Source organism: Ailuropoda melanoleuca, chromosome 5 (genome assembly GCF_002007445.2).
Source record: "Ailuropoda melanoleuca isolate Jingjing chromosome 5, ASM200744v2, whole genome shotgun sequence".
Lineage (NCBI taxonomy): Eukaryota > Metazoa > Chordata > Mammalia > Carnivora > Ursidae > Ailuropoda > Ailuropoda melanoleuca.
This window is the reverse complement of record NC_048222.1, coordinates 43,888,333-44,031,509: the sequence shown is the minus strand read 5'-3', so window position 1 is coordinate 44,031,509 and position 143,177 is coordinate 43,888,333. Positions and strand designations below refer to the sequence as shown.

General features: G+C 46.2%; 3 protein-coding genes across 6 annotated transcripts in view; 2 read left to right on the top strand and 1 right to left on the bottom strand.

Moving 5' to 3' along the window:
• APH1B (aph-1 homolog B, gamma-secretase subunit) overlaps window positions 1–16,366 on the top strand; it is a 30,663-nt gene extending 14,297 nt beyond the window's left edge. Inside the window, exons 5-7 of the mRNA XM_019794162.2 lie at window positions 5,959–6,086; window positions 12,658–12,852; window positions 15,578–16,366. Coding sequence (XP_019649721.2) covers window positions 5,959–6,086; window positions 12,658–12,825 — 296 coding nt within the window. The 3' untranslated portion in view covers window positions 12,826–12,852; window positions 15,578–16,366. The remainder of the gene's footprint in view (window positions 1–5,958; window positions 6,087–12,657; window positions 12,853–15,577) is intronic.
• Window positions 16,367–34,307: 17,941 nt separating this feature from the next.
• CA12 (carbonic anhydrase 12) lies at window positions 34,308–86,549 on the bottom strand. Of its 4 annotated transcripts, none has more exons than XM_034660867.1 (11): window positions 86,337–86,549; window positions 81,179–81,199; window positions 53,866–54,045; window positions 52,874–53,016; window positions 49,570–49,665; window positions 48,688–48,751; window positions 48,353–48,510; window positions 46,855–46,981; window positions 37,120–37,152; window positions 36,172–36,259; window positions 34,308–35,400 (listed from the first exon to the last, which is right to left on the bottom strand). In XM_034660867.1, the coding sequence occupies exons 1-11, from the start codon at window positions 86,416–86,418 to the stop codon at window positions 35,331–35,333; spliced, it is 1,062 nt and encodes a 353-aa protein (XP_034516758.1). In that variant the 5' UTR covers window positions 86,419–86,549; the 3' UTR covers window positions 34,308–35,330. The 4 variants fall into 4 exon arrangements, with proteins under 4 accessions (XP_034516758.1, XP_034516757.1, XP_034516760.1 ...); XM_034660866.1 differs by having other exon boundaries at window positions 34,308–35,403; window positions 86,337–86,548; XM_034660869.1 differs by lacking the exon at window positions 37,120–37,152.
• A 3,853-nt stretch (window positions 86,550–90,402) lies between these two features.
• On the top strand, window positions 90,403–111,284 carry LOC117802448. The gene is made up of 3 exons (XM_034661703.1): window positions 90,403–90,824; window positions 108,764–108,885; window positions 111,121–111,284. Exons 1-3 carry the CDS (start codon window positions 90,403–90,405, stop codon window positions 111,282–111,284), a joined length of 708 nt encoding a protein of 235 aa, XP_034517594.1.
• Window positions 111,285–143,177: the final 31,893 nt, after the last annotated feature.

The window sequence follows — 143,177 nt, the reverse complement described above, 5'->3', positions numbered from 1 at the left end:
ACAGCAGAGGAGCCTGATGTGGGGCTCGATCCCAGAACACCGGGATCACGTCCTGAGCTGAAGGCAGATGCTTAACTGCTGTGCCACCCAGGCGCCCCTCAGTCTAGAGGTTAAAGTCCTGGTTTCAGATGGTAGGCTGCTTTTCCATCTCTAGGGGGACTTTTTCTTCTTACATTCAGTGGAACAATGATTTGAAATACTGCTGACTTCTCATCAGAAATTTTGGAGAACAGAAGACAGTGAAACAACATCTTTAAGTGATGTATCTCTGAAGTCTTCCTCATTTCAGTTGATGCCCTTCCATCCTTCCTGTTGCGCAGGCCAAAAACCTTGGAGCAGTTTCTGACTCTTCCCTTTTTCTTATAACTCACATCTAATCCAACTGCAGGTCTTATCTCCAACTTTCATTGAAATCTCCATCCAGGTTCTTTTGTGCTTTGTTTTGCTTTATATTGACATCAGGAATAGATGGTTTGGGAGCTGGTTTGGAGCAAACGCTTAAAGGAAAGGTAAATCTGATGGTGCTGAAACTATTCCAGGCCAGAAACAAACATGGAAAGGTCCTGGTTAACCTCATAAAGCCAACACAGCATTAATACAAAGCAGTAGGATCCTGAGAGCCCACACTCTCTGTGCGCTGCTAGAAGATAGGTTCCCCATTAGAGATTTATACCCCAGGTTCCGGTGGGTACTGCCTTGACCACCAATGCTCCCAGTGGCAGCTATAGCCAGCAACTTTTTTTTTTTAAATTTGATTTTTAAGTAATCTCTACACCTAATGTGAGGCTCAGACTCAAACTCCAAGATCAAGAGTCACATGCTCCAGTGACTGAATCAGCCAGGTGCCCCAAGCTATTGTGAATATAACTTTTGGCATGGTTTGTTACACACCATTTTTGTGACAATAGCTGAGTAATACAGAGAGTTTCAATTTTTTTTTTTAATGTACCACATGTGGGGAAAAAAGAGTTGGCTTGTGTTTCTTCAAAAAGCCTTCCTAGAATCAACAAGTGGCAGTTGGAGCAGGATTTGTCAATGGCACTATTGACATTTGGGTCAGATAATTACTTGTTGGCAGGAGATGGAAGGGTGTCTTGTGTGTTGTAGGGTGTTTAACAGCATCCCTGGCCTTTATCGACTACATGCCAGAAGTACCTCACCCCAGTGTGGCAACCAGAAATGTCTACGGAGAGTGACAAATGCTCTCTGGGGGCAAAATTGCCTCACTTGTGAATCACTAAGTTAGAAGGCAGATTTGGGTTCAGTTTGAGAAGGAACTTTCCCACAGTGACTGTTTTAATGAAGTAAGATTCTAAACTGGATTTGAAGTGGGTCCTGTGGGATTTACTTTTTCATTGCATGGGGATTGATCAGAAAACATCTAATAGGCTTCCCAGTGCTCACTCTCCACACTGATGAACTAATCTGAAGAGAGAAGTTCATTGTTCTTTAACATATGCTAGCAAGAATTTAAACAGAGTCGTATTTTTGGCAGTCTGTTCAGCTCATGAGCATACTTTAGAAGCATTTTCATAAATATGAAACGATTAATGCTGTTTAAATACCAGTGGTCATTCAGATTGCTTTCAGAACACCTCCTTATGATCTCGCTGGTATTAGAGGACAGTATTACACCTTTCTTATTGCTGTGTAGCATGAGATGGTGTTCAAAATGTCTTTTTTAAATCTTGGAGAATTATTTGATTAGTAATATATATACTTCTGTATTATAATAAGAGGTCACAAAATTGTCATGTTTTTTAAAACAAAGTGTTTAAGTTAAATCCCTATTATGGGAAAGACGTTTTCAAAAATATTTAGTTCTGTGGCTTGACTTCTACTTGGGCGAGGTCACTGGAGATCTCTTAAGAACCCAGAGAGTATCTGAAACCAAGAAGGATGGAGGAGAGTCCCTCACTGCACAGAACCTTGACACCCCAGACTCTTGGAAAAAGAAGCCAGAAGCTCATTAGTGATCACATCCTGTCTGTAGGCAGTTGAGGCTAACCTTTGGCTTTGCAAAGTCTTCCTCTGCCTGTTGCTGCTACCACCCAGCGGCAGCCCTTGGCTCTCTCTGGCATAGAGATTCTGTGAAGTTGTCACAGAAAGCCAGATGATAGCAGTTTCAGTACTGGTAGGATCCAGTGTTAGAATCAGTTGCTATTTTAGGCCGTTGTCTTTGCAAGGACAGAAAAGTAAATATTAGGAATAAGGGAGAGAGTGACAAGCATGAAAATGAGGGTGTTTATGAATCTCTGTGTTAGAACATTTGGAGTATATTCAAGGACAAAAGAACCAAATAGTAAATGTAGCCTTTTTTTTTTTTAAAGACTTATTTATTGATTTGAGAGAGAGAGAGAGCAGGAGTGAGAGGGGCAGAAGGAGAGGGAGAGAGAGAGAATCCCGACTGCAGACTCCCTGCTGAGTGCAGAGCCCAATATGAGGCTCAATCCCGGGTCAGATTGAAATCAAGAGTCACACTCAACCGACTGAGCTACCCAGGTGCCCCTAAATGTAGCTTCTTAAAGATAACCCTGAAACATTTTGCTTAGAAATAGGTTAAAACGTTCTTTACCAAGAGAATTTGACTTAAAAGATTGTTGGAAGTCCATTATCAAACTAGCAGCTACAATTTCACAAACAGATGTACAATACCTGTTAGAATTATTCAGATTTCTTTTTTTTTTTTTAAAGATTTTCTTTATTTATTTGACAGAGAGAGACAGCCAGCGAGAGAGGGAACACAAGCAGGGGGAGTGGGAGAGGAAGAAGCAGGCTTCCAGCGGAAGAGGGAGCCTGATGCAGGGCTCGATCCCAGGACTTGGATCACGCCCTAAGACGAAGGCAGACGCTTAACGACTGAGCCACCCAGGCACCCCAGAATTATTCAGATTTCTTTAACTAACTTTCTTTGTTTGTTTCTTTCTTTGTCTCCTTCTCTCTTAGAGAGTGTGTGCATGCGCGGGGTGAGGGAGAGAGAGAATCTTAAGCAGGCTCCGCATGCGCAGAGCCTGTCGCAGGGCTCGATCCCACGACCCTGAGATCATGACCTGAGCCGAAATCACAAGTCAGGCATTTAACTGACTGAGCTACCCAGTGCCCCAGAATTGTTCAGATTTTTGATTAATGTTCCAAAACACTAGAAATTATGGAAGCTCCTTTTATTAATCTGGGTTATAAATGAATTGTGATATTTTTATGATTAATTTGGAGAGGGTTTTTTTCCTACTGTTAAGAATATTAGAACAAAGCAAATTTTATAGCGTTAGATTTACTGAAGGACTTTTAGAATTTTATAGTTAGGTACCTGAAATGAGAAAGTTTTAGTAATTAGAAGAGTATCCTAGAGATAGTACTAGCAAATCTTCGTTTCTAGTTGGATTTCCATTTGCGAGAGAAAAGTATCAAAATTGTATGTACCTCTAGCTACATGTATGTGGCAGAGTAGATGTTCAGGTCTCAGTTTCTGTTGGACCTCTGACCAGTTGCAGAGGGGATAAACAATGAATCCCAATATTCTAAATGGCACATTGTAATAGTAAAGGCTTATGATGACATGGAAGCCAGCCAGAAATTAATGCCAGCTGAATAAATAAGCAGTCAAGTAAAAACTTACAGTAGTTTAACAAGTGTCTGAGAATTCCCCTTTGGATACTGTGTTAACGAAAACAGTAAACTAAAAGGATGAGGCAGAGTCCCATGAGATTATGTTTTGTGCACCGTGATAGCCCCAGTGCCCAGAAGAGTGCCTGCCCATAGTGGACATCGAAAAAGTACTTGTTGTATGGATTAAGGAAAGAGGGAAGGAAGAGCATAAATGTAAAAGTAATACAAGGTCAGAGAAGGAAAGAATCTGTAAGGGTGAAGAAGAGTGCATTTTAGCACACTCCGCACACTACTGTTGCTGCTTGCCTCACTTTCCTGCCTGACCGTACAACTCACTGAAGGCCCTGCCGTACTCATCTTTGAATCTGCAGGCTGTGGCACATGGTAATGTCATTCACTGAAAAACTGGTTTACAAAGCACTGTTCTTCCCTGCAACAGCCCTATGAGGTATTATTGTCCCTATTTTAGAAATAAAGGAAACAGAAGGTGAAGGAGGTTAAATAGTTTGCCCAAAGCCACAGTGTGGAGCCGGCATTCCGTCTCGGGATTGTGTGACTCCTGAGCTCTTGAACAGCATCTTCAGGCCAGACTATCCAGGTGCTCAGTAAATGTGTGCTGAGTGTTCCTAAAGAAATGAAGAGTGGTGTCAGAAAGATTTCACCAAGGAGATGGCATCAAGCTAAATCTTGAAGTAAGATTTGGATATGGTGAAATGGCAGGGGGGTGGTGAGTATTCAGGCAAAAGGGACAATCAGTTAAAAAAACATGTAAAAGCACAGAGACATAGAGTGTAAGAGTTTTGGTTTTTTGCCTTATAGACTATATTTGAGGATTAGTAAAGGGTAATAATTTGGGTCTAGGTTGTAGAGGGCCTTGGGTGGTAATCCGAGATATTTGGACTTTACTTTGGACGCAGTATCAATTCATCAAAGATGTTTTTTAGCAGGAAAGTACCTTATGTCATTTGAGTCTTAGTCTACTGCCATCCCAAAGTTACATATTTTAAAATCCCTCCTCTCCTTAAAAGTATTTACCATCATTTTCTGAAATGATGGCACAGTGTCACTAGATAGAACAGCCTGCTTTCCTCCAACCACAGTAGTTATGTCCTTTTTAATATTGTTTTTGGATATTTTTGACTTTGTATAAATAATAGACATTTTCCCACAATATGCTTTTTTCCCCACTCAGCTTTATACTCTTGAGATCATTTATAATAAAGATCATATAGTATACCATTGTGTGAATACACCACAAGTCATCCATTCTGGTAATGATGAAAATTTTTTGTTATTACGAACAGTGCTGATATTTAATAAATATTCTTGTATATGTCTCCTTGTGCAAATATGTTAGTTTCTCCAGAGCAGTGATTCTCAAATTTGACCGTACTTCGGAATCCCCTACAGGGCTGTTTAAACACAGGTTGCTAGACTCATTGTCTGATTCAGGAGGTCTGGTGTGGGTCCCAAGAATTTGCATTCCTAACAAGTTCTCAGGTACTAGTGATCTATTGATCCAAGAACCAGCTGCTTCAGAGTGTAGACCTAGCTGTGGGATCCCTATAATGAAATAGAGAACACGTATTTTCCACTTTACTAGGCAATCCTAGATTGTTTTCCTATCTGCAATGTGAAAGAGAACTGTCAGACTTGAATTGTACCAGATTGGTGGGTGTTAATTGTATCTTATTATGTGGCCGAAAAGGAAAATTGATATGCCCTTTTTTTGCTATTAAAACTTTCAGAATATTTGGAACTTGCTCGTTTTAAATAATGTTTCCAGGGCACAGGAGACACACACACACACACACACACACACACACACACACACACACTCTATTCCACAGGAAAACCTTGGTGTGCTGATCAAATTCAGTTTTGGTTGCCTAAGAAGAATCTAAGATAAATTATTGCAATTCTTAATATTTTTATTCTTACATTGGCCTTTAAAAGAAAAAAAAGGTAAGAACACAGGAGAAATTCCACTTTAGTGAGAAGACTTGTTTAAATTGAAGATACTCCATTTAACTGAGGAAAGTGCAGAAGGCTGATTTGGAAAGATGAGATTAGATACCACACTAGTTTTCTTCTCTTCCTTAGAGAAACTCCCTGAAAGCCAGGTCCAAGCTGACTTTAGGTCTAATAGGTTCACATTCTCGATGAGAAGCTGCTGCAGAGCTGACCCTGTGTTCAGACGTGTTGCTTTCCGAGTTGATATTTGAGCAAACGTGTGTCAGAGTCCTGGTTCTGGCAGGTGGTGTTTAAACTTGCAGTGTGGTGTACCCCGAGAGCTTGTGTCTCATGAGCAGGTGGTCGGTGACTGGACACTAACGGATGACTGGCTTTCAGCTTTCATGACGCTGGTTATCATACTGCTGCACGTGTTCTGGGGCATCATATTTTTTGACGGCTGTGAGAAGAAAAAGTGGTCCGCGCTTCTTGTAGTTCTTCTGAGCCATCTGCTGGTGTCGGCCCTGGTGAGTATCGCCACCATGCTCACATTGTGTTTTGTAACTCAAGTCCCCATATCTAAAATGGTAGATTGCGTTCCAGATTCAATGACATACGTGCTCGTGGTCAAATGAAGAAATTCCAAAAAGTTGTTGATTGAGTGAATGAGTGAATGGAAGATAAATAAATCATCTAAGTCTTCCTATAGAAAAAAGCAACTATTAATTTGTTGGTTGATTTCATTAAAGATTTTTTTCTATGTATCTTTCTTTTATGGGTATAATCAAACCTGAAGTAGTCTTGTATTACGCTTATGTTACGTAACACATCTTAAACAATTTCCATGAAATTTAAATCCTTTTAATATGTAAATTTTAATAGCCTTATATTATTACATAAAAATTACAGTTTGCTTAACTGTGATTAATCACATCTTTTTCTCCTTTTGCTTCTTATAATGCTATCCTGAACATCTTTGTACATGGAAGTTTTTCAATATGATATTTAGATTCCAAGGAATCAAAATATGACGTTAAATGGTATGAATATTTTTAAAGCCCTTGATGTCAGTTGCTAAAATACTCTCCACAAATGTCGTACCATTTTTGCTCATTTTTATCAATAAGAAGAGTGCCCAGTTTACTCCCTCCACACTGAAATTATAAGTATGCCAATTTTCAAAATAAAGTTTAAAAAGAAAGCTTGATTAGATAGATTTTTTAAGAACTATTTAATGCTTTGGGTCTGACTTTCATCGTAATTTGTCATATATTTACATCAGAATTATCCCCGCCACTGCCTTGTCCAGTGATTTCTCACTTCAAAGTATTAAAAAAGTTCCTTCTGGCAATGTCCTGTCTCATGTTTCTCTCTTCTTCATCCGTTTATAATTTATATTGGGTTTCTCATACTGGGCTTCTTGACCTCTGATCCATCTAAAGTGCAGTCTTACGGGGGTGCTTGGCGGGCTCAGTTAGTAGAGCGTGTCTCTCTTGATTTCAGGATCATGAGTTCAAGCCACACGCTGGGCATAGAGATTACTTAAAAGGTAGATAGGCAGGTAGGTAGGTAGGTAGATAGATACATACATACATACATAGAGGAAGCAATAAGATTGCATTTTTATCTACCTAAAACCTTTCAGTGGTGCAGGATACTAAAATTGCCTTTAATATGATGGCAATTTTTTTTTTTTTTGAGTAAAGCAATAGAAGTTTATTAAGCAAGGATACAGAAAAAGCTCTCAAGAGTGAGAGGGGTCCTGACAGGGTTGCCCTCTTTTTTTCTTTATAGTTTTTGGCTTGTTCCAAATTTTCTGCAATGTACACTTTTATAATCAGAAAAGAAATTACATGAAAAAACAGATGTCCTTTTTATAGATCCAATTGGCTATTCATTCATTTGATCAATATTTACTGCATGCCTTCTGTGTTCCAGGCACTGTTCTAGGTAGGTAAACAAAACAGTTTAGTTGGGGGGAGAGAGGCATTAAGCAGTAGGCATAATAAATAATAAATTTCATAGTGATAGGTGCTGTGGACAGTAAAGCAGGTTAAAAGGAATCCAGAGTGTAGGAGATATCAGATTTTTGAATTAGGTGGTCAGAGTAGGCCTCATTGTGAAGGTGACATTTGAGCAAAGAAGTGAAGTAGATTGGTCATGTGGCTGTCTGGAGAAAGAGCATCCTGGACTGCACGGCCAGTGGCAAAGTCCTAAGAGCAAAGAACTTGCTTGGCCTGATTTTGGAAGCGAGGGTGGCCCGAACTGAGTGAGCCGAGGGAAAGTTAGGAGATACTGTCACAGAGTTGAAGGTGGGAGGGAAGAAGAGGTTGGAAGTGAGAACCACATCTAGATAATGCAGGACTTTGACATTTACTGTCAGTGAAATAGGAGTCGTTGTAAGGTGTTAAGGAGAGGGACATGATCTAACTCACATTTTAAAAGGATCGCTTTGCTGTGTTAAGAGTAAACTGTAGCAGGGAAAAAGATTATAGTCATCAAGAGGAGGATGGTGATAATTTGGGTGAAATAGCAATGGATATGGTGAGTAATGATCAGATTGAGAACATATTTTTGAAAGTAGACCAGCAGTATTTCCTGAAAGACTGGATAAGTCTTAGGAGAGAAAGAAGAGGAGCCAAGGATGTTTCCAGAGTTTTGGCCTGGGCTATTGGAAGGATGGAGTTGCCATCAGCTGGGATGGGGAAGCTTGTGAGGGGAGATCGGAGTTTATCTGGACATATTATAAATGTAATGAGGTGCCTATTGGACATCCAAATGGAAATGTTTGTTAGGCAGTTGGATGAAAAATCTGGAGTTTGGAAGAGAAATCCAGGCCAGAAAAGGTGATTACGAGGAGGAAGTTTAAGCAGACAAGAAAAGAGGCCCAAGGACTGAGCCTTGGGACACTCCCACATTGAGACTGGGGAAAGAGGAGACAGCAAAGGAGACTGACAAGGAGCCACCTAGTGAGGTTGGAGGAAAACCAGGAGCCAGGTGTCCTGGAAGCCAAATGCATTGAGGAGAAAATGAGCAGCTGTAGCAGATGCCTATGAAATAAAACCCAGACTTCTTTCTTTGACCTAAGCCTCTTATCAACCATACTGGTGCAAAACTTCCCTCTTGCTGCTCCCCGCAGTTCACATCCTGTACTTCATCTAAATCGATCCATTGTGGCTACCCAACAGACATGTCTATGCTGTTTTATCTGCAGTGACTCATCTCCCTTTAATGTAAGTCAGTTTGGAAAAGTACTCATTCCGTGTGAAGCCTCCCTGGAAAAGGTGCATATTCCAGACTCAGCACAATCCTAGCCCTTAATTCACAGCTGTGTTATAACACTTATCCTCAGAGAGCATTGTTTTATTTAATAAAGTTCTTATCTCTCTCCAACTAGGGCTTGATCATCAAGTGTGGGACCTTATCAATCTTTGTCTCTTCAATCCGATGAATGTTGAATATTGAATAGTTGATATTCTCTTTAATGATTAAAAAGAACCCAGGAAAATAAACTAAAATAAAAAGAACCTGGGAAATTTAGAAGATTATATACCAAAATGTCAACAGTGGTTATCTCTGAATAGCAGATTTCAGAGAATGTTTAGGTAATTGTTTTATTAAAATACACATACAGAAAAGTATACAGATCAGAAGCGTACATCTTGATGAATGTAACCCAACTGAAAACTAAGACATTATCAGCTCCCACGAGCCTCCTGCTACAGTCCTGACTTCTAACACTGCAGCTTGTCTTGTTTTTCAGTATTTTATGTAAACGGAACCATATAGTCTTTGCTCTTATGTCTGACTCCTTTCACTCAACACCATGTTTGTGGGATTCATCTGTATAAATAGCTATTAATTGCTCATTTTTTGCAGTATACTACTTTGTGACTATACCTTGCTTTGTCCATTCTACAGCAGAAATGGTGTCTCCAACTTCTAACTATTGTGAATAGTAATGCTTTGAGTGTTTTAGTATATGTCTCTTTTGAATATACGCACACATTTCTTTTGGATATATATGATATATACCTAGGAGTGGAATTGCTGGTCATGGGGTGTACATAGATCAACTGTCAATACTGCTCAGGTTTTCAGAGTAATTGTATCAACTTACATCCCCACCATTAATTTGTAAGTGGCATTCCCTCCCCCTCATCACCAACAGTTAGTATGTCACTCTGTTTTTACGCATCCCACTGGGTGTGTGGTGGCATCCCATTGTGGTTTTAGTTTGCATTTCCCTAGTGATTAATGAGATTAAGCATGTCTTCATATATTTATTGGTCATTTGGATAATTCTTCTGTGAAGTGCCTGTTCAGGTCTCTGGCTTATAATCCTGTGGGTTGGCTTTTTGATTTTTAGGAGTTCTTTCTGTGTTCTCTAAAAAAGATCTTTGTCAGATGCACCTGTTGTAAATAACTTCTCCTACGGTGTGGTTTATCTTTACATCCTCTTTATGTTGTCTTTTTTATGAACAAAAGTTCTTTATTTTAATGTAGTTTAATCAATTTTGCTTTATAATTTGCAGTTTTTGTTTTCTGTTCAATAAATATTAACCTATCTGAATTTCAAGTTTTAAAATTTGTTTATTTCACTCATTTGTGTGTTTTAATTTTTTACAACAATTACATATTGCTTCTGTAATTGTTTAAAGGAGAAAAAATTTTAAAGAAACTAAAGAGAAATACAAAAGAACTTAGCACCCTGTGAAGTAAATTAAAATTCAGTGGATTTCTGAAGAATCCAGAAAATGCTCAATGCCTCCCATGACCAGAGATGCCTCTTGAGAAAAACACTTTTTTCTGCATAAGGTGCCATTTTCTGCAAAATCAGCCCATTTTCCTGGCCAGAGCTAATAGGCAGGGTCAGTATCTTAACCAGGGGCATGTGCAGGTAGGGTGAAGGTAAGAACAGTAACAAGCCATGGAGGCACTCCCCTTGAAGCCCCTTGTAGGCAGAGGTCTATTGTGACAGGTTGAGCCCATTATATCCTCTCCTTTGTTAAGTGTAAGTGCTGGGCTAGTTGGGAACCCATCTCCCTGTGTTACTGTGGCCCAGTAAAGAAAGTCTCTCTCCTCCTCTCAAAGGCCAGTCCCTCCACCTGGGCTCTAGTTCCAGTTCTCTCCTACAAGGACTTCATTCCTCTGATTGTGCCCTCAATCCCACATCACCAGCTTTTCCCTCTCTTCATCAGCATATAGACATCTTAAAACCCTCCACTATTGCCTTTCCCCCATCTAGCTATCACTCCTTTTTTTCTGTTCCCCATCACAAGGAAATTTCTCAGAGTTACCTCCACTAACTTTGTCTATACTTATTCATCTCATACTTCTAGTCCAGTCTGGCTTCTGCTCAACCACCCTTCTAAACTGCACTTGTCACGATCAAAGAAGACTTCTATTTCTCCAGATCTAATGGACATTGGTGTTTTGTTTTCGTCTCAGCAGCCTTTAAAAAAGTTGACCACTCTCTCTCGGAAACATTTTCCTCTTTTGACTTCTACATCACACTGTCCTGATTTCCTCTTACTTGTTTGCTCTTCTCAGACCCCTTTGGTTACTCTTTTTCAGCAAGAGTCAGGCCGATAGAATGGTGTTGACACTTTGAATTTGCTCCTGTGATGCTGAACAGCACAAATTTATAAATGTTAGGGCTTTCCCTTACCTCTATAATAGCTCCCTAGGTAACTGCGTTCAGAGCCATGGCTTTAAATACTGTCTATGCACTGTGCTTCTGTATTCCTTTTTCTAGCCCAAGCCTCTCCTCTCAGCCCTGTATTCATATGCCTAATGCTTTCCTGACATCTGTCCTTTGAAATCTCACAGGCATGTCACTCTTGGCTGATCCTCATTGGACTTGATTGTCACCCATCACTCTCTCGTTAAGTAGCACCACCATTTGTCAAAAGCCAGAAACATGGAAGTCATTTTGCCCCCCACCCTTTCCACTCGCATTCCATCCATCAGCAAGTCCTGTTAGTTCATATCGCCCACTCTCTCCATCTCTACTACCGCCATCCTGGTCTAAGTCACTGTCTTGTACTCTCCTCAACCAGTGCAAAATCTTCTTAACGAGTCTCCCTGCTTTCACCATTGCTTCCTTTAACCCATCCTGTGCAGTTTTAAACATCTAAATCAAGTCACTCTGCTCCCCTACCTTGACCCCTTCTGTGACCCTCCATTGCTCTGGAGATAGAGTCCACACTCCTTACCAACGTGCTGCATAACTGGTTCCTGCCTTCCTCTCTGACCTCATCTCATGTGCTGCCCTCCATCTCTACACATCATTAATATCACTCTTCTCGGGTTCTCAGCTGCACCAAGCTCTTTGCCCTTCTGTGGTTCCCTCCCTCAGTCTACACAAGGCTGGCTTTCTCCTCCAACTACATGTGTCAGTTTAAATGCCACTTCTTCAGGACTTCCCCTGAGCAGCCTAAGTAGACCTTGTTCTTATCTAGCACCATCGCAGTTATAATTATTCTATCTAGCATTCATCATACTGTGTAATTATTTGATTCATTTATTTGTTTCTTCATTCACTACTTGTCTCTCTTACTAGCATATAAGCTCCATTACGATAGATACTCTGGTCTTTAATGTTGTGTAACACAATACCTCTTAGCATTCCATCGGTGTTTTTTAAATGAACTTTTGGGACGCTTAGCAATTGTGCAGCCAAAAAAGAGATGCTGTTCCCTCATGTTCCCTTGAATACTAAGGATTCATCCTAAAGTAATGTGGGCTTGTCTTACTTTCTTGAAAATTATAAGAGCTGGTTAACACAGAAGTTATAAACTGGGCCCAGGTTGTGTAACATGTATCTTCCATTGGTTATTCCATTACACTCTGATTTCTAATTATCCTCTAGGTTTGCCTTTTGAATATAGCAAAGCACATATCTATGGGCTAGTGTCTGTTGACTAGGTTAGTTCTGTGTGTCTTTGTGGTATTCAATACATGACATACATCATATGTTTGGTGAAACACAGCCCAGCTATTAAAAGTATCCTATATTTTCCTTTATCTTTGGTTATTCTTCATGTTTAATAAGCTTACTGTTATTACCCAAGCTGACTTATTTTTCTTTTGCAGACCTTCATAAGCTCTCATTATGGAATAAATCTGGTGTCAACATATATAGTTATGGTACTCATGGGCATCTGGGCATTCTTTGTTGCTGGAGGCAGCTGCCGAAGCCTGAAACTCTGCCTTCTCTGCCAAGACAAGGACTTCCTCCTTTTCAACCAGCGCTCCAGATAACCTCTGAGAACCAGCACTTGTCAAACAGTAAGCTGCATCTTTAAAGGAAGCACAACTGTGCCTTTTTCTAAAAATTCCTTTTCCTGATGGAATTTAGAAAAAACAAAACCATCTAGATAAAGTACGACTTTCAAGCAACAGCTCTCTGAAAGGGATACATTAGTGGATGTACATGTCCCGGCTACACATTAGAATATCACCTGGGGAAGCATAAAGAGTATTGATATCTGGGCTCCACCTTCCACATTTAATTGGCCTGGGCATTTGGTAATTTTTAGGATTCTAATTATTTGAGGAGGGAGAGGAGCAGAGGGAGAGGGATAAACAGACTCTGCGCTGAGCATGGAGCCTGATGCAGGGCTCAGTGTCAGGACCTTGAGATCGTGACCTGAGCTGAAACTCGGAGTTGAATGCCCAACCGACCAAGCCACCGAGGTGCCTCTGGGCATTTGGTAATTTTTAAAAGCTTCCCAGATGACTCTGATATGCAGCCAATTTGAGAACCACCGGTGTCCAAATAGGAACTTTGTGAGAACACCATAAATGAATGAAAGTCAGATGTTTAGCTGTCTCTCAACTCAGCTGGTGCTGAGCAGGTAAATCTGTGAATGTCAAATCCTGCCTGGCCTTTGTCTTTTTAAGTTATGAAGTCACAAAAGGCTAAAGGGCTCTCATCCCTAAGAACTGTTTTCGTGTTCTTTACTAGTGCCCTGTTTTATGAGAACATGGCAGGTTGGGCTTCTACATGCAATAGTAAATCACGCTGACTTACTATGATAATTTAGCTAAAGTAAGCTATTGATGAGCAATCTTCATTTTTTTTCTGTAGTTTTTACTCTAGATTTTGCTTTTTGAGGCATTACATTGTCTGTGAGCACAGCTTCAGTTTCTTTAACTAAAAACCAAATTATTTTCTGATTTCTGGGAAGGTATTATAAACCAAGAATTTTTGTGCAACTTCCGTAAGCCTTTTCTGGGTTTAAGGCTTTTTATGAGCTGTATCCCAAGGCAGTGTTTACCAGCTGAGTGCTGGTAGCTGGGCTGGTTGGTGTGAAGCCCGTTGTTCTATCTCTGAGCAGTTCTGTCGGTTGCTGAGTAATGTACCCTGGGACAGGCTTCACTAGAGGAGGTGAAAGTTTATCGAAAGCAGGAGGAAAACAAGCCAAGAGACTGATGTTGACACTTTTAATTTGCTCCTGTAATACTAACCAACACTCCCCCACAAGTGATGTCATGTAGAATTGCAAATGTCTTAAACTGCTGAATTCATGCTTTTACAAAATCCGTATAATCTTTAGATCTAGCAAATGTCTCTGGGTTTTAGTAGCAGATAGAACCTTCCCTTTCTAGGAATACCCAAGGTGTGTGTTCAGCTTCTAGGCAACCTTTTGATTTCCTTTATAAAACGGAAATGCCAGTGAATTGTGCCTTTACTAACTAGAAATTGTTCCCAGTTGATGGCTTTTAGGGAGTGGATGGTGTGAAATGAAAATTCCCCATACATTAAAGCGATAAGCTCAATGGATCCCACATGTACAGTAGAACATCCAGAAGAAATAGGAGCAGCAATGAAAGGGCTCACCAGTGCCATGACAGATGAAAGAATTCGACAGTACTGTGGTAGAATAACGAACATGTTTAAAATGGAAAGGTGGCCAGTATTTTGGGCTAGCCACACATCATTTCAGGGGCCAGAACCTCTCACATGAATTAGACCTTTATCAGTGAAAACCCCTCCCATGGTTAAATAACTAGAATGTCTCAATCTAGGGATTCAAGAGAAGTAGGATTTCCAGCAAGGCTGTAAACACTCCCTAGCAATTATAGTTGTTCCCCTAAAGTTTACTTCGCAGCATTGATACCAGTGCTTCCACCAGATTTGGCAGTTTTCCAGCATTATACAACATTTTCCTTAGACTAGAAGAGTCACAGGAAGAGTCAAGGACAGAGAGACTGAACAGTGAAATTTATTGCGCAGAGTTGAGGGGAACGAGGTACCCATGGAACTGGGCTTGATTCCTGTCGGAATGTGGTGTTCTTTGATGGAAAGAATAAGAAAAATATATACTTGGTTATCCCTGTTGACTTACAAATCTCTTAAATGGATAGTCTGATAAAATATTTGATCTGTAAAGTAATGAAAAATATGAGGCTATTAATATTACTCATTACTGTGCTCTGAGAATGTCCTCTGCACATTAATAGTTTAATAGTAAGTAAAGAAGCTGGGATACTATAAAATCTCATTTATAAAAACTTGTCAGGCAAGAGGAAAACTTTCTTTGATGGTGAGACTCTTGTCTGAGGAAATTATTTAATAATCTTTGCCTCCCTGTGAATAAAGGAACTTTGTACTCCTGATTTCTCTTAAAATGTGAGCATTGCCATAGTCAGTTTAGGCACTATTTTTACAAATAGCCCTGCTTTGCCTGATGCCAAGGGCTCCCAGAGGGAGAGTATAGTTTTCCTCTGTTGCTATATATATACTGAGATGCCTTTTTTTTCCCTCCGCATTTGTTATCTATGATGAGCCTTCTGAGCCCTGATAGTATTTGGAGACGAGGAGGCGGTGTTGATATTTTATGTTCTCCTCCACATAAAGCTTTCCCAGTTTGGAAGGAAATGTGGGTATAGTTAAAGTTGGCCTTGGAATGTGAATATTGTTGCAGTGCTGGAGTATTTTGCCATGTGATTAATACAGATTGATTTTGTTGCTCTGTATAAATGTGTATTTATTTTTTATTCATTTAAGTTGGTGGTTGTAACTGGAGAAGTTCTGTTACCTCAGTCCTGCCTGCCGGCTGATAATATAGCAGCCTCCTTTACAGCATCTGATGAAAACGTGGCTGAAAGGAAGAAGTGATGGTAACTGCAGACTGCATAGACAGTGGCTTTAGTTCTCCTTGTTAATTTTTTTTCCCTTAAAGCACCTTTCAATGTTTGCTGAGAGTGACAAATTCACATCAAAAATGCAGGTGTTCTTTTCCATAGAGTTGGGTGCAGGATAAGCAGTTGTGATGGGAGCTTCTTCCTACCTGTACTCCTCCCACTTTGCAGTCACCTCAGACTAGTCCTGAGGCTGGGATTAGCAGTCATCGTGGGCCTGAGGGCTCCAGGGGGCCCAGGGTAGCAGCCTGTCTTGGGCAGCAGCAGCCTGCTCCCTGGGAAGAGCTCCTCGAAAGTGCTAGCTCTCCTTAGTTAACTTTTTCTGGGGTCCTACTCTTCCTAACTCCAGGTGGACAGAGTAGATATCACAACAAAACAACTTTAAAGTGCTTTGCTTAGAGCATTTTGTTTGTGATGGCAGTGTTTACAGTTCTCATTTAATAAAAGGCGTTACTTCTATTAAATTCTAGTGTTTAGAGAGGCGGCTACTATACGTATCATTTTATATAAGTGTACAATATATATTGTTTTATATAAGTTATGCTGTTCTGTCGTATGTACTTGTAATATCAGGCCTTGCATTCAATACACAATGCAATAGACTCTTTCCAGACCTGTGTTTTCCAGTGAACAATAAAATACTTGTTTGGCACTACTCATTTCCCATGTGTCCTCTTTGGAGCAGTGTATTCTCCAGTGTCTGTTGTTACACTTTCTGTCTCTTATAACACTTGGCTGTATATTCTGTTGTTTATGACTGGTCAGCTCTGAGACTTTTTACAGAGAAACCTTTTTACCTTAAAATTCATAAGGCCTGTTTCATTTCTGTGTGTTTAGAAACAGTTTGGTGCAGAGAAGTTCTTTTATGTGTCTCAGACTAAGTGGAAGATTATTGTCAAAGATCCTGGAAACTCATCTTGAAAAATCTGCTCTAAGTTATTGTAGAACAGTGAATTTGTAAAATACCGTATAATAGAGGCTCAAGACGGCAGTTGGTTGACAAGGAGAGTAGAGTTTAGTTTTGTTTCCCTTTGTTTTTTCTCCCCTTGGTGTGGAGACAGTGCAGCGAAGGGGTTGAGCTTGGCTTTCACCATCAGGTAGGCCATACAGAGAATTGTTATGGCCTGAAATTCAAACCATGTGATGCCCGTTCACTCTGGTTTGAAATGAGGCTCCTCTGGCTTTATGTTGACTGTGTGATTAGATGAAATATCCTCCGGGACCAAGAGCTTTTTAGTCCTCGCTAGTAAGCCAGTGGAAAAGTGTGTATTTTTTAGGTAACAGCCCAGATTTACGTACAAATTTTTTTGGCCCTTCCCCACTGAAACTGTGACTCTAGTTTAATTGTTGTTTGTTTGGTGTTTAGTTGGAACAAGGACTTCCCCTGTGACCAGCCTCACCACATGAGAAACCTCCAATGGAAAGAAGTATGTATTTTATTTTCACCTCATTGAAAATGCTGAATAGATGAACCACTCAACTGGCTTATGGATTCAGTCTCAGTAAAAGAATTTTTGAGGATTTGACACATTCTAAGGTGACCATAATAGATGATGAGCCCTGAGCAGGTCCTCCTGACTTTAAGACTCAGTAATAGGTACTTGTTGTGTAAGCGTGGATTGCTGTAAATCCTTCTTCTACCTAGTAGTAAACCCATTCATTTTTTAGCGCTTGAGCAAAATCAGAGATGGGGCTTGTAGTGTTTAATCAGGGCCTACCAAGCACAGAACACTGTATTAGATACTTTAAAAGGATGGAAAAGAACAAGATGGTAGAGATCTTTGTCCTCTGGGAACATGTCATCTAACTGCCTGTATTAAAACACATAAATATTACCTAATGTATTAGGCATTATGAAATAATGTAGAATAGCTTGAGTGCATGATACTTCAGATTTTAGCAGTAGATGAAAGGCACCTGGGTAATGGATGTAGCTCCAGAGGAAAAGGTGGGACTGAGGACTGAACCCTGGGCTGTCCAGTTGAGAGGTTGGAAAGGGGAAGTGGAGTTGTCCACTGAGGAAAGAAGGACAATCAGGAAGAGTGTGGCGCGGGAAGGTATGGGGAAAGTATGTCAAATGCTGTTGAATAATGAGTAAGACGAGGAGTAAGGATTGATTACCAGGTGGAATTTCAGTGTAGGGGTGAACACCTAAGTGGAGTGGATTATAAGGACATAGACACAGCATATCAAGTACCGATAACCATGATAAATATAGTAGGGGAGTGGGATGATAACCTGAGGAGGATGTAGGGCACAGAGAGTGTTTTTCTCCCCCCGCCCCATAATAAATCATTATAACAGCATGTTTGTATAAAGATGGAAATCACTCAGTGGAAAGGGAAAAATTGGTGGTACAAGAGATGTGGGGATAGTTGCCAAAGCAAAGTACCTGAGGAGGGAGTAGAGTGAAATTTGTAGCATTAAATGCTTATATTAGATAAGTCAAAATGTTTAAAATCAATGACTTAAGCTACTACTTAAGAAATTAGAAAAAGAGAAACAAACTGAAGCTAAAACAAGCAGAAGAAATGAAGTAATGAAGAGAAGAGCAAAAATCAGAAAGCAGAAAAACAAGGGAGAATTTCAATAAAACAAAAATTTGGCTCTTTGAGAAAATCAATAAAATTGGTAAAGCTCTGGCCAGATTGATAAAAAAAAGAAGGTATAAATTATGAATAGCACTACAGCTCCTACATTTATTAAATAAAAATGGAATATTATAAACAACTTAATGCCAATATATTTAAAACTTAGATGAAATGGACAAATCCCTTTAAAAAAAAAAAAACAAAGCTCACTCAAGAAGAAATTGAAAATCCTAATATCCCTTCAGACTGTTTTTCTTTTCACATGCCTTACAGTTGTTAGAAGCTGGACATCATATATTGAGTAACAGGAACTGAAATAGGCTTTTAGTGTAAGTTTTATGTTAATCTGGGCAAGAGTTAGACCGTATTTAATGTTTGTTGCAGCTCTCAGTACCAGAGGCTTCAAATTCCTCTAGTGGCCTTATTTTTTCTGCCCCCTTGACTTCAGTCTTCCCTATATGCTCTTCATCAAAGAAAGTCTGTGTCTTACAGCTCTTTTCACTGTTACTATATTGGAAATCTATTGGTGTGGCAGTAAGATGTAAGAGAAAGAATGCGTCCTATAATCTTAAAATTAAAATTCAGTTTCTTATGTGCACCTGAGTGGCTCAGTCCTTTCAATGTCCGACTCTTGATTTCAGCTCAGGTCATGATCTCAGGATCTTGAGATGGAGCCCCACATTGGGCTCCTCACTGAGCGTGAGCCTGCTTGGGGTTCTCTCTCTCCATCTCCCTCAGTGCCCCCCCACCCCCACCCTGGTCCCTGCACTCAAATGCTCTCTCTCTAATTTTTTTTTTTTAGTGGGCCTGCATCCTTAGACTAAGTGTCTGTTAGCTTTTTTTTTTTTTTAATATTTTATTTATTTATTCGACAGAGATAGAGACAGCCAGTGAGAGAGGGAACACAAGCAGGGGGAGTGGGAGAGGAAGAAGCAGGCTCATAGCGGAGGAGCCTGATGTGGGGCTTGATCCCATAACGCCGGGATCCCATAACGCCGGGATCATGCCCTGAGCTGAAGGCAGACGCTTAACCGCTGTGCCACCCAGACGCCCCTGTCTGTTAGCTTTTTACCTGGATAGGAAAGACAAAGGGGGCTAGAGTGGGAGAAATACCCTTTCCCCTAGATAGGATAAGGCTCTTGTAGGGTCTTTTTCTCTGGAGAATAGGTCTTTGTTATAGAGAACGCTGGACATATTTTACAATGATTGCTCTTACCCTTACCCTGCCAGAGGCATGGAAGATTGACCATGAGATTCTTGTAGTGTTCCGTGAGGTTAAACCTACAAAAATGTGAGCCTCCTAAGATTGTGTGTTAGTCTTAGGAATTTCTTACTGTTATGCTGTTCCACACTCAGACTCCAGCATTTTGTCAAAATTAGCATTAAACTACCGATTTTTGGCTCTAGTGGCTTCTGCTCTAGGCAAGCAAATCTCAGGTGTGACTCTCTGGGTTCGCCTACGTGTCCAGATTTCAGGGTGATGGCTTATCCGCAGACCTTAGTTCTCCAACAGGTGCAAGACTATTGATTTTTATTTTGTTCAGTGTTTTCTTGTTGTAAGGATGGGAGTGACAGCTGCCAAGCTCTTTACATGTTGGAGCTGACTAGAAATCCCCTATATCTATTAAAGAAATTGAATTTGTAGTTTCATGAGGGAAATTCCTAGAAGCTTTCATTGGAGAATTCTACCGAAGAGAAAGAAACAATACCAATTCTACATAAACTGTTCTAGAAAATAGAAGAGATGTCACACTTTCCAGTTCATTCTATGAGCGTTACCAAACATTACTTGGTAACAAAACCAGACAAAGGTATTTTATTATAAATGAAAACAAAAATAAAAACAAAACTACAGACTAGTATCTCTCATGTATATATGTGTAAAAATCCTCAACAATATTTTGGAAAACGAATTCAGTAATACATGTGACCAAATGGAGTTTATCCCAATAATATAAGATTAGTTTAACATATAAATATTATTGAGTTCACCATGTTAACAGACTAAAACAAGCAAACCTATGATCATATCAATAGATACCCAAAAAAGCTTCTGACAAAATCTAACCTCTTATTTTTTTAATTAAACAGCAACTCTTGGCAAGCTAGTACTAGAAAGGAATTTCTCTAACATGAAAAGACGACATCTGTGTAAAACCTGTATCTAAGGTTATACCTAATGATAAAAGACTGAATGCTTTCTCCATTAAGATTGGAAACAAGGCGAGGATGTCCACTCTCGCCACTTTGATTCAACATGGTACTGGAGGTCCTAGCCTGTGCAAAAAGACAAGAAGAGGAAGTAAATCATCAGATTGGAAAGGAAGAAATAAAATTCTCTGTTTTCAGATAATATAAATTATTGGTGTAGAAAGTCCTAAGGAAGCTACAAAAAGGTGACTGGACTTACTTAGTGAATTTAGCAGGATTATAGGGTACAAAACTGACATACAAAAATCAATCATGTTTTTCTATAGCAGCAAACAATTGGAAATTGAAATTGTTTGGCTCTCTAGAACTAGGTTGCTTCTCAAACTCTGTAGTGAAGGGCCATTAAAAAGAAAAAAACCTTTCTAATCCATCACAGATAAAATACAACAAAAATGAATTATTATGAAAATGTGATAAAACAGACATTCAAATTACAAACCCAGAATTGTTCTTAGAGTCAACAGATACAAAATTACATTCAATAAATAAAACCAAGGCAAACATAGGGGGGAAAAAAAGAATTGTAAAAATGTACATGTTTATTGACAATGTACTTATAGGCAATTAACATAGAATAAGTATTATACTCAAAACTTTTTGTTCTGTAGTAACTGAATGAAATGAATGAAAAGGCAATTCTCCATATTAAATGCCTATTTAACACACTCTGAAAGAATACCCAGCATATCAATATTTAAACTTTTTAATGTGATAAACTTATGTCTTGTTTGTTAATTTACCTTCAGATTGGATTGATGACAATGCTACTTTCAGAGAATAAAGCATATTTAAAATCTTTCTGTGTTTATACTACTAGATACCAAAATATACTATAAATCTACAATAATGGGTATGGATAGAAGATTCCAGAGCAGGTCCATGTATATATGAAAATCTAGCACATGATAAAATTGGCATTTCAAATTAACAGAGGAAGAATCAGCTATTCAATAAATGGGCTATTTGAGGATTTATGGTTGTATTTGGGGGGGGGGAGTAGAGCCAAGTCCTTATTTTGCTTTTACTATAAAACAAAATGTAAAGATTAAAAATTCAAATGCAAGAAGTAAAACTATAAAAACTAGAAAAAAATTAGAATACAGTTGATCCTTGAACAATGCAGGAGTTAGTGGTGTTGACCTTCCCACCCACTCTGCATGTAGTTGAAAATCTGCATAACTTTGACTCTCTAAAAACTCAACTACCACTAGCCTATTGTTGACTGGAAGTCTTACTGATATAAATAGTGATTATCACGTATTTTATATGTTTATCTATTACATACTGTTTTCTTAAAGTAAGCTAGAGAATATGTTATTGAAAAAATCATAAAAAGGGCGCCTGGGTGGCTCCGTCGGTTAAGTGTCTGTCTTTGGCTCAGGTCATGATCTTGGGGTCCTGTGATTGAGCCTCTCGTCAGGCTCCCTGCTCATTGGGGACTCTGCTTCTCCCTCTCCCTCTGCCCCTTCTCCCCTCCTCAAGGTCTCTCTCTCTCAAATTAAAAAAAAAAAAAATCTTTAAAAAAAAATCGCAGGAGAGAATACATTTATAGTACTCTATTAACACTAAGTTTACATTGTGTGTTTACAAGTTGAATAGTTTTGTCAGTACCTACATCAGTATTTTCTTATATGATACAAACCTCTGTAGATGTTATATGTATTACTAACACTGGACATCAAGACTGAAAAGATAACATGAAAAAGAAATTTATATTTATTTACAGGTATAACAACTCATGCGTTGATAATGAAGAAGCAACAATATGATTGCTTTATGGTCATCATATTTTTATGTCATCAATAAGATTGCTTCATGGTACCCTAGCCTACACACTAATGAATGAATTGTTATAAAATTTTTATGGCATACAGTATTATAGTCCTATTCATAATACAGTATTGGAAACATTGTTACATTTTTTAAAAAACGACTTGTGATGATAAGCTGATATGCAGTTTCTCCAATTATGGGAGGCATACTGTAGTTCTTAAAAGCAAAGTTCTAAAACAGAAAACTAACACATTGTTAATTTTATATTAACTATCACTCACCGTATGCCTATGTGAGGATGGGCTGTCCATTTCCATCCCAGTCTCATACTCGATGTTCTGTGTGATTAACACTTGGGTGGTGCTGGTAATGGTGACACAGAAATGCCTCACATGGTTCTTTCCTGCAGTTACTAGGTTTTCATATGCAGACACATACACAACAGATAAGCCCGTTCACTGCGTGGTATGATGCTTAGCACTATTCATTAAGTGGGAGTGAGTCATCGTGAAGGTCTTCACCCTCATCATCTTCACACTGGGCTGAGGAGGAGGAGGAAGAAGGAGGGTTGGTCTTGCTGTCTCAGGAGTGGCAGAGGGGGAAGACATAGAGGAGGTAGGAGGGGAGGGGGGAGAGGCAGGCGCACTCCGTGTGACTTTATGGAAATACATCGTAATTTCTGGCTGACTTTTTTTTTTCATTTCTCTAAAAATGTTTCTATATGGTACCAATTCTTTTTCCACCATTTGCTTTAGTTTCAGTGCCTGTATCGTAGAAGGGTCCATGTTGTAGAAGTCCAAAGCAGTCTTGAACCCTTCTGCCAGATTGTCTAAGTCAACTTGTTTTCTGGCACTGTTTCTTCTATGTCTCCTTCCTCCTCATCTGGCGCTGGTTCTGAAGCACTCATCTCCATCAAGTCATCTTCCATTCATTCCTCTGATGTGATGTGTATTAACTCTTGAATTTCTCCAAGATCCATATCTTGAAACTCACCTTCATTGCCATATCCACAATCTCCTTCATGATTTTCTTGATTGGCTCTGTCGTAAATACTGTGAAGTTATGCACAACATCTGGGCAGTTTTCTCCAGGAGAAATTTATTGTTTGTGGCTTGATGCTTTCATGGCTTTTCCTAGAACAATGATGGCATCTTTGATGGTGTGATCCTTCCAGATTTTCATGATGTTTTCCCTATCAGGGTTCTTTTCCATAGAGTTGACGGTTCTTTCCATAGCATACCATGTGTCATGAGCCTTTAAAGTCTTATGACCCCCTGATGTAGAGACTGGATTAGAGACGTTGTTTGTGTCTGGGGTAAGTAAACCAATTTGACGCCTTCTGTGTTGAACTCATGGGGCTCTAGGTGGCCAGGAAAATTGTCCACTGTCAAAAGAACTTTCTTTAGGGGTGCCTGGATGGCTCAGTCAGTTAAGTGTCCAACTCTTGATTTTGGCTCAGTTCATGATCTCAGGATCTTGAGATTGAGCCCCTCATCAGGCTCTGTGCTGGGCATGGAGCCTGCTTAAAATTCTCTCTCTCTCTCTCCCCTTCTGCACCCCCCCCCAAAAAAAAGAACTTAAAAGGCAGTCACTGGGGCGCCTGGCTGGCTCAGTCGGAAGAGCATGCAAATCTTTATCTTGGGGTCGTAAGTTCAAGCCCCATGTTGGGTGTAGAGATTACAAAAAAATAAACTTAAAAAAAAAAAAGGCAATCACTTACTGGTAAGGTACTTCCTGACTTCAGGGACATTGATGGAACCAATCCAGAAAAAGAGTTCTCATCTTCCAGGCCGCCTTATGCAACTGAAAGACTGGCAGCTGGTATTTATCTTTTCCTTTCAAGGCTTGGGGCTTACTAGCATTATAGATAAGGACACTCCTGATACATAAACCTGACTGCTTTTGCACAAAACAGTAGTTAGCCTATTCCTTCTTGCCTTAAATCCTGGTGCTCAATTCTTTATTAAGGAATATCCTTTGGGGGTCACCTGGGTGGCTCAGTGGGTTAAGCGTCTGCCTTCGGCTCAGGTCATGATCCCAGGGTCTTGGGATGAGTCCCCGCATCTGGCTCCCTGCTCAGCAGGGAGTCTGCTTCCCCCTCTCCCTCTGCCCAACCCCCACTTGTGCTTATGTGCTCTCTCTCTCTCTCAAATAAATAAATCTTTAAAAAAAAAATGTCCTTTGGGGCATTTTTTTTTTCTAAAATAGGACACTTTTGTCTGCATTAAAAACCTGTTCAGGCAGAAACTCTTTCTCACCAGTGATTTTCTTAATGGTGAGTAGGAGCTCATCTGTTGCCTCTTGGTCGGCTGCTTCTCTTGTTATCCTGACACTTTTTTTTTTTTTAAGATTTTATTTATTTATTCGATAGAGATAGAGACAGCCAGCGAGAGAGGGAACACAAGCAGGGGGAGTGGGAGAGGAAGAAGCAGGCCCATAGCGGAAGAGCCTGATATGGGGCTCGATCCCATAATGCCGGGATCACGCCCTGAGCCAAAGGCAGACGCTTAACCGCTGTGCCACCCAGGCGCCCCTATCCTGACACTTTTTAAGCCAAACCTCTTTCTAAAATTATCAAGCCACTCTTTGCTGGCATTAAATTCTCCAGCTTTAGATCCTTCACCTTACTTTTGCTTTAAGTTGTCATATAATGACTGCTTTTTCTCAAATCATATTAGAGTCTATAGGAATGCCTTTCTTATAGCAATGCTGCACTCACATAAAAGCTGCATTTTCAATACAAGATAAAGGTGTTTTGCAAAAAAGTACAAGGTTTTTATACCTGCTGGCATAGCTGCAGTGATAGCTTCGTGAATTTCCTCTCTTTCCCCACAGTGGTCCTTACGCTGGATTAATTTACCTTGAAATGGCAGGCAACCACAGCTGCAGACCTCAAACTATGGTACATATCAAGCAATTCACCTTTTTTTGGTAATGTCATAACTTTTTTCTGTTTCTTGGGAGCACTTCCAGCATCACTAGCGGCACTTCCTAAAGGTCCCTAGTGTTATTCAAGGTTTACAGTACTGCACTGAACATAATGGGAAATATATGAGAACAGGCGAGATCACTTTTTACTGTGAGATGCAGTTTTACTGGAGAGGTGAATTGGTCATGCAGAGATGATTACCATCACACAGCATTTTAAGTGGATTCTTGCAACACTTGAGTTCACCTCAATAGCAGCAGGAGGTGGCTGTGAGATTATTACAGTATGTGCTGCAGTAAACTGCACGCAGTGAAGATTTAACACTGCATCATTATGTTTGCTTACCTTTCTCTTGGCTGAATGGTGCCATGTACAGTCTCTCTGTGCATGAATTTGGATAAATTTTAACTTTTTATAATAGATAGGTGTATATTTTATGGAAGTAAATGATAAAGTAGACTAGTATCTACATCTGTTTTATGCATGACGCACCTAACATTTCTTAATTTTTTTGATATTTCTTGGCTATGCAGTTTGTCTACAAGTTTTTTCAAATTGTTGCAAGCCTCCAAAATATCTTTAATATGCTTATTGAGATCGTCTGCCTGCAAGTGGACCAGCCCAGTTTAAACTTGTGTTGCTCAGGGGTCAACTGTAGTTTCATAATCATAAGGTGGATAGAGTATTTCTCAGCACTTTATTATAAATCAAAAAGGGAAAAAATGGACAGATTTGATTGTATAAAATTTAAAACAGCAAAAGATACCCTAAACGAAGACTGGGAGAAGTATCTTTGACTTACATTACAAAGAGTTGCCACCTGTAATATATAAGAGGCTTCTATAAATAAAAAAAGATGATTGATTTAGTGAAGTGATCCATGGACATAAACATATAATTCACAGATAAAATGTAATAGCCAGTAAACGTAAGATAAAATGCTAAACTATTAATAAAAGAAATACAAAACAAGGAAATAATTTTTAGATTATCAGATTGTCAAAGATGAAAAAGGTTGATTATATCAAGGATTGTTGAACGTATGGTGGAAGCAGCATGTTGTGAGAAAGCAAATTAGTATAACCCTTTGGGTGGTGATTTAGCATAATTCATTATATCTATAAAAGTTTGAGATGTGCATATTTTGAACCAGCAGTTCCTTTTCTAGGAATTTATTCTATGAAATATATTCAAGTGCAAAAGGATCTTGCAATAGTATTGTAAGGGTAAGGAATTTGCAACAATGTCTGTCAGTAGAGCTTTGCCTCAAAGAACAGAATACTTCACAGCCATTAAAAAGAATGAGGATTTTGAAATATGTTAGAAAACAAAAGCAAGGTAGATCATTCTTTCATTCACCAAATATTTCTTAGGCCAGACATTGTGCTAGCTACTGAGAATGTGAGAGTGAAAGTAGACAGGCATGATCCTAGCCCTTATAGAGCACACGATATGTATCCTGTTAGTCCATTTTATTAAAGATGAATATTAACATGTGCACACAGGTGCGTAAAGGCTGGAAAGATAAAACTAAATTGTTAGCAATGCTTATTTGGGGAGTTGGGATTATGGGGGACTTTTGGCTTTATACATATTTGTATTTTTTTTAATGAGCATACATTGTTTATGTAATCAGATAAAACTATAAGCACTTCTATGATTTTTGTTGTCCTTATTAGAAAGTGCACATCATTGAAGGCCTTTCACAATCTGACCCCAACCACTTTTTCCTGCCGCCCACCATCCCCTGTCTTCCCTTCCCAGACATTCTCAAGCACATCCCTGAGATCTCTGTTATGACACACTGTGGACTTTCATACCTCCACATGCTTGGCTCTTGTTTTCAGTTATAACTAGAAAGAAAGCATCCTATTCCTCCTTCAATGTCCTGCTCAATTGTTACCCTTTGTGAAATCGTTCCTGATTAGACTCAAAGCAAGTGGCTTTGTCCATTGTTACCCCTTAAGCATTTATTATGTTTAAATCAAGGAATAATTTACATACGATGAAATGGACAGATTTTAAGTATACAGTTGGATGAGTTTTGACAGATGGATACACATGTGTAACCACCGCACCTATCAAGATACAGAACACCGCCTTTCTCCAGCTGGGTCCCTTGCACTTGTTCCTAGTCAATCCACCCCTCCTTCCAGAGGCAACTGCGGGTTCCAACTTCTATCACTATAATTTCACTTGTTTTGAACTTCATATAAATGGAATAACACTAAATATACTCTTTTGCGTCTGACTTATTTCATCCAACATAATTTTCTGAGATTCATCCATTTTTGTGTGTCAGTAATTTATAACTTTTTGCTGAATAGCGTTGCGTCTTCTGGGTATACAGTTTGTTTAGCTGCTCTTCCGTTGATGGGCACATAGTATCCTTCTCAGGCTGCTCTTCCATACACTGTGATTAGTGGTTCCTGCTTGCTTCCCCAAATGAGATTGTGGTACCAGTTATCATTCAATGTAGGAACTCTCTCGGAATCATGCTTGAATCCCCATCACTTAATCTGTGCTTAGCAGACAGTAGTTATTCAGTAAATTTTTGCTTTTGAATAAGGAGGTATGAGGAAGGAGGTCAGTTGGAAATCACTTTGAATGATAGAAGAGAGAGAAAGGAAAATGCTGTTCTGATACCAGATGTGTTGAGTTTTTCCACACCAAGCAACTCAGTTCTCTGTGGACACCGACTAGGTGTTCTTCTTTTTTTTCCTTAAGATTTTATTTATTTATTTGATAGAGAGGCAGTGAGAGAGGGAACACAAGCAGGGGGAGTGGGAGAGGGAGAAGCAGGCTTCCCACCAAGCAGGGAGGCCGATGTGGGGCTGGATGTTCTACAGTTTAACTCATTTCTGGCCCTCACTGCCCCGACTTAGTATAGACCCCACAGGTTAAGGGCTCAATCCCACAAGACTGCCCCCACTTCAGATACCAGTTGCAAGTCCTAGGTTATCACCTGTACTTCTGACCAGCGGCTATAAATTGTGGGTTCCCATGACTCCCTCTACATGTCTAATAATTGGCTAGAACAGCTCACGAAACTCGGGGAAACATTTACATATATTTACTGGCTTATTATGAGGTTATTATAAAGAATACAGATGAACAGCCAGATAAAGAGGTACATAGGTCAAGGTATGGGAAAGGGGCACAGAACAGGGTATGGGAAAGGGGCCCTTTCTGGGTGCATCACCCTCCTAGTACCTCCATGTATTGGAAGCTCTCTGAACCCTGTTGTTTAGGGTTTCTGTGGGAGTCCTGTATGTAGGCACAATTGATTAAATCATTGGCTATTGGTGATTGAACTCAATTCCCAGTCTTCCCCTGGAGGTCAGGGGTAGGGCTCAAAGTTCCAGCCCCCTATCCTCCGAGCATCACTTCTTTAGTATAGCTTAGGTATAGCTAAGGTAGGTATAGCTTAAACGGGGCTTATTATGAATAACATTTGGGAGCTCTGTGCCAGGAACTGGGGACAAATACCAAATACATATTTCTTACTACATCACAGTATCACAGGAGATTAATTCTGATTTCACCCAGTGACTGAGAGGAAGTGATAAGCTCCTGACCACACTCGTTCTCCGTGGGAAGGTTGTACTTTATTTGGGAAAGCTTTTCAAATAGCTGTTTGTTGGGTGGTTGGGAAGGAAAGAAACAAAGATGCATGAGGTCTGTTGTTGGTTGTCTAGGTAGCTTGGGAAACTAGTTTCAGCAGATGAACTAACTGGTTATGTTACCTGCCTCACCAGAAGTCTTTGCTTCTTGCAGAGAGGCCAGTACACTCTCTCATCACTGACACAGAGTTCCTACAGAGGTCTAAGTCTGTCCTTGAACCCATAGCCTTGTGTTTGTTGTCTTCATTGCAGGTAATTAAAAGTTAATATTTGAAACTAGTGAACTCAAGCAGAAATGATGACTTTGGCTTACAGTATCAAGAGGTCATAGCTGGCCGTGTGAATAGACTCATTCCTGGGCTCCCACCCACAGGGTGGGTCCCAGGGAAGGTGCCAGTTCTGGCCAGTCTTCTCCCTCTAGATGGATCAGGAGGATAAGCTCTCCATGGAAATGCCAGGGCAGGGCAGGTGTCATTTGGTGTAGGGGGTTTTCTTTTTCCCTTCCCTTCCCCTTTCCCCCTTCCCCCTTCCCCTCCCTTCCCCTCCCTTCCCCTCCCCCTCCCCTTTTCTTTCTTTTTCTTTCTTTCTTTCTTTCTTTCTTTCTTTCTTTCTTTCTTTCTTTCTTTCTTTCCTTCTTTCCTTCTTTCCTTCTTTTCTTCTTCTTCTTCTTTTCCTTCTTCACAGTTTTATTGAGGAATAATTGGTGTAAGATAAATGGCACATATTTAAAGTGTAAAATTTGAACGGTCTTGAGCTATGTGGAGAAACCATCACCACAGTCAGGGTAATGAATATATATATCACCTCACCAATTTCTGGTACCCCTTTGTAAGCTCTTCATCCCCCCACCTTCCACCACCACCTCATCCCTAGGCGACTGCTTTCTATCACTGTAGTTTATTTTGCACGTTTTAGAGTTTTATACAAATGGAATTATATAGTGTGTGCGTGTGTGTATTTACTCCTTCTCTCCAGTTCTGCCTTAGGAGTAGAGAGAAGTTCAAAGAATATATCCTTGGGACATATTTGGTTTGCTGAAGTGAGAGGTGAGGGTAGCGTCCCATGAACTGAGCTGACTCCTTTGTCTGCTTGCAGTTGGCAATCTTTGGTCAGACTTCTGAACAGAGGCCAGGGTTTCATGTGACCAAGTAGATTGGAGGCAGGGGGTTGTTGTTGACTTTCCAGAAATCGCTGGCACAAATGCCTTTAGTGTCTAGGTTTTAGGGCTTCATGAGGTTGTGGTATGATTGAGATAAGCACGGTAAATTCTATTACACGATGTTTCCATGTCACTGGAGCTGCGAAGGGCAGATGCCATCCTGTCACTGAGGATCAGAGAGCTGCGGGGGCTGTGTGACCTTCACTTAGCCCAGAGCCAGAGCCCTTGTTTGGTTTCCCACTTATAAAGGCAATGTTTCCTCTTTCCCCGGGTTGTTTAATAATGGAGTGAAGGTGCAGTCTAGAATATACAGGTGGGAGGCTTACTGAATCCCTGATTGACCTGCAGTCGTAACAATATGCTGACCTGGTCGTAATAATTTTTTTAGGGTGACTGATTCTGTATCACAAAGCACTTTGGCCCTTATCCCTGTCCAGTCATTCTAAAACGACAGGGCACAGGCAGAGCACGGGACCCCTCCTCTCCAGCACTGTCTGGGCCTCACACCTTGTCCCCCACCCTGTCATGTTGAGTCTGAGCCAGAGGCCCATAGAGGGTGACGCACCCCTGCCGGGCTGTGCGCAGTGTGGACGAGGACGGCAGCTCCCAAATGCCCACTGTACAGGTGGCACCTCTGCTTCCTAGCAGGCAGCTGCAGGGGTCTCCTTTCCTCTAGTCTCGTAACTTTTCCCCACACCTTGACCAAAGGCAGCTTGCAACTCCTTCCAAATTGAGGGACTGAGCCCAGCTGAGAGGTCAAGAGACTCAGGTTTCAGGCATTTGCTCCCTTCCAGCTGCCCAGCTCCAGAAGAGTGGAGACAAAGTAGGAATGTTCGGACTCTGAGGCGATCAGGAGGGGGACAGTTAGCACCTGGCACTTGGCCAGGGTCCTGCAGCGAGGTCCCCCAACAAGTTAACCGGGTGCCCTCGTGCCTATAACTCGAGCTCCTGCAAAAGCACCAGAATGCTCTAGGTCGAGTCACTACTGAGCACCTGGACCCTAGGGCCTGGCCAAGGGACATTACCAGGGCAGGGAGGGCTGGGGAACCCCCGTGGAGCTACAGGAAGAGGTGTGAAGAGGAGGGGAGCTGTCCCTAAGGTCTGTTGGTCAACCTTGGTCTGATTTTCCGTCTGCCCTCTTTTCTTCCATCCCCCATATCCACCTGCCTGGATTCCCCCAGCCTCTCTCTCTCATCCCCCATCCCTCAGCCTCCAAAGCTTTCTTCTCAGGTGGATTTTGCATGAAGGTTTTCTAGGTTTAACCTCCCGAAGGGTATGTCAAAGGAGGAGGTTAGTGGTCCATACCTGCACGGTGGCTGTGCTGGCCTCTGGCCACAGGTGGCTACTGAGCACTTAGGATGTGTCTAATGAAAGTGAAAAAAAACTTGATTTATTTTACTTTAATCAATTTAAATTGAAAAGCTGATAATCGGTGCAGGTTTTGGAAAACTTTTAAGTGTGTTTGGAGCAACTCGGGCACGTGAATCTGCTTTTTCCACTGTAATTTTGTGAAACCTAAACACAGATCAAATATTTTCAATGAAAATTTAGCATCTGAATCGAGCTGTGCTGTTAATGTACAATATATACTAGGTTTCAGAGACTTACTACAGAATAAAGAATGAAACTATCTCATATCAAAATATTGATTACATGTTGAAATTATAGTATTTTGTATCTACTGGGCTTTATAAAATATTACTAAAATTGATGTCACTATATTTTTTTCCTTTTTGGGGTGTGTGGCTACCATACCTTTAAATTTTCACGTGTCTCCCATTGTATCGTCGTGTGTTCTATCAGACTGTGTGTTCTAGATTGTCCATATAGCTGGATTTACATGAGGAGGTAATGGCCGACCTGAAGAAAGACTTGAGTCTCTCCCACCAACCCATGGCTCGTGCCACCACATGCCTCTGATGATCAACCCCGAAGAATCTTGAATTCAGGGAATGGGGAGCAAGGCTATGGAGAGAGGAGGGAGAGAGATGACTTCTGTTGCTCACTCCAGCCTCTCCCCCCTGCTGCCCCAACCCCAGTGGGATGGGAGCAGCTGTAAAGGAATGAGAGTTGCACAGGCACTCTGGGGGTGCCTTGCCCCACCTGTCCTCACTTCTGAAGGATGCTAAAGGGGGCAAACTGTAAAATACCTGTGTTCTGACTAAAGAGACCATCAGAACCCGGAGGGTTTATAACGTTTCTATTCTGAAGCTGGGCCTTCTGCTTTATCACCTACTGGAACAAAATTACCCTTGGACAGTTCCTCTGTTTCCATCCTTGGGCAACTGAAGTGAAAATTGGAAGCTTTTCTAAATAAACAAACAATGATGGTGCCTGTTTGTAACCTCTACAGGATTGCCTCTTTTACCAAACCAGAATGTGAAATCTGGATTTAGATAAAAAATGATATCGAAGATGATAGCATGTTTTGGAAAAAAAAATCAAAAATGGTAACAGGCAACTAAGAGAGGCTTCCAACCGACTAAGTGCAATCCCTAGTGAAGTAGAGAGACATAAGACCCATTCTTTATCTTCATGCCCCCTGGTTAGGAATGCCTCCCTCTTTCCATCCTTCTGTTCAAATTTGACTTAGTCTTTGAGGCCCAGCTCGGATACTCTCTTGTTTCTGAGCCTTTCCCTGATTATTCTAGACTTCTCAGCTCCACTCACTAAGCAGCTATGTGACCCCAGGGCTGCACACACCACAGGCCTCCATCTTCAGTAAAATGGTTAAGTATGTCAGTGCATTTTCCTTTGGAGCCAGGTTCTGAGACATTATAGACAAGTGACATTACTTGCTCTGATCAGTTACCTGGCACCATAGACCGGGAACTGCAAAGTGCTTTGCCAACAGTAATGCTTTAACCTCACCTCCAAAAAATCAGTCTGATGTGAAAAACATTTTATTTATAATTTCTCATATTTATAGTTTATGTCTTCATTACAATCATTCTTACAATAAATACAGAAGTGCTAAACAGACCATCATCACAGTGGCCTATGGTCCATCCGAGGCACAGGGACAGAGGGGTGCTGCAGACCCCAGTGCTTCCTAGGGGTGCTCAGGAGGCCTTCAGAGAGTTTAGTGAAGGGAAGAAGAATGTAAGGTCTCAACTTGAAATGGGATTAATAGTCAATGCAGCAAAATCCTAGAATGTCTATTGAGGAAACAGGTATAAGTTTTTACTATTTTTAAAACCAGATGATCCTAAAGAAACAGAACAAAGAAACTCAAGCTCTCCCATTAGTAAGAAACAAAGAAGCCAGGGCCTTCCCTGTCCTTTTCCCACGTGGGCCTTGCTTTTGTGACCTCTACCTATGGTGCAGCCAGCACGGCACCGGGACCCTGCGGGGGTGCGAGTGGGGCAGAAGGACTTCATACACCATAGTGCTGGTTTCCTTCAGTGGCGACGGGTGTCAGTGGAATGCCTGAGAACCTGAGGAAAGGCTTCCCAGTTCCCAAGCTTGGTCCCCAGGAGCCCCATAATGATTAGCAAGGATGCTGACAGTGTTGATTCTTGGAGCCTTCTGCCTGCCTCCCTAGCTTTGCTTTATCTCAGCCACAGGGCAGGAGAAAATGCCACTCTTTTCATGGCCTAGTAAGTCTCCCTTTTTATGAACAGCCGTTGTGCCAGGTACAATGATCTCTTTGTTCTCTTGCAAAATTTGTCCATAAAAGGTAGAGAGATAGTTCCAGGGCTCTGGAGTGATTTATGTTGTTTCTGATTGGCAGCGTTGCTCCGTCATGAGGCTTGTCCCTGCTGTCATTTGATCAGCATCAGGCATGCTAATGGCAAGGTGATGATGCCTCCCCAGACTCCAAGGCCAGAGATCTTGTGCACACACACATCTCAGTGTTCATTAGGTCTTCTGTAACTCTGTTTAGCAAACTAGCTACAAAGCCATGGGGTTTGCCACCACTACAAAAAGTCATGATGGTAGAGAAGGGAGAAGACTGTTCTCCGAGCGAGAGGGAGGAGTAGAAGGAAAAAGATGTTATAAAGAAACCTGTGCTTTGGTAGGATATTCTGTGCTGTCAAAATGAGACCAGGAATCAGAAAGTTCTCTGTGAACTGCCAGGTGCTGGCCATGAGAGGTTGGTGGTGGAGGCTCCTTCTCAGTCATGGAATTAACCGGTCTCCGTGGGGCTCTTGCATCTATGAAAGAGTTAAGTCTTCTCAGAAACTGTGACTTGGGTAGAAGGCCGTGAAGCATCTCTGTAACATTCCATTATTAATGGTCCCTGAATACCGTGATGCCTGCCCAGATAACTCCTGCTTTCACAGCTTGAATATAGGTTTTAACCAAGCCATGACTCAACGTCCTCAAAGTCAGGGAAGTAGGTGCACTGGCGGTAGGAATGCCACAGAAGTAGCCAAAAAGAAAGCCGGGCAAGAGACAAAGCTCTTCAGTCATTTTTCTTCTGCCTATTTCCTCTACATTCAAAAGCAGTTTGGGTCATCTCAGAACTCATATCTACTCTAGGAGAGAGAAAGCAACAACACTTTTCAAGGAATAGCCTAATTCTTTGTAGAATCTGTGAAGTACAAAGCATCACTGCGCTGCTGATATGAGGTTGGGCTCAGGCTTAATATTCTGTCCTTCTTACACTTAGGACTTGACAGACCACCTCTGACTCCAGTTCTGACTCCAAATTCAGTTCCTCCAGACCTTGTGTGTCTTCTCATTCTGTCTCTGTCTCGGGTCCATTCAGTGAGGTTGACTGGGCTTTGGAAATGCCTCTACTGTGTTTCAAAGAATAGCTTTTGTTTTCTTTTGCCTCTGACATCTTGACCCTTCCTGTATCATTCTTCCTCTCAGTTGTAAGGTCAGACCAGAAGTTTTGTCATAGCAGAAGGAAATCAGAGGAAAACAACCCCGTCCCTGAGGAAAGAAACAGAGTCTCAAAAGCAAAACCTAAGCAGAGAATGGACATTTTGGTCTGAAGGCTTGGACAAGAAGCAGAATTTCCAGGATCCTTGAAACCACACTCAAGTGAATCCCTGGGTGAAAGTGTTTTCTGACCAATAACAGCCCCCAGTGGGTGACTTGGTTTGTGCCCCCAGAATCCAGACAACTTCATGGTGTCACACAGATGAAGTAGGCAGCTCAGAGTTCCTGCCTCTTTGACGAGTTCTTCCCATCCACAGATGTACTGGTAGTGGCTGTGGCATCAGGATGGGAGGGCCCCCACCTAGAGTCCCCTTGTGGGTCTGGGGCATTTGTGGGTTGAGCTTCAGAGAACCCTCAGGTATTTCAAACATCTAGGGAGCCACAGTGTGGAGTGTCCAAAGCAAAGTTCTTCCTTGGATGTGCCGGCGAGTTGTGGGGCCTCAGGCATGGGCTTCAGTCTCCTTCTTGATGGCTGGTTTGTAAATGACCCCTTTGTTTTCACCTTTTTTGCTACTGGAACAAGAAGAACATACGAGTCTCAGTTAAAGAGAAGAGACAAGCAGAGAGCAGCCTGACCCTGCTATGGAATGAGATGGATTTTAGGGGTCAGATTTCCCTTGTGGGGACCTTTCCCCTGTTCTGATGGTCTTGGGAGGAATGCCCCCCAAATAACGTATTAAAGGAACGTGGTCATTTTCCAACTGTTCTCCTGTAACAGCTGACGATATCAGACCTGCATTTTGAAGAAAGTCTCATGACCACCCCAACTTTAAACCTTTGATTCCATAATAGGATTCCTGGAAACTTTTTTTTTATACATTGTAAAAAATAAATAAATTGGTTTTAGAAAAACCAAACATGACAATAAAAACATGAGCAAAAGGCATTAGTAGTTAATAGGAGTGATAAATCAAGTTTTCCTTCATTTTTCTTTTTGGATTCAGAGACAAAATAACCCAGATGTGAAGATGTTAGAAAGAAGACAGCCTTGCTGCTTGTGTTTAGGCAATGGGACACCCCCACCCCCAAATCAAGAGACTTGTCTTAAGGTGTTGGCCACAGCAGCAGGGCTGGCAGACACACCTCCACCTCTGAGCGTAATGATCCAGTGTCTCATGCAAAGGAGGCTGGGGGCAATGGTGTTTGGGAAACAGCACTCCTAGGATAAGTGTTGGTACAGGTGACAGGGGCTCTTCATTCTGCAGACTGCCTTCCCAGACACATCAATCCTCATGGACGAATAAGCTACCTAACTCTCATTTTGAACCAAAACCAGCTCACCTCTTCTTTCTTCTGAAGAGCCAAATGGACACTGCCAGGACAACACAGATGCCAAGAACGCCAGCCAGGACCACTGAAAGGACGATGCCTGGTGAAGAGGCAGTGAACATGCATTACAGTCCCCCCTTCCCCTGTGTCTCATCCCATGGCACATGGATGTGAAGTCAAGTGACAGCTGTGTAATCTGCCACAGAAGGATGTAATTTCCCCATTTCTGTTCTCAGGTTCTGGTCTTTGGCTTAGCAGAACTGGCTGGAGTACTTAGAGCCATTTTCAAACCATAGTCATTCTCCAGCAGGGATTTGCAAACTTGCACCAGGATCGTCTGAAGAGCTTGTTTAAAATGTAGACTTTTTTAAGCCCGAGCATCAGACTGATTCAGTCTAGAGTGGGGCCCAGGAATCTTCATTTTTATCCAACAGCTCTAGCTGATGCTGATGTATGTGGTTCATGAACCATACTTGGAGAAACCCTGGGCTACAGAATAAGGACTTACTCTGTCTTGGCTTGCTGGAGTTAAGGCCCACTGGGAAGCCTCTATCGGCTTTGCTCACAAGCTCCATTGCACAGTCCTAAATAGTCCAAAACAACCAGGAGCCCAAGGCCGAGTTCACCCAACCTCCCATCACCCAACCTCCACACTGGGCTTAGACCTGTTCTTAGGCAACGTCTTCCCAGCATGGCCAACAGAGGTCTTGGTTAGGCTCATTGAGTGTACACATGCTGTAGAGTAATTAGGTCTTTCATTACGGAAGCATTTGATTGGTAGTTCATCTTTGAATCATAGAGTGATTTGAAGGTGGGACCCACAGCAAGGAGAGGGCCAGGACCCAGAGCGACAGCACAGAGAAGCAGGGAGGATGGGCTTGGAAGTATCATAGGCCCAGATCACAGCAAAAATCACAGCAATCACCCAGCTACAGCATGCAAGGCCGGCAGGCCACATACCCAGACTCAGTCCTGCGTACGTAAGGTCTTGCACTTCAAAGGGGAGAGGAAAAGGTTGAAAATTAACCAAGTTAAACCATGGTGGATTTGACCAGTGTGTTGAGTGAAGCTGCACCGTTTGTTTGGTTGGAAGTACAGGGCTTATGCAGACTTTCTGGGAGTATTCACTCTTGACTCAGGTGTCCGATGGTATAGAGGGAATTGTGCACCTTAGGAATTCACACTGTGCTCTCCCTCTCCAATTCTCCTTTATCACAGCGGTCTCTTTGCTAGGACAAGACTTCAGTTTTTAGTACAACATGGCTAAAAGTGGAAGATGAGGGAGGGTAAGGCTCAGAGTCTACTTGGGCAGGCTATTATCTGCTTCTCGGACACCTACCCCTCTTCATCGGTAGAGAATTGGCCAGGTTCTGGCTGGCAGGGGCTGGCAAGGTTTAGTTGGAGCCTGTCAGTAGACTTCTGCCCCAACCCTATCCAGTCTTGTCATGATTTGGTTGTGTTTTTGCTTTGGCCCCACTGGGTAAACTGTAGAAACCCCTCCCTGATACCCGCCTCCCTTCTCTGCTTTGTGGAACCAGGAGATTGTGCTTCTCTCAGAGAGTTATTATTGGGATGAGTTAGGGGTCCTCAGTGGGGCTGAAATAGTGCCCAACTATCTGAGGTAAAATCCCATAGCCAGCCTCCTAGGGACCTCCCTGGGGGAGGGTCATGGGTGAGCCCATCTTCTTGAGTAAGACAGAGGAGCCCAGTCTTGAAGTCCCCCTGGGTTACCTCAGCATGCTTCTTCCAGTTTCTTAGAACTACTCCCCATTCTCCCAGTCAGGTCCTCCATCTAAAGAAGGTCTGTGTTGCACATCCCCTCTTGTCTGGTGGTTTTCTGACCTCAGTAGAAACCCTACCACGTATGTGCATGTGTAGTGTTGGTTCATGGCTTGTTCTGGTTCGTGTTGGAAGCCAGAGTTGTGCAGATATTGGCCACCCAGCCTGACACTCTGGAGAGCCTGTGCCCACAGACTCCAGTGTGATGACTCAGACCCTGGGAGAGCCCTGACCAGTTGTGAGACACCAGCAAAGAGCCAGGGACTCACACTCGGGGGCCCTTGACACCCTGGGGAACCAGACCTGAGACTGCAGGATGAGGTTTTGCTCACCCCCTTTTCCTGTTGTGTGGCCAGAGTCTAGTTGATTCCCCTGGAGCCATCAGCCCTGTGTCCTTTCCCTACTGTCTTCTTCCACAGTCTCATATGGAGCGTACAGCCTCCCTCGTCTGAGGCTGGCCCCTTGGAGTCTCTGGTCTTGCATCCCCAGGTGGCCGCAGGCTGCTGTAAGGATGAGCAGAGTGGCTATGGAGAGGAGCTATCCACAAAGTACAGGGTGGCCTATTCTCTTGGCTCTTACTGGCCACCATCAGCAGCCCATGGCCTCCCAAGTGGCAGAGAGAGTGTCTCCCGTGGACTGATTCCCAGTCCCAAGTCTCTTCTTGTAACCTGAACACAAGGACTAGTGTGTGGCTTAGGGAGACACTCAGGAGTCTCCCCTGGGGAGAGCGCCTGGTATTTGTGTCGCATGTGCTGTGTTCTCTGCACAGCCTGCAGCCTATCACACTGTCGTTTGGTATTTGGGTTTTTAAGGTACCTAGAGGCAGCCGAGGCTTCTAAGATCTTAAAAACAACCACCAAAACTACACAACTGGTCATGGTTTCTTTTCCAAGCCTTTTGATGAAATATACTTTTGTTCTTTGTTCCTAAAACTCCAGAGCTGGTAGTACCAAACTAGTTCTCATCACGTAAGACCACCGGTAAGCCTAAATACTTGGCTAAGCCATCCAGACTGGGCAGTTTCTAGAGTCATCGCTTTCACAGTCACCTCAGACATCTGGAGAGCCACACAGGCCCCCAGACAGCTGACCAGCTGCACTTCAGGCTGGAGGAAGTGCCCCCAGGAGTTTAGGGAGCAGAGCCAAGTCTACAGAAGCAAGACCCCCCAGGGATGGGACTTTTCCCGAGAGCCCCTGGCCCTGGTTGGTGGCTCATGGAGGGAAATCTGGTTGCCCTTGGCTGTATTAGGCCCTATAAACTACAGCCTAATTTAATCCAGGGCTCTCAGCAGGGTTCCTGGCTCCTAGTTGACTTCTTGTGAGGGCCTGAGTTGCCTCTCTGTGGAAATAATGAAATGAGCAAGCAAACACAAAGACAAGGAAAGCCCCAGAGCCCGGGACAGATGCTTTTCAGCCAAGATGTTGATGCAGCAAAAACAAAGCAGCTTGACTGAGCAAGCGAAGAGCATAAGTCACTGTGGAAGAGGAGCGGCAGTGAGGGTGTCACCTCTTCGGAAGTCTACCCCTAAAGAAGCCTGGGGCAGGACAATGTCAGGATGCTGCCTTCTGCCAGCTGAGATGGCACCAACCATCAAGGAAGCAGGACTTCTCTGCAGAGAGCGATAAAGTCCACAGAGCTTGGGTCCCATTCTGCTAACTAACGGGAGAGAGAAAGTCAGGGAGACTTGAGGCACACAGGGATAGGTGTTGGGGCAGCTGAAGAACTAGAGCCCGGAGAGAGACGCCGAAGCCTGCGTCACAGCAGAGCCTCTGGGGTGTCGTAGAGAATAGGCAACACGGATGATGGAGGAAGGGACACAGCCAGAGACATTCATTTGCAGATTAAACAAAGAAATGGCTTGTTCTAATTGTCCAATAAGATAGGCAGTTCCCACTGAAGAACAGCGAGACAGGAGAGACAGACACAGGCTGATTGACAGCGAAGGCCCACCAGAGCTACTGCATGAGAACACAGCGAAGGGGCTTCTGAGCTGGTCGGTAGGAGGTGCATGCCCCACAGATGTGGGAGAGCTGCCTGCTCTCCATAAAGTGCTCCAGTACAGGTCAGGGCGAGCAAAGATAGGGCAGTATGACACAGGAGGAAATCACACAGATACAGAAGAGCTTGATTGTCACATGCCTCTTGCAGGAAGGCACAGGTCCCCGGAGAAGACAGACAAGCTGCTTGCTGCAGGGGCCGTGCTACCTGTTCTGGCTGGCTCAGGAGCTGCATCTTCTGCTGCTATCTTGCTGGACCGAGGGGTGCCGGTTAACTGCTTTTGAGGTCTTCCGAAGCCTCAAGTGCACACACGGAGCAGCCCAGACGAAGAAACAAGCACCCCACTTACACAGCTTGCAGTTCCTGGAACAATTCTAGCATTTTTTAGGTCTATTTGCAATTCTATTTATTCAAACAGAATACAATCCTTGTCCTTTCAAAATATCATTTTCAAGTATGGACTGTTTTGGTGAGCGACGTCTTACATACTTACATATATGTCTGTACATATGTATACATCTTATGTATATGTGTATGCCTGTAGCAGTCTCCAGTCTTATTAAAAGAGACAAGAGGAGTTTTGGTTTAGCAGGGATTTGATAGGTTAAATACATAAAATCCCCTTTTGGATGATAAAAGCTCTTATTATGCCTAATACAAGTCACAGACTGAAGTAACTGAGATGCTAGTCCGGTCTTTGGATGAGACTTTGGTAAGAAAAGCAAGGAAGCTGCCCTCAATGACCACAGACCATAACTATCTTTGGAGAACATACTTAATTGGGGAGCTTTTCTTATGGACAGTAGGGAATCCCAAAAGGAAGTAATTTCTACAAATAAATCTGCCAAAGAGATACCAGCAGATTACATGAGGGAGCTGGTTTGTGACAACCATGATAGGGACTGAGGGCTTTGCCTTCCAGATTATAGGGCTGCAGGCTCAGGACAGAAGCCACGTTGCTCTGAGGGGCCTAAATTCTGAAGCAGTAGGTGTGGGTTACTGAGCTTAGTACTGATGCTTAGTACTCTCAGCTCCCTTCTGTGACCAGCCTCAGGCTGTCTGTGCTGAAGGAATGGTAGGTGGTCAGACTTTTATTCCAGGCCAGAGCAACAGAAAAAGCCTGACAACTTCCCTAGGCAACTCTCTCCCAGGACTTCAAAACTTGACAGCTAAGCTCTGATCTTTAATGTTCCTTAGACAAATGGATTGATTTGAACGCTGGTGGCAAATTGAAAACAAAGCAAAATAGGACTTGAAACTAGAGTGGGACAACTGGCCAGGCTTATGTTCAAATGGTTCTGCAGAGAAGACGTTGGAGAGGGGGGGAGCAGGGACACGGGTGGGCTACATTCTTTCAAGCTCCCAGTGAGCTCCAGGCATAGTGCCTGCCGCCAAAGTAAGATGCCAATAGTCCCCGTCCTTAGCGGGCTCGTAGTGTGCGTGGATAATCTAGACGTGCTTATTCTGTTTCTCTCTACGGCAGTAAGTCATTACCCTGTGGAAGGCTAAGAACTGCCACGGAGATGAGCCGGTTGTTCCAGCTGCATTGAAGGAAATTCTAAGTCACCTTCAGGGCAACAGGGAGGATTTCTGGAATTAAATGACTAGAATTGGTTCTTGAAAGAATTCTTCAGGTGAGAGAGGCGAGGGGCATCCCAGGTGCAGGGAATTGTGTGTGCACAGGTAAAAGCAGTAGCATGCTAAGGGCGGCCCTACATGGCGTGGACGGGTGCCAGGGAGGGGAAGTACTGGGAAGAGAGCTGGGGCCAGCTCACCAGAGGGGGTCCAGCCTGCTGACTTCCTACCTGGTCTGCTCTGTGCCAGAGGCTTGCTCTTAGGAGCAAGAGAACATCCACACTGGGGTTTTCTGTTCCCCACAGTGCCTGACTTGGGGTGTGCTCTGGAAACACGTGGCATAGTACCTAGCACTAGATGAAGGGACCAGGGACTTCTTAGCACATTTGACGATTACTCCCCACCGTTCAGTGCCCCATATCCAGGGGAATTTGAAGATGGGAACTCCTCTGGTCTTTCATTTGGATACCTTGGTAGACTTGATGATACTTTCCATCTAATAGATTTTATTTAAAAATAGAACTTTTGGAAACACAAGATCAGTAATCACAAAGCATACATTCTAGTCACAGAAAGTAGATAATTAGCCATCTTAGCTTTGTAAGATTTCTTTCCTCTTTTTTAAAGGTTTTATAAAACTACCCGGGTCCCGCAGGGTCAAGCAGATTCTAAGTGTGCTACTGCACAGATGTACCGTGACTGAAAGCCCCCCTCTACTGTCCGGCGCCCCTGTCTAAGTGTGCCTCGCCTGGCTCCAGGCTCTGCGGCGGTGACATGCAGTTGCTCAGAGCAAGCCCACTACGGATGTGATTATAGAAACTCTCTGGCATCCCCTTGTCCCTCAAGTGTCCATTGCCCTGGCAATATTAAAAATAGGGCTAGATAACGTTAGCATTTTGGTTTGATAGGCTCTTCCTTTATGACCTGTCACCATTAGGACCCAGGGTTGGTATGTTTAGCTAGGAAGAGGTCAACTTGAAGGAACCAAGAATCAGGCCCGTGGACTGTAGATCTGCCCCTGCCATCTTTCTCCTTCCTCACAGAGGGCATCTGACTTCTGTGAGGTCTGCTTTGTTCCCAGGCTGTGTTCCCCTCTCTGGAATCGCTCCTTGAGGACAATGAGTCTGCGTCCTCTCGTTAGCTCGTCTTTTGTTTGTGCCCCTTGGAAGAGGCAAGTGCTTTCTAAGAGCTAAACAAAGTGCCTCACGTGAGTTTCACCTCTCCACAAAGAGTGGGCATTTTAACTAAAGGCAACAAGAAACACAACACACATGAGGAAGAAAATGGTACGAAAGCAAGGGAGAAAAATGATAAGGAGATTCGGAAGCAAGTTGCTGCCGCAGAGGCATCGGAACCCCTGATAGAGTGGTTTATGTGGCTCTCTCTCATCCACTTCTCTTAGCCTTAGATGTACCCAATTACAGAAAAAGAAGGTATATTCAAATCCTAGAGGAAGATGGGGAACAGGGTTTCTCTTGAGTTTGGCTGTTCTACCTTAATAACCCAACAACCTTTTGCTTTCAGGGGTAATCATCACCACACTGAAAATGTCATGCTGTAGGGGTACCTGGGTAGCTCGGTTGGTTGAGCGCCCGACTCTTGATTTTGGCTCAGATCCTGATCTTGGGGTCATGGGATCGAGCCCCGTGTCAGACTCTGCACTCAGTGTGGAGTCTGCTTATTCCTCTCCCTCTGCTCCTCCCCCACTTGCTCTCTCTTTCTCTCTCTCAAATAAATAAGTAAATACATAAATTTTTTAAAAGGCAATTTAAAAATGTCATGCTGTAATAGAATAAAGACCAAGGCATTTGATAGAAAACTCCAGAATCCTGTGATACGAATGAAAAAAGAAAACCAGTCTGAGCCTAGGAAAGTCTTTGTGCAGTCCTTGGGCAGCGGTTCTCAATTTTGCCTCTCCTGCCCTGGAGACTTTGGCAATGTCTGGAGACATTTCTGGCAGTCAGAATTGGGGAGATATCACGGGTATCTAGTGGGGGGAGGCTGGGGGTGCTGCTAACGCTACCGTGCACAGGCCAGCCCCCGTGAGAATTACCCAGCCCAAAATGTCAGTAGCACCAAGGCTGAGAGACCCTGAGCTAGGGCTCGCTCACAGTTAGTACAGACTGCTTAAGTCTGCCCTCAAGGACAGACTGCTCCTTTTTTTTTCTTTTTTTTCAGCATCTTATTATTTTTAAAATTTTTTAATTTAAATTCAATTTAGTTAACATACAGTTTACTCTGAGTTTCAAGGGTAGAATCCAGTGTCTCATCAGTTGCATGTACACCCGGTGCTCATTCCCTCAGGCGCCCTCCTTAATGCCCATCAAGTTACCCCGTCACCCACCCACCTCCTCTCCGGCAACCCTCAGTTTGTCTCCTGTAGTTAAGAGTCTCTTACGGTTTGCCAACTTCTCTGTTCTTATTTTATTTTTCCTTCCCTTCCCCTATATTCATCTGTTTTGTTTCTTAAATTCCATATATGAGTAAAATCATATGGTATTTGTCTTTCTCTGACTGACTTATTTCTCTTAGCAAAATACTCTCTAGTTCCATCCACACCATTGCAAACGGCAAAGTTTCATTCTTTTTGATGGCTGAAGGACAGACTACTGCCTCTTAAGGACAGAAACCAAGTTCTTCATCCCTTTTCTAAGCACAGTTGAGAAAAAAGCATGGTCAAGCTAAATGATTCAGTCCCAATCTTTCCAGTTTGGCTAAACCTCAGAGTCTAATCCCGAAGTCCTTGTACTTTCTCTCCTAGAGGATTTCCTTTACATTACTTTTCTCCTGGTAAGAGTGTATAAATACATAAGTTCGAATTGCTCAAGGCTCACACTGACAAACGGGTCACCTCATAAACTGAAATGGCAAGTTACAGCCTGAATCCCCTCCAAGTTGGTGTGAGAGGGCCCTCATGAATGCAGGTGTCCCTGAGGGGTGAGATCTGGGGCTTCACTCCTTTGGGGCTGCCCTCCCCATTGCTCCTTGGGAAACAGCCCTGTTAGCAGCCTGTGTCTTTGAGAAGTACGCGGGAGGGGACAATTCTGGCCAAGTTTCTATAATCAGCCTCCAAATGAGCCGGTTTGCCTTGGACTGCCATGGTTTCTATCTCCAAGGGGAGAGCTGGGTCCAGCCTGGGCCCTTGGAAACAGCAGTTCCAGGTGAACCGTTCAGGAAAGGCAGTGGCAAAGCTGCATTTGGGCTTTGAACCTGATATCCTACGCTTGGAGTCAGGCTCCAGGCTTCTGCTGAGAGGCCCCTCAAGTTCCCAGCTAGATTAGGACAGTCTACTGAAGCGCTCTGCCACAGGCCTGACTACACTGCCCATTCCAGGAGCGCCAACTTAGACCTGAGCCGGTCTAAGAAGATGGCTAATTATTCCCAATGCCCCAGTCCACTGTTACAAGTAGAGGTTACTTTGGGGTGTCAGACTCAAGTTCCTGCATGTTTCTTCTGATCCTCTGTAACTGTCCTCAAACACTGTCCCTGCAATGTAAAGTGAGGATGGGCAGTTGTTAGTGTCCACTTAGAATCATGTACCACGTTAGCACTGAAAGGATGTTAGCTCACCTAGCCCGACCTATCATTTTATGGCTGAAGAAACCGAGGCCGAAGAAGGGACATGATTTGCTTACATCGTACAGCCAGGAGGAAACAAACTGAGGCCTTGGACCTAGGTATTCTGTCTATGTGGGAGTATTTATGGGGGAGTATTTATCACCGTATCCCCTGTGACTTGTATAGACCAGCCCAGAGAAGGGATCTGATTACTATCTTTGAATCACAAACAAAATTCTACCTTATCTATATGGGCCCAGTCCTTTATCTCCAGGCAGACTTTTTATGTTTTTTATTTTATTGAAGAGTTGAAGTATTTTCCATTTAACCCTTGACTACTACGTACTCCATTTTGAAGAACAGGAAAAGAAAAATTTATATTCAAAAGAGATCACAAAGCGATAATTCTGCACACTTGAGGCATTTCCTAGAAGAGAAGCCGACAGTCATCATCATATACATTCTCAAGTTGTAGGAGGGGCCATTGTTCACAGATTCAGTTTTCAGACCGGGAAACTGAGGAAAAGAGAAATTACTTAACTGGTGGTATCTGGAGAGACGAGCACAAGAGATAAAATCCTGGGAAGTTCTTGATTCAGTAACTGACAGAAGAGCCTAATTCTGACCGTGTGTATGGGTCAGTTCAGAAAGGCATGCTTCTAAAGCTTTCTGGCAAGGGCCTTGAAATATAATCTTCCCATGTTTAATAAGCTTAGTCAGTGGTAGTTGTAATCTCACACAATAAGAAAGGAACAACAACAACAAAACAGGTACACCAGGTGAGTCAAGAGCTGATTCTCAGACAGAGGGGTTAGTTGGGTCATCTTTAGATATGATCACCTGGCCCAGTTCCGTCACAAGTGATGTAGGAGATAAAGTGGAACTTCCACAGACCTACCCTGCTTCTGACCACTTGCGATCCCCGTATCCGGAGTAGTTCAAGAATCTCCGTGAGAAAGTGAACTTGGAGGTTTGAAGAAGGGTGTGGCCCCCAAGAGTGCTCCCTTACCTGTTTCCCTGGACCTCCGGCTTCCAACAGTATTGACATAGGTATTGAACAAATAAAGATGTTAAATGTTCTTCTGGGGAGTTATGGTTACAGATTTAAAAGGAAGAACTGAGCTTTCATAGCATTAGGACTAAACCAAACTTCAAGCTTCATTCAGTATAGCTCCTGTGTTCCTGTGCTTAAGGAGAGGAGATAAAAGGGCAGTGAATGCAGACACTTTCTTGCCTGATGGTCCTGTCATATTAGACCATGAGCTGCTGTGGCTACAAATGTGGATTATGCCCACTCTCTGAGGCCTTACAAAGGACCTTCCCTGGATGCTGGTGATGCTGGGGGTGCTATGAGTCACCTGGCAAGGATGAAGATGGGCCTTGATGCCAAGAAAGCCTAGGGTGAGAAGTTCGGAGTCGGATCTTATGCAGACAGTCCTATCATGTGTCTTAAGAGAAAGGTAGTTCTCCAGAACAGAGAGGTCCCCCAGAGCATCCTCTCTTCCCCATCTGTGGGAGACTACCAGATTTAATGAGGGCTCTGGTCCAGGCGCCTAGAGGCCCTGGCTAGTGTTTCCCCGCAAAGGCTCAGGGAAGTCAAGAGCAGTGAAGGGTGACCTCAGTAAACCCACACACAGTAGCTTCTTACCCTGGTTCCCTTGGCAGCCAGAGTGCGCAACCCACCTCCTAAGGGCATCAGTGACAAAGCCCGAGGGCAGGGCACCCAACTTCATGTAAAATGGGTATCTTGGCACCACACTCCCCACATACACCGCATCTTCTCACCTTGTCGGAAAGAGATGTACACCTGCCTCTCCTCAAACTCCTGGACCCGCCGGAAGTTGTTGACCATTTCTCTGGGGGATGGGTCATCCACGTATGTGTAGTACAGAGCAGTCTCCAAAGCCAGCAGCTGCAAGGGGAGCAGCAGAAAGACGCCCCATGGGCAGAGTGATGCTCTCTTGCCTGACCTCAATAGGGAAGAGACCTCTGGGGCTTGGCAGGAGGCACATCAGAAAGCTGTGGGAAAGCCAGAGAACTGTTCCTCTCCCCCGCAGGTGTCTAGCTGACTGGGCATGGGGTGAGGTGGTCCGTCCCCTCCTCCCAAGGTTTGGAGGGAGGTTAGTGCTATTAGCTGCTGGGTGGCGGAGGGGCTCGGGGTGAGGTGGTCCATCCCCTCCTCCCAAGGTTTGGAGGGAGGTTAGTGCTATTAGCTGCTGGGTGGCGGAGGGGCTCCTCAGCCTCTCACGGACACGGCATTCCTCTTCTGGGCCCGCTTTGGAACCCAGCCCTAAATTAGAGGGGCCTGAGGCTTATTCTGATGGTCTCATCAAAAGGAACAAAAAGAGGGAGGCAGGAGTTTCACAGGTCCTCTGACGACTGGTTCCACAGAATTTTCATACACCCACGTAGATTATATAATCGTTTCCAAGGCAATTTCTAGCTTGGGGTATTGCTGCTTCCCCACACATTTCATCTCTGGATTCATCACATCTTTATTCTTGTCCACCTGCCTGCTGCCATTTTTCTACGTCACTCAGATCAGTAGCTCATCGTAAAAAGAAGAGTGACAGTGAGGGCCTTCTTGGACTTGGGAAGAGGGGCCGGGGGCAGGGTGGGCCAGAAGCCCATGTGTGGCACTGCCCCGGCCGGGTCTCCTGGACAGCCAGTTTTCTTCTTGATGAATTTCTGGGAAGCAAAGGGATGGGCAGTGACCAGGAACTCTGGTCTGACTTTGGGGCTTAGCTTTGTGGCCAGTCAGCGGGTGATCCCACAAGCTCCCTCATCTGTCTACCTTTTACTTTCATCACCTGTAAAATGAGAGGGTCAGAGATGATTGCTGAGAGTTCTGTGCCCCCAGTTTTGCACTAGACTATGAGCTTCTTGAGGGCAGAGACCCTCGCTTACTCACTGCTGTAATCCCAGCCCTCTGGTTTGTTAAACCATCTACCTGGCTCTGTCTTTATTCTGCCCTGTAAAGGAACCGTGCTCTCTCCTGCCACAGAGGCAACAGCCACTGAGGGATATATTAGGAAATGCGGCTTAACAACTCGTTTGTAAGAACTGTGGAGAGGGGTTCATTTTCCTAGCTTGACTCAATAGCTCCACTTCTGAAGCTCAGCCTGTAATTTCTGCCATGCTTCCAGGCACTTGAGGTATTTGGAGAGGTTTGGCATAGCCGTCAGTGAAACTCTAAGCAAGGAAACCAAATTGTTGATTATGAGCTGGGTGACAGCAGGGACCGAGGTGCCACGTGGTCTCTGACTCAGAAGGGCACAGTTACCTGCTCCTGGGAAATTTGCACAGGGTTCCGGAAAACCGTCCAGAGCACTGTGGGGTGACAAGGAGGTGTGGTCAGGGACCCTTTGTAGCGGTAGTACTCATCAGGCCTCTCAGGAAGCAGCTCTTCGATGCTGAAACCCGGAATGAGCACTGCTTGGCCTGGGGACACATGGTGGGGAAACAGTGTCAGCCTTTCTCCCCGTGGCAGAGGGCTGCTGGGCCTAGGACTGAGCCTAGAATATGCACCTGCCCCCCGAATTCATTTTCCTTCAGGTCACATGGGAGTGACTACCTCCTTCTCCAACAGAGGGCGAATATGCATCCAAGGACCCCTACCTTTGTATCTTACATCTTGAAGGTGCCTGAAGATCTTGTCATAAGATGGATTGAAGGAGCCCATCTGCAACAGAGACAGGGCAGGTGAACTGGGACAGAATTCCGTCAGCTGAGCCTGGTCTGACCATTGCTCATGGAAGGGCTCAGCTCGGGGTAGAGAGTCACCATTACCAAGATCCTCCCTGGAGGACGCACTTTACTAGGACAATTATGAGGGATCGCTGGGCTGTTAGGGATTTGGGGTGATGGTCCTGTCCTCTTGCATCTCAGGATGCAAGGCCCTGTCCCAGGGCAAGGAATATAGCTTGTGCTCCTGATTATCAGGCTGTGAGCCTTAAAGCCACAACTGGCATGTTCTCTAACCAGAACTTAAGGGAGCTTGAGTTCACACAAGCCAAGTCAGGCAAGTAAGCATGTCGAGAAATGGGGTACATGTTGTTTTATTAGGGAAAAACATGCAAGCAAATCAGGAAACATCCCCATTTTCTGGGATTCAGGGAAGAGTGGAGCTTGGGTATCAGGAGTTGTAAGGGATTAGGCGCCTGATGAGACAGCACTGAGTGACGCCCACTCCTGAACCCCCTATACACAGGTCCTGTCCAGCCGGGCTCTTCTGAGCTTTATGCAACAGGGCTAGGAACTCAGGCTCAGTTTTTCCAGTGTTCCAAAGGACATGCCCATTCTGCTATCCAGCTAAGAGCTGCCTCCGGGCCAAAAGAGAAGGTCCTCTATGGAGGAATACCTCCATCTCTAGAGGCAAGAACAGCCAAAACGACAGTGAGCCATACAACATCCAACAGACAGGGATTCATGGACCAGGTGTCAAGTCTGATATCATCCTGGCTTCAAATTTCATGTAAAATCCCTTTAAACATCTCTTACCTCTATGAGAACAGCTAGGACGGCGAGGCCCTCTGACTTGTTACTGGCGCTGCTGGCATTGGGGTACAGGTCCGAATTATAGTGGACGATATGCAACTGCAGTGAAAGAAAAGCTGTTCACAGGGGATGGACGACTCATGGGAACCCTTGGCTTTTGCAGGAGACTCAAATCCAACAGGGAGGACAGAACTCCTCTACCCCTGCCCCAGGTAGATTAGGCCTCTCAGACCCTTTCCTTCATGGCTCCCCAGTTTTCCTTTTTCTCTCAATCCTCCAGACCAAAAACTCTACCAGGGCAGACTGTCCATCTTATTCACTCATTATATTCGTGTCTGATATGGTACTTGGAAAGTACGAGGTATACAATAGATAGGGAGGGAAGGAGGGAGGAAGGAAGGGAGGGAGGGAAGGAGGGAGGGAGGGAGGGAGGGAGGGAGGAAGGGGTTTTTACACTAGCCACAAAAAAGCATGGGTGCTGGGGCACCAGGGTGGCTCAGTCGTTAAGCGTCTGCCTTCAGCTCAGGNTTTCCTTCCTTCCTTCCTTCCTTCCCTCCTTCCTTCCTTCCTTCTTTTTAGAGCAGGAGATAGATGAGAGAGGGAAAGAGAGAATCTTAAGCGGACTCCATGCCCAACATGGATGGAGCCAGATGCAGGGCTCAATCTCACGACCCTGAGATCATGATCCTAAGGCCATGACCTGAGCCGAAATCAAGAGGCAGATGTTTGACTGAGCCACCCAGGCACCCCCTCTGATTTTTTTCTACTTATTCTGGAGCCTAGGAGAAAATGGTCCCATATAGCTTGTCTAGCCTCAGCCTGGCCACTCTGCACCTGGTCTGGAAGTAGTAGGAGCTGAGGCAGGAAACCTCCAGTGGTAACTTAATTGTAACTGTATCCAGAGTAGAACACTATTTATCCCTCAGGTGGAAAAAAATCACAGCATGGCTTTTCTATAGATTGAATTGGCCATGTTTTAAGATAGCAGAAAACAAGAATGTTACTCCCTGAATGTAGATTCTTACCTTTACAAGATAAAATTCTAAGCTCATTTTTTTCAAAGCAAGAATTACTTGTCATTATTAAACTAAGGAAAAGAGAACTTCCTGAGAAATCTTGGATTTAAAAAGTCTAAGCATTAAGACATTGTTATGACAAATTCTGACAATGTTTAACCTAATTTTTATCCAAAAGGTGGTGTCACCTGTCCTCCAAGAAATTGTGTTAGTAGATAGGTCTATATATATGATAGACATTTTTGTTGATTCTTTGCCTCTTGGGACTATAACACATTGAGATTTTCTCTCTCTCTTCTTTTTCTTCATCTCTTTTTCTGTCTTACGTGGTTGTAAATAGAATTCAAGCATATTTTATTGAATAGAGCTCAATGTTCCCCACATTTTAAGTGACTTTTTCAATTTTTAAAAACTATACAAAATTATTTATTCTTTTAAGTTAAGTCCTTTATGAAAGATGTCTTAGGGGCGCCTACTTCACTACCTTTCCCCATGAAGGATATAGGCCGTCACGTTTCCCCATACCATGTTAGCTAGGCCCAGCTTTGAGAAATGGAGATGTCTATATGGCTAAACCCCTGAAGGTCCTAGATCCTTATTTCCTGTTATAGCTGCCCTTTGTGCTCGTGGTCTGTTTCACCACTTTTCTTACTGTGTTCAGATTAAATCAAGAGGAGATGAAGACTGAAACAGACAGAACAGAATTCCCCGCTGAGATTAAGAGGGTCTTCTTTATAGGACTCAGTCCAGAAGAACTGCTACACTTTCAAGGACCCTCCATAGAGAATCTGCCACTTTTGGGTCACCCTCATGTATTTTCTCTATTATAGACACGTATGGTCCATCTTCACCAGGGCCTTGGTGACCGTGTGGCTTCAGAGCAGAAAATATAATAAATTTAAATATTTTTAAATGCCCAACTCTCCCAGCCTACACCCTAACTCCTTCTTTATTCCCCATGGGTAAGTAGAAGCCTCCACATTGCAATTAGCCTGAGAGAAATTGCAGTCCTGGAAGTTCAGATATGGGCCTGGTTTGAAGTACGTGCACCTCCAAGAGTGCCATCCTATTGGGCCAGAATTATAGCCCCGCCACACTTGTAACTCGACCTGTAATTAGCCTGAGACATTAAGCAGTTTAGCAACTGAGAACAGAGAATGGTCACGTCATTATGTACCTGGCTGATTAGTAGCATTTATCTCCTTGTATTTATTGCCCTGTAAACGTTCAGAACCACACTTCCAAGTTCTATCCTATGGGAGCTCTGAAATGGAGCAACTCGAGCACCCCCATGTCCCCTCTGCACACCTGGGTGGGGGGCAGGCACAGTGCTCCGTTCCCCCTGTTTTCTTTTGGCCTTTTGGGTTAGTGCCTCAGAGCAACATAATACAGGGCTGTGCTGACATCCCAAACTATCCTCATTGAGTCTCTCACTGCCATGATGTCCTGTGTATTGTAATGCCAGTCATCCCTCAGCTTGTGGCCAAGTAGAAGAGTAGCCCTGGGTCCCAAGGTTCCAAGCACCACCTATACCCAGGGAAAGGAAAGATGGGATGGGAAAGGCCTATGCAAACAGCATGGCATGTGAAGAAAGACAGAAGTTTGGGGAAGCAATTAGCCCAGTATGATTCAGCAATGGGATACACACAAAATATTATATAGAATGGGCTTCCTGAAGCACATTCTCAGATCCTAAGATCGTAACTCAAGTCTAGGGTAAGAAGCTGCCCTGATTGATGATATCTTGAGATCTCTAAGCTCTGTAACACTGATCAAACCCTTATAAGCAGGGTCATCCACTGTTTCCATTGACTGCAGTACCTCACACTTCTAACAGGTTTTGGCCCTTGGCCATAGTTGGCTCCGTGGTATTGGAGTACACAGATGCCAGAGTCAAGATGTTATTATGTGCCGGGGATGACCTATGTCGGCCGGACAAGCTGATGGGATCTTGATCTGTGCAAGCAGAAGGGCGGTGTCTAGAAAAGGGGAATGTGCATCACTCTGTGGCCCCCTGGGAGCATTGCCTTCTGAGCAGCATCATTCAGTAAATGATGGAGAGCAAACTCTGCATGTTCAGGAGAGGGAGGGGACCAGGATATCGCAGACGAGCTGCAGGGCGGCTGGAGTGGCTCTACCTTCCTGTGCTGCTGCTAATGCCAGGGGTGGGGGTGGGGAGCCTGAAGGCAGCCCTTTCTTGTGCTCTGATCTTACGTGTCCACCAGCCAGGTGGAGGGGTGCCAGACCACCCACCACCAGGCAGCTTCTGCCAGCGTGACAGCCCCACTCACCTCCGCGGCAAAGTGCTTCCCACCGACAGTGTGCTCGGAGCCATGCGGGTCATTCTGGCTCCCCCAGTGCAGGTGCAGCTGTGTGGCAGTGTAGCGGGACCGGAGGCCCTGGAGGTGCATGTCCGGGATCAGGTTCAGCCTCACTGTGGGGAGTAGAGCCTTCAGAGCCCTGGCCTGCTGAGCACCGCCTGAGAGCAGTTAGGGAGGCAACACTTGCCTGAGCCCAGACAGGAGGCAGGTGGATACAGCGAGTGGAGAGACACAGCCTGAGGGTCAGAAACCCGGGCTCTTCTCCTGAGAAAGTCCCCATTTCCCTAAAGCAAATCTAGCAGCACCAGCACCTTCTTGGTTGCCCTGGGAAAAGGACGGCAGGAGCACAAATACTGGACCACCAGGTGGATGTTTTGTTCAGATCTCTGTGTATTACATACCCAGCTATGACGATAGAACCATCAATGAAGCATCTGCCATGCTGGAGAATAATATAACAATAACAATAAAGCTCCTATTCAGGAAGCATCTACTGGATTCCAGATCCCAACATACATAATCTGTAGTCTTCACAGTACACATCAATATGTCCATTTTCCAGACAAAAGCTCAAGGAGGTTAATATTCTTACCCAGAGTCTCGTGACTCCTCAGTAGTCAAGCCAGGATTCAAAGCCAGGTTTGTCTGACTCCAAAGCCTGGGTGACCCCACAATGAACTGCGTGGCTCCTGGAGTATTTGAGCTAAGGGGCTGATGGGCTCAGACCTGTCCCCTCCCCCTTCCCAAGAGATGTGCTTCTTCTGAGAGGTGCTGCCCTGGCAGACCTGCCTCCAAGATCCCCTGAATGAGTGGTCCAGGCATCCCTGGGCTCCCCCCCCAGCCCCCGCCCCTTCTCCTGGGTACTGCAGTGGAGCCCCCTCCTGCCAGATGGACAAGAGCAGGCCAAGGAGCTGAGGAGTGCTCAGAGATCCCCTTGCAGATCTCAGAGGTATCTCTCTCACCTGAGTGGCCGTCGTTGGTCAGGATAAACTGCTCGTTGGCAGAAACATTGTAGCCTTGGAACCCCAGGGGCACAAGGCTGGCGTCGTACTGGAGGATGTCACTGTGCAGGTCTATTGGGGACTGCAGCACACCCCCACATGACGGGTACTTCTTGGACCAGCTCTTCTCCCCATCGGGACCTGGAAGGGGAGATCAAGCCTAAAGTTTAGTGAGCTTTCCACAAACATTTTTAACTCACTTTCTAATTCTGTGTTCAGTACGCGATACTCCTTTTCTCCTCTTCATCCCCAGAGGGTTATTCTTCAGGGCCCAGAGATCTCAGCCTACTGCTCACTTGCTCTTAAAGTGATGTGGGGAAAGGACTAGAGCAGCCCCATGCCAAGGACAAGGGCCCACCAAGCTCCGTGTGAATTTTACATTGTTCATATTTTGACACAATACGTATTCTCTCCATATGAAGACCTGCTGATTTTCAGCAATTTTGCATCTGTTTATGGAGCATCCATTAAGAGCAGGAATACCTCAGGGTCTTGAGGCCACCGGGTTGAACATAACAACAGGGCCCCTGCCTGCCCAAACTTTCATCCTCTGGGATGCTTCAGGCTGGAAAAATTGGTGTCGGACTGACCACAGCTCCAGGTAGGTCTTTGGGGCTGGTGGATTTACAGGTATGATCTTCCTAATAGGAAACCCTTGAGGATATTGGCTCTTGATACCCACATCTAGAGCAAATATAAAACCCAATCTGATAGAGATGCTTGAAAAATATCAAGTAATTATATGCCTGGAATCACAGAGCTAAGTGCAAAGTTTATACTGGGAGAGTGTGACAATACGACAAACTAATGCCAAACTACCAGTGAGCAGGAAGAGACTTAAAAAAAATAAATCCTCCAGGGCTCAGGCTTCTTGCTAACTACCGGGTAATTGTCCTTCCTCTGGAAATGGCAATAAACAATCCAATCCCATGTTCAGATAAACTTTCTTCCACAGGAAGAAAAAATCCTTAAAGAATGTAAAGCTGTGTTTAAAAGATTATCTCCCATGGTAATTAAATGGATTTTCAGGCGGAGGTTTCTCCAGAAAAGCAAATAATTGGCATGTCATGGTTCGTTAGGGTAGAACCACCGTGCCCTGTGGGCTGTCTCCGAGCTGGGACCCAAGCTTTGCCATCTGGGGTCCATTCATCAGTATTTCAGCACCAGGAATGACAGTAACTGGAGCAGAGGGGAAAGGAACTCCGCTTCTTCCGGGAACCCATCCATAGACAGCAGCACTATTTCACAAGAGTGGACGTGTGTACACTGGCCTCACAGAATCCCGGCTCCCTACCCCTTGTTCTCTAACTAGGGAACTTCATCTGAGAGTAAGGAGAGTCAGAGAAAAAAGTTGGTGCCCGGGTGCATTTAAAATGCTATGAGGAGTTGATCCGGGTCTGGACATACACGAGAGAACCCTACTAATTTTGCGAGACTGTCGACATTTGGATATACCTTTTTGGAAATGTTAGAGCTTGAAGGGATTTCGAAATTTCCTGTCCAACCTTTCATGGGACATCAGTTTCCTAACTTGTGCATGTCAGTCAGAGTTTTTACTGAACTGTATTTTAATTTTCAAGACCTCAGAGCCCTGGACTCAAAGCAACTCAACTACAGCAAGATGGCAGAGGGAAAGGAAGGCTGGTGGACACCAAAGTAAGACTATTACTCAACCAAGGACAAAACCAAATTCTTTAGGGACAGTAGGAAGCAGAGATGGAACAATCATGAGGTATGCAAACCCTTCGGTCAGGAAGAGGCACAGCTACAGGGCAAGCCTTCTAGAGTGAGGCTGCCAGCATTTTCTCTACTCACAATGACGTTTGGACCCACAACCAGGGTGGCAGAAGCTGCCATCCAGGCAGGAATGAAAAAACTCAGTGAGTGAAGAGGCAAAGCAATGAGATGATTTCTTCTTGGACACATGACTAAAGGGAACTGGGAAGGACTTTCTTTTCCCAGAACGGAGGATCCAAGAGGTTTCATGAAGAGAGCATTCTAGTGCTAACTAAACCAAGAGCTCTTTGGGGACAGGAACATCTCATTTTGAATATCACTGTGAACTCATGTTGTGATTAGGGGCACACACATAATAGGCATTTGGTAAACAGTTTCCCAAAGAATAAAAGACCGCACAGAACAGAGAGCTTGGGAAAAGGTTATCAGGAGGAGTTTTTCTTTTTCATTGTGTCCTAAATACTCTTTATTGGAACTGACACTGAATTAGGTATTTGGGGGCAGGAAAGGCTAGGGATATAAAAGGCCACAGAGCCGGTGTTAGCAAAACCTTCTTCGGAAAGAGGAGCAGCTATGTTGGACCACAGGAATCCAGAAAACAAGATTTCAGCACCAGCCACCACCTCAGTGAGTGACCTTGAGCAAGTCACATTCCCTGCCTGAGTCTCCTTTACCCTCCACACGAATGAGAGGGTTGAACACCGTGTTCTGGAAGTTCCGTTCTGGCTCTCAGCTCCGAGATGGATGGAGATTACTAGGACTAAGTGCCTCCACCCTCTGTATCAGGCAAGTTTGAACGAGCTGGAGAGAGCTGCTCATGCCAAAGCAGCCAGCACCCAGGCATGTGACACGGTGCCTGGTGGGAAGCGGCTGTGGGACTGCGAGCTCAGGGTGCTGCTGCCCCCGGGGCTGGCGAGCCACCTGCCTCGGGAACCTGCCACAGTGTTAGCTGCCGTCCCCAGGGGGCGCTCATCTTTGAGCACCAGCCACAGCCCCTTGGGGCAGCAGGGCCTAAAAAGCCTTTTCAATTCCTCCTGCTTTATTATTATTATTTGTAGTAGCTTGGTCCTTACAACTCGATAGGATCAACAAGGCAAAAACCATCATTTTATAGATGAAGAATTGAGATTGAAGGATTTGCTCTAATGAGACCTTGGCTTAGTAACAGAGTTACCTTGCCTGGGTCACAGAACCTCCAAGACCTTCTGTTTTCATATTTATCCAGGAGATTTGGGGCATGCCTGTTTCCTCCCTCTACTGTGCTCTCCATGAAGGCAATGTCACGTTCAGCCCTGCCTCTCCCATGATGCCTGGCACAGAGCGGGCCCTTACGCGTTTGCGGGGTTGCATTCTGATGCTGATTTTGTACTTGTTCCTCTCCAGGGAAGCACGCCCCTCTATGAATTCCCTACCACCCCATATCATTTTTTTCCCATAAAAAAAAAATTAGGTCACTTGCACAGGTTCAAAATTTATCTTCCTAGCTTCCTGCATGAGGATGTGTTCTGTTTGGGACTACTCAGTGAGAAAGAAATCTGGTTGCTGCCCTGGGGCCTAGGAGATGGCCTGCCAAGTATGGGGCTTCACAGCAGTTCATAGAACCCCCCACCAGCATGGGATGGCCAGTGTCCCCTTCTTGCACGGCTGGGGACCTTGTCAGAGCAGCCTCCCATCTTCGTGGCTTGTGAGTGAGAGGGGTGTGCGGTGCCACATGGGTGGGCACCAGGGAACCAGTATCGGGGTGTTGTCAGTAAACCCCTTGCGGCCCCCCATGCCTAGCCTCTGTCTGGGGGATGTGTGACTTGTTGCCGAAGTAACGCTGGCCTTTCGTAGGCAGCCACAGCCCAGACTGTGGCTTTTCAACTTGGTCTCAACTTTCACACTCATGCCAAGTGCCCTGTGCCAGGAAACCTCACTTGGGACGGACTTTGCCAAAAGAGGCGTTTATTTCCAGCTACTGTAAAAACTCAACTTTTCTCAGTTTTGGCTTTGTCTTTTCAGTGAATTGGATTCCTCACATGATCCTGATAAAGGAGATCATGTGTATCTCCCAGTTTGTTTTTCCAAAGTCAAAGCATTATTTCTTTCCAGCTCCTGTTTTTCTGCTTTAGGCAAAACAGAGGTGGGCCAAATTTCTGTTTTGAATTGTGACAGGAGATTAACATGGCACAGCTCAAAATGCCTCTTGTGATCTCCGATTGGGAATTATGAGGCCCAGGGTACAAGATCTGCATTACCCAAGGACCAGAATTTTTGTCTTGGAAAATTTCAAGTACATATAACAGCAGAGAGAGGAGCAAAATGAACCTCCACGTCCCCCAGCCTCGACAGCTAACCCTTGGCGGAAACAAATCAGCCTCATCTGAATCGCAGCCTCTCCCCTATCCCCGGATAATCCTGAAACAAACCCAAACAGTTTTCATCTGTACGTACTTCAGTATGTGCCTCTAAAACACAGGACTCTTAAAACCACAATACCATGACCACACTTAAAAAGTTAATTCCTTAAGGTTATCAAATCTCATCAGAATTCAGTTTTCCAACGATCTCATCAATTTTTAATGGCTTATTTGTAAGCTTCAGGATTCAAGTAAGGTCCACATGTTGCAGTTAGTTGACCCGTTACAGCCTAGATCTCAATATGATGGTGCGATGCCTCATCAGAGAACCATTGGCCCCGCTCTTCCAAGGCTCGGAATCTCAGAGCCCGGCTGGCTCGGTCCATCCTTTGTCCTCACTCGGTCGTGGAGTCCTACATGTCTGTTACCACCACCACCTCTACCACCCCAGGACGGGCCCTCATCGTGTCACACTGCACAGGCTTCCTGCAGCGTCCCCCGCCTCAGCCTGTGCTGTTCGCCACCAGGCTCCCTTCTTTGACCAAGTTTAACCAGATGTAGCCTTGCTTCTGCGGCACAGCCCGCCCCGCCCCTTCCTTTCTCCGAAGCACGCCTGCCCCACCCGACAAAGCAGAGCAGAGCCATGGCCGGCTTTCATGGCCTGAAACACCTCAGCCTGTCAAGGCCTTCAGTGGCCTCATACCCTTCCCAGTCAGCCCCCATGGTCAGGCCGGCTTCCCCATCCTCAGAACAAGCTATGAACTCGACCTTCACAAACGTTCTTATGCTCAAAAGGTGCTTAAAATGCCGCCCTCTTTCCCCTTCACCCTTCCAAATCTTGTCCACGCTTCAAAGTCCAGCTCAAGTCCTGCCAAAGCTACCCCAGTGCTTTCTCCCGGCCCTGGACTCCTGAGCCAGCCTGCTGGGGTCCGCGCTGTGCTGCGGTGATGGGAATGCTTGTTTAGGTCTTGAGTATGGCTGCTGTCTCCAGACCAGCACCTGCACCTGCTCCTGCTCTGGACTAGAACTCTGCAGATCTCCAAGTCCTTTGGAAGACGGGAGCTTTTTGTCACATCCCTCCTGCATGTCTGACATGGTGGCCCTGACAAAACACTTAAGAAATTGAGTGGAAGGGTTTCTTAGGCTCGTTTCAGAAATCTAGCCATAAAGGGATGAGAGAAGAGTGTGTGTACACGGGCGCACCTGGCATTAGGAAGGTGAGGGTAACGAGAAGGGTTTTGTTCTTAATGGATAGACTTGAGCGTACTTCCATACAGAAGGGAAAGGGGAGGAGAGAGGGAGGGTTGGATCTGGGAGAAAGAGGATCCTATGGATGGAGGGTGGCCCCGAGAAGACAGCGAGTTGGGGAAACTCCAGCCAGCAGAGGTAGAAAATAACTCCAGGCTGAAGGAGGCACTGGATAAATGCTCATCATATGGATCAAGCAGAACACTGAAGCCTGCCTGGAAATGAAGCCCATGGAGTAAAACCCCAGTCGGAAATCCGGGAACTGAGCAGGCTTGCGAAGCTCATCATAGACGATCGGCTGTGGCAAGACAAGCCATCTGGTTTTCCGCAATCTGCGATGTACGCAACCAAAGTGCACCAGTGAGCCTAAGAAAGTCAATGTCATTATTTCTAATGAACTTATACTTCACTACTTTCTTAATACATCTTATTGTAGGGTTTTTAAAAAGTTTTATTTATTTATTTAACGAAGCGCGCATGAACAGTGGGGAGGGGCAGAGGGAGAGGGCTTCTCCCCGCTGAGCTGGGAGCCCGACATGGGGCTTAATCCCAGGACCCTGAGATCATAACCCGAGCTGAAGGCAGATGCTTAACCGACTGAGCCACCCAGGCGCCCAATACATTTTGTGTCTGGTTTTAAAATTTAATTACAGAAGATTTCGAAGTCGGTACAAAAGTAGAACATCTGGGTAGCTCAGACGGTTCAGCATCTGACCCTTGATTTCAGCTCAGGTCATGATATCAGGTTGGTAAGATCGAGCCCCATGTGGGCTCTGCATGGAACCTACTTAAGATTCTCTTTCTCCCTCTCCTTCTGCCTCCTCCCCTCTCTCCAAAAAAATTAATAAAAATAAAATAAAAATTAGTTTAAAGTAAAGAGTATCGTATAGTGGCCCCAGGTAGCCATCTATCTATCCACAATTAGTTTTGTCTACCCTCCTCCACTGGATTACTCTGAAGAAAATCTATGGATGCTGATCCAAAGATAAGAAGTCTTTAAAAATAACCACAATACTATTTTCACATCTAAAACCTGTTGGCAGTAATTTCTTAATGTCCTCAAATATCCAGTGAGTGTTCTGGTTTCCCCAGTTGCCTCATAAACTCATTTAATGGTTTATTGGAATCAGGGTCCAGACAAGGTCATGTATTGTGACTGGTTAGTATAGCTGCTAGGTTGCTCTCTATCTGCGTGCCCCGCTTTCGTCTCTCCCCAGTATGGGTGTGTTTACTGTGTACATATATGGATAGACTTATTACTGCCTCAGGCAAATAATCATTTATGCAAGTAAATGAAGGATCATTTTATTATTTTATAGCCTGTTTGTGGACATGGTATGGGGTAAGTAAAAAACTTAATGGGTTGAGTAATTTCTTATACAGCTGGTACATACATTGTAATAATCAAAGCACAGAGAGCTCCTTAGAAGACAAGAACTACGTAATAACTGCTAGTTTCTCACCGGTCACTCTTTCTCACTGTACATCCCATGTGCTCAAGAATAATACATATTTTAATAAAAATATTGTTTGTAACTTGGACTGTATCTGATAAGTCTGGACACACACCAAAAACACATTCGTTGTTATCCTATTTTGAGGTTTGTCTTTTTGGGCCTTTCTAAGCCAGTCCGTCAGATCTACTGCTGCCCCTGACGTTTCTTGGTGGTCACATTTTCCGAGGTAGCCTCCTGCCCGTGTCTGTGGGAATGTCTGTGCAGGCAGCTGCCTGGGCTCCAGGGCATGTCTCTTTGGAGTGGCTACCAAAACACAGGGTCAGATCAAAACCTACCCCAGCGGATAAAACTCTCATGGCAAGGCTTACATATTCTGGGTGTTGACACACCTTTTTTTCAATCAATAGCCAAAGTTTCAGTCCAATAAAACCTTTTGCTCAGTCCCCCAAAGTTTGTTTTCTAAGGGGATCTGACTATATAATAAAAATGGACCGTGTCCCGATGGGTATATTTAAATGGAAGTGATCGAATGTATACCAAATTTGAATACACATTCAATGAAATGGATTACATTGGTCATTAAAAATGCATATTCAAATGTTGACTAAATACTCTCCCTTGGAATGCTGCTTAGTTTGGAAGTGAATTCATTCATTTCTTCAACAAATGGGCCTACCATGTGCCAGGCACTATATTAGGTGCCGAAGATGTGCTGGGGAGCACAACAATCTGGTCTCTGTCCTCCTGGAGCTTACATTCCAGTGGACGAGACAGATAATAAATTGCAAAGAAGCAAACCAATACATAAATGAAATAATTCCAGTCTGTAATCCGTGCTATGAAGGACATAAGCAAGGACAAGGATGGGGAAAACGGAGGGATCACTGTGGACCAGGGGCTACAGGAAGGCTTCCCAGAGGCGGTGCCATGAAAAATTGAGACTTAAGGAATGGGACCGAGCCTTCGGGCCCGCTCTAAGCCCACCTTGAAACCACACACCCTCAGGATGCTGTTGGGATGTGGAAGCCATATTTTTTTTTTTTAAGATTTTTTATTTATTTGACAGAGCTAGAGACAGCCAGCTAGAAAGGGAACACAAGCAGGGGGAGTGGGAGAGGAAGAAGCAGGCTCATAGCAGAAGAGCCCTGTGGGGCTCGATCCCATAACGCTGGGATCACGCCCTGAGCCGAAGGCAGACACTTAACCGCTGTGCCACCCAGGTGCCCCATGGAAGCCATATTTAAAAATATGTTTAGTATGTACTTCACAGCTCCTGCAGTTTACTTCTGAGGTTGATTAAAAGACATACAGCTTCTCATAGAAGCCGGGTGAGTTCAGCCTCTTGCTATGGAGTTCCCACAGAGTCCACCTGGCTGGGATCTGCGTCCCCCCCCCCCCGCAGAAGACCACATTACGCCAAGTCTGCCTGTTTTCCTGCCAGGCAGGTGGAGTGGCGTGGCCGTGAAGACCAGGATCCGGCCCAGAAGGAAAGGAGGCTAGCAGGGGTGGTGTGGGTTAATGATTGATGGATGAGGTCTTATGACTTTATTATAAACAAGTGGAGGCCAAAGAATCAAACTGGCATTTTCCTTTGTTAATGTCACAAACAAGTCAGAGACAGGGCGGTGGGGGAGGGCTAGAGTCAGGGTTACTTGTCATTTACAGAGCTTAACGTGGGGTTGCCGAAGGAGGTACATTCTGCTTCCTTGGGTTTTATGTTGCAGGTTAATACAAACGGGAATGTTTTCTAAGTTGCTTTCATCTATACTTTATGTCAAACTCTCCTCTTCATTATTTCAATTCGTGTTTGGGCCAGATCGAGAGGAGGGGCTGACCCTGGGGTAAAGCCGTGCTTGGGCATCATTTCTGGATTAGCCGTGGGGTAGGGGGGTGCGGAGAAGAGGTGAGCTGAAAGACTGGCCACCACCTCAGCTCTCTGCTAGACCTTGGAAGCCCTTCTCCTTCACTTGCCATATCTAGAGACACCCCCACCCCAGTAATGCCGTGGTTTTGAGGGAGAGGGGAGGTACAAGGGCAGATCCCTCTCCCTGCCCATCTTACCCCCTAACGCAGGACAAAGTGTTTCCCCCTCCTCTGTGCTCCTGTAGGGCCCTTGGCATTTCTCTTTTCCCAGCAACACCTACACTTATCAAAATAATATTCTATATCTTTCTACCCCAGTAGGCCAGTGGTTCCCAAAGTGTAGTCCCGGGGCAAGCATTATCATCATCGTCATCACCAGCGCCATCATTGTCACCTAAGAACTCATTAGAAATGCAGATTCTTGGCCCCACTCCACGCCTCCTGAATCAGGCACCCCGGGACGGTGCACAGTGGCTGTCATCAAGCCCACAGGTGATGCTACTGCTCCTGGAGGCTGAGAACTGCCGCACTCGGCTTTCAGCTTGCCTCTCTCACTCTTGGGTCCCTGACTCCTATCCCAGAGCTTGGCAAACTCAACGTCCAACAAATGGTTCTTGAGCAACAATAGTGACAAACCAGTAAGTTAAACAAGTCGCTACAGCGGGAAGAGCCTCAGCCCAATAATGAAACCCAGGCAGGCGCCAGTCACTGGTCAGTGCTCAGCCCACATTCTTCCCTTCGGTCTACCTTGACTTATTCACAAACAAATCGTGGTGTAAAAACGTGAAGTCCATAGTCAAGCCAGATGTCCTGCTCCATCCTCCTTAATAAGAATATTAAAAATATTCTTTCTCCATGCTCAGGCATCTCTGAATAGAAAAGGCTGCAGACATCATCTTTTTAATGTACTATTATATGTGTAATTCTAAAAATGTAATTATGATGTTTGAGGTGTTTATTCAATGTTGACTATTAGGAACATAACCTCCTTTTCTCAATCTGTTTTTATGGCTCATTTAAAAAAAAATTTTTATTGTGGCAAAATATACATAATATAAAGTTTACCATTTTAACAATTTCTTAGTGAATTCATGCCATTAAGTACATTCACGCTGCTGTGCAACCATCACCACTATCCATTTCCAGATCTGTTTCCATCACCCCAAACATATGCTGCTAGTGGGAATGTAAAATGGTGCAGCCGATATGGAAAAGTGTGGTGGCTCCTTAGAAACTTAGAATTACCATATGATCAGCAATTCTATTCCTAGGTATATACTCAAAAAAAACTGAAACCAGGGACTCAGATACTTGGACACCAGTGTTCATAGCAGCGTTATTCACAATTGCCAAAGGGTGGAAATACCCCAAGTCCATTCACCAACACACGAACAGATAAACAAAATGTCGTATAGACCTACAATGTAATACAATTTGTCCATAAAAAGACTTGTCTCATTTTAATATATAATTTCTTTTCCTAGAACCCCACCTAGTAGGTGTTTAAGGAGAGCTGAGGTAGGTCTCCATATTGGCACACCTGTCATAGAACCAAAATCATGGTAGATGCTCAGTAAACTCTCACTGGCTGAGGAAAGCTCTCTGTAACTTCTTCTTGAGTCTAACCCCAGAGCACTTGTCAAACGTGTTGCTTGTTGAAACACGTGTTGCATGGTGCGCTGGGTGTTATACGCAAGTAATGAATCATGGAACTTTACATCAAAAACTAGGGATGTACTGTATGGTGACTAACATAATATAATAAAAAAATATTAAAACAACAACAACAACACAGATTGCCGAGCCCCACCCCCGCAGCTTCTGATCCAGCAGGTTTTGGGTGGAGCCCCAGAATCTGCATTTCTACCAAGTTCCCAGGTGATGCTGCCGCTGTCTGTCTGGGGACCACACTTTGAGAACCACCGGTCTAGAGCCGTATTTCTTAACCCTGGACCTACTCTGGCATCTCTGAGGGCTTTTACGTTTGCCCCTAGCCCCAGCCCCTGAGATCCGGTTTAATTGGTCTTGGGTGGGGTCCACACACAGGAAGCCTTGAGAAGCTGCCCCGGTGATTCTAACGTGCAGCCAAAGTTGAGGAGAGCTGATGAAAAGCCCTCTTCAGATCAAAGGCCTTGACGTCGAAGCCAGAGCTTTTACTCTCCTTCGCCAGGGTAAGATTGCTTTATAATTTTTAATTAATTAATGTTTTCTTGTGGTGAAATATATATAATATAAATTTACCATTAGTGACATTTGGTATGTTCACAGTGGTGTGCAACCATCATCCCCCTTTAGCTCCAGAACATTTTCACCACACCTGAAGGAAACCCCATCCTCAGTCCCCATTCCCCTCCTTCCCTCAATCCCTGGTAACCACTCATCTACTTTCTGTCTCTAAGGATTTGACTGCTCTGTACCTTTCATATCAGTGGAATCAATATGTGGTTTTCGTGTCCGGCATCTTTCACATAGTACAATGTTTTCATGGTTCATCCATGTTGTAGCACGTATCCATACTTCCTTTTTATGACTGAATCATGTCCCCTTGTATAGTCATACCAGCATTTGTTTATCCATTCATATCATTGCTTTGTACTGTAGTTTAAATATTTGACTCTGGTTAAATTACATCTCTGGTCTGTAAAATAGTTGTTGACTGAAATCAAGCAACCGTGTTTCTCCTGTGTGGGTTTTAGAAGAGGCTCTGATGCTGGGGCTCCTGGTAGGGTGGTTAAGCGTCTGTCTTCGGCTCAGGTCTTGATTGCAGGGTCCTGGGATCGAGCCCTATCTTGGGCTCCCTGCCCATCATGTGTGCTTTCTCTCTCTTAAATAAATAAAATATTAAAAAAAGAAAAAAGAAAAAAGTCTGTGACTAGAGCCCGTGTGAAGGCAAGACGCAGTAGACTCAGCCTTGGTTTCCTGGAAACACGGGTCTAGGGGTCAGCGAGGCTGTTATCTGTAACGAGCTCCTGACTGGAAAGGGGAACCTTCACATCGGAATGCTAACAAGAGGCGTATTCCATACAAGGTGGTGTGGCAATGTTTCCTGGCACTCGAAGGAAGTTGGTGGGAGAGCAAATGACGTGGGCAGAGGCTGCCTGTCTGCCAGGCTCTTTCCTTGGCAAAGAGAGGTCTGAAAATGTCTCAGGTGCTTTCAGTCGTTGGTACAGCTGTCTCCTCAGCTGACAGAAGGCTGCTCGTCTCCCCACCCCCCACCAGCACTCATCTTTGTTAAAAGTGTGAGGCTGGGGGTGACCAACCATGACTGCATTCAGGGTTAGTGGGTCAGGGACAATGCCAGATATCGAAGCTGAATGCGATTCCCGCAGGGTATTTAGTTGTGGACTTTTGATGTCTGTTAGTAGAACCAGTCCCTCCCCTTTCACTTTCACTGTGCTCTTTCGCCTCTGCTTTGCAGTCAAGCATCTTCCAAGAATTGTCTAAGCTGCTGGCTTGTGGCATCTTCACTTCCCATTCAGACTCCCTGCTCTGTGACTCTGACTTGAGGCCCACGCCCCACTGAATTCAAATAGACTCTTGAGTCCTCGTTTTCTTGCAGCCCTTGGCCCTAGTGCCCCTCATAACCCCGTTTCTGAAACCTCTCCTCTCTGCTATCTGTAGCTCCCTGCCCCTTAATGTCACTTGTCCCATGGTTTTGTCCTTGGCTCTCTTCTCTCACACATACGCCCCTGCACTGAGCCTATCCCCTTCAATGGTTTCACCACCACCTCTGCCCTGCCCAGTTTCCTCCTGAGCTCCAGACCAGCCTACTGGATGTCCCTACTGGATGCCCATGGCTTCCTGAAACCAGACATGGCTGGAGACAGAGGCAGACAAACAATTAAAAAAGAATAACCAAACTTGCCATCTTTTCCTCTCTGACTGTCCTCCTTCCAAAACTTCTCTTGTTTCCTTCAAGGTTCTCTGTCTCAACTGATGGTTCCACTCACTGCACCAAAGCCTAGAATCACAATCTACTTCTTCCCATCCTCTCCTTTGAACCCACTGCTAGGCACGGGGAAATAATGATTTTACTTTTACGTGTCTTTTTTAAAAGGTTTTTATTCTGAAAAATTTTAAATGTACAGAAAATTTATAAGAATAGCACAATCAATTCCCATATACTCTTCACCTAAAATCACTAGTTGTTAACATTTTGCCACACCTGCTTTATTACTCTCTCTCTCTGTATATATATATACATATTTACACACATTATTGTTATTGCAGTTCTTCCTCAGCCTGTGATGAGATTATGTCCCAATAAACCCACTGTAAGTTGAAAATCATGTAAATTGAAAATGCACCTAGCCTACCAAACATCACAGCCCAGCTTACCTTAAGCATACTTATACTAGCCTACAATTGGGCGGAATCATCTAACACAAAGCCTGTTGAATATCTCATGTAAATTGTTGAGGACTGTGCTGAAAGTGAAAAACAGAATGGTTAGGTACAAAGTGGTTATAAGTGTATCAGTTGTTTATCCTTTCGATGGGGTGGCTGCCTGGGAGCTGGGGCTACTGCCCCGCCCAGTGTCACCAGAGAGGATCACAGCAGGTGTCGCTAGCCAATGGAAAGACCCAAGCTTACAATTCCAAGTATAGTTTCTACCAAACATGTATCGCTTTCCTGCCATCCTAAAATCGAAAAATTGTAGGTTGAACCATCGCAAGTTGGGGCTATCTTTTTAGAGGAAGTTTCAGACATCATGCTCTCTTGTACTTAAATACTTACATGTCTATTTCCTGAAAACAAGGACATTTTCTTACATAATCACAATACAACTATCCAAGTCAGGAAATTTAACAATTAATACAATACTGTTATCTAGTATACAATCAGTATTCACATTTTGTACATCCAGGCTCAAAGGATCTTCCCACAGATTATGTGTGATTTATGAAAGGGAAAAATGGTAATGTTAAAATGGAGAAAGCTATTGGGCATTATCGTAACCATGTGATAGAATTATCACCAACAATGACATCGAGTGCCTCCTGATGAAATGCTCAGTCAGGGACATATTACTTCCGCAGTATTCACGCCGAAACGTACAACGTGAATCTCATGAGAAACCCTTGGACAAACCCAAATTGAGAGACCTTCTAGAAGATTTCCAGTCTCTATGCTTCAGAAATGCCACAACATGAAAGGTCTAAAGAGACACCACAAAAACATGCAGTGAGTTATCTGGATTGACTCCTGCCTCAGAAATCGTCTTATCAAGGATTGCATTAAGTTTCTTTTAAACTTGGCCTTGCTGTGCCCGCTGTGGCACAGCCTTTGTTCAGACCCACAGTTCCATACCTGTGCCCCTCATTGGCCTCCCTTCTCCAGGCTTACCCCACAGCCCTCCCTTCTCCACACTAATGCACACCACATCCGCACATAACTTTGCAGAAAGGTCTTTAGTCGATCCTCAAGGCTTTAGGATTAAGCCCAAGGTCTACAGTGCAGCCCTCAAGCCCCTCGTGATCTCACCCCCTTCTCCAGCCTTCGCTTTCCCCACTGCCATCTGCCAAGAATCTGAGGTCTGTGGTGGGGGGAGCTAAAATTCCACCCGAACTAACAGGTTAGGCTGCCACAGCTTCATTGCAAAGACACAAGACTGCTGAGTCCAGGACAGGACAGTTTATTACAGCAGTAGCAGAGTGCCATTTGCACCTGTTTCCCAAGCCCCGGTTCCACAAGGTGCTACAATGAGGCCAGGTGACACCTGCACATGCCCACCACTCAGCGTCATGGCCAAGCAACTCCACGTTTAGGAAACCCCAGGCTTCTAGAGGGGCAGTTGGCAAACCTGCCCAACCTTACCCCCAAGGGAGGCACTGTCTTTATCTTACTGCACAGCAAACAAATCTGCTCTCTGCCCTAGAGGGAGACACTATCTCTAGCTTATGAAACGATTTGCTACATAAACATCCTTGAAATGATAGTCTGGAACCATTGCCATCAGCACCTCTGCCCACAGACTAGCTGAAACACCAGAGACCCAGTGAGAAGTCTCCCAAAACGGCTCCTCCAACAGTAGGTGGCTGCCACCTGATTCTAACTGCGCCACACACTCGCACCTGCTTTTTGGACCTCTGTGGCCTGCAGTGGAAAGCCATTCTCATCCCCAAGATGTATCCCACCCATGCACAGAAACATGCACGCACTGTCCTTGCTCTGCTCCTTTGTCTTTCAAGAATCAGCTCTTCAGGCGGTGTGACAGTCACTCTTGCCCCCAAATTGAGGCCTTTTGTGCTCCCTTGGTGTCCACAGCACCAGCGCCTGGTGTCCCAGCACTTAATTTGCTCCACTGTAATTGGCTGCTTACACATCTGCGGGCCCCTCGGCTGTCAACTCGTTGATTCGTGGGCTGCGTCATGCTTGTCTCTAATCCCAGGACCAGCCCACAAAGGAATCTTAAGGACAGGTCGAAAGAATAAGTGAATTGGTGAATAAACTGTTATTTTAAAGCTGCCAGCCATTTCTTCCTGTCACTTGAGGTCGAGTCAGATGTACAAACCAATAAAGCTGGAAAACTGGCCTGGGACAAGGGGTGGGGTAGGTGTGGGGTTCATCAGCACTTTCTAGATTTTGGGGGAGGAACCAGGAATGTGTTCACAGGGAGGCCCTCCACATGTTGTAGGATGGAGCACTTTAATCAGCCTTTTTAGCTACACGGACATGAGGCAGGACAAGACCCCGTGTTTCTGTGAGAACATAGCCCCAGCTGTAGCCATCCAAACGCTGGTGCTTCCGGCCGAGATGCTAAGCCTTCTGTTTAGTGAGCCAACGATACGGACTAGATGCATCTCCAATAGGTCTGCGGCCACACAAAGAACACTCTTTCTAAATATGAATTTAGATGTCCTGGACAGAAATGTTGTTGTCCCATTTGTGATGGTATTTCAAACTTTAAATCGGCATTCTCAACAGGAGTGATTTGACCCCTCAGGGGACATTTGGCAAGTCTAGAGACATTCTGGAGTCCTAGCTGGCAGGTGCTACTGGCGTCTAGTGGATCGAGGCCAGAGATGCGGCCAAATATCCAACAATGCACAGGACAGCCCCCCACGACAAAGAATTCTCCTGCCCAGAATGTTCGCAGTGCACAGGCTAAGAAGGCCTGGACTAGACTATTGTGACTGCCTTGTCTGGGCTTGTGCGAGAAGGGCCAGGTCGTACAGTACAGGGGAGGCTTTTCTTGAAGGGATTGGGTGCCTTCACTGTGAATCATCCTGGGGTCAGAAAGAGGAATAGAGGCGGGGAGACAGGGAAGAGGAAACGCGGTCAGAAGAACTCCAGGCCAGGAGAGCGAGACTGGTGCCTACGTGACGGTGGGGGACCCATGGGGAAAGGGATGATCATTGCCCTCAGGGAGTACTGTGGACAGAGAGATCTGGTTTAGGGTTTTCCTTTTAGATTGTAATTGCCTTGTGTCATCCCAGGGCCTGAACCAAATTTTTTGCTCAATTCCAAGGCCTAATGGTTTTGTGTGTTTAAGTTACTGTGTAATGAGTGCTCACTATGTGCCGGGCTCCATTCTGTATCAGAGGTTGGCTACTGTTCTCTGGCAAAAGGCCAGATCGCCAATATTTTAGGGTTTGTGGGCTGTACAGTTTCTGTCACTACTACCCAGTCCTGCCTCATTTCACCACAGCCTCCTAGGGACTGTGTAAATGGGTGAGTATAGCTGCGTGCCAAGAAAATTTTATCTACAAAAACAGGTGGTAGGGGCGCCTGGGTGGCTCAGTTAGGTTAAGCATCTGCCTTTAGCTCAGGTCACGATCCCAGGATCCTGGGACCAAGCCCCGCGTCGGGCTCCCTGCTCTGTGGAGAGTCTGCTTCTCCCTCTCACTCTGCCTCTCCCCATGCTTGTGCTCACTCTCTCCCTCTCTCTCTCTCTCTGTCAAATAAATAAAATCTTAAGAAAAAAAAACAGGTCGTAGGTGCATTTGGCCCATGGGGCATAGTTTGCCAACCCTCATTCTACATGTTTAATGTGTATTAACTAATTTAATCTGCATAAGGGCCCTATGACATGGGTACTATACTCTCATTCAGTAGAGGAGGTGACGGGGAACAGACTTTGGATGATACGCCCGAAGTCACAGTGTGGGTAAGCAGCAGGGCTGGCCTCTGACCCTGGCTGTGCACACTGGCCACCGTGGTGGCTCCCACTGCGCTTCAACGAGCACGGAGCCTGGGCAGTGGCAGTGGTTCCAGGCTGATGAGCGGTGACCCGCGGTTGAGCCCTGGGTGTGCAGAGCTAGAGGGAAATCTGGACATAATGCAGAGAAGGGATCTGAGACAAGACACAAACTTTCTGCAGTCACCCAGGGGGGAGCCAAACTACTGTGAAGGATGACTGGCCTCGAAACATGGACCCCGTGTTGACTCAATTCTTCACTTACCAGCTTTCACAAGAAGGAAGTGCTTTCTGATAGCTGACCTATCGCCCTCTTGCTGTTATGCAAAGCTACTCCCTCAGTTTTCCTTTTTTAGTGAGAAAACTTGCTTTTTCATGGGTCTCTCACACCTGAAGAAATTCATCCAGGCTACTTCCTCCTATCTCCTCTCCTGGGAGGTGTGAGGTGCATCGGGAAGGTCAAGGGCTCTGGAGCCATCCGGCCAAGCTGCCAATCACAGCTCTGCCACCTATAAGCTGTGTGACCTCGGGCAAATCTCCCAGATTCCCCGAGCTTCACTCACAAAATGAAGTGGCAGCCCCCACCTCCCAGTCCCGTTGTGAGGAATGCATGTGGAAGCGTAAGATCCGTCTCTAGAAGGAATAGGGTCCCAAGACATGCTGGGCTCCAGGCCCCTCTGAGCTAAATTATCTCAGTGCTTCCTTTTTCTCTTGTGGGCTGTTTGCCAACATTTTAGAGCAAGTTCTCCCCTTCACCTCACCGGAAAACAAATCTAGAGTTCCCTGTGGGTCTCCTTTTACTTCGAATGAGATATGTGGGGTGATGTGGCATTGCCTTTCAGCCTGCTTTTACCTCTGAAACCCTATCATCGCAGGTCAAGTGTTACCCTCTCCCTGGTGCCTTCCCTGACTCCCAGAGCCAAAAATAAGCAGAAATAAACCATTCTTTCCTCATTCACTCAACAAATGTTTCTCGAGCATCTTCCCTGGGTTGGGGTCTCCGCATCTGTCTGAGCCGCCCCCAGGCGACCACATCCTCCTTCTGGATGATTCTCTTTGAGGCTGGAAATGGCTCCTTGCTCACCCCCATACCCTGCAGAGACCCTGGAACACTGCCCTGCTTGCAGCGGACTTACGCTAAAAAACAAAACAAAACAAAACAACATTGAGAGAAAAACTTCTCCATTGATAACTGGACACGTTAATCTTCACTGGGAAGCAAGTGCCTGGCTATTAACCAAAGAAGGATCTATGTTTCGTGGAGGCAGTTACGTGCAAGGAGAATGTTAGGCTCCAGCAGTTCATTTTTCTCCAAGGTGTAACAAGTTTTCTGGTCAGGCAGCTTTGCACACTCAGTGTTACTTGCACACTCAGTCTCACTCAGAGATGGCACACTCCCTACGTCATCCTTGCTGGTGCACAAGTTGAAGCATCACACCAAAAGTTTTGTCAAGAGCCGGGGAGACTCTTGGGGAGCTGCCGGAAGGAAGCACTGAGGAGTCACTTTAAGATTTCACCCGAGTGCCTCTCCAAGCAGTGGGACAGAAACACACATTCCTCAAGTCAGAAGCCAGCCGAGAGGCGAACTCCATCTGGTTCACTGGCTAGGGGATGGCAATGTGAGTGTTGTGAGTATAGACACATGGAAGAATGGAGCTACCCACCTGAATATGGATGCGGGCATGTGTGTGTGCTAGTGTGTGTGTGTGTGTGTGTGTGCACGCGCGTGCATGCCCTCCTTCCCCAGGAACCAGAGGGACAGAGCATAGCAGCCCGGCATTCCTCATCCTTTCAGCCTTTGCAGGCTGGCCCTAGTCCTACAGCGGCCACACTCACACGACACCTGCACACTAAATGCTCCTTCTGCCCCTGCCGCCCAGCCCACTCGCTTTGATCCTCTTGTCGGACCTGCTTCTTCACCTATGTTCATCCTCTGCTTCCTGTTCTCCCTTCCACTGCGGTTCGTTCTGATTCCCATCGCCACGTTCCTTGAGCTGTCCATCCTCTTCCTAAGAATCCGAGAAGGAAATTGATTCAGGACGGCCCCTAGAGGAACCCCGACAAGAGTAATAGCCATGTGTTGCCAACAGTAACAATGGCTGGATTCTACTGATTTTTTTTTCCCCTAGCAACCACACCGGTCTTTGATCTACATTTCGCTTGAGTGTGGCACAAGGAACCGTTTCAAATGTTTATCTCTGTCAAAAGGTATTAAGTCTGTTGTGTTTTCTTTAACCACTAAGCCTTTTGTCCTGTGAGGGGGAGGAAAAAAAGTTAGTTTGGCATAATTTGTTCCTGGCAAATTTGATTATTTACTTTTTTAAATTATCACTGCCTTTCGTCAATGGCATTTACACAGTCATGATGTGCAGCGCAGGGCATGCCACACCTGGTCTAAAATGAGCATCTGCCGAACGACCAGGAAAGCACGTGGGGTGGGCATCAGAAGACCCAAGCTCTGGTCCTGGCTCGGTGCCTCACGCTCTCTTTGGGCCACTGCGGAACTCTGAGTTTCCCTTGCCTCATTTGTAAGTGGGGGTGGGATTCGGCTCCATCAGTGTCCCCCCAACCCTGCCCTACATCCTGGGGTCCCCCCTAGGCAATATGGCAGTCTCGATGCCACTTTGAACAGAGACAGACACTCATTCACAATCAGGCTGCTCTGTGTCTACATTTCTATTAGGTGTCGAATTACCAACAGGTCAAGACCCCCATTACCCCTCCCTTGGTTCAGCCCCCACCCCCAAGCCCCTCTTCACATCCCTCTGAACTCCCTTTCTCTAGCCTTTCACACTCCTTTCACTCTCTATCCTGCAGGCACGGTGATCCTTCTAAAATGCTTATCTGATCACCTCAGGTTTTGACTTGGATTGTTCCAGAAGTCCCCGGCTGCCTCCAGAATGAGGCCCCAGCTGCTCAGCTGGCTCGCGAGCTCCTCACGCCCTGACCTCTCTCCCCGGGCCCTTACATTGAGTTCCTTGGTGGTTCCCAGAGCGTACCAGCTTAGGTGGTCACAGCACAATTTGTCCCTTGGCCCGGGTGCCCTTCCACCCCCTGCCCTTTGCCCAGCTAGCTTTTATCTGTCCTCCAGGTCTCAGCTTAGATATCCCCTCCTCCTGCAAGCTTTCTCTAGTCCTTTCCCCCAAACACTAGGTGGGGTCTCTTCCATGCTGCTTTTCTCTGTACTGGAAGGCTCTAATCTCATTCGTGGTGTCCACCCAGATTCACAGTCCCAGAATGGTAGACGCCATGCTTAGTCTCCATTTCCTTACCAGCTGGTCCAATCCTCAGCCCTCAGTGTTCACTCAATATGGTGGAATGAATGCAAACCAATTATCTTGGGCTAATTGATCGGCTTTTATGTCTGTCTTTGAGTAATAACGAATGGGGGAAATCAACTATTTCACTAACATATTAATTTGTTAAAATAAATCTTTGAAAAAATGGTATCCATGGAGGAGGGGTGGAATAAAAGAGTGGTGGAAAAATAGAGTGTCACTCCTCTGAGGTCCCTTCTAGCTAAAAATTCCAGAAATCTATCTGTTATAACATTTTGGCTCAGGAGCAGGAAAAATAGTCTAGAAACTGGAAAGGCAATATGAGGAAGATTCTTTAGATTTGCAGGTCGTAGGACAATAGACAGTTACTCAATTTGCCCCCGGGGCTTCCTGGTGGCCAAACTAAAAGGCAAACACAGTCCTTTGCATGACTGCCTCGACTTGCTACAAGACAGCTTTGTTCCACAGCCTTCAGTCACTTTTTCTCTCTTCTCCACTCCACACACACACTTCCCAGAAGACTGAGCAGCAGGGAGGGGCTGCCGTACCACGGCCCTGGGCACCGCTAGCTGATGTCAGCGCTGCCTGCTTTAAGTAAATCTCACTTCATCGTAGCAAAGAGTCTTTCCTGAGCCACCTGTCCCAGGAGGTGGGGGCTGCATCAAGTTTGCCCTGACTGTGCAGGTGTCCTTACGATATCTGGACAGGTCTCATCCAGTTCACCCAGAAGTCACAGAGGTGATAGGGTCACAAGTTAATGATTGCAACATTGTTTAATAAGTTAAGATGAGCTAAACAAACCGTGCAGAGCTAGACCAGCTCTGAGTCAACCTTTACAGACAGAAGGAGGTGCTGTCCTTGTATTCGTTCCTTCCTGGTTGGCATAAAATCCAATGCTTGTCAAAGAACTGGGAAGCTTGCTTGCTCCTTAAAGAATTACTTTTGTTAAAATACACACACACACATAGAGAGGTGCTTAAATTACTTTGTTTATAAATACTTGTAATACTATGGAACACTACCAAAAAGTATACATGAACTGAAAACTGGAAAAAGTTACAGTTGAAAATCAAATATGGTTCCCCATCATTGCTCTGTGCTATGTTGGACACTACATACAGGCCATCAGTCTTACACTTCTTCGCTCCCAGTGTTTTCACCGTTTAATTGTGGAAATTAATCATTTCAGCTCCTCTCCTTGTGTTCTTGGCATGTGACATGCTTCTCAGGGAGCATTCGTGGAACAACTACCCTATTCCATTGCTTCCAGACACCATTGATGATATATCCCTATTTCAGAGGCGCTAAAATGTAGGGGAAAAATGTCTGAGAATCAATGAATTATGGTCTTTGTCCAAGGCAGGCGCATGGCCCCCGGAAGTCTGGCTGTGCTTCTGGGTCCACAGTGTGCCTGCACCCTTCACCCCTGTGGTGGCCGCTGCACAGGAGGACAGCGGCAGAGCAGGAAAGAGGGCCCTCGCTCCCTCCCAGCAGATTGCCGCAACAATCTCTCATCCATTCTCTTCCTCATGGAAAACCAGACTTTCCAGTCCCTGCCTGGAACCTCCTTCACACACCTGCTTTGAATTCAGCTCTTTCGGCTTCAATCTTCCTTTGGAGCTAGTTGACCCCAGGGCTCATCTCTCTACCTGCTGAGGATGGGCTGCCAAGGGCTTTCAGCAGCTCCTGGCTGGCTGTGCTCTGCCCTCACCTGGATGCCTGGGGCACGAAGCAGAGGGGCAAATCTGAGCACAGCCGGAGGCCTGACAGGGCCCTGACAGGACCCAGTTTTAGCTCTGGTCAGCCCTGCTGTCCCAAGGCTTGACTCTGCCTCAGGCAGGTGAGGGTTCCTGCCTGGGGCTGGGCTTACTTAGCTCTGAATCCTCACAGCCCAGCCTCAGATTTCTTCCCAGGTTCAGACCTCCACACTGATCAAGGATCAGCCTGAGGCTCCCCAGGGGGTCGGCCATAGCCATGGCCATGGCTATAGAACCAGGTATCTGGTCCCTAGAGGCCAGGAAAGCATCAGGGAGATGAGATCTGACTTCACCCTGGCCTGAAGGACATGGCTAGAAAGAACATTCTGGCCTGTGCGGAGTCTGTGTTTTTTGCTTAATCCCTTTCTTTCTCATAGAGGAAATGTCCTATTTGTTCAGTAACCTCCTCACTAGTAAAAACTCAGGTAATTCAGCAAAGCATGAAGAAGCCGGCCCTTTCTAACACCGCTCCCGTTTATCGGTGCTACAGAGCTTACAAGGCGTTTCCCCACGTGTTAGCTAATATATCCCACCCTGGGAGGTGGGGAGGAAGAACACGGCGAGTAGCTCATTAGCTGCTTGCTGTGTGCCAAGCACCAGCAGCCTCTTACCCCACATCGTCTTACTTAATCCTCCCTGGATCAGGCCGGCGCTTCCCAGACTTGAAGCCTGGGTGGGCTTGTGTAAACAGATTGCGGGGGCGGGGGGGGGGCACCCCGGAGTTTTTTATCTGTACGTAGATCTGGGATGCGCCCAAGAATTTGCGTTTCTAACGGTCAAACAGGGCGCCTTTGAGACTGCTAAAGGACAGGAGTGAAGGGCTTGGGCTTTTCTTCCCAGCCTCCTTCCACATGTTTCTCTTCTAGTAGATTCTTTGCGTTCTGGAAGGGCATCCCAAGTCCCAGGGCACACTGATGCTGCTGGTCCAGGGCCCGCCTTACAAGAGCCATGGAAGTAGAGGCTCTGACCTCGTCTTTCAGTGCTGAAAACACTGAAGTTCGGGGAGGAGAGGCCGTTCAGCCGGAAAGTGGCCTCGCAGACATTCATGGTGGTCTGCCTGGTTCTGGGCTGTGCACACTCTCCACTTCAGCCTCCCCCCACTCCCCTGCCCCTACACGTGCCTCTAGGAACAAATCCTAGCTTCCCTACTGTTTGACCCAGCTGGTAAGGCCAGCTGCGAACACTGAAATGCAGGCCCAGATCCCCCCAGAACACACAAACCTCAATTCTGCAACTCAGATGAGAAATAATTCTGAGTGGGTGGACCACACCACATCCTAACAGACCCTGGATGTCACAACTTCAATTAGGAGTAACTGGAACTACAGCCCAGATTGCAGAAACGATAGTGGCTTGGATTGCTGGCCTCAAGGGAAATCCCCAACTCACAGGGGTAGGGATTCAGCTCCCTGGTATGAAAAACATGTTCTGGCCTTTTCTTGCCTCTCTCCTCAGAGTGCTTTGTGCCTCTTCCCATTCATCCTCAGGATGGCAGCTGGAGTGGGGAGGGGGGAGGTCACGGGGGTGTTTGGAGTGGGCTGAGCCTCTCTACCTTGGGTAAACACAAGACCCGTTCTTAATTAAATCAGCCTGTTAATCGCACTTGCTCCCTCACTGCTGTCTTAAGTTCGCCCTTGAGCTCTGGGTCTGCTCCCCATACTGCCTTTGAGGGTGAGGCCACATGGCCCCTTTATCCTGACTACAGAATAGAAAATAGAGTTCCCCGCCCCCGGCTTCCCTCTACGTTTCGCGTCTAGTTCATAGAGTTTGGGAAGAGTTTGGGAAGGACATCATGTGCCAGGGAAAGTTTGTGGCAGCCTAATATTCCAGCAGATTTGGGAAAGAAGGTGGGTGGAGGTGAGACCCTGGACAACCTAGAGAGGTTTGCCCCCGTGGAGGATACCTTCCTGATTCTCAAAGGAAATCCTTTAAGACAGGCAATCTGTGGTCTGGGATGAAGGAGAGACAGCAGCGTGAGGAACGTAGGGGCAGTGCCTGGGGCTGGGCTTACCTGGTGTCCTGCCAGAGCCCAGGGCCTTCCAGCCATGGCAGAGAAGCTGGGCAGGGGGGCCTGTGAGGGGCTGAGGCCCACTCTCCGGCATCCCCAGGCCAAGCCCCCATCATCCCAGAGTTCCCTGCACCGGGATGGTGGGGCTGGCCCAGCAGATGCCCTGCAGGGCCCTGGATTCCAGGAGAGGTGGGATGCCCACCCCCTCCAGGAGCTTACATCCCATCGCCTTTGAAGACTTATCTTACTCCCCCCAGATCTCTAGCAGACAGTGGTATCTGTTTCTGAGTGAGCTCACATCTGGCGAGCACCGAAGCAATGTCTGGGGTGCTCAGGGACGGAGCACGGGGCCACTCTCTGCTCACATGACATGCTTGTAGGTCCTTAGTTCCAACACAGTCATTCTTTTTGGTTGCTCTGTTGTTTTNAACACACTAAGGGTGTTTTTTTTTGGTTTTTTTTTTTTTTTTTTTTTTTTGGTTTTTGTGGGGAAGGGCCAAAAACACTTCCAGGGTAAGGACGACTCTCCCAGCCAGCAGGAGTTTGTTAACTCTTTTATTGAATATAATGCACAAACAGAACAGTGCGTCATCAGGGGAACAGCTTGATGACGTCTCACCGTCTAAACACAGCCCCCACACCAAGGAACTCAATGTGACTGGCACCCCCCTCGCGCCTCCTTCCCGTCCCCTCCAGCCCACGAGGGCACCTGTACCCTGACTTCGAACAGCAGAGATTCACTTCAGCTGGAGTTGATCATGCCCTCACAGGGCAACCTGACTTGCCACTGCCTCCCGGTTCAGAGTTGGTATAGCTGGGGGGCTCAGCAGGATTGATTCGGGACTGATTTCCGGTGTGTTTGTGGTGGGGGGCCTGCTCAGCAGCTCTAAACGCAGCACACGCTAGCTGCTGCTTCGGCCACCCTGGAGGGGGGCATGGGGGCAGGGCAGGCCCCAGCTTGGCCTTCAGATAGTCCTCCTGTCTCCAGGTGGGCCATCCGGGAGATCAGCCTGGTGACTTTGTGGAGGGGGAATGGGGATAGGTTTTTCTTTCCACGTGCTTCTGGAAGTCCCACCCTGTGTTCCAGGCCGTGGGAGGCCCCTGGATCAGGATGACTCAGCAGCATCTACGTGCAAAGCCGCTGAGGTCTGCACCCTGGGAACACCAGCACGTGGCATGTGGTTGGACTTGCCTCATTCAGGGCAGCCCTCACTGCTTGGAAACTATATCCCCCCAGCACCTATGCCAGGCCCTCTGTTTGCCTGGGTGACTCTGAGCACGAGTGCCAGCTGCCAGCCTGCATCCGTCTTCCTTCACTGACCCCCACTGAGGGCTGACCCCACATCATGTGCACTCACTGCACTCACCAAAAGCCAGATTTGTCTGCGCTCAGCCCCTGCATGTCACGCACCATTAGACGCTGCCCTCTGCTTCCCCAGCAGAGCGCTGCTCTGGTGGTGCGGGGCGTGGGGGAAGGAGGGCCGGCCAGAGCTAGGGGTCAGGAATAAACACTCCCGCACTGCTCCTGTCACTGCCCACACAGCGGACCTCCCTCCCGAGAAGCCCCGAGGCCCAGACTTTGCTGAGTCTTCCTGTGTCGAGTCTTATGTCCTGCCTCTCCTTCCCTCTGACTGCCATCCCCAAGCTGGATGTGAAAGCATCAAATAGGAATTCTGCAAAGGTCGGACACCTTCCTGCCCCCACCCCCCACCCTTCCCTTGCCAGCCCCCCACTACATGACTCGCTCTAAAACACAGATTACTTCCTGCCTTGCCCCTCTAGCTCTGGACAAAATGGGAAGGGTCCAGCCTGCCCCCCCACGTCTCCCCTGTTCGACCCAACCTCTCTTTCTGACCTTAGAGTTAATCGCTCCCCTAGAACTCTTTCTGTAGATGTTGCCCCACCAAATACCATCTTGTTGTTTCTTGCCTCCGCTCATGTGATGCCGTCATCATCTTGGCCAACAGCACTTCCTTCCTACCCCACTGAATCCTCTCCATCCTCCAAGGTCAGGTGAAAGCCCTCCCCCTCCAGGGAGCCTTCTTTGACCATCCAGCCCTAGCACTCTCTTTCCTCAGAACCATCAGAGCACTGAACCCTGTATTCATCATCTGCCATTCTCTATTCAGCTTTGAATTGTGAGCTCTGACTATTCCCAGCTACAGAGCACAGCCTCCCCTTCCAATCACCCACCCACGTAGCCGCATGTCTTGCACACAGGAAGTACACAAGGGACGTTAGTGATGATGGAGCCGTGCAACGCGGGAGCCAAGGAGACCTTGGCCTGTAGGTGGTTGGTGAATTAGCTCAGTGACTTTTCTGTGCCTGCCGGGCTAACACACATCCAAAGGCTAGCTTTCGCACATCTACGTCAGACCTTTCTGGATTCTGCTTCCGCTGTGGTGATCAACTCTTCTGCCTGTCACCCCTCCTCCCGTGCCAGGGAGGCCAGTTCCAGCCTCCTCTTTCCAGAACAATCTATCTTGCGCAGTGTTCCTGCCTGTCCCTCACAAGACATTATTAACATTCTCGCACTTTTCTGTGGACCCGGCACTCAGCCTCCCGCTCCCACCCCAGCTGATGACCACATTTCCAGTTCATTTCCCCCACCAGCCGAGCTGATGTCAAGCTGCTTGTCTGGCAGGCCTGCCAGAGACGGCTGATGTCATTTTTGACCCAATCTCCCGGAAACCCTACTGCATACTTGATGTCCCTCTCTCTCCTCAGCACGAGGCCGGCATCCCTCTCTCAGTAAGGACAGACCATCCACTTCTGAACTCTGCGTGCTTACAAACATGGCAACAAGATGTTAATTCTAGACACACAGACAGCTTAAATTCTGGGGCCTGAGCCAAACTTCCAGAAAGGAGCCCTTTATGCTTTGTTGTAGAATAAATGTCCTACGGAGGAGAAGGTCTCTCTCCCACCCAAAGGCCCTTGCAGTCTGGAGGTAACCAAGGCACATTCACCTGGGAGGTCTGGGAGAAATCCTTGCACGAATCTGGAAACCAGAACGCTACGATTCACAGTTTAAGTGCACAGAGCAGGCTCCTGTGTTTGGAGAAAGGATGGCATGCAACCCGCGCGGAACAGTTCTTTAGAGAAGCCTTTACTCTCTTAAGGGTACTGGAGTCGCTCTTCTCAACCCCCGCAATAACCTTCACAGATACGGCGTTTCCGGCTTTCTCATTAAATACAGCCATCTCCTCCAAAAAGTATTTAAGGGGACCCTGGGGGGCACAGTCGGTTAAGTGACCACTCTTGATTTCGGCTCAAGTCATGATCTCAGGGTCATGAGATCAGGCCCCGTGTTGGCACGTGCTCAGGGTGGGGTCTGCTTGAGAGTCTCTCTCTTTCTCTCTCTCACTCTGCCCACCCCCCGCTCGCACGCTCTCTCTCTAAAGTAAATAAATCTTTTTGAAAAAAGTATTTAAGATCTCTACTTACCAAAATAGGTCCACTTGGATCCTGCAAAGAACAAAACAAAGCAAAGTAAGTACAACGGAGCTTGGGCAAGTGAGAGAAAAGGCTACAGATTTGATTTTGAAATGGGTGCGGCTGGAGAGGAGGCGGGTGCGGGGATGCCAGACGTTGTCAGAGTCTGTGTCGGATCAACCGCTTCCCAGAGCCGCGGAGCGCCGGAGGGGGGCACGGCGGTGAGTGGTTGCAGGGGCTGGCAGGCGACGGAGGGGGCTTCTTGATTAGAAGCCTCCCAGGTCTTAGGGAAGCCAAATTTTATTTTCTGAATACGTTAAAAAAAATAAATTCACAGGGCTCAAAACCCAAAAGGGTACACAGTAAAAGCTGTTCCTCCCTCCCAATCTCCCTGCTTCCAGGAGAGCGACAGCCAATTTTATGAGTCGCTGGGAACGTTTTCACAGTGTGACTACACACATGTGTAATCACATTCTTTCTCCCCGTTTCTGCACACAAATGTCAGCGTACTGGAAACAGAGTTAGGCCTCTCGCTTTTTCCCACTGAGCAACACACCCTGGAGAGCCATTCACATCAGTCCATAAAGAGGAGGAAAACTCCTCTCAAAAGGAAAGTTTTTCTTTGAGGAAGCTGTCACCCTCGGCTGAGTTAGAATTCCAGGGGTGGAGAGAATGGGTAGGAGAAGTTCTGCCAGGAATATCATGAAAGTCACCTCCCACCTCCCACTCCACACCCTTCACGCACAGAAGTCCCCCGTTTCTACATCCAAACATACTAAAAAAAAAAATGTTGCAGAATTGTATGCTTGGTACCCTGCCTGACACCTCCCTCTTCACCTCCAGAAAGACACAGAGACCCTGAGACTCAGGGGACACATCCAGTGAGAGGGACTCTTCAAATCCCAAGCGCCTCTCCCAGCTTCCCTGGATGCCGCACGGTGCTTGGCCCACAGGGTACAGTCAGAGAAGGAAGGCTCCCACGTCCCCTTTCTCTCCTGGGAACTGATCTGCAGCAAAACCTAACTGACCAGCAGTCTGCACCCTTAACCACAACTGAGCATTTCCTACTCAAGCCAACGGTGACTTTTTAAAAGCGAAAAGAGGATTTTGCTGCTTTTGAAAAGCTACTTTAATCTCATAGTTTTCTGTTGTTCTGGTTCATTTCTTTGCCTCAGTGCTTTTAATTAATTTTGTTTTTAATTTTCAAAATGGTAATCGTATCCAGTTACACTTGTACATGGTTTCAAGTGTCAGATGTTTCCACAAGGCTTTTTAATAAAATATCAGTCCCCTGACCGCCCTCGCTGTTCTCCCGGTCCCTAGGGCACTTTGAGTCCTTTTGCAATGAGGGTACTATCTCCACATCTCAGGAAATCAGGCCTGTATGGTTCCTCCATGATTCGTCTAGGTTGAGGCATCATTACTGACCTCCCTCCTTGGAAGAGAAGCAGTGAGGTCTCTGTCGACCGTCTGCAGCCCATCACCTCGTTTTATACATATGGAAATGACAGCCCGCTGAGATGAAGTGGGGGGTCAGTGCTGCTCAGAACGTCTCCCCACGTTTGCCAGTACCTCTAGTAAACTTGGGAAGTCTTCGAGTCTCCTTTGCAATCTTTAGGGTAGCGCAAGGAGCAGGGGGCTCCTTGAATATCCTACTCAGACCTCCTTCAGACACCTTAGAACACCCGATGAGTACTCATAGACCTCTTCCCCATAAAAATGCCCATAGGCTTGGACACACAAAATTTCATGTACAATTAATTTCAGGAGGTCCACAGAACCCCTAAAACCTGCTATGGACCCCACAGGAGTTAAGAGTCCCAAGATTAACCTCCCTGGAATGAGTAATTAGATGAAAACATGCAGAACCAAACCTGTGTCTAACCTCCGAATGAACTGCCAGCCCTTTTCCTGAAATGACAGTGAAAAGGAACAAAGAAGGCATTGCCTTGGAACCAAGCAACAGAGGACCTCAAACCTCTTTTCTGAACCTCCTTGGGGTTTTGAAATATAGTTCTGGATTTCAGAGATAGAAGAAACCAGGTCATTGCCACTTAGCTGGGCATAGCACTTGGAAGCCCAGGACACAGACGTTCACAAGTAATCAGGGGACTCATCCTCGAGGCTAACCTGGAGAGACGGGCCACTCTGGTGATCACGGAAACCACCAGAGAAACAGCGGCAGCCTCTGAGCTGTCCTGCCTTGGCCAAGAGCTGAATTGCACCTGCCCCCAAGTCAAAGCATAGCCTTTAATATTCCACCTCTTCCGAATTCTCCCCCCGAAAGCTTGCTAAGCTGAGGTGTTCCCTGTCGTCGTGGTTCATCCTCAGGTGAGGAGTCTGGGTAATACTGCGGGAAGCTGGGGGACCAGTGTCACCGTGTGCACATCCAGGACTGAGAGCTCTGGTGGTGACACAGGACCGGACACGCGTTCTTAACAAGCAGCAGCATCCAGAGTAAACTTTCCTGCCTTCCTCTCTCCGAGCAAGCCTGCCTGGTCCTCAAGCCCTGGTGTTTGGGTATAAATGACGGTGTCTGGGAGCTGGAGGCTGGAGAGCAGCAGCCCTGTAAAAGGAAGGGGAGGGTGGTCTGAATGTTGGGGGGCGTCATCACATGAAAGTCAGGGCCCAGCCCGGTCCCTCTTCAGCTCAGAACTGACCCGACAAGACTTTCTAAGGGACGTGTGTGAGTGTGTTTGTTTTATTTGGAAGTGGCGCCTCATGGTTCCCCGCCTCCTGTTTAGGGACAGGAGTCCTGACCACGCACAGGAGGGAGGCCAGGCTCAGGCCCTTGCGGCGACACCTGGGAGGCTTCCTGAGGGAGCAGGCTTTTCCAGGAGGGACACTTCCCTCTTCTGTGTGGGAGACCTGGGAGGTCCAGCTCAATGCCTGTTGGAACCTGCAGGTCTACCCTGTACCAAGCAGGGAGAACGTCTGAGTGCTCACGGAGGAAGTGGGACTGACAAGGATCCCCGCCAGGGGTTCAGGGCCCTGCCTGCTTCCTGGTCTGGGTTAGAACCTTCTCTGAGTAACTGTCGCTGGGGCAGCCAGAGACTGCCCAGCTCTCCGTATCGCGTTCAGGCACAACAGGCGCTGCAGAAATCATTAAAATGATTTCCCCCACAGCAGCTAAACATTCCGAGGTTTTCTCCAGAAGACACATGACCTCACCTTATTATGCTTTCCCCTTCCCCACTCCAGTCATTTTTTCCCCAACATTCACCAGTGCCTAATGCTGGGAGTGTAAATTCTCTGGGAGAAGGGCAGACCACACTTTGACCTCATTACCTAGCTTAACCCTCCTCCACTCCCCACCTTGGGATAATACTGACACTCTACATCTCAGTGACTTTCGCTTTGACCTTGTCCCCTGAGGCAGTTAAACAGCAAAAAAAACCTGCATGAGGAATAATAATAAAAACTGTGTTCTTAGACTCTAGGGGTAGGCAGGCTGGCTACTCAGTGTGGGGTTAAAGTGGCTTTTTGACTGCAAGCTCCCCCACTCCAACTTGGAGAATGGGGGGGAGGGAAGGCAAAGGAGGTGGGAGGGAAAGGGAGGAGGAAGGGCAGGGGCAGAGGCTAGGAGGAGAGGGAGGTAGAGAGGGAGGGGGAGGGCAGGGATGGCAGGGGGAGAGAGGGAAGGGAGGAGGAGCGGCCCCAGGGTGAGGGGAGTAACAGGCTTTCTGGAAAGAGAGCCAATGAATGGCTGTTTCTCTCCTTGGAACTACAAGGGAGATTTCCAGCAAAACTTCAGGTCCCAGTGCAGCTTTCTTAAAAGTAGATACATGTCAAAGAGTGCAGTTTTAAAAAGTAATTTCCACTTTTATATAAACCCTTTCTCCCACCAACCTTTTTTTTTTTTTTTTNTTTTTTTTTTTTGAGAGTAGGCCCCACACCCAGCATGGAGCCCAGTGTGGGGCTTGAACTCACGACCCTGAGATCAAGACCTGAGCTGAGATCAAGGTCCGACGCTTACCGGCCTGAGCCACCCAGGCGCCCCCAACCTTCTATTTCTTCTGGACCAGACAAGGGAAATGACATCAAGCGTATCTTGCCAGCCAGTGAATTTGAGTTGAATTAAGAGTAATGCCGATGCTGTGACAGGCCAGCTCCCCCACCTCCCCCCTGCCCTGCCCCAGGAACACATGGACCTCCAGCAGAGAAGGCGGCTCTGCGCTTTCACGCTACAGAGCAGGGTCAATCCCCACACCACTGTCTAGCAGGGAGGACCCTTTTCCAGCCATCACAGTCACTTTCAGCCCTCCTGCGAATGTGTCAGCCTAACCTAGGTCAGAGAATAGTCCCTACAACTTGGAACAAACTCCGTCAAGGGTAGGAGCTACCATCATTTTACCCGGGAAGTTTCCACCCAAGTCACCATCTACCCCCAGAAAAGTGCTCACGCAGCAGTTGGAGAGGCAGGCAAAAACTTGGCACGGTCTCGTTGCTCCTAAGGATTAACTAACCTTGACCTTGGCTGTGCAACCAAACTCACTGCCCTGACGGGGGGCTCCAGTCAGGTCCCCAGCCTCCTCCTGCCCTCCCGTTCGGCACCCTCAACCTCCAGCCTTTCGGGGTTAAGAGCCCTAATTACACTCAGAAGTGAGGCGTGTATGCTCTTCTGAGTGCACACACACTCACGTTCAAGAGAGTAGAGCCCTTCTGGAGAAAAACAGTGATTAAGAATGGGATGCATCATCCCTTTGACTTGGAGGTAAAACTTTATGGTAAAGAGCCTCTCCTCCAAAGAAAAGCGCCCGCCGCTGCGGGAAGGAGCTGCCGCTGGGGCACCGCAAACCCCTCCGCTAACCACGCTAACCACGCGGCTCCCATGCCACATTCGCTCCTCACCCATCCGCTCGTGGATGGAGCACAGCATTTTAAATCCCGCTGCTCTTTGTCCTCCCCTTCAGCAAGTCCCGAGCCACCCTCCAGAGCTGGGGACGACAGTCCGAAGACAACGTGCTTCCCCACCACTGCAACAGGTCGTGCATGCCAAAGGAAAATGAATTTTCCAAAACATGTTTTCCAAATTGTCTAAAACTACGCCATCGGAGAATATGCTCCCCCGAAACGATTTTGCTTTAGCCTTAGCGAGCCCCGCAGGCAGTCCTCCGGCCAGGAGTGCCTGCGCGCTCAGGACCGAGGGAAGAGGAGGCAGACACGTTACCGTTGAGCGGGGCTGGGCGGGCCGGCTGTTCCTTAAAGCAGAGGAGCAGGAGGACTGCGGCAGCGTGCAGGCTGCGGGGCATCGCGCGGCGGGTGCGGGCGCGGGCGCGGGCGCGCCGCCGGGGCTCCTGCTGCCTCTGCTCCCGCGCTGGGGACCGCGTGCGCGCAGCCGGGCCGTGCGAGCGCGCCTGCTCTTTGGGCGCCCGGCGCGGCGCGGGCCTCTTTTATGGAGCGACTCAGCCCCAACACATGATGTCATCGTGTGCGAGGGAGAACGCCCTGCCTACGGGAGGTCTGGCGCCCCGGGTGCGAGGTGAGTTGTAGCCCGACTTGCGCCGCGCTCCGCGGGGCCGCGCTCACCTGGGAACCCAGGCCTCTCCGTGGCGCCGCGGGCAGGGGTGGGGGAGAGCCGCCCGCCTCCGCCCCACCGGGAAGGGCGCGTCTAGGGACTGACTCCAGTGGTCCCTTGCCTTTGGCTGCCGCTACCCTTACTGAGAAGCCCCCTAAATATAATACCATATGGATAAGTGCCCCGCCAGGGCCCCCGTCCAGTCGTGTGCCTGCCAAGACAAGGCACACGTTAGGGACTGGCAAGGAGAGCAGAGAGGCTGCGTTCCAACTCAGAATTTCTGCGGATTGTACAGTGCAGCCTGATAAGGTCTTGCTTTTTCATTTGGACGCAAAGAAATCAATTTAGTACAGGTAAATAGCACAGCGGGGTACATGGTGAACCGCCTTCCGAGGCAATTAGACTTCCCCTAGTAACATGTAAGCTCCTTCACAGCATCAATCCGTTCTCTAGGAAGCTGGGGGAGTCCTTCTGTGGGTTAGCAGTAAGAAAAAGACTGATTTATTGAGTACCCACTATATGTCAGGCACTGTCCTAGGTGTTTTGCTTTGTGGTCTGGGTTCTGCTTCCAGTGCATATTATCACCACCTGTTGCTCGTTTCTGCCCACTTTTCACACCCATGCGTGTTCGTTTCAGTACATGTATGCATACATCGAGTCATATACGTTTGGCTCTGATCCTGCTTCGTATTTAGTTCATGTTCACTTGTCAAGTCAAAGGTTTTATTAACCTGCTGCCTCCAGTACTCGGTAAATCTTCCTCCTGCTGTTACTACCCCTTGCCGTTCCCACTTTCCTGGTCGTTTGTGCTTCTGGCTTCCCTGGGCCTCCCAGTGTCTGCTCTGCTCGCCATCCTGGGCTCAGTTTCCTTCCTGCTCTGTGACCTTGCCTATTCTCTTGGCTCCTTGCCACCTACAGACATTGCTTAGACCACATGGTCTAATGAAGGGCACCCACCCAGCCCTGGTACGTGACCCCTGATTGTGCGACTTGGCCCATCCTGCCCTATTCTCTTGGCCACAGCAGCCTGACCAGCCCCACATCTCTCGGGTCTGTGCTGACTCTCAGCCTATGTGAAGTCTCGGGCTGGCCTTAGCGACCAGGGCCACCACTTGTCCAAGCAGGTTTGGGAGGGATAGGGCAGCTTCTGTGCTGAGAGTCCCCAGGAAGCGCATACCACCCACATTAAAAGGGGTGTTACTGTTCCGTCTGTATCAACTCAGCGATTGTTTGCATTAATAAAGAGCTCCCGGAGTCTTTTTAAGGAAATAGTTACAAAGACAATCTTGTTACCAGCACTTCCAGACCACAGCAGGCTTAAGGATGACCTTTTCTGCCTGCAAATCTTGATAAAGAACCTTGAATAAGTTCCAGAGCAGTGAGTGAACAGTTCACTTGTGGCTCTTAAGACATTCCTGTCTCTGATTTGTCATCAAGGACTTTAGAAGATGAAATGTACTTGAAGGACACAAGGGATAGGGAAGAGCAACTGCGGCTTCAGAAAAGCACATACTGAACCCATGCAGATGAAATCACTCATCCCACAACTCACGACTAGTTACAGGGAAACCGGGCCATGCACACACATCTGGTCTCTCTCAGTTCATTTGTTTTAGCATTATGTGTGGCTAAACATTAAGTTCAGTTTGTCCTGGAACATGCATCTCTAAGTGTTCTTCAAGGATCCCCAGAGATGGGGGGGGGGTGTTAAAAAAAAAAGGGGGATGGATTTAATAGAACAGTGAGGCAAGATTGTGAACTGGGTTTGATGGAGAGAAAGGAGAGGGTTGGGATGTTTACTGCTTGTATGGATCAGAGATGTGGTTAATTAGTAAAGAAAGGATAGCAATTAAAAGAGAATTGAGGATATAAACTGAGATTCAATTTCTCTAAGTGCTTTGAGTGATTTTTTCTTCCAAAACATTCTGGAGGATTAGAAGGGTGGGAAAGCAAACAGGAATGGATGGCATGACCCACCTTCTAAAGTACTGAAGCCAGACGTCAAGCACCCCCTTGCCCCCCCCCCNTGACCTTGTCCCCTGAGGCAGTTAAACAGCAAAAAAAACCTGCATGAGGAATAATAATAAAAACTGTGTTCTTAGACTCTAGGGGTAGGCAGGCTGGCTACTCAGTGTGGGGTTAAAGTGGCTTTTTGACTGCAAGCTCCCCCACTCCAACTTGGAGAATGGGGGGGAGGGAAGGCAAAGGAGGTGGGAGGGAAAGGGAGGAGGAAGGGCAGGGGCAGAGGCTAGGAGGAGAGGGAGGTAGAGAGGGAGGGGGAGGGCAGGGATGGCAGGGGGAGAGAGGGAAGGGAGGAGGAGCGGCCCCAGGGTGAGGGGAGTAACAGGCTTTCTGGAAAGAGAGCCAATGAATGGCTGTTTCTCTCCTTGGAACTACAAGGGAGATTTCCAGCAAAACTTCAGGTCCCAGTGCAGCTTTCTTAAAAGTAGATACATGTCAAAGAGTGCAGTTTTAAAAAGTAATTTCCACTTTTATATAAACCCTTTCTCCCACCAACCTTTTTTTTTTTTTTTTTTGAGAGTAGGCCCCACACCCAGCATGGAGCCCAGTGTGGGGCTTGAACTCACGACCCTGAGATCAAGACCTGAGCTGAGATCAAGGTCCGACGCTTACCGGCCTGAGCCACCCAGGCGCCCCCAACCTTCTATTTCTTCTGGACCAGACAAGGGAAATGACATCAAGCGTATCTTGCCAGCCAGTGAATTTGAGTTGAATTAAGAGTAATGCCGATGCTGTGACAGGCCAGCTCCCCCACCTCCCCCCTGCCCTGCCCCAGGAACACATGGACCTCCAGCAGAGAAGGCGGCTCTGCGCTTTCACGCTACAGAGCAGGGTCAATCCCCACACCACTGTCTAGCAGGGAGGACCCTTTTCCAGCCATCACAGTCACTTTCAGCCCTCCTGCGAATGTGTCAGCCTAACCTAGGTCAGAGAATAGTCCCTACAACTTGGAACAAACTCCGTCAAGGGTAGGAGCTACCATCATTTTACCCGGGAAGTTTCCACCCAAGTCACCATCTACCCCCAGAAAAGTGCTCACGCAGCAGTTGGAGAGGCAGGCAAAAACTTGGCACGGTCTCGTTGCTCCTAAGGATTAACTAACCTTGACCTTGGCTGTGCAACCAAACTCACTGCCCTGACGGGGGGCTCCAGTCAGGTCCCCAGCCTCCTCCTGCCCTCCCGTTCGGCACCCTCAACCTCCAGCCTTTCGGGGTTAAGAGCCCTAATTACACTCAGAAGTGAGGCGTGTATGCTCTTCTGAGTGCACACACACTCACGTTCAAGAGAGTAGAGCCCTTCTGGAGAAAAACAGTGATTAAGAATGGGATGCATCATCCCTTTGACTTGGAGGTAAAACTTTATGGTAAAGAGCCTCTCCTCCAAAGAAAAGCGCCCGCCGCTGCGGGAAGGAGCTGCCGCTGGGGCACCGCAAACCCCTCCGCTAACCACGCTAACCACGCGGCTCCCATGCCACATTCGCTCCTCACCCATCCGCTCGTGGATGGAGCACAGCATTTTAAATCCCGCTGCTCTTTGTCCTCCCCTTCAGCAAGTCCCGAGCCACCCTCCAGAGCTGGGGACGACAGTCCGAAGACAACGTGCTTCCCCACCACTGCAACAGGTCGTGCATGCCAAAGGAAAATGAATTTTCCAAAACATGTTTTCCAAATTGTCTAAAACTACGCCATCGGAGAATATGCTCCCCCGAAACGATTTTGCTTTAGCCTTAGCGAGCCCCGCAGGCAGTCCTCCGGCCAGGAGTGCCTGCGCGCTCAGGACCGAGGGAAGAGGAGGCAGACACGTTACCGTTGAGCGGGGCTGGGCGGGCCGGCTGTTCCTTAAAGCAGAGGAGCAGGAGGACTGCGGCAGCGTGCAGGCTGCGGGGCATCGCGCGGCGGGTGCGGGCGCGGGCGCGGGCGCGCCGCCGGGGCTCCTGCTGCCTCTGCTCCCGCGCTGGGGACCGCGTGCGCGCAGCCGGGCCGTGCGAGCGCGCCTGCTCTTTGGGCGCCCGGCGCGGCGCGGGCCTCTTTTATGGAGCGACTCAGCCCCAACACATGATGTCATCGTGTGCGAGGGAGAACGCCCTGCCTACGGGAGGTCTGGCGCCCCGGGTGCGAGGTGAGTTGTAGCCCGACTTGCGCCGCGCTCCGCGGGGCCGCGCTCACCTGGGAACCCAGGCCTCTCCGTGGCGCCGCGGGCAGGGGTGGGGGAGAGCCGCCCGCCTCCGCCCCACCGGGAAGGGCGCGTCTAGGGACTGACTCCAGTGGTCCCTTGCCTTTGGCTGCCGCTACCCTTACTGAGAAGCCCCCTAAATATAATACCATATGGATAAGTGCCCCGCCAGGGCCCCCGTCCAGTCGTGTGCCTGCCAAGACAAGGCCACACGTTAGGGACTGGCAAGGAGAGCAGAGAGGCTGCGTTCCAACTCAGAATTTCTGCGGATTGTACAGTGCAGCCTGATAAGGTCTTGCTTTTTCATTTGGACGCAAAGAAATCAATTTAGTACAGGTAAATAGCACAGCGGGGTACATGGTGAACCGCCTTCCGAGGCAATTAGACTTCCCCTAGTAACATGTAAGCTCCTTCACAGCATCAATCCGTTCTCTAGGAAGCTGGGGGAGTCCTTCTGTGGGTTAGCAGTAAGAAAAAGACTGATTTATTGAGTACCCACTATATGTCAGGCACTGTCCTAGGTGTTTTGCTTTGTGGTCTGGGTTCTGCTTCCAGTGCATATTATCACCACCTGTTGCTCGTTTCTGCCCACTTTTCACACCCATGCGTGTTCGTTTAAGTACATGTATGCATACATCGAGTCATATACGTTTGGCTCTGATCCTGCTTCGTATTTAGTTCATGTTCACTTGTCAAGTCAAAGGTTTTATTAACCTGCTGCCTCCAGTACTCGGTAAATCTTCCTCCTGCTGTTACTACCCCTTGCCGTTCCCACTTTCCTGGTCGTTTGTGCTTCTGGCTTCCCTGGGCCTCCCAGTGTCTGCTCTGCTCGCCATCCTGGGCTCAGTTTCCTTCCTGCTCTGTGACCTTGCCTATTCTCTTGGCTCCTTGCCACCTACAGACATTGCTTAGACCACATGGTCTAATGAAGGGCACCCACCCAGCCCTGGTACGTGACCCCTGATTGTGCGACTTGGCCCATCCTGCCCTATTCTCTTGGCCACAGCAGCCTGACCAGCCCCACATCTCTCGGGTCTGTGCTGACTCTCAGCCTATGTGAAGTCTCGGGCTGGCCTTAGCGACCAGGGCCACCACTTGTCCAAGCAGGTTTGGGAGGGATAGGGCAGCTTCTGTGCTGAGAGTCCCCAGGAAGCGCATACCACCCACATTAAAAGGGGTGTTACTGTTCCGTCTGTATCAACTCAGCGATTGTTTGCATTAATAAAGAGCTCCCGGAGTCTTTTTAAGGAAATAGTTACAAAGACAATCTTGTTACCAGCACTTCCAGACCACAGCAGGCTTAAGGATGACCTTTTCTGCCTGCAAATCTTGATAAAGAACCTTGAATAAGTTCCAGAGCAGTGAGTGAACAGTTCACTTGTGGCTCTTAAGACATTCCTGTCTCTGATTTGTCATCAAGGACTTTAGAAGATGAAATGTACTTGAAGGACACAAGGGATAGGGAAGAGCAACTGCGGCTTCAGAAAAGCACATACTGAACCCATGCAGATGAAATCACTCATCCCACAACTCACGACTAGTTACAGGGAAACCGGGCCATGCACACACATCTGGTCTCTCTCAGTTCATTTGTTTTAGCATTATGTGTGGCTAAACATTAAGTTCAGTTTGTCCTGGAACATGCATCTCTAAGTGTTCTTCAAGGATCCCCAGAGATGGGGGGGGGGTGTTAAAAAAAAAAGGGGGATGGATTTAATAGAACAGTGAGGCAAGATTGTGAACTGGGTTTGATGGAGAGAAAGGAGAGGGTTGGGATGTTTACTGCTTGTATGGATCAGAGATGTGGTTAATTAGTAAAGAAAGGATAGCAATTAAAAGAGAATTGAGGATATAAACTGAGATTCAATTTCTCTAAGTGCTTTGAGTGATTTTTTCTTCCAAAACATTCTGGAGGATTAGAAGGGTGGGAAAGCAAACAGGAATGGATGGCATGACCCACCTTCTAAAGTACTGAAGCCAGACGTCAAGCACCCCCTTGCCCCCCCCCCAAACAGCACAAACCTAACCAGCTTAAGTTCCCAACTCTGGGAATCCTCCCTGCCAGAGGCTCCCTGAGGCCTGCGTAACTGGACACGTCTGGGCTCGCTTTGCCATCATCAGATGGGTCGCTCATCAGCCAATAACTAAGCCATTGCTCAATGGGTTAAGGTGGAAAAGGGACCTTCAGCACTCAAAATGTGGCAACTGGCCACCAAATGACATGCCCAGACAGAAGGCTCCAGGGAGAGGAGCTCCTGTACGGTGTCACCATCGGAATTGACAAGAGGGCGAGGCTGATGAGTCAAAAGGTAGAGGAGTGTGGAGGAAAGGAGCCTCAGATTTGGTGTCTGGAGGTCCGGGCCGAAGTGCCTGCCCCACCGCTACCTACTGAATGGCCTCGACAGCGGCACAGCCTCTCGACATTTCAGGTTCCTCATCTGTAAAGTGCAGGTTGTCATCCCGGCCCCTGGGTCCCTAACAGAATTGAGATCTGGCTGGATGAGATAAGGCGAGTGGAAAATTTTCTGTTCATTCATTCACCCTTTGTGTGCCAGGCACTGTGCTAGGCTTCGTCCTTGCTGTCAGAGAGTGTGTAAATACAAAACGGTCTCATGAACAGCTATATAATTCAGATTGGAATAAGTGTGAAGCAAGGTTGATATATAACCAGAAGGGATCCAGTCTGTCCTGGGGCAGTGAGAGGAGACATCATCCATGTAAGAATTAGATTCTGTGACTTCATAAAACCTTCGAAACGCACAGCTAATACCATGGGCTCTTCTTTCTCAAAGTTGGCCCCATTTGCTCATACACAAGTGAGTCCTTGGCCTGTCAGGCATAACGGTGCCAGTACAGAGACTTTGATTTCTCAAGGTAAGAGTTAGCCCTCCAAATAGTGTCACTCAATTGGGAATGCACCTTTTTATGGGGTCAATGAAAGGACTGGTAGGAAGAGAACTAGCATTTATTGACTACCTACTGTTTGCCTGACACTGTGCATGGCACTTCATTCTTACAACAGCAATCTATGGGGAGGGTGTTGACTTTGCCATTTTACAGATGAGGGATCTGAGGCTTGGAAAGGTTAAGTACTTTCCTCGAGTGAGGCTTTTGAGTGGCAGAGACTGAAGCCTCAACCAGGTGATTCCCTGTCTCCACGGCCTGGGAAGGCTCTTTCCACAGCTCTCCTAGCACATAACTTAGATGGGGATTTTCTACTTCTGGATCCTGCTGAGATGAAGGTTCTCCAGTTTTCTAGATGTCGCGATCATTTGTTGATGAGGGTCACAGTGTGCCTATTCTGGTCTGGCAATGAGATCGTGCTCAGCATGGGACATAGCTGTGTCCTCCTCCCAGTCCCCACGGGGTGACTGGGAGCCTCTGCCCTCTGGTCAATGCAGAGCTCACCCGCCAAAATGTGCGACCAGGAGCCTGAGACCACAGAGCTCTGACTCGACCCGGTTCTCCAGCCGGTGGGAATATGAGGCCGACTGTGTAGTCCCTTGTAATATCAGTGTGCTCTGCTTCGACCAAGGAAAGGGGGTATGGAGGAAAGTGGAGAGAGAGGGAGAAGAGAGGAGGAAGGAAGGGAGGAAGGAAGGGGAGGGAAGGAGAGGACAAAGGTAAGGAAGAAGGAAGGAAAAAGCCAAGGGCAGTGATTGAGGTTTTGCACGGATGCTTCGATCCTAGAACAAGTGTCTAGGTCTTAGGAAATACAGTCCCTTTTGTAGCTTTATCCACATTCACTCCTTCACCTGTGAAGCCGTGGCCTGGAGTCACGGCCTCTGTGTGAACCCTGGCCACCCTGCTCGCTTTCTGGCAGGATCCGCTGCAGGGCAGAGTTCCAGGCCTATCGCACATCTCCTGGCCAGCATCTGCCTCGGCTTTCGGATCTGTTAAGCCGAAATAAGAGTGTCTAATCCCACCCCGTGTTGTGAGTGTGGGATGAGACCGTGGATGTGGAAGTGCTTTGGAAAACCAATTAAAAGTACCTGACATGCCTAAGAGAGAGGGCTCGAAACAAAAGTTGTCTTGATCTCAGCCTTGGCTTACTAATCGAAGAAAGCAAAAACCGGATTCCAGCAAGGGACCGTAAATTCTCATTCAGCCCCTGCCACCAGTTACCATGGCAACCTGTGGTTCGGGTCCACCTACTTGTCCACTGACGCCTGTAGCGATGGCTTCTGTCGGGTGGGCAATCGTGGCTCATCATCAGCATTTTTATAAAGCCCTCTTCATGATTAATAAAAAAAAATGACAATAATTTAAAATTCTATGCACGGGGACTAAGTTAAGTTAGCATGTTAAGTGAAAACAAACATTGGTGCAATATTTTCCTCTTTCCAGGTAAACTATTCTGAAAACCATGGTCAGCTGTCAAGAGCCTGTAAGAGATATAGTTAGACTGCGGTAACAGAAGTTTTCTCACACCCGTCTCCTTTCACCCCTGCCGGTTGGATGCACTCTTCTCTAGCCCAGGGGTTTGGTCCAGCTCCTGTTCTTGTTCTCAGGGTGAAGCACTGTCCTCTCTCAGCCCTGTCTTTCAAACCAAAGGACAGTCCTAGAGACATCCCAGCAAGCGCACGGTGCCGACCTCCAGTGAGTCGTCCTAACATCAATCCTGACAACTTCTGCCCGGGGTTAGGAGGCCCAGTGACACGGGAGAAAGAGTTTGGCATCCCATGAACCCGGGTTTTGAAAGTCAGCTCCACCGCTCACTACTCATGGGAAATTGGGCAAGTCACTTAACCTCTCTGAGTTTCAATTTCCTATTTTCCTTTTTAAAGAGACAAGGGCCATAGAGTAAGTATACCTCCAAACAGCAATAGGGAGGAATAAATATAGTAAGCAAGGCCTGTAAAGAACTTAGCCCAGGGGCGTATAATGAGCACCATATTAATGGTAGTTCTCTGCTGTAGAAAGGCCTCGAATGGCTGAAGGGGGACTGTTTCACTCACAGTTCCTAGTTTAGGCAACGCCACCAACTTCCCTCATTTGGGCAACCACACCAACTTTCATGAACCCTAAGAGAAGAATGAATGATGATTTCCAGACATCTCTTTCTCCTAATTCTACACATAGGCCTCTCAAAGAATGTCGCTTCTGTCCCAACAAACCAGTCTTCCTACTGAAGCAACGATGCCTCTTAATCAAGTAGACTCTGAATTACTCTATCACAGGAAATGCCTGATCGCTAGAATCTTGGAGCTGGGAGGTATTCCTGAGCTCAGAGATACCACGTGCTATTAGAATAAGCTGGTAAGTTCCCCTTGCTTAGATGCTCTGGTTCTGTACAATTGCAGGAATCGATAACCTGATCCCTCATTTCTGTTCCTTTCGAAGAAAACTGGCAAGCGACTCCCACCTTCTTTTGGCCCCAGTGCCTGACAGAGAGCTCAGTAGGCAGGGACCCTGGTGCAGTTAACATGGCTGGTTTCGTGGCATGGACAGGTGGGGGCCAGGGAGCTTCCTTACAGACCCTTCAAGTCGAGCTGCTTCTCTGGCCAGAGGCCAGCCCTGGCAAGGATCCAGGTCCCTCTCAAGCCCCGAAAAAGGGCTCAGGTGTGCCCAGTGGCCAGGAGAACAGATAGGCAGCCAAGGCTTTGTAGTTCTCTCACCCAGGACAGTACAGACTATGAACTAGAGATACTTCCCTGAGGAGAGGAGGCGTGGTGAGCTCACAGAGTAGAGAAGTCTTCTCTAAGGGGGGAACTTCTTTATGCCCGCCCCCTTCCCCGTCCTTGAAGTTTAGAGTTTGGGGCTCAGGGGAGAGGAGAGGGGCTGGAGGTTAGGTCAATCGCGAATCGCCAGTGATTTCATCAATCATGCCCACGTAATGAAGCCTCTATAAAAAAACTGAAAGGACAGGGTTCGGAGAGCTTATGGGTTGGTGAGCACGTGGAGATGTGGGGACAGGGGTCCTGGAGAGACGTGAAAGCTCCGAGCTCCTTCCACAGACCTCGCCCCTGTGCTGTTCTTCCATCTGTCCCTGAGTTATACCCTGTTATGGTAAATGGGTGAGCGAGAAAAAAAAAAGAGTTTGAGGCTCACCTTGCAGTGGAATAAATTATAACTGGATTCCTTACATCTGCATTTCAGTTTTTTTAGCACCGATATGCAAAAATTAGGGTTTTTTCCAAAGATTTTTTGTATTTATTTGAGAAAGAGAGAAAGCAGAGGGAGGGGCAGAGGGGGAGAGAGAGGGACAAGCAGACTCCTCGCTGAGCATGAAGTCCGACTCGGCTTGATCCCCTGACCCCCGAGATCATGACCTGCACCGAAACCAAGCGTCAGACACTTAACTGACTGAGCCACCCAGGCGCCCCTGCAAAAGTTATTTTTAATAGACATATCTGTGTTATCTCTACTCAAGGGGATTTTGTGGATGGTAGAAATGATGGCAAGAGACAGAGTCTTTAAAGGATGTTTGTAGAATTAGAAAATTAGAACCCAGAAACTTGGGCTCTTTCTTCAAATTCTGTTTCCCCTGGGGGGGTGGGGGACAGGAAAGGGAAATACCTCAGATACTGCACTCATTCCATTTTTATGACAGAGACTGTGCCATTTAATTCCAGTGAGAATTTGTAAAATTCTTTTGAGACATTTAGGGAGGACTCCATACGCCCTGATTCAAAGTGTATTGACGCTTGCACCGTAGAGTTGTTTGTTTTCAGTGAAGGCATCTGATCTGTGATAACAAGGATCCCGAAGGTCGTTACACCTCTGAGAGAAAAACCATGTTAACACAGTTCAAAGGAAAGAAATCAATTCAGAGATAGTGAATAAAAGAAATGCCATCATAATAGGTGTATAACTAACTGCCTGCAGAAAGGAGATGGGGAAGGGGGCAGAGAAAAGTTACGGAAGGAACGGTGCTAACTTGGAGCCGTTGTCCAGACTAAAGGGGAAGCTCAGAGAAGTGGAGGATAACTCCGTGGTCTTCCACCTGGGGGATGAGCAACATGGTGACTTTGTGAAGATTCAGCAGAGTCTGACGCTGGACAAAGGCCGCGACTGGAAGCAGAACTTTCAGCATTGAACTAGAACAGGGAAACATCCTGGCCAAATGATTTTTATAAACAAAAGTATTTCGAGGGAATTCATAAAAGGAAAAAAATTGCCCACTAATCCATCCTAGCTGACAATGACTTCTTGTACATTCCATTCTCGTTCTTGTCCATGTCAACAAAAAATATTTCTCCAGTTACTAGCAAGTAAATATACCATATTGTGTATACAACTTTTTAATAAAAAAACTTGCATTGGATTATAAGCACTTTCCTACATTTCTACGTGATCTTAATAATTTTTACATCAACAGTATCTTTTTTTTAGATTTATTTATTTATTTTAGAGACAGAGAGAGAGAGAGCAAGCAGGAGGGAGGGGCGGAGGGATAGGGAGTCAGTCTTAAGCAGACTGTGTGCTGAGCCTGGAGCCCAATGTGGGGTTCAGTCTTATGACCCTGAGATCAGGACCTGAGCTGGAACCAGGAGTCGGATGCTCGACTGACCGAGCCACCCAGGCGCCCCTCCATTGATAACATCTTAAGACAAGTTTCAAGGAGTCGTGAAACCTGGGAAGACTAGCAATTTAAAACAGGGAGTCAAGTTTCTTGAGGGACTTCCTCAGGAAGATCAAGAAATTCCTAGAAGAGCAACGAAGATACAATTTGAGGGATTCAGATAAATATGACAATGGGTAGATTGTCTGTAGAGCTGTGGGCTGATGACTTTGGGGACAAGGGGAAGTGATTGCATACATAGCGCTGGCCAGGAAGTGAGCCCACTAGGACAGGGCCAAGTTCATAGCCCGGGGCAGGAGCGGCCATAGTGCGTGACAATGAGTCTTCATTCTAAGTTCACATGGTGCTCAGTGTTTCATTAATAGGCCCTCTAAAGAAGCTTCTGGGCCTCAGAGCTCCTAAAGAGCCTAAGAGCCAAGATCAAGAACCAAGGACACTCAATGGAGGGAAAAGTTTGGGGAGACATCAGAGTCAGACATCCAGGACGGGCGTTTTATTCCTTGTCCCACTACTAAGCTGACAACCACCCTCCTCTCACTCATGGTTCTGCTTTTGCTCTCCTCTTCTCTGTTTCACTTCTTCCTTCCCCTTGAACTTTCTCCGCCTTTTAGTCTGAAGAATCATGGGCTGTGGTCATCAGTTCCATAGATGAAGTGATGTGCTGGGGAACCTAAGGCAGGAAGAAGGGAGGGAGGAACTCAGACCTGGAGGAGGGATTAGCGAGGGCAGTAGGAAGGAAAAACTATGAAGACAGTGTCCCAAGAAACAAGGTGACAGTTTTCCTTGTTACACTTCTGTATTGTTTAGCTTGGCTTTTTTTTTTTTTAAGCAAATCTGTTACAAACTGAAAGGCACACAAGTTAAATTTTAAAAACATTGAAAAAGGCAAAATTTTTTTTTAAGATGTCATTTATTTATTTGAGCGTGAGTAGGCAAGAGAGAAAGAGAGAGAGAACATGAGTGGGGGCAGCAGTGGAGGCAGAGGAAGAAACAGACTCCCTGCTGAGCAGGGAGCCCAACACGGGGCTCGATCCCAGGACCCCGGGATCATGACCTGAACCGAAGGCAGATGCTTAATGGGCTGAGCCACCCAGGTGCCCCAAATATTTTCTTTTTTAAAATAAAAGAAGCAATAGTCTAGTGTTGAACAAAAATTCACCTGAGCAAATTTGAAGATGTAAGTGGCTTCATTAAGTGATTCAAGAATCAGGCAGCATCCCATCGTGCAAATGGAAGGGAGCTGCCCAGAGGAGTTGTGCCAAATGAAAGGTTTTCAGTAGGAGAAAGAGTGGGACAAAGAGGTTATTAGCTAAAGAAAGGATTGTTCCAGGGAAGGGCACCTTCCCTTAGGGGACAGGATGGTGGTCTCATCCTGCAGAGTACTTATCTTCCCTTGGGGGGTGGATGGAGAGGACCCACGTGACAGATTGCCTCATGGGTGCTGACCAGAATACCCCTGACTGACCGCTGAAGACCGCCTTTCCAGGAGAGGTTGAAACTACAGTGAGGTTAGGCATTAAGTTAGGTTTCAAGACTTGGCCTCAGAGATGCCATGTTGAACCCACGGTTCTTTGTCTCACCACCCAAGGAAGAGTCAGTAGTGCCCAGAAAAGCAGCGGAAGGATCCCAAGCGGCAAGAGCAAGAAAAAGTCTTGGACAACAGGCGGTCCTGGTCTGTGCCCCCGAGAAATCTGGTTCTGCAAACACACAGAGTGAGCCATGAGCCACGTAGGAGAGAAATGACAACTGATGAGCGATGGGTCATTTAAAAATGTCAGCAGGGAAGACAAGGAGAAGGGGCAAGGGCAGAGGGAGACTTAAAGATTTGGAAAACTTGAGGCAAATAAGGAGAATAAGACGAGCTGCCATTTCTGAAGCCAGGAGGGAACATTCCAGATGGAGGAGAGCTGGAGAAAAAGGGCCAAGAGGAGCAAGGAGAGAGCAGTTGTGGCGGGGGGAGGGGGGCACTGCAGAAAACCGGTTCAGATTTTTGAAAACTCTGTAGTAGGGAAAGCTTCCAAACCAGTATAAAACGGAGAATATCGTTAGAATGAAGCCCTGTGTCCCCATCACCCAGCTTCGACAACTGACAACTCCTGCCCGACCTTGCTGCTTCTGCCCTCAGCAACTCATTACCCCTTCCCCAGAGGGTTTGGAACAAATTCATGTCTCAACATTCTTTCAGTGGTTCCCAACCTTGCTGAGCATCAAAACCCCCTAGAGGACCTGTTCAAACACAGATTGCTGGACCCCAGCGTGGGTTCTGATCAACAGGTCTGGGGTGGGACTGAGAATCTGCATTTCTGACAGGTTCCCGGATGATGCCGGTGCTGCAGATCCAGGGGCCACCCTTTGACAACCATTGTACGATTTCATCTGGATGTACTTCTCTCTCAAAAAGGACCCCCATATTGAGAACATGATCCCAGTGTTACTACCACTCACGAGAATCTGTCGTAATTCATTAGCATCCTGATTTCCCAGCGGTCCTCTCGGTGGTTCTGTTAACCACTTGTTTGATTTGGGCTCCAAAAAGGTCCGTGCATTGCAGTTGGTTCCTACGTCTCTTTCGGCTCCTCTGACCTCCGGGTGGGGTTTGAATCGGTAGCACGAGGAGTACTTTGAGGAGTTGCACGGACACATGTGCAGCTGTGTGGGTGGAAAGACCACGGCCCTCGGGTCCGAATCAGGGGTTGGACCGGTCATTGAAGGGCTCTAAGCTCACTTGCCTCGTTTGTAAAAGGAAGGGAATAAGCCTATCTCGTGGGAAACTTGTGAGAATTACATGAAAAGTAAGCCTGTGGTACATGGTTGGGCTAATGAAATCAGAAGACGTGGGTTCACAGACGCTCTGTGACCTTGGGACCAGAGGCAGGTACTTGTCTAAGCTCCAGTTTCCTAATCAATAAAATGGGGATAATAATAGCATTTTAGGGGCGCCTGGGTGGCTCAGTCAGTTGAGCATCCGACTCTTGGTTTTGACTCAGGTCATGATCTCAGGGTCATTAGATCGAGCCCCGAGTTGGGCTCCGTGCACAGCAGGAAGTCTGCTTGAAGATGCTCTCTCTCTCCGCCCCCTCCACTCTCATGCTCGCTCCCTCTCTCTCTCTCTAAAATAAATAAACAGAATCTTTAAAAAAAGAATAGTATTTAGAGGGTTGTGAATGAGCTAAGGGGTTATTGTGTGCAGTTTCTGTTTTTAAACCCACCGTTCCCCTGGCAGATACCCTGCACTCCCTGCTGCCAGCACTCTGGTGAGATGAATGTCTGTGCTGATGATGCTTTAGGAACTGAGCAAGGGTTTCTCCGAAGCAGATGCCCAGGAGGGGAATGGCTGAGTTAGAATGTCTGTGCCAATGGTCTCTGACAAAGTACTGCCAGGTTATCCCTGAGAACCACAGAACTCTTGGCCTCTAGACACTCCATCCAAACCCCTCCACTGAGACACTGGACGGCATTCTAGCAGGGCTTGGGTAGCTTAAGTTCATTGCTACGATGAGCGCAGCCCCCTTGGAGTGTTCACCTGGAATGGAAGCTCATGTGGCCAGGAGAATTTGCTTCTCCTCTAGATAAGCACCGATGAACAACGCCACACGGCCTCTTTACATGGACTGAGTGCTCTTAATACCCGCCTCCGTGCCTTTCCCTGTTGCACATCCTGTAAGTATCTCCCTGCCTTAGCAATGTTAACAGCCTTTTGTTTTGAGGAAGTGGTGTCCCGTCTCCCTGGATTCTTTTTCCCTCTTGCAACATAGTTACTGAATACAACCTGTCCCCACTGTTGGAACTGGTGTCCCGCTTCGTTTATCTTTGACCTGCCCTGGAAGAGTGCGAGCAGGAAAGTTTCAAACCTTGCCAGAATTTGGTGTTATCCGGTTTCCTGACTTTTGCCAACCTAGTGGGTAAAAAAGAGATCTCTTGCTCTTGTTTTCATTTTCAGGTATCTGTAACTGGTGGGATTGAGCAAAATTAGTGGGCTTTCTTGTGTGAGTCACATATTCGTATTCTTTGTCCATTTTTCTATTAGGTTCTCTTTTTCTGATTGACCAGTAGGACTTTCTTATATATTCTAGGTAATAATCCCTGTTGGTTTTAGAAGTCTCAAATATTTTTTCTTAGTCTATCACCTGTCAGCTGATTCTGGTAAGAATATCCATTATTATCATTAATTCTGAAATAGTCAAATCCCTCAACTTTTTTGGCCTTTGATTGCACTTTTTAGGTCTTGTTTTTAAGATTTTATTTATTTATTTGAGAGAGCGAGAGAGCATGAGCAGGAGGAGGGGCAAAGGGAAAGGGAGAGGGAGAGGCAGACTCCCCACTGAGCAAGGATCCTGATGCAGGGCTCTATGCCAGGATCCTGGGATCATGACCTGAGCCAAAGGCAGACGCATAACCGACTGAGCCACCCAGGCGCCCCATAGGTCTGGTGTTTAGAAGAATTCTTCCCTGCTTAAAAATCATAAATGTATTCTCCTATATATATTTCTATGTATTTGTACAGTTGCCTTTCACATTCATAGCTTTAATGCATCTGAAGTCCACTTTTGTTTATAGGTGCTGAGGATTCAACTTCATTTTTCTCCACGTAGTGGTCAGTTTCCTGGTACTGTCTACTAAGCAGCTTACCTGTCCCCATTGGTCTGTGGTGCCCTTGCCCAGCCATCAGGTGCGCTCACGCCCAGAAACATAAGTGCACACGTATCCATTGCTGGGCACTTTGTGGCCCTCACTCTGTGTGCACGTTTCTGCACCACGGTGTTTATCACCTGGCTCTGAAGTGTAGTGGGGCGAGTCCCTTCTCTTTGCTCTTTTCTCAAAATTAACGAATTATGGACCTCGATTTTATTCTCCCATATAAGTTTCTGAATATGTATTTTCATGCCACCAAAGAAATTGTGGGAATGTATCAAAATCGCCTTACGTCTTTAGATTAACTTTGGGAGGATTGGTCTTTACGTGCCAGGGAGTCGTGTCCGTCACTACAGCGTATCTCTCGGCTTGTTCAAGTCTTCTACTGTTTACATTTCTGTTTACATTTCTGCTCCAAAAATCATTTTGAGCTTTTCAGGAAGTTAATTTTTAGGTACTTTATAATTTTGTTGCTCTCATGAAAGGTATGTTATTTTCTATTACATTCTCTGGTTAAATATTGCAGATATAGAAGAACGCTTCTGGTTTCTGTAAGCGGATCTTGTTCCTGACATCCTAACCAGGATTCTATTAATTCTGTGGGGTTTTCTATGTAGGTGATCAGATCACTTGTAAAGAATGATAGGCTTGTCACTTCCTTTCTTGTTTTTTCTTTGCTTTTCTTTTTTTAAGTAGGCACTACACCCAACATGGGGCTTGAACTCGTGATCCAAAGATCAGGGGTCGCATGCTCTACCAATGAGCCAGCCAGGCACCTGTCACTTCCTTGCAAATCCTTATACCTATTACTTCTTAACACGTTGGCCAACACCTCCAGGACTCTATGGAGTAGTATCAGTTCCTGTTCTTAGAGGGAATGTGGATTTACCTGCGCCCATTATCTTCTTCCCCGCCCCGGGGGTTAGCCTGCCCTCGTGCAGCCACAAGCTCTCTTTCCTACTGGTGCAGGACTAGTGATTCTGTTTTGTCTTGTTGGGATAAGCCATAATCTGTCCATGGAAATATGGGGGAGAGAAAGAGCCCAAGATAAAAGCTTCCCCACCTGTGCCACCTTGCCCCTTCTCCTGTAGACTACAGACACAAACACACATACCCTGGGACCCAATTATTTGCTGTCCTCTAGAAGCTTCTCACAGTTATTACATTAGAGACTCAGATTCACCAGCTGCCGCGTTTCTGAGGCACTCCCAGCACTGAGTTGAGCAAGATAGCCAGTAGCCTAAAATGGGTTGCCATGTTATCGGGATCCAGAAGCCAGAGTGACATTTCTAAAATAATTACCATCCTGAGAATGCTTTAATCACGGGCCATTGAAGGCCCTCTTGTAAACTCTTTAATAAGAGCATTCAAGGACTTAACAAGTTGGCCTCACCAACTTTTCCACTTACCACAGCATACCCCATACTCAGACCATCCTGCGTGATCTTTTTCTGAATGTGTGTCCATTAAACCTTATCTGTTGACCATACAGGTCCCTTGGCGGGGAATTCTCACCCTTTTTCCACAATGAGAAAGCCTAATCATTCATCAAGGCTCGGAATAAAAGTCATCAGTCTCATGTGTCTTCCCAAGTTTATCTCATTGGCGTCAATCATCCCTTCCCCCATGCTTCGCAGAGCACTTCTCTGTCAGGTTTGCCTCACAGTTTGTTGTGAGCTATCTCGCTGTCCCATGAGATGGAGGCTGCGAGGAGGACAAGGACTGTGTTTTCCTCCTCTCTATCTCTGCAGCCATTCTTCGCACCTAGTAAATGCTCAGTAAATGCTTATTCATCAAATTAAAGGCTGGAGATCACAAATTATAGGAAAAAAAAACTCATTAGTAAAGATGAAGTAATGCTCTTGCCTAACTAATCTTCATTCCAGCAGGATCGAATGTGGATTTGCAGAGGTGTCGTTCTCTGCAGTAATACTCAGCAACATGCAAATGGGAACAAGAACCAGCACGGAAAACGCCTCGCCAGTCTCTTTATTATGCAGTACACCCTTGGGTGCTGTAGTAACAGGTGTTCAACCTATGCAGTGTGCAGCAACTATCCAGAACATTGTACTTGGGGCACCCGGGTGACTCGGTCGGTTAAGCGTCCGACTCTTGATTTCGGCTCAAGTTGTGATCTCAGGGTCGTGGGATCAAGCCCTGCGTCAGGCTCCATGCTGAGCTTGGAGCCTGCTGAAGATTCTTTCTCCCTCTCCCTCTACCCCTCCCCCCACTCGTGCACACTCGCGCTCTCTCTCAAAAAAGGAACAAATTGCACCTGTAAAGTCTAACATTTGGGGCAACTGTGGAAGTTAACATGTGGCCAGATGTTCCTGGGTCTCCGCTCCTGAATGACACTCCTACTCGCACCGTGTGCTTCACACAGCCCTTGAAGTGTACCTGGTTATAGGTGAAGATTGTAAGATAAATGGAATTTCTTGTGAACTCTTGCCTTTGCTTTCGATAGAAGTTTCCAGTAAGTGGGAGAGATTTGTCACGTTGTAGAGGAGATGTGGGAATAAGTTTATCTTGTTGCGTTTCTTTGAGTGATACATAGCTCTTCTTGTGTGTTTATTCTTTTGGCATGTCTGGGCAATAGATAAAGAAGGTATTATTATCTATCTATGTATAAAAGCTGGGATATATACATATCATTATTATATAAAATATATCGTTATTATACAAAAGCTGAGGGGAAAAGGAATCAAAGTCATTTTCTTCTGCGGATTGCTGCAGCAGTGGCCCTCAGTTCGTTCGCTCCTCTTTATAGCCACGTCCTTGGGTGGCACCTTTCACACTGACTCCAGCTGTGGTCATGTAACTTGCTTTGGCCGGAGACAAGAGCAGATATGACCCGAGCAGAAATTTTAAAGCGCTTGCATATCGAAGCTTGCCCTCTCTTCCTGCTCTTTGCTACCCTGAGAATGCAGTGGGGAGATCGCCATGTGAAGCCTGGGCTGGAGGATGGGAGAGCGTGTGGAGCTGGGACAAGCCATCCCAGCAGCATCCTCCTCAGCAAGCGAGCCTATGGATCCAGGTTGGTAAGTGAGGCCAGCCAGCCCCAGAGGCGCCCCCTACCGACCTCAGAGAGCCATCACATCAGCTAGATCAGAACTGTCCAAATGCGTCGCGGAATCGTGAGGAATAATAAATGTTGTTTCAAGCCACTAAGTTTCAAGGTGGCTCGTGACACAGCAAAACCTAGCTAGTACATTCCCCGAGGAAGCCTATTCAGGCTAGAATCCAGAGGTCCTGGTCCCCAGGCTCCTGTTTAATTGCTGTGACTCCTTTTCTAGTCAAAGCGCAGGTTGAGATACGCAAAACCTCTGTATCTCAGGTATGATCAAGCCTCTTCTTGAATTCCTGAAGGCAAAGGCCATGACTTTGTTTTTCCGGTTGGCTTAGTACATTGCTTTATTCATAAACTATGCTCAGTACAGCATATTACTTTTCTGAAAGGGAATGAAAGTTTAATTCTTATGAGGATAGAAGGTGAGAGCTACATATGGTATGTATGACTCTCAAAATTTATATAGGGCACAGATACTTCTAGCTACAAAGAAGGTTTTAGACTAACAATCTAAAAAAACAGAAAGGAAGGAAAAAGCAAGGGCCATGTTTTTGTCCCCATGGCACAAAACAGACTCTTGCAGAGCCACTGAACTGAACAACTTTGGATAGCACCATTCATATTGCGGTCTATGTGAATAGTGCCCCCAGGTTGTGCAGTGCACAACATATACAGCTGTACATAAGGCCCCTGCCTGGCAATAGTAAATGTTTAGTGAATGAATGAGCAAGCAAGCGAGTGAGCATGTGTGCATGCATACATATCATGTTTGTGGCATCTAGCAGAGTTTTAACTGGAAAGGAAAATCAAATTATAATGAGTATCCCTGTTTAGTGGGGTCCCAAAGCACAACCACTTTGCTTTTGGTGTGAAAAGGTAAGAAAATAGCCAAATAAATTGTGTAGATCAAATATAGATTCAGAGAAAAACTTTCACCAAATGTTGCAGGTTAAAAAAATAATAATAAATAAAAATTCATTCTGGTTAATGGTGACACCTAGTGGTGTATCAAAACTGTGGGTTTTCCTTGGAGTAAACTCATTTTATACATCAGAATAGGAGTCCTCGGGACGGTGGACTCCTGCTCCATCAACAGATTAGGCAGTTAAGGCCCACAGGCCTCCCATGGTCAGCACAGGTAGGACGCTTGTTGTTGCAGAATCTAGCCCTGGAGAGGCCATTCCAGCGGTGCTGTCACAGAGACCTCAGAATAACGGCCAGAAGCGGTAGGAAGCTCCCTCCCAGGGTCCCAGGGTCCCTCACTGTCTCATAAGACAGTGGTCCTCAGTTTTTCCCACTTGCTTCTTCTATTTGTCCGTTGCCAAAATAGCCAACCCACGCGGCTATTTAAATTCAAATGAATTAAAACCAAATGAAAAATTGGGTCCCTCGCCTTTCAAGTGCTCAACAGCACTAGTGGCCACTGTTTTCATGCAGACTGTGAGCCTCTCCATCATTGCAGAAAACCCTGCAGGAAAGCCCGGGCCTGGAGCTTGCTTACCTACCTCTCTCCAACTCTTTCCATTCTCCAGGCCTCTTCTCTAAGTGGTGATTCTGCTCTTCCCCTCCCTGCCTGCACACCCCAGTTTATTTGGTAGCTTTCTGTTTTCTGTATATTATTATGTAAACTCGTCAAGGTGACCTTGCCAAGTGAACACAAAAATATATAATCATATTGGATAGTTTATTCAGGACAGTCAATGATTCACAGCGTCTTGTTTTCCATGCATTGGAACATATCAAAATATTTTTAAACTCAACACATCAACACATCATTTAAAACAATTATAGCCCGGGCTTTTTTTAATTCTGTTTTTTAAATCCTCAGGTTTCTGCCTTTCGACTTTATCTTGAGTTAAAGTACCTTTAAAATTAAACAGAACATCTTTTTTTATGCTTGAAAAAATATTTTTTAAGATTTTATTTTTAAGTAATCTCTACACCCAGTGTAGGGCTCGAACTTACAACCCTGAGATCAAGAGTCACATGCTCTACCAACTGGGCCAGCACTCTGAAAAAATACTTTTTTTATGCATAGAACTGCTTTGAAATAATACACGGGAAACTTTTTGTTGAATACTCTTTTATATTTTAATTTTTACCAGATTTTTATGGGTGTATATGTGTATATATGTATCTGTGTGTGTATTTATCTCTGTGTATAACTTTTTAAATTAAATTTAATTCTAAATTACTTTTGAAATTTAAAATCATATCTGAAAATAAATGTTACAACCCTGAGAGGATCAAACCAAAGACTTTCCAGGAAAAAATGAGCTCTTGGAGAGAAGATAATTTCTGAATGAGCCTGCAATGTTTGGGTGGTGATGCGTCTCCTCAAAGAAATAAGGAAGGTGGGGAGGGTTGTAACACTGCATTGACTTTAGATTTATGTCTAATGGCGATTCGCCCAGAATCAGAATGCACTGACCAGTGGCCCTCTTGACTGTTGATAGAAATTTACATTAGGAAGAGAGCCTTCCTTTTCTTCCCACCCCTAATTGGAGAGGAAAGACTGAGAGCCTGTCCCTTTGGCACCCACCTCAAAAGGGACCTTGGAAAATGCTAGCAGCTCAGATCCTCACCTCTCTCTCAGTAAGGGCTTGATGAACAAAGTGAAAGCTACTATCTTTCTTCCTTTTCCTCCGCTCCCCCCGTTAGGTATGGCCACCTGTCTTCCTTGGAACCACTGGATTTCAAGGAAGAAAACAGGATGAAGCTTGAGATCTTGCCTGACTTCAAATCTGGCTTCAGCCCAAAGTTACTTCAAAACTTGGATTTATGTAGGATTTATGTAAAGACTTGTATTTCTTTTTCTTTTTTTTTTTTTTAAGATTTTATTTATTTAGAGAGAGAGAACATGCGAGCGGGGAGAGGGGCAAAGGGAGAGGGAAAGAGAGAATCTCCAGCAGACTCCATGTTGAGCACGGAGCCCCATGTGGGCTCGATTCCATGACCCCGAGATCACGACCTGAGCCGAAACCAAGAGTCAGGCGCTTAACTGACTGAGCCCCCAGGTGCCTCAAGGCTTGTATTTCTTTACAAAGAGATTTGGAGACCAGGATAGAACCAAGCATACCTATAAGATAAGCAACCGCTCTACGGCCAGTTTGAGAAAAAGGGAAACCGAGGCAGGGGACAGTAAATGTGATGTGAGCTGGGATTGGCAGCCAGTACTTTTGACTTCCCGTAAGCCAAGTCACACCAAAACCGTATAATCATATGCCCGACAGAACTGGAACATCTCTGTGTGGATTCCTCTAAATAAAGTGTGCCTGGACCGTGCCAGCCAAGGGGGTTGGTTTGTGGTTCTTGCCGACTGTGGACTTGTGTGGTGCTAGCCTGGCCTCGGGTGGAATCGTGGTCCTCCTGAAAGAACAGAGGCATATGTGTTGGCTCCGCAGAACATGCAGGAGTCCCTCTCTAACGGTGCTCTGTGTTAGGAAGACGGGCAGCCTCCCATCCCTTCGGCGCAGGACCTGCATGGTCCTTATCCCAAGGCAGACTGGCCATGGGAAACGGAAAACTCAGGATCATCAGTGCTACAAAGGCCCTTAAAACACTTGCAGTCCATCCTTCATTTTATGGAGCAGGAAACTGAGGCCCCAACAGGCTAGGAGGTCAAGTGACCTTCCTAAGATTATATAAGGGGAGAACAGTGCCACAGCCTCCCGCCAGGCCTGCCAAACCACTTGGTGCCCCTTCGCCAGCACCATGCCAGCATCCCTAAAGCCCTCGGGGCAAAGACTTCCTTGGCCTCATGGAAAGACGTGAGCGCCTTCACAGTGTCCCTTCGTTAACATGAAGATTGACACACTGAGGATTCCTCGGCGTGTGTTTTCAGGTCAGATTTCATTTTATTTATTATTATTTTTTAAAAGATTTGAGAAAGAGAGAGTGCATGTGCGAGCAGGGGAAGAGGGAGAGAGTTGAGGCTAGAAAGGAAAGTGGAGGCCAGTGTGTGCAAAAGTTTGCTTTGAATCCCGTGGGGTTTTTAGTCTCATTTGTACAAAATGCCTCATAGGAGCAAACAATGGGGATGGTCTCTTTTAACTCTGATGGATCCATGGGGCCAGCATCCAGAACAGCCGGCTCCAAGTCCCCCTGTCGCCTCTAGCCAACCAAACTCCTGCCCCCTCCCTTCTTTTGCACCTGGGGCCTGCTGCTTCCCTGGCTCGGGCCCTCCTGCCTCACCTCCTCCAGTTTCAAACTCCGGGAGCCCCGGCCTCCTCAGGGGCCACCCCACACTGCCTCTCAGCGCACGGTGTGGTTCACGCTACTTCTGATTTGGGCTCTGTCCACCTGACCCAGCCCGGCAGCCAGCATCGGTCCTGGGCATTGAATCCCCAGTTCTGCACTCCCCCTGCGCCCACCCCAGTCCCCCTGGGACATGTTCTCTCTGTCCTGCAAGAGGGTTAAAAACCACCAGACTGGGAAAGAGGCAGGCACAGTGTCTTTCCTTGTCTACCAGGAAAACTGGGCAGCCTGAAACAGAACTGTGGAGGAGAGGAGTGTATCAGCCTTTGAAAAAGCACCTAGGCCTTGGTTCCTGAGTTTTGTGGAATCTTATGTGATAGTGTTTGCAAGTATGAAAACCCCAGATGTGAAATAAGGCTCCCTAGACAGTGGCCTGGGAGCACCCTCTGACCCAAGCTTTGCACTTGTGACTTTCTATAAGCAGACTTTTTGATAGGAAGCCCTGGGAGCCACTGCTTCTGGCTGCATACATTGGGGAAACTTCTTCACCCCAGTAAGCCGCAGTCTCCACATCTATGAAATGGGACTAATAAAACCAATGCAAGATGTTGTGAGGATTAAATGCAGTAATGTATGTAGAGGCCTTCCTGCCTAGAGACACTCCGTAAATGATGGTCAGGATAATTCGGGTTGATTTGGTCAGCTGCCCGCCTCCGGGCCTCTTCCGTTACACCAGCATGAACTCCCTTCATGAGGTGGTTGAGCATCTGGCCCCAAACCCTCAGATAGACCCCCTGCCCGGCGCCATTCCCTCTGACCAGATCCGAAGACCAGAGCTTCCTCCCAGACCTCTGTGGTGGGTCGAGATGTGGGTCTCCGGACGGCCGCCCGTGCTAGCAGCAGCACTTCCTCCAGGGCAGGCAGCGGAGACAAAACCAAATCTGTGGGCGCCAGTAGCGCAGCGCCCCCCCCCACGCCCCGTTAGCTGGGCCTTTACGGGAGGGGCTGCCCCAGGGGCCTGAGGCGGGGCTTTCCCTGAAGCCGTCGTGGCTTCCACACCAGTTAGGGGTCTTGCCGCGCCTGGCACAACCAAATCCCGGGGGCCACGGGGGGGGGCGACTTAGCACGGGTGCTCTGCTCAGCCCACAAGGCCGAAGTCATTCTCCCGGTGCTCTGCACATGGGAGGGGGCTGCTGGGGGTTCTGCCCCCCGGGTGCTCTGTGCGGACAAGCGCTACTCTGTCTTGGAGGAAGGCGTGAAATCATGATTGTGGCACCGCTGAGGACACAACAAAGAGCCACACACGTGTAGGGATCCCAGCTGTGAGTTCGGGCGGGAGCCACACCCCGACGGCTTCCCGGGCCTCCGGAGCCTGTGCCGACAGCCTGCTGTGATGCTGGAGCAGGTTGCATGGTTCACCAGCGCGGTTCTCCAGCACCTCCTTTCTTTTCAGACGAGGTGGATTAAATCACATCCTCATCAGACTGGGTAGATGCCCCCAGCTGGGTCTGGAGTAAGCCGTGTTGATGAGATAATTCAGACTCCAAGCTTGTCCCCACACTTACTTGTGCACACCCCTAAGGGATTCTGGCAGCTCCAAAAAGTAGAAAACCAGTTGCTTTTGATCCTGGCATACAGTTTGCTCTCATATTGTGGGAGAGCAATTATTAACTTGTCTTAACTTGACGTTCAGAAACATATCAGTATCTGTTTTTTATTAACTATGTCCCACCAGACAGTGTAAGACAAATGGAGGGAAAGGTAAAGCTTTGAACATTATCTTCGGGACCAGCTAGAGGAAAATTAAGAAAGAACAATCATATTAGCATGTATTCAGTTCCTCCCTCCCCTAGATATTGTCTGCATTCTCCTTTTATCCTAACAATAATGGTGGGACCTATTATTGCCATTTTTAAACAAATGAATCTCAGCTATTGGCATAAGCAATATTTTACCTGGTTTTTTTTACGATGAAAAGTAAATGAAGCTTTATGTCCACATTTAATAAAGCAATGGGGATGCTTTTCTCCCTCTACCAAAACACAAGTTCTGGCAAATGTGTTGGTTGCATGATTCTCGTATGTTCTTTGAATATTTCCCATCGGTTCTTCTTTGGGCAGGCTCCCTGCTTATGTTTGCCGGGGCTAAAGCAAGAATGAAAATGGGGGCTCCCTGGCCCGCAGCTCATGCTGCTGCTCTGTGCATCCTCTGTTCTGTTCCTCACAGCAGAGGGCCTTGTATCTTGTACGCAGATAATCCTGTCCAAACTTCATTCTCGCGCTCCCACTGGAGCGCCCCTTGGCTACCTCTTGGGCCCCTTGGTGTGCACAACAGACACACTGCCCACCTTTGGGAGGGCGGATCTGGGGAAAAGTTCATCAAAGGCCCTAGAAGAGGGCTTGGGATCATTTCAACAGAGAATTCCAGGGTCCCGGGCACCCAGAGTCTGATCTGGAAGGCGCTTCTTGTCCCTGGCCCCCCTTGACTCCTCCTCACTCCACGGGGAAGAGCCCAGGCATAGGAAGGCCTGAGCAGATGGTCCTATAAAGCAGAGTGTGTGGGACGGGAACCCTGACTGCCTGACCCAAGGGCGATATTTAGTACTGTGTGCCGATGCCAGCCCAGCTGGGAAGCCAAGGGGAGAAGCATTGGCTGTCCTGGCCCCAGAGGACCAATAAGCATATCCCTGGACCCCAGTGCAAGTCCCCAGAGTGGAACTCAGAAGGACTGGATGCCCTTTGCACCTAAAAGTCTCCTTAAGCTGGCCTCAAGCCACTGCTCCCAACTTACTCCCAGCCTGTTTCCAATTAAGGAGCATCCTCCCCCCCCCCCGCCAGTAAAAGGATCTAGGCCTGAAGCGGCTGCTGCAGGCGACCTAACCCGCCAGGGCCCACCGAGCATGCAAACTGACAAGGTGAAGGAACCAGAGACGACAGGCTCCAAGACCAGACAGAGGAACAGACGCGAAAAATGGGTGCTCAGTTCCTGCTTCCATTCCTGAGTATAGTACCTGGACGAAGGTGTTTACAGACCTGGAACTTAGTGGGTGAGGAAATTGTGCAGAAGCAGGTCTCGAAACCTGCCACTTAAGTCGTGTAACAACTCTGAGCCTCGGTTCTTGACTATGAAACAAGAATAGATCTCCTCCCGGGGGTTTTGTAATGTGTACGTGGAGATAATGTAAACAAAAATGTTTTATGCTATAAAGTGCTTCACAGATGTAAGGGAGTGTTGCTGGTTGATTTGGAGATCTTATCAAGTCACTTTTAAAAAATAGTTTTAACGTGGTGTACTTTGTATACCATAAAATTCACCCATTTGAAGTGTACAACTCGGTGATTTTTTTCGGTAAAGTAACAGAGTTGTGCAACCCTCGCCACAATCCAGTTCTGGAACATTTCCATCACCCCAGAGGGACCCCTGATGCCCATTTGCTGCAGAGCCCCCCCTCCCCCAGCCTGAGGCAACCATGGATCTGGTTTCTGTTGCTTTAGATTTGTCCTTGTCTGGACATTTCCTATAAACGGAGTCCTATAATATGTAGTGTTTTATATTCGAGTTACTTTTTACAACATTTTATATGTTGTCTTTTCCTTTTCTACTCTGCAATTCCCAACTCACCAGATGATTTTATCCTAAAAGTTTATGTCTTGAATTGGCCTTTGAACCTCACTTACACTTTCCAAAAGAAATGATGTTTTAAGTCATGGTTAAGTTCCCAGGCCAACTCCCGATGCCTGTTTAACCCCAAACAGAGCTGAACTGGAGTATGAATACTTCTTCCAGCCTGAACTTTGGGTCCTGGGAGGAGGGGGCTGTGGAATACAGAAGGGACATAGGAAAAGGTCCCCTCCTGCTTTCCCCTGTACAAGGTGCTCCCAGTCACATCTTCGGGATGGGCAATACTTCCTTGGGCACCTCTCTCTAGATCAGAGTGGGATCCTTGGATTGCCTGCACTGGAATTCATCATTCAACAGAAGCGTTTTGAGAGCCACTGAGAGCCAAGCATCTATTCTCGGGCCCCGTCGCATATTCGGGAACAGAATCTCTGCGGGTAGACCCGAGGAACCGGTCCTATTTTACAAGCCCTCCAAGAGATGAGAATGCACAAGGAAGTCTGCATCTTCTGTGTGGGACTGGCTGTCCCTGAGTTTCAGAGGCCCTAAGCCCTCCAGGCCTAGGCTAGCCACCCAGTACTGATTACGTACCCCCCATGCAATGAACAAAACGCCCTTCCCTCGTGTAGCTCTTGTCTGCTAGATAATAAAACAGCCTCCAGCATCCAGCACCGCCCCTGTGCATTTCTGTATTTTCCAGATTTTGTCTAATAGTTTAAAATTAGAAGGAGGGAAAACATAACATAGGCTAAACTGGATTCTATAGCCATCCGTCCTTCCCTGCTCGGAGCCCTAGTACACTGAATGGCTTGATTGGCTCCCTCCCTCTTGCTGGGCTCGAGCTTCCGCAGGACGGGCTGCCTTTGCCCTATTCCTGCTGCCGAGCACCGTGGCTGGCACACAGCGCGTGCTCAGTAAGAACCTGCTGAGGGTGGGAAAAGAGAACAAACCTGGGGGCGCCTGCGGGGCTCAGCGGGAGTCTACTTGAGGGTCTCTCTGTCCCTCGCCCTCTGCCCCTCCTCCCATGCACTTGAGGGCTCACGTGTGTGTGCGTGCGCGCACGTGCTCTCTCTCCCAAATCTTCAAAAATAAATAAAATAAAGAAGATAACAAATCTGATTGAACAACTCAATACTTGGGGTCAGTATTCCCATACACTTGAAAGTAATTAAATTTTTCAGAGACTCTTAGTGCCACATGGATGCCTGGTGAATCCCTGCAGTTTCTGACAGAAATTAAGGGAAAATAAAGAGTGCAGGCTTTTTGAAGAAAGATGATTTGGGGCCCAGAGGCCATCAGAGGCAGGCTCCTGCTTTTCACTGCCCCTTCCCAGTCAGTGGCACCGTTGCAGCGGCCCCAAGAAATTAATACCCTGCCCCGCCTCGCTACCATTTTTCCTTTGCTCTTGCTGCACCCTGGGATTACGTCCCTTCATAAAGTGTTAGGACAGAGGTTTTGCCTCAGGCTCTGTTGTGTAAGGCAGTTAAAAAAATACATATATTTTATATATATTTATTATGTGTCTATACAAATGATGGTAATATGTATAATATACATACATTTGTGTATGTGAATATACGTGTGTATATATTTGTGTGTGTGTACATGAGGTGAACTTTGATCCATGAAAGATAGGAGGAGATGGTTACATATATATATATATATATGTATACACACACACACACACACATATGATTATAGGAGATGATTTTAGGAGGGATATGTTTATAAATGTGTAAATTGTTTTTGAAAGAATGCATAAGGAGCGCCTGTGCCTCAGTAGGTTAAGTATCTGCCTTCAGCTCAGATCATGATCTCAGGGTCCTGGGATCGAGCCCCATGTTGGGCTCCCTGCTCACTGGAAGCCTGCTTCTCCCTCTGCCTCTGCTCCTACCCCCTGCTTGTGCTCTCACTGGCTCTCTCTCTCTCTCTCTTTCAAATGAATAAATTTTAAGATCTTAAAAAAAAAAAAAAAGAAAAGAACACAGAAAAAACTGGTAAAAATCATTGCCTCTACAGAGGAGGTGTGGCTGAGGACAAGTAGAGAGAATTTTCTGTTTTTCTTTTTGTACCCTTTGCATGTCAAACAGTGTGGATTTATTGGAGGTTTTAAGGTACATTTAAAATATTTCAAAGGCAGTGAGCCTAGAAAGGCCAGAGGCCCTCAGGAGAACGCAGAGAATGCAGAGTAAGTCATGTAGAATGGCCTAGATGACCAGATAACAGATGAGAGACGTGATGTCCCAGAAGCCAGCATGTATTGCACCAAAGCCTAGTCAAAATGGATCACATTTCAGGGAGTAAACCAGGGCAGGTGTCTCCCTCCACTCTGGTGATGACACATAAGCCCCCAGCATGAAAGAGGACGGACACCTTAGGGAAAAGAAGAAAGAGGAGAAAATACTGACTTCACTGAGCTTAAAACTAAAATGACCTGGAAAACCCTCAAGTGTCTGAATTTGCCTGGAATTGACTGCTGGCTTGTTGTTTCTGTTGTATTTCACTAGAAGGCAAGATGGGAGCTCATGGTAGTCTTGGAAGTTACATCACAGAAAAATAAAATTAGGTTTTCTTTTTTGGATATCTAAAGTTGTAGCCTAGGAAATGTAACACCCACACACCTGTTGGCTGGATTAGTCGTCTCAACCAACCTGCAAGGTTGGTATCACCCACATTTTACAGATGGGAAAACCAAGACTTAGAGAAGTTAAATGATTTAATCGAGGTTATATCACATCTAAGTGTTAGAGTTGAGTGTTAGTGTCAGACCTAGGTGCTTCTAGACCCCGAAGCTGATGTTCTCTTCAGGACTCCACATTCCCTGTTAAGTGGGGTTTATTTCGGCATTTTTCCAAGAGAGACTCGCACATCTGCCAATTAAAAGGCTAGTAGGTGGGGCGCCTGCGTGGCTCAGCCATTAAGCGTCTGCCTTTGGCTCAGGTCATGATCCCAAGGTCCTGGGATTGAGCCCTGCATCGAGCCCCCTGCTAGGCAGGAAGCCTGCTTCTCCCTCTCACACTCCCCTTGCTTGTGTTCCCTCTCTCGCTGCCTCTCTCTGTCAAAATAAATAAATAAAATCTTAAAAAAAAAAAAAGGCTAGTTGGCTTTTAACTAAATGATACTTTGGGGTTGGGAGTAGGAGAGACTGAAACAGGAGAGGAATAGGAAATATGGAGGGAAAGATGTGAAGCCCCACCCCCACCCATCTCTGTTTCTCTTTCTCTTGTCTGACTGGTTCCTTCTCCCTTCAACACAATTTGATCTAGGTGTGTCTCCCACTCAGCCCGAATTCCTGGTGACCCAGGGTTTTGGGGGCCTGATTTGAGAAGGCTTGAGTTGACAAACTAGGCCATGGATGTCTGTCATTGCCGGAGTGTCCCCCAAGGGACAATGATGATCTGGGTGCATCTTGATGGTAAACAGTCATAGGCTGTTCTCTCGGTCTGACTTTATAAAATTCAAAGGATTCTGCTCCCAGCTGGTTCTGTGTGATTGAGGACCAACAGTATTCCTGTGGCAAAACCTTATGGATTATTTATATAAAAATAAAAAGGATGCCTGAAACTATGGAAACTGGAAATCTCTGACCTAACTATGTTTAGTAATAGGAGAGCTTCATGTTTACCAAACACTTCCTTTCCCTTGGGCCCCAGAGTTACTGAATCCATCTTCTGTTGGTCTACTTATTCTCAAAGTTACTGGGTGAGGGGTTTTAAAATCTCAAATGATAACTGTGGCTTTGTCTATAACTCCATACAGTTCATCAGGTTTGCTTCATATATTTTGAAGCTCTATTAGAAGGCATACAAATGGTTAAGATTATTGAATTGAGTTGATCCCTTCATTATTTCATTACTCTCTTTATCCCCGGTAATATTCTTTCTCTGAAATCTACTTTGTCTGATATTCATATAACCACTCCAGTTTTCTTTTGACTAGTGTTAGCATGGTATATTTTTTCTATCCTTTGACCTTCAATCTATTTGTGTTTTTATATTTAAAGTGGGTTTCTTCTTGGTGGAGTAGAGTCTACTTTCTTATCCAATGTGACAGTCTTTGTTTTAACTTCGGTATTTAGCCCATTTACATTTATTGTGATTATTGATATGGTTGGCTTTAAATCTATCATCTTGTATTTTGTTTTCTGTTTTTCCCGTCATTTTTTGTTCATTTTGACCTCTTGTTCTGCCTTTTATGGGGGCTAATTAGATATTTTTCATTATTCTATTTTTCTCTCTTTTCTTGATTTTTTAGGGAAAAAAGTAGCAGCTACTTTAGTGACTGCTTTAGGGTTTATAGTATACATCTTTAACTTGTCACAGTTTAACTTCAATTGATATTATACCACTTCATGTATAATGTAAGAACCTTACAACGATATACCTATGTATAATACATAATATATATATGTATGTATACATATGTATGCCTATGTATAATATATAATATAATATATGTACTTATAACAGTGTACCCTTCTGGCTTTGGGTATTGTTGTCATAAGTTTACTTCTAAATAATGCCATTATTATTTTTGCTTTAAGCAATCAATTATCTTCAAAGGAGATTTAGCTAAGGAGAAAAAAGTTTTTAAATTGCTGACATGGTTGTCATTTCTGATGCTCTTTCTTCTTTTATGAGGATCTACGTTTCCCTCTGGTATCATTTCCCTTCTGCTTATAAGACTTCCAATGACATTTCTTGTAGAATAACTCGGTTGGTGATGAATTTTTTCAGCTTTTGTGTATCTGAAAAAGTATCTTACCTATCTTTCTTTTTTCCTCTTAAAATTCTTTTTTTTTTTAGACTTTGGATTTTTTGGAGAAGTTTTAGGTTCACAGAAAAAATTGAGAAGGAAGAATAGATATTTCCCATATACCTCCTGGCCCCACACATGCATAACCTGAATGGTACATTTGTTGCAATTATACCTACATTGACCCAAACAATCATCCAAAGCCCACAGTTTACCGTAGGGTTCACTCTTTGTGTTGGAATTTCTATGGGTTTAGAGAAATGTGTAATGACATGTATTCACTGTTGTAGTATCATATGGAGTATTTTTACCAGCCCCAAAATCCTCTGTATTCTGCCTTCTCATTCCTCCCACTCCAACTCCAGGTAATCTTTTTGCTGTCTCCATAGTTTTGCCTTTTCCAGAATGTCATGTTGAAATCATACAGTACATAGCCTTTTCAGGTTGACTTTTTTCGATTAGTAATATGCATGTCTTTTTATGGCTTGATAGTTCATTTCTTTTCAGCACAGAATAATATTCCATTGTCAGATGTACCATAGTTTATTTATTCATCCATCTATTAAAGGACAACTTGGTTGCTTCCAAACTCTGGCAATTATGAATAAAGCTGCTATAAACCAAGGGGTGTGATTCTGGAACATATAGTAAGAATATATTTAGTTTTATAAGAAACCTCCAAACTGTCTTCCAAAGTGGTTGTACCATTTTGCATTCACACTAGCAGTGAATGAGAGTCCCTGCCGCTCCACATCCTCACACCAGCAGTTGTCAGTGTTGACAATGTACCAGATTCTGGCCATTCTAATAGGTATACAGTGATATCTCATTGTTTTAATTTGCATTTCCCTGATGACATACCATATGCTGTATCTTTTCATACACTGATTTACCATCTGTATATCTTCTTTGGTGAGGAGTCTGTTAAAATTGTATTCGGGTTTTTTTTTTTTTTATTACATCTCTTTTCTCTCTTATTGTTGAGTTTTAACAGTTCTTTATAGGGGAACCTGGGTGGCTCAGTTATTAAATCTTCCTTCAGCTCAGATCATGATCCCAGCTTCCTGGGATCGAGCCCCACATCGAGCCCCACATCGGGCCCCTGCTCAGTAGGGAGCCTGCTTCTCCCTCTCCAGCTCCCCCATGCTTGTGTTCCCTCTCTTTGCTATCTCTCTCGGTCAAACAAACAAACAAACAAATAAATAGTTCTTTATATATTTTGGATAACAATCCCTTATCAGTTGTGTCTTTTGCAAATATTTCCTCCCAGTTTATGGCTTGTCTTCTCATTCTTTTGATCATCTTCATTTTTTAAAGATATTTTCATTGAGTATAGAATTCTAGTTTGACAGTTTTTTTTTCTTTTTAATACTTCAAAGATGTCATTCATCTGTCTTCTAGCTTGCTTTGTTTCTGACCAAAAAAATCTGTCATCTTGATTTTTGTTTCTCTGTAATATGTGTTTTTCCTCAACTGTTTTTTATTCTCTCTTTATCACTGGCTTTAAGCAATTTGATTGTGATGTGCCTTGGTATTGTTTTCTTCATGTTTTTGTGCTTAGGATTTGTCAAGCTTCTTGGATCTGTGGGTTTATCATTTTTACCAAATTTAGAATATTTTTGGCCATTATTTCCTCAAATATTATTTTTGATCCCCTGGGCCCCCGTTCCAGGGACTCCAGTTTCTAAATTACACATACGTTAGGCCACTTAAAATTATTGCGCATTTGATTGATACTCTAACTTTTCTCTAGTCTTTTTTTTAAGTTTCGTTTTGGATAGTTTCTATTGCTAGGTCTCCAAGTTCACTCTTCTTTTTTTCTGCAGTGTGTGCTATATGAGCCCTGGCCAGTGCAGTTTTCATCTTGGACATTATAGTTTTCATCTCTGTAAGTTCAGTTTGGACCTATTTTATATCTTCCATGTCTCTACTTACCATGATCAGTCTTTCTTCTAGCTTCTCAAAATAGAGAATATAGTCCTAATAACTTTTAAAAAATATTATATGTGAATTCTATCATCTGTGTTCTTTCTGGGTCAGTTTTAACTCACTGACTTTTCTTTATTCTGGATTGTATTTTCCTGCTTTTATGCATGCCTAGTACTTTTTGTTTGGATGCCAAACATTGTGAATTTCACTTTATTGGATGTGAATATTTTTATATTTATATAAAAAATTCTGAGTTTTGTCCTGGAATGCAGTTAAGTTACTTGGCAATACTTTGATCATTTCAGGTCTTATTTCTAAATTTTGTTAGGCCAGATCAGAGCTGCATTTAATTTAGAGTTAATTTTTTCTCCCAAGGCAGGACCTCCTTAGTATTCTAGTCAATGCTTCTCGATTTGTAATGTTTTCCACTCTGGCTGTTGGGAACAGGAATTACTTTTGATCCTAAGTGAGCTCTGAGTACTCTTCCCTCAAATCCTTAGGGTGGCTCTTTCTCTTGTCTCAGCCAGATTCTTCACATGCATGGGCTGACCACTACTCAAATGTGTACTCAGGGGGCACCCTTTGCAGATCTTCAGCATTTTCTCTCTGTGCAGCTGTCTCCCCTCTGCTACTGTGCCCTGTGAGCTCTAGCTTCTTTGGCTTCCCTGGACCCCATCTCTGTTTGGCCAACTCAGAGAGTATCCTGGTCCCTGCCTGGGCTCCCTCCATACGCCACAGCCCATGAGCAGGCGATTGGAGTGTTCATCTCATTAGTTCTTCATCTCATTTCCTGCCAGTGTTTCAAATGTTTTATCCAGTTTTTAGTAGTTTTGCATGGAATGATAAATTAAATCCTTATTACTCCATCTTGAATAGAAAAGGAAGTCTTTTAACTAACATTAAGTACCCCTCTGTGATTATGGGGACAAAGAGAAGACCTTCCCATGTGGCTGGTCCATGACTGTGAATCCTTAAAGCAATCCAGCAGGCCTCCACCCCCCACCCAGGACTCAAGTACAGATCCACCTGACCTGGGCACTCTTCAGAGGCAAATGTTACACCACCTTCTTTTTTTTTTTTTTTTAAAGATTTTGTTTATTTATTTGACAGAGAGAGAGACAGCCAGCGAGAAAGGGAACATAAGCAGGGGGAGTGGGAGAGGAAAAAGCAGGCTCCCAGCAGAGCAGGGAGCGTGATGTGGGGCTCGATCCCAGGACCCTGGGTTCACGTCCTGAGCCGAAGGCAGATGCTTAACGACTGAGCCACCCAGGCGCCCCAAATGTTACACCACCCTTAAATTGACAGCCAAACATTGTGTCTGGAACAACAAAGAAAGAGGTGAAAAATCAGTTAACAAGACACACCCGTAGTCCTATAAGACCACTCGGTCTGTATCTTTCCCCATGACAAAGGGAAGAGTAAGCTGGTGTTGATGCTACCCCAAAACTCCACCAGTGGTGAATCACTAAGCCCCTAGTAGCATAATACCCCATCTGGTAACCTAATAGTTTAGCCCACAGGCCATTCCCCTCAGTTGGGCCATCTCTTTTCCCGCTACTTTGTTAGCAGTTGTCACAAGGAATCAGGGTTGCTTTACTTTGATTTTCTGACGGCCTCCTAATCAGACCCATTCTCTAGAGCATGCTACTCAACAGGAGATGAACGGAGCAGCAGGAGGGCATCTGAAAGCTTCCAAATGCAGAATTTCAGGCCCCAACCCAGACCTACCAAATCAGAATCTGCAAGTTAACAAGATCCCCAGGAGATTTATATGCAATTAAATTTTGAGGAACTCTGCTCTAGAGGAAGGATTCTGAGGTCCATCAGTGATAAAGTCCATCTGGCTCAAAACATTTCCAGTATGAGGCTGTGTCTCCAGTGTGTCCATACCTTCAATCTTGACCTTACTACAGGGCCTCAGTCGTACCCCTAGTAGAGTTAAAGACATGTATTCTGTGTAACCAAGAACTCTGCCTCTAGCTATTTGCCATAACGGGGCACCTGGATGGCTCAATAGGTTAACCGTCTGACTTTCGATTTTGGCTCAGGTCATAATCTCAGGGTCGTGAGATCGAGCCCTACATCGAGCCCTCCACACCCAGTGTGGAACCTGGTTCAGATTCTCTCTCCCTCTTCTTCTGCCCCTCCCCCCTGTAAAACAAACAACTCCAACAACATGTACACAAGGAGATTGTACAAGAAAGTCCATTGCAATATAGTTTGCAGCAGCAAAGAATTGGAAACAACTTGGGTGTCCCATAACAGGAGAATGGATAAATACATCACCATATATTCATTGCCTTAGTTTGAGGTCTCCCTAAAACAGACCCTGAGACAAGGACACAAGTACAAGTAGTTTATCTGGGGGGTGATCAGATGCGTGACAGATGAAGAAGCCAAAATGGTGTGTTCTTACGGCAGATAAGGACGTGGTGCCCAAAGCCCCCTTTAGGGAAGGCCTCACCGCCCAGCTGCAGGGGTTGGGGTTAGCAGAGGGTGTGCCTCAGCTTCCAAGAGCAGCGTCACCCAATGTCATGCCCTCCCAGGGCAGCTCACGGCCGGGGACTGAGAGAGGCAGACATTGTGGTTCACTGTGGGACACTCTGAAGGTTGCTCCTTGTTCCTGAGCTCCCTGTGGGTTAGCTGAGGCTTGTCAGACCTGCATAGCAGTTCTACTTCTCTCTCTGCCCAATCCTGGCTTCTCTGCCTTCCTTTTGCAGGTGTTAATTCCTAAAAAATGCCTTGTGCCCAAGCTCTGATTCAGCATCTGCTCCTGGAGAAGCCAAACTGAGATGATTATCAAGCCTGTAACTACTGTGGGCAAGTAAATGGAGCTTAACCTCTGGGGACCTCTGGGCGATAGTGCAGGGCATGTACCCCAGAGTGGAGCAAGGGAGCTGGAGAAGGTATCCACGAGCTCGCCTCAGGCATGGATGAGGCCTGCTCTGGGAGCTGATAAATCCCAGCCCTCCACCTGCCCCACTGGCGGCACAGCTGTCTCCAGCAGCCAGAGAAAGCCCTCCAGCACTAATGTGGGTGTGGGCCAGTGGAGCCCGGCCTGTGTGCTGGATCTGGGCAGGCAAGGTTCCTGGTCGGTACAGGGACTGCTAAAAATCATACAAAGAGTAAACAGCAAAAATGAATGAAGAATTTGTATCAATGTGAATAAATCTCACAAAAACAATATTGAGTGAAACAAGCCAGTTGCAGAAGGAGATATACAATCTAGTGTAATTTATGGAAAAGTTTAAAACATGCCAAACAAGAACAAATGTTTTTGAGAGTTATGTATTAGTAGTAAAAGTAGAAAATACGATGAACAGCAAATTCAGGCCAGTCACGACCACTGACCGGGGGGGGTGGGGGGGTGGGATTAGAGGTTACACACAGGAGGCCTTAAAATAAAACTGTATTTTTAAGTGTTTTGTTTTTTATGCCAGGTAGTAGGTATATATATGACCGTTAAATTCTAAATTTTTTGTATGTCTGAAATTTTTTAAATTAAAAAGTAATAACCAAAATAAAATCTTACTGGCAGAATCTAAATGATCTTAAGGATTAAGGGTCTTTTTTAACTTTAAAAATGCATCTATAAAAGGGCACAAGAAAATGTAATAGTAACTGTCACTGGAGAGTAGAAATATTTCCAACTTCATACCTTCTCTGAACCTTTTTTAACATGAGCAGAAACTGCTTTAAAAAAAAATAGAAGCACCTATGATTCCACCAACCTAAACACCATTATTTTCTTTTTTTTCTCCTCTTTTCTTTTTATTTTTTTTTAGAGAGAGAGCATGAGTGCACAAGAGGGGTAGAGGGAGAGGGAGGGAGAATCTTAAGCAGGCTCCACACCCAGTGTGGAGCCCTTTGTGGGGCTTGATCTCACAACCCTGAGATCAGAACCTGAGCTGAAACCACAAGTTGGACACTCAACTGACTGACCCAGGAGCCCCCATTTTCTTTTTTCCCAAGGCGGTAAGGGGAAGGGCAAAATGGGTGAAGGGGAGTGGGAGATACAGGCCTCCAGTTATGAAATGAACAACTCATGGGAATGAAAGGTGTGACACAGGGAATCTAGTTAATGCTATTGTAATAGTGTTATATTTTTCTGGCAACCACGGTTCTCTGTATTTATAGGTCTGTTTCTGCTTTTTTTGTTTGTTCGTTGTCTTTTTAGATTCCATGCGTCATATGGTATTTGTCTTTCCCTGACTTATTTCACTTAGCATCATACCGTCTAAGTCCATCCATGTTGTGCCAAATGACAAGAACTCATTCTTTCTTTTATGGCTGAGTAATAGTTCAGTGTGTGTGTGTGTGTGTGTGTGTGTGTGTGCGCGGGCGCGCGCTGTGTGTACCACATCTTCTTTATCCATTCATCAGTTAATGGACGCCTGGGCTGTTTCCTCATCTTGGCCATTGTAAATAATGCTGCAATAAACATAGGGATGCATGTTTCTTTTCAAATTAGTGTTTTCATTTTCTTTGGGTAAATACCAACTAGTGGAATTATTGGATCATAGGGTAGTTCTATTTTTAATTTTTTGAGGAATCTCCATACTGTTTTCCACAGCGGTTGCAACAGTCTGCATTCCCGCCAACAGAGCATGAGTGTTCCTTTTTCTCCACGTCTTCGCCAACACTCGTTATTTCTTGTCTTTTTTGATGCTAGCCCTTCTGACAGGTGTGAAGTGATATCTCATTGTGGTTTTGATTTGCATTTCCCTGATGAGGGTGACGTGGAGCGTCTGTTCATATGTCTGTTGGCCATCTGGATTTTTTTTGGAGAAATGTCTATTCAGGCCTCTGTCCATTTTTTAAGCAGATTATTTGGGGCTTTTTGGTGTTGAGCTGTATAAATTCTTTATACATTTTGGGTAGTAAAGCTTTATTGGCTCTATTACCTGCACGTACCTTCTCCCATTCCATCGATAGCTGTTTTTGTTTCGTTGTTGGTCTCCTTTGCTGTGCATTAGTTTTACCACTGCTAGCTTCATTTCCATTAATCCCCTTCCAGCTTGCCCACACACGTACGCAGCACTGAGCTGCAATCATATTGCATATGTACTTTACACTCTACTTTTCTCACTTAATCATCTGTGATATTTCTATGAATGTTTCTCCATTTCTATGTAGTCTATAAAGAATTATCGTTTTAATGGCTGCATGGTATGTAGCTATGTTGGTGTGTTGAACCAGTTGTCTATTTTGGACATTTATGTTGCTTCTAAATTTTAGATATTGAAATAACTTTATGACAAATATACTCATGCAGGTTTTTGTTTATGTTAAATATAACCTTAGCAGGATCCCAGGGTACAATTACTAAGTCAGGGGGTGTGACTGTCTGTGTGGAATTTTGCCACGAAACACATAAAGCTTTCCCTTTGACAATGGCTATTTACTTAAAGCCCTGGGCCCTCCCAAATGCCTAGGAATCTTCATTTTAGAAATCATCTATTTTGGGCTTGTTTTTGTTTTACTTGGTGGTGGGGAGGCTAAAGAAGACAGATGGGAGGAGACTGGCAAACCCCAGTTTGCCCAAAAAGTGTCTATTTTGTAAGGGGCATGAAGAATTTAGGAGTAAGGCAGACCTGATTTCTGGCCCTGACTGCTACTGCGGGGTTGTACGGCCTTAGGAAAACAGCCCTTTACTCAAAAACTGAGTTTCTTCACCTCTGAAAGAGAGATCTCAACTCTGTCTACCTCATGGTTCTGTTCTGAGGATAAAATGAGAAAACGCACCGAAACACTGGATGTGGAGCTTGGCCCGTAGTAAGTGCTCCACGGATCTGGGCTGAAACTAAGATCAGCAGGAAAGCTGCCCGCAGCCCCGTGCATCAGAGGCACAGCCCAGCCCTGCTGGGGGGAGAGGCACAGAAGCTGGACCCACAAATCTGCCCCGTGACAAAGTAGCTTCCTAGATGAAAGGCTGATATTTCTCAGTGGCTCTGACACTGGTGAAAATTAAATGATTTGAAGGAAGGGGAGGGAAAGAAACTTCTGGGAACTTACGAACCTGTATTATTCATTGTAGCCCAGAAATGAGAGGAAACTGCTGGTCCCTGAACTATTATGTCCCAGGTGTTTCACAGGCAGTCGCTCCCCCAGGCCTCCCTGCTGTGTGAGGAAAACTTGGAATCATCTAGGCAACCCATGTTTGCACCCTTGCCCTGACCTGCACAAGCTGGGGAACTGCACAAAACTGTCAGTAATGTTTCCTCGTGTGTAGAATGGGGGTGATTATCATGCTGGGAGGAAACCATTCCTGTAGAGTGACTGGCACAGAGCGGGCACACGGTGGCGGCTGTAACTGAAACTTGCTCCAGCACTGAGATTGGGGCCGGGTCTCTTGCCTCCACAGCCCACATTCCCTCTGCCACCATTCTTTCTCTCTATGCAGATACCACCGTGTATGAGATACAGAACCCTGGAGAAAGACTTTTTTAATTTTTTTTTTAAGATTTTATTTGTTTATTTGAGAGAGAGGGAGTGCATGCGAGAGAGAGCACGAGAAGGGGGGGAGGGGCAGAGGAAGAAGCAGACTCCCCACTGAGCAGGGAACCTGACTTGGGGCTCATCCCAGGACCCTGGGATCATGACCTGAGCCGAAGGCAGATGCTTAACTGACTGAGCCACCCAGGTGTCCTGGAGAAAAATTTCTTTTGATTCCAGTAAAGGATTCTTCTGGGTGTTTTTTCAGAGCATTCTATAATCATGAAATTCCTCTCTCCACTCATTTCTGAAGGTTTTCTTTCTTATTCAAGAGCTCAAAAAGAATGGAGACCCCAAAATGTATACAGATTTACCCCAGATCAGAACAGCCACCAGAGGCGGCGCCTGGGTGGTTCAGTCGGTTAAGTGACCGTCTCTTGTTTTCAGCTCAGGTCATGACCTTGGTGTCCTGGGATAGAGCCCCCCATCAGGCTCTGGGCTCAGTGCAGTCTGTTTGAGACTCTCTCTCCCTCTGCCCCTCCCTGCGCTCTCTCTTTCTAAAATTAATAAATATATCTTAAAAAAAAAAAAAGAAGAAGAAGAAGAGCCACTAGGAACAGAAACCCTGATATCCTCGTGTAGAGCTGCCCCACCTCTTCTTGGATGACAGCTTTCCCTGGAATAGCTGACATTCACACAAGGGGAAGCAAGCTCAGAGAAAAGTAAAGCTGCATTCTAAAGCCTTGGGGATATTCCCCACACCTTGTTGAACCTGTTTGGTTAACAGATAAGGAAACTGAGGCCCATTCAGTCACATTGGTCACGATTGCTCCACCCTTTCGTGTCTGAAACAAAATTACTAACCACCCTGTGTTTCTGGTAAACAGTGTTTGAGGTTTCACATCAATATGAGCGATCCTATATGAGAACGTCTCTCGCTGTGCAGTCAAATTACCACCTTTCTAGAGTAATCTCTGCCTGAAATACACTGTGGCTGGGACGGCCCATTGCACAGGAAATGACCACGGCTCCACAGGCGTGCGGAGGTCTGCATCCGCAGAAAGATGGAAGGAAACTTCACATGTTGTATCTTTCTGGTACCAGACTTGATACGGGGCCTCCTTCTGCAAACAGTCGCTCTTCGCAGTGGTCCTCACGTAAGGGGCTGGATCCCCCACACTAGGTTGTTTTCAGCCCACAGGAGCCGGCTGAAAGAACGGACTCTGCTCACAGCGGGTACCGCACTTTGCTGTTCTCAGCCTCGGTTTCCTTCTCTGGAAGATGGGTTTGGTCATCTTTCCCACCTCCAGTCCGGTGGCTGGCAATACCGTCTGTGGACGGATGCCTCCCATGCTGGAATCTCCATCGTCAGCCTCTCTCCTGAGCTCTAGATTCATGCACATGACTGTCCCCTGGACATCTACTCTTGACATCCAACAGTCAACACACCCCAGTGGAGCCTTCCATTTCCTGCCCCTCCACACCCGCTCCTCCCCTCCTCTGCCTCTTCCCTGTGACACCCTCAGCCTCAGGCCAAAGACCCAGGGGCCCTAACTCCTCCTCTTCTTCCATCAGCTAGCTCTGCCAGCTTCCCCTACAAGCTGCATCCAGAACCTGACTGTTTCTCACCACATACACCGTGTCCACCTAGTCCCAGCGTTTTCTGGCCAGGAACCAATGGATCCCTGTATCGGAATAATGTTTTTAAGTACATAAAATGCTGGGGATTACAAAGAAAACCAATCACATTGAAACGTAGTTATTAAAATACTTTAAAGAACAGACTTACTCCTGGGTGGCTCAGTCAGTTGGGCATCTGACTCTTGGTTTCCGCTCAGGTCATGGTCTCTGGGTCATGAGATCGAGCCCTGAGTCAGGCTCCATGCTCAGCGGGGAGTCTGCTTGAGATTCCCTTTCCCTCTGCCCCTCCCCCCACTCATTCTCTGTCTCAAATAAGTCTCTTAAATAAATAATAGACTTACAATATATTAATATATGTGCTTCGTTGGTACCACATTAAGTGAAAAGATCTAGTGGCAATTCTAGTAACTATCATAATGACAAAGTAGTGATGAGTATAAGCGATATTTCTAAATAACTTGCGGACACAGTATGTAATGGGTTGTAAATCCGTCTGTGATTTCCACTGGTGACAAAGTCACAGGCACTGCTCTTACTGTGATCTCTTGCCTACGTTTATCATTGAAGGGAACGCTAACATTAGTTAGAGGTTCATAACAATAAAGCCATATATACGCACATGCATGTATACATGTGTGTGTACACACACCCACCCACACATACACACACACACACACACACACACATACATACACACAGTGCCAGCTCCCCGTCTAAGCGCATGAACTCCCTGAATTCTGGATGAGAACACCTGGAGTTCTGCAGGAGCTTACAACCTGGCCTTCCTCAGTCCATTTCCCACACGGCAATCCCAGTGACTGCTTTCCTACACATATGATATTATATCACTGCCCTGCTTCAAGCCCTCCAAGAGTGTCCCATCGCTGAAAATAAAATCTGAAATCCTCACCATGGCCAACAGTGCCCTAGGTGACCAGGCTCTGGCTGCTTCCCCTCCCTCATCCCTACCACTCTGCCCTCGCTCGTTCCACACCGGTAGGCCCACAGGCCCTTCACCCAAGTGTGCTCCTCTCTCCAGTAACCACATGGCTCCCTCACTTCCTTGGGACCTCTGCTCACACAGCCTCTCCTCGAAGACGCCTCCCATGGCCCCCTCCCCGGCCGCTCTGTCAAACAAAACAGCCCTCCTCTCGGTCACCCTGTACCCTTACGCCCAGCTTTATGTCCTTGGTGGCTTGTATGCCTACCTGAAATGCCTTAGATGTGTATCTCTTCCTTTCTTGTCTGTCTTCCCCGCTAGAGTAGAAGGCCTTATTCCCCATTCTTGGGGGAAAGCAAAGCCAGCCCTGTATAGAGGACTCTAGGTTGAACGAGCGGAGAAATGTAAGGTCCAGACTGATCCGCCATGGGTGTTCTGGCCAGGGACAGTCAGTCAGGGTAGTTTCTGGAGAAACTGGAGTGTAAGCAGGACCCCTACCAGCTGAAGTTGTCCTCTGCTTCGGAGCCCCGCTTCATATGCTCTGGCCCCTGAGTCACTCATGTTAACGTCAGACACCCCATCTCAGAGCCCCCAGAGGAGAGAAGGGCACCAGGCAGGAGGAAGTCCAGTAGCTGCATCTGAGGGCACCGCGTGAACTCTGCTGTTCCAGTGCGATCCCAGGGCTCTCAGCTCCCCTCCTCCACACCTCATCGTGCTCTCCATGAGGAATGTTGAGAAACAAACAGGGCTTCCCTCACCATGACCTCATCGCAATCCCAAAGGCCTGCCTCTTCATACTCGCCCTGGGGGTTAGGGTTTCAACATATAAATTTCCAGGGGACATGCACCTTCAGACACTAGCTGGTGCCACCGTCCTTTAATGACATGTGCTCAGCCGATGCCCCTGTAAGTGACTGCCCTGGACTTCACAGGCTCGCCTCTGGTCTTGTCCTGATCCCGGCTTCTCTCTCTCTCCTGGCCTGGCCTACCGAGCTCTTGATTTCAGGTCTTGGCAGAGCCCCAGTGACCTTCAGCTCCCTCTAGCCATTATGCCGCCCATGCCCCAGATCCGCAGAGCTGGCCCACCAGCCACAGAAGAAAGGGGCCGCCCTCCCCTTTGATGGCCCGCCACATCTAGAAACAAACAGCAGCAATCATCTAGCTTAAGTCCCAGCCTGATTTACCAGGTTTGGTTCCCAAGTATTGGACTTCCCTTCCCAGGCCTCTGAGGAACCAGGTCTGGGTGGAGGGGTTGGGTGGGGCTGGCCCTGGGCCATGTGGTGTGACACTGCCAGGGAGCTGTAAGCCAGGATTTGGGGTGAAGTCAGGGTCTTCCACTGGGGCCAGGTGGAGAGGGAGACACCAGGCCGAGAGACAGGCCTGCCAGCCTGGATCTCCTTAACCTACATAGGCTAAGAGCACAGAGGTCACAGACCCTACGCCTCAGTATTTTAAAATTATAAATCACACTAACAAAACATGGAATAAATGTGTTCTCCTCCTACCTTGGCACCAATATCTTCATAACAAGAGATGGAATTCCAGGTTCGGATTTAGAATGTTCACATTCCCCAAAGCTCCAAGTCCAAATAGGGCAGCAGAGGAAGGCCCCCCACTTGTAGGTCCCCTGGCCCAGTTTTCCTTCTGTTGCCAACTCTGTCTCACACCACGAGGGGACTTTAGTGAATGCACCTCAACTCCCCAATCCCCCACACACCGCATACTCGCAAACAGCTGCCCCGACGTCCCCGCAGCCCAGGATAAATGCAGAAGCAGTGTAGTCTGAGAGGTCATGCAGGCCCTGAAACTGGACTTGGAGGCTCTGGGGCCGGGAATGTGGGAGTTCATGGTACCCTGAGGAGTGGGGGGCACAGCCACTTGGCACCATGAACCCTCACCCCATGAAGGGCAGTGCCAGACGGGCCAGAGCAGGCTGTATAAAGTGTGAGGCCCGGGGCAAGTGCCCCCTTCCTCAGGTCAAGGGCTGATATGTCCCCAGGCCCCACAGCAGAGCTGGCAGACATGGGAGGGTCCTGGGGAGCCTGGAGCACTTGTCCAAGGCGGGAAAGGGGAGGGAAAAATCTGTTTAGAGGGTGCTAAGGACAGAGCTGTTAACGCATCAGAGGCAAATCCAAACTCCTCTTTGGCTATTTCTAAAAATCTTCCCTTAAATCTTCCCTTCCCTCAAGATTTTGTTTCCATCAAGGATCTTAAAAAAGAATCCTCGCAAATCGTTCCAAAACACTCTGTTGTGAAACATTCTAGTATGTGGCGAAAAAATAAGCTGTGTTGCTTGCTGGCTTCGCCATTCATAAAATATTCTATCCATCCAATTAAAAAATTGGAACAGGATATTAAAACTTTCAATAGGTACGGGCAAGAACAATGAGCCGTGAATTGTTGTTTTTAACCTTGTTTTTTAATTATGACCAGTTTAAGGGAGAAATGCCAGGGGAAGTGGGAATGAAACGGAAAAGTAATTTTTTAAAACTAAATGAAGTGAGATAACTCTGGGAAGGAACAGAGATGTGTATGCAGACGATGAGAAAGAAGCGTAGAGACCTGCGTGCACACGTGAGTATCTCCAGCCGTGCCTTTTAGGACACTCGCTCTTTTGAAACCATGTGGCATTTTTACAACCGCAGCACCAGCAGCGATATCATCTCTAAGTTCTTGCCGTGTGAGTTGTATGAACTTGTGTGACAGACTTCTGCTTTCTCAACCCTTTCTAGAACTGTCTGGGCATGAACCTCCAGCCCAGTCCCAGAAGTGGTTCCTCTTAAAAGCATTAAGCAAGCGGCAGGGGTCAGGCATCTGAATCAGCAGGACTCTCTTTTGTCCCTATAGCAACCAGTCCCCCATAATGACTAATTTTTAGATAGGACGGTGCCTTTTAGCATGTGACATCATATTGCCTCTAGTGGTCCTCCCTATAGCCAAGGGCAAGTGCCCATCCTTGAGAAGAAATTGGAGAAAGGGGAAACTGCTTGCCTGGGGTCTGAGAGCAAGTGAGTTACTGGAGATTTGGGCCCAGAACGAGGAAGCATGCAGGTCTTCTGCCTCCGGGCACCGTGTGCTCACCATTTTGCTCCCACTCGCCCTCCCCTCCCCCATGCCCCCCACCCACTCAGGGGAGAAGAGCTTGGGGCATCCATGTTCCCAGCAGCCAGGTGACTCAGGCGCGGATGCCTGACTGTGACAACAGGGAGGCATCATTCTGGGCTCTTCTGATGAGAGGTTGTAGGTGTAACCAGCTCTGTGTGGTAGGGGAGGACCCAAGAGGCAGCTCTAGGACGACCCGTTTCCAAGAAGCCAAGAAAAAACAGGGTCTAATGGTGCCTTGAAATTAAACGCATGACATCCAGGTGGGCCAAATATGGAAACAAAATAATAGCCATGGTTTGGGAAATCACCATCCTCACCGCGTCTGAGGACACTGGCCCAGATGAAAAGGGAAGGAGGGAGGGAAGGGGTAAACCAAAGAGGCCAAGCTGCTGCCGTGAGCCAGGTTTGCCCCCTGAGGAGAGGCGCCAGGGCTCCGGGTGTTAGCTGCAGCTAGCCGCGAGCACCGGGTGAGCCATGAGTGACTCAAGAGGTGCCCTTCGGAGTCAGAGCTTACGAAGTACATGTGGCATGAAAGAATGGCTGTGTGCATGGACTGATGGCTGGATGGAGGAACAGAATGAAGGAAGGGGTGCTTTGCTATCAGTGTTTCCACAGGCACAGAGTTCTGGTTACATTTGGTCCTCTGTATTTCTGGAGCAGTGTTTCAGGTTGAAATATTGGATGCTGCCTTTAACCAAATTTTTTAATTTTCATGTTTAAATTGAAGTGGGAACTTAATAAGGGCAGCTGAATTCCAGTGAAGAAACTGTCTCAGTACAGTTGGCTGGAAGAAGTCCTCTGACTTCTCACCTCTTCACCCTCTTCCCCACCAGCATCCTGGAAAGAGCCCAGACTGTTCCCAAGAGTCATCTCTGGGGAAACTTCACCATCCCTTTGGGGTCATCTTTAGAGAACCCTTGTCACCTGGCAGGTCAGGCCTGATTGGGGAACTCTGCGAAGCTGCAAACATTGGGGTGGGGAGCCCAACACTCAAAGGCAATATCTAAACCTTTGCTTGATTTTGTCTAGCCCTTGACAAGAGTTTCCAACAACACTGACCTATGACTTGACTATAATGGGCTTTTGTTGCTTAGTTGTAAGAGTGCTTTTGTCCATGTGGCAGAGAACAATAGAAAGAGTAGAAAACCTCTTGGAGTCAGAAAACCTGGGCTCTCTTCTCAGGTGAGACATTTCATCCTTTGGAATCCGAGTTTCCTTATTTGTAAAACGGATACAATTCTCTGCCTCTCATAGGTTGTTGTCAGGATGGAACACAAATTAGATGGCACACCTGCACATTCTCTACAGATGGAACCTGCTGGTGACACTGTTTATTGAGTGCCCTCTGGATGTGAGGCACTGTTGTAAGAACGTTACGTGAATCAACCTATTTAAGCTTCATAACAACATTCGGAGGTGGGTACTGTTATTACCCTCGTTTCTAGATGAGGGAACCATGACGCCCGCCCAAGGCCACTCAGCCAGGAAGCGGAAGTCCTTCAGACACAAGCCAAGTAGTCTGGCTGCAGGGCCTAAGTGTGCACGCGCACTTCTGAGTATCGCTGCAACTTAGTCAAGCCTGTCGGCGTTGGGGTGGATGGTGGGTGCCATGGGTATTGGCAATGGACCAAAGACTGATTTCCAAGCTTGTACAACGTGCATCATTATTGCTTACGTTTGTCTGAAGCTATTGATGGAAATCGTTTCTTTATATGGGTGGCCCATGACACTGTCACAGAAAAGGAAACAGAGGCTGGGAGGTGAAGAGCCTTAGACTACGGTCACGCAGCCAGGAAGTAGCGTGGGTGGCGTCTGAACCAAGTCCCCAGAACTCACGTATTTGCTCTTACACCTGGCCCCCTCTTCTTGTCTATGCATCTTTAGATCCTGACACAAGAAAGGCTGGACCAAGTGAAGAACGTATTTTTCTCTTGCCACTGGAAGTTCTTCAAGAAGAGAAAGTAATCGTTTAAGGATATGGATGCAAAAAGGCAAACAAACCATTCTGGAGCACAGGTTACTGTCCAGAGAGGACTCAACAGTGGGGCTGGGTAGGGGGTGTGCAGTGATCAGAGGGCAGCACAGGACACCAGAGGTGACCTTGGCCTATCCCACCATCTTCCCGCAGGCCAGCCTGGTGTCGAGAAGAGGTCTGAAATGAATGTGTTTACCCCACGGGGTGGCCCTTCCCACAAGGGAGTGTGTCCCTGGTACACACGGCAATGTGATTCCTCGGTGCGATCTGGTCTCTGGGCCTTACCTTGGTATGTCTGCAAGTTCCCCACTGTGCTGAAGAAGCGTGGAAACACGCTTTTCTTTGAACGCACAGGCCCCCCTCCCACCCATGCTATTTAAAATCAGAGTGTGCCGAAACAGCAAACTGGGATCCCAAACATCAATGCTTTTCATTCTGGGCCCCAGATCCGAGAGGAATGATGTCCACCAGCTTCTTCGGTTTCCTAAACATGGTGGCCACCTCATACCATCTGAAGATGTTGTTCAGAATAGCCCCAGATAGGAGCCCAGAGCATTTTGAGCAACTTGGGGGCTCAACTGAGTCACAGCGTTGACTTCTTTTAGGTCAAGACTATTCATCTAAATAAGGCACAAGAGAAGCTGGTGTTTTAAGCTGGCGGGACAAGATGAAAATAGCTCCCCAGCCTCCCTGGAGCCCGCTTTTCCACCTCCAGCACCTGACACAGAAGTCACCAGGCCTGTGGCCGGAGATCTGTAATCCAAACTGTGGCGAAGGGAATAACCACCAAGGACTCTCCTCTGTTGGTTTTGGATCGACAAGTGAGGATGGGCCTCTGGCCACGGGGCTCTGGCCGCGGGGCTTGGCCCACGGACCTCAAATGTCTGTGGCGTGAACGATGACACGTGTGGGGCTCTCGTCACCAGCCTCTGAGGGCACCAGCTGACCAGACCCAATGGTGTGTCATGAGCCTCGGGCTTGGAGGAGGCCTGTGTCTGGCTGATGAGCCAAAGCGGCTGCCTTTCTGGAGCACACGCCCGGCAGACACGGACATTGGAGACTCACTGCCAAGGTCAGGTAGGACAGAGAAGCCATCCTGAGCAGAGGAACAAACCGGAAACAGAGTGACCCTTGTGAGCAAGCTCCGTGAGGGCCGCAGCATGTCCGTGCCGTTCACTGTCCTTCTGACACTCAAACAGTGCCCAGCCCAGGGTCATAAGCAGTAAGTAGTTACTGAGCAGACTCCCTCTCCTCTCGTAGCTACTGGAGTCAGCGAGCTTGCTTGGTAGTTTCAGACATTTCAGCCCCAGTTCTGTTGAGAAACTTCAGCCCTTCAATTTTTTATCTGTAAAATGGGTACAAGCCACCCCCCTTTCTCCCAAGTTTGCTGCAATGAAGGTGGGAAATACTTGAGCTCTGAGAGCATCTTATAAACATAAGGGATTATAACCATTGCCGGTTGGGGCTCTTGTCTCCTCAGATGTGCTGTGCTTGACTTTGAAAGCAGTCATCTATGGAACATAAGAACTAGGAAGATCGGTAGGGGAAGAAAGGGATAAAGAAAGGGGGGATAATCGGGGGGGAATGAAGCATGAGAGACTATGGACTCTGAGAAACAAACTGAGGGCTTCAGAGGGGAGGGGGTGGAGGATGGGATAGACTGGTGATGGGTAGTAAGGAGGGCACGTATTGCATGGTGCACTCAGTGTTATACGCAACTAATGAATCATGGAACATTGCATCAAAAACTAGGGATGTACTGTATGGTGACTAACATAATATAATAAAAAAATATTATTATAAAAAAAAAAGAACCTGAAGCTACGGCAAATAGTCCCGCTGCCTCTGCCCCTCCCCCGGGCAGCTCTGGCAGCGGAGTGTTGAGAATCCCTGCTCCGAGCTGAGCCTTTTGGGAACTCTTCCTGTAGAAATGCTTTCAAAGTCTGTGGCACTTTCCTTTGAATCTTGTCAACAGTAACCAATCTTCTTCCTTTAAAGATAGACTGGATTTTTGAAAAACAGCTAACATCATTCAGAACTGAACCTGTGGAGTGAGATACTGTTCTTTGTCCCAAACCAGATGAGAAACCTCAAAAATGCCCCTGGACTGCACGTGTGGCCTCGGCAGGTGGTTTCAAAGGCGGTAATGCCCTGAGCACCTGCCACACGCCAGGGGCCGTGCGGGGCCGCGCGGGGCCGCAGCTGTCAAGATTGGAGCTGGTTCTCCTGGTGAGTGGGACCCAGGCCCCAGCCTGGAGTGCCCTTGTCACTGGGGCTTGCTCGTACTGGCCTCCATGTGAGAGGCTTTGCCTAATGCCCTGTCCCTCTCCTGCCACATGGCGGTTGTGGCCTCAAAACGTGCCTGGCTTCTGAAGCAAAGATGCTCTGTGACCAGCATCTCAGCAGGCTGCGTTTGATTCTGAGCGGTGGCCTCAGGCTGAGGGCGAGTGACTTCCTGTCCCCTCCTCTGTGCCCATCCACCGGTGCCACAGGCCCTACCCGCCTGACCACCTCTTGATGGAATGTTCCCAGAAGTAGGCTCCAGAAAAGGGATCACAGTGTCAGAGAGGAACAGAACTCTGGGACACACTGACAAGGGCAAAGGGAGCCCATGACTTAGCCCTTCTTAGTAGTACTGTGTTCTGACCACTAATTTCATGGTGTAACCTTGACAGTGTCTACACTGCCTGAGACGTCAGCTTCTCCGACTGTAAACAAAGGAGATTTAAGTCAGGAACCTATAAGATCCTTTTCCAGCTTTAAAATGCTGTGAATGGAAGATTCTACGACATGAATTTTTTAAATCAAGGTTCAATTTTAAGACAAATTCCTTACAACTCTGGCCTCTGCTGCCCAGGGGGACTAGAAAAGGATGGGCACAAAAACAGAGTGGACACCTTGAGTGTGAAAGCCAGAGACAAGTCTTGATGGCCCATGGTATGTTCTAGATGTGTTCACACAATGAACTTTCCAGACAAGGCTGGAACAGTCCCCTGTTGCCAGAGTGAGAGAAATGCCCTTCCTTTCTGCCTCTTGCACAATTAGTGTCACGTCTGTGTGGTGGTGGTCGTGGAGGTAAGAGGAGACCGTTCTGGAAGGACGGCAGGACTTCTTCAAGTTCTCCCTGTTGGCTTGCTTGTGTTGTGGAGAGGTGAGGCTTGCTTATGAACCCTCGTATTTCTCCACACCAGAGGGGCTGGTGGAGCTGGGTAACTTGGGCCTCACGGATGAGTGTCGCTTAGCGTTGAGAGTGGAGTCTGCCACTGAGCCCTGGTTTCCAACCTTGGTCTTGCCACTTACTAGCTGTGTGACTTTGGACAACTTATGTCACCTCTCTGAGCCTTGGTGTTATCACTGGAAAATAAGGAGAGATATATCCACCTTGCAGGGTGTAGGGCCGATGAGACACAATAATGCACATAAAGATGGTCAATATGCAGTAGCCGAAAGAGCACCACGACTCCAGGCGTTCTGCTCTCTAGCCAGTTTGGGAACCAGTGGCTCGACTTATCACAAGATCCACCCAGGAGGCCTTGTTGTATGGAAGCAGGCATTTACCCGGGGAAGGGAAAGATCTAAAGGAAGTAAAAACATCTGCTCCAGGGAGGAAGGATGGACCTGGGTCTTGTTCTTGCTCTTCCTTCCACCCCTTTGACAAAGCAAGGGGACCCTGCTTTCTGTCTTTGGGAGCAGAGGCCCTAAATTATAGCAGCTCCAAAAACGCGCTAGCAAAAACATAATATAAACACAAAGCTTCATTGTAATTCCCGAGCCAAAATTATTCAAACGTGGGCCAGGGACCAGCCCCACATAAGAGGGTCTGGCTGGAGGGCTCCCACGTGCCTCCTGGAAACCTCTCCCTGACAGCACAACAGATGGTCGAGATGACAAGTGTCTGTCTAACCCCAGGTTAAGTGCGTAATGTGCTTATTAGACATTGAAGTTTGTTGATATTTTGAACAGGCAGCTTCAACATTTCAGTATGTACCTATCATTAAGGAGAGTTTTTAAAAATAAGATCCTGGGGCGCCTGGGTGGCACAGCGGTTAAGCCTCTGCCTTTGGCTCAGGGCGTGATCCCAGCGTTATGGGATCGAGCCCAACATCAGGCTCCTCTGCTGGAAGCCTGCTTCTTCCTCTCCCACTCAGCCTGCTTGTGGTCCCTCTCTTGCTGGCTGTCTCTATCTCTGTCAAATAAATAAATAAAATCTTTAAAAAAAATAAAAATAAAAATAAGATCCTTTGTGCTTGGGGAGGGGCTGGGGGGAGATGGACGCATTGGCATGATGCCACTTAACAACTCCGACCGAAATACTCTCGGTAAGCAGGTCGTCCCTATGCTCAACTGCTTGTGTTTGAGGGACGCGGAAAGGCTCGCCCATACAGAGGTGCCCTCCTTACTACCTTGCCCCCAGGTCCAGGGCTGCCACCGCTAGCGACTCTTTGGGTCACGGTCCCGAAGGGAGAGAGGAAGAGGGACGGCAAGAGTTAGGGTTATTGACCCACTTAACATTGGAATTACCTGGAGAACTTAAAGTAGTGATGTCGCCCGAACGCTCAACCGTCTCCTCTCCTCACCTTCTCACTCCAGCCCTGGTCAGCCTGGCAGGCCTTGGGCTCAGCAGACGCCCAGTAACCAACTACAGGTAGGGATCGCTTTCTCATTTTATAGCTGAAGGAATGGAGACCCAGAGAGGTTAAGCAATTTTTCCCAAGGGCACACAAGTAATTAATGGCAGACTTGACTTCTCTGGCTTCAAAGGGATTCCCAGTTCATCAGGCTGTCTTGATAACCTGGGAGCATTAACTCATTAAGCTATTAATGCATCAGAAGATTTAGTTTATAGTAATCATAGCCCCTTACATTTTTATGGAGGTGTTATGGTTCACAAAGCACTTCCACGTTAATGTATTGTATGGTTGTAAACATTATTCCTCCATTTTAAAGATGTGAAAAGTGAGGCCCAGAAACATCAACTTGCTCATAATTACACAGTTTGCATCTAAATCTTCTTATTCCTATTTCCAAAGCATGGGGCACTTGGAAAAAGGGTGTGGGGAGGTGACTTCTTGGGATCTAGGGAAGGTTGGAAAGTTTCCAAGCAGGACAAGCTCTTCAGTTCACCAAAGGCAGGAACCCAAGGGACTTCAATACCCAGGAGGCAGCAAAAGAGGGCAGGAGGCCACAAAGAGGGCTCCATCATTTCTGCAGATGGGTTTCTTTCAGCCCGCCCAGCTCAGGGAGCAAGTGTTGGTAAAGATAAGGCCTCTAATACCTGGCTGCCCTCCCAGGAAAGACAAGAAGGAAGGGAGAAGGCCTTTTGTCTGGCTCCCTGTCCAACTGCCCCCACATGACCTGCTGAGCCTTATTTTATTTTTCTAGAATACACTGTCTACCACACCCAGCACCCAAATCTTGGTTTCTAAAAACCGTTCTCCATTAAAAGGAACAGGGGCTCCTTGGAGAAATATTTGATTCCAGGACTGGTGCAGGGAACATCTTGTAGGGTCAGAAAGTGAGGGAGTTTTTAAAAATTTTTAAGTTCATGGAAAATACCTCAACTAATTTTAAAAAGCTGATAGAGACATTAAACATACAACAACTGGAGTGAAAACATTACTACTGGACAAACCAGAGACAATTCGGGCATTGAAATAAATAATAACTGTAAAAGATTATAACATATTACCCATCCAAAGAATCTATCGGCCCATATTGATACTTATAAATACAAACATATATACAAATAGATAAACAATTAAGTAAGGGATAAGAAACAGTAAGGAGAAGGAAAGTTCTTCATGCCAAATAATGTAGAAGAAATGGTAGGTAAGAAAATCACCATTTTGTAACTATTATACTAATAAATTATTTGTATATTTAAAAAAAAAATTTTTTTTTTTAGATTTTGTTTTTAAGTAATCTCTCTACCCGGGGCTCAAACTCACAACCGCAAGATCAAGAGTCGCATGCTCAAGAGAAAAAAAGTCACACACTCTATGGACTGAGCCAGGCAGCCAGCCCAGTAATTTGTGTATTTTTTTTTCTAAAGATTTTATGCATTTACTTGAGAGAGAGAGCACAAGGAGGGCGAGAGGCAGAGGGAGAAGCAGACTTCCCACTGAGCAGGGAGCCTGACATGGGGCTGGATCCCAGGACCCTGGGATCATGACATGAGCCGAAGGCAGACGCTTAACTAACTGAGCCACCCAGGCGCCCCTGATTCGTGTATTTTTAATTACAAAGTAAAAGAAGTCCCCTTACAGCCGAGAGATCTAGAGACACAACCTTCACCAGATGATCAAAGTTAACATCACCAATAATGAGACAACTGACATCATGTGCCTTCTGGTATGACGCTCTGAGGAGGTCACACTGTTTCCACAAAAACTCGTAAGCCGCACCTCGTCAGGACGGAACAGCCAGACAAATCCAAGTTAAGTGCCCATAAACTTCCAAAATGTCAATATATATATAATACATACAGTGCGCTAAACTGTTAAAGCTAGTGAACCTCACTGAAGAGTAAACACGTATTCTTTGCCACTCTTCTGTAGATTTGAATTTTTTTTTTTAAGATTTTATTTATTTATTTGACAGAGATAGAGACAGCCAGCGAGAGAGGGAACACAAGCAGGGAGTGGGAAAGGAAGAAGCAGGCTCACAGCAGAGGAGCCTGATGTGGGGCTCGATCCCGTAACGCCGGGATCACGCCCTGAGCCGAAGGCAGACGCTTAACCGCTGTGCCACTCAGGCGCCCCTGAATTTTTTTTTTAATAAAAAGAAAAAAAAAAGGAAGGACAGGTCGTTTTAGAAATAGCCAAACAATATTCACAGTGAGCTGCAAGGAACCAGGGGAAATACCTCTATTCTGAAACTCACTGCTGTTGCTAAAACACAAAAAGCTACCGAATCGTTTGCCTGTGTCGCTGTAGAGGTGGGAAAATACTGCCCTATGAACACAGCTACGTGTCAGTAGTTTCTAGGTGAAGCTCTTCAAAACAAAGTTATTTTTAAATTGAAAATGAAAGTTTTAAAAAGTGTTTTTCTATAGAATTTGTTTTTCTGTAGACTTGGCCGATTCCCTGAGCCGTCACAGTTACGGAGCCAGGCTTAGAATTCAATAGAAACGAAAATATATACTATGTTACTATATTAAAATAGCTACATACAGAATGTATTTACTTTTCAATATTGGTTATATAAACAAAATTCCATGGGAATTTTCATTCTGGGATGCTGTACATCCTAGAACTTTAGAAACATGTTAGAAGTGGAAACTTTATAAATATATAGTTCACTGTAATAGTCTTTATTATAATGAGACAATATACAAAAAAGTTAAAACACATCCTATGATGTTACTATCCCACTTGAAGAGTCTTGGAGTATTCAGTTAAGCCAACTGAAGCCCATGCTCCCTACGAGGACCCTTATAACCCTCATAACTGGCTGCAACCCACTTTCCAGAATCATCTCCCTTCCCTGCCCCAGGCACTCCCAGGCTCTTTCCTGAACAGGCCCTGTCTTGTCTTTCTTTCTTTCTTTCTTTCTTTCTTTCTTTCTTTCTTTCTTTCTTTCTTTCTTTCTAGATTTTGAAAGATTTTATTTTTTATTTTTTTTAAGATTTAAAAATTATTATTATGTTCAATTAGCCAACATACAGTACTACATTTAGCCTCTTATTTATTTTAACATATCATGTATTATTTATTTCAGGGGTACAGATCTATGGTTCATCAGTCTTACACAATACACAGTGCTCCCCATAACACATACCCTCCCCAATGTCCATCACCCAGCCACCCCATCCCTCTCACCCCGCCATCCACTCCAGCAAGATTCAGTTTGTTTCCTAAGATTAAGAGTGTCTTATGGTTTATCACCCTTTCTGGTTTCTTCTTGTTTTATTTTTTCCTCTATTCCCCTATGATCCTCTGCCTTGTTTCTTAAATTCCACATATCAGTGATATCATATGATAATTGTCTTTCTCTGATTGACTTATTTTGTTTAGCATAATACCCTCTAGTTCCATCCATGCTGTTGCAAATGGCAAGATCTCGTTTTTTGATGGCTGCATGATACTCTATTGTGTATGTATATATATATATATATATTTATTTATATATATCACATCTTCTTTATCCATTCATCTGTTGATGGACAGCTGGGCTCTTTCCATAGTTTGGCTATTGTGGACATTGTTGCTCTAAACATTGGGGTGCAGGGGCCCCTTCAGATCACTACATTTGTATCCTTGGGTTAAATACCCAGTTGTGCAATTGCTGGGTTATAGGGTAGCTCTATTTTCAACTTTTTAAGGAACCTCCATACTGTTTTCCAGAGTGGCTGCACCAGCTTGCATTCCCACCAACAATGTAGGAGGGTTCCGCTTTCTCCGTATTCTCGCCAACATCTGTTGTTTCCTGACTTGTTAATTTTAGCCATTCTGACTGGTGTGAGGTGGCATCTCACTGTG

What these genes read in the sequence shown, in the direction of transcription:
- LOC117802448 (XM_034661703.1), top strand. Translation starts at nt 90,403, where the DNA reads ATGCTCCCCCGAAACGATTTTGCTTTAGCCTTAGCGAGCCCCGCAGGC. An exon ending in TCTGGCGCCCCGGGTGCGAG is followed by an intron (nt 90,825 to 108,763) that starts GTGAGTTGTAGC and finishes TCCCCCCGTTAG; the next exon opens with GTATGGCCACCTGTCTTCCT. An exon ending in ACTTCAAAACTTGGATTTAT is followed by an intron (nt 108,886 to 111,120) that starts GTAGGATTTATG and finishes CCCTCTGACCAG; the next exon opens with ATCCGAAGACCAGAGCTTCC.
- CA12 (XM_034660866.1), bottom strand. Translation starts at nt 86,418, where the DNA reads ATGCCCCGCAGCCTGCACGCTGCCGCAGTCCTCCTGCTCCTCTGCTTT. An exon ending in ATCCAAGTGGACCTATTTTG is followed by an intron (nt 54,046 to 81,178) that starts GTAAGTAGAGAT and finishes CTCCCCTTCCAG; the next exon opens with GTCCCGATGGGGAGAAGAGC. An exon ending in GTACATCTCTTTCCGACAAG is followed by an intron (nt 37,153 to 46,854) that starts GTGAGAAGATGC and finishes TCCCCTTTGAAG; the next exon opens with TGCAAGACCTTACGTACGCA.